This window comes from Myotis yumanensis, unplaced genomic scaffold (assembly GCF_028538775.1).
Source record: "Myotis yumanensis isolate MYYU_CA2020_CCGP unplaced genomic scaffold, mMyoYum1.0.hap1 SCAF_2, whole genome shotgun sequence".
Lineage (NCBI taxonomy): Eukaryota > Metazoa > Chordata > Mammalia > Chiroptera > Vespertilionidae > Myotis > Myotis yumanensis.
Window position 1 is genome coordinate 55,410,332 of NW_027223753.1, and position 144,179 is coordinate 55,554,510.

A 144,179-nucleotide genomic window follows, 5' to 3' on the forward strand; every position below is an offset into this window, starting at 1 on the left:
CTTTCTGAAAGCTTGGAGGTCATTGGGTGGAACAGCTTATTCAAATGGTATTTTTGAAGAATCGATGTCTGTGGCCACTGCATATGGGTGGGCTATGCTGTGAATATCTGATTTATTATAGTTAATTGAATGAATTCAATAATGTTTTAAAGGAATATCTAATGGTATCCAGAGTATTTTACTTTTTTTTTCCAATCCTATAATTTCTATGAAACTCTGGTACTATTTCCATATTCATGAAAACTGAACAGATACAGAACTTAATTTCCCAAAGGTTATTTGTTGAGAAGCTATAGTTTGAAATTTTGTATTTTGCTCCTAACTAAATTACCTGTGTGAAAGCACAGTAGTAGAAATTGAGATTGGGAGCTGTTAAATCTCTCCCAAGAGAGATCCATTGTTTGCCTGGTTCCTATTTCTTAATGGTTGAAGGATAACAGTCTTGTGGATGCTTATGCAGTAAGGTTAATGGCTCTTTCCTGTATTTGCCACAAGACCAATGTTAGATGTGTTGTACTGTCAAACGCGAGCATAAAAGGAAGCTAGTGTGGCCCTGGCTGGTGTGGCTCAGTTGGGCACTGACCCATGCACCAACAGGTCACAGGTTTGATTCCTGGTCAGGACACATGCCTGGGTTTGGGGCTCCATGCCCAGTAGGGGACGTGCAGGAGTCAGCCAATTGATTGTTCTCTCATCATTGTTTCCCTTTCCCTTACCTTTCTCTCTAAAATCAATAAAATCATATTTCTAAGAAGCGAGTGTGTTTGGGAGTATGTGGGAAATATTAAATTAGGCCTTGGGATGAGGGAAATGGGGTGGGAAGTGAAGAATGAGGCAAACTAATGGTCATTGGTGAGCCATAAATTCCGTTCAAGTGATAACCTGCAGGTTGAGGAGGGCTGTACTTCAGATTAAAGCTCATAGCCAAATCTGTGGGAGGTGATGGGATTGGAAAACACTGGGAGTACTTTTCTTAGGAGCGGATGGGGGAAAGACATGCCCGCGTGGAAAGCTGCAGTCCTGGGCGCCTGCGCCCTGCCGCTCTGCGCCTGCGCCCTGCCGCTCTGCGCCTGCGCCCTGCCGCTCTGCGCCTGCGCCCTGCCCTCCCGCCTTTTCCTGCGTCGCTTCTGTCCCTGGGCCACCTTGCTCTGTCCGTGGGCGTCGGGCCTTTCCGAAATCTCCGGTGCCTGTGGAGTGTGAGGATGCTGAGGCCGGAGATCTCATCCACCTCGCCTTCGGTCCCTGCGGCTTCCCAGTCGTCCGCGGAGCCTTGGTCCCAAGGGCCCCGCTACAATTTCGGACTCCAGGAGACCCCTCAGAGCCTCCCTTCAGCCAAGGCCTCTGCCTCCACCCCCTGGGGCACGTCCGGGGCCGCGGGCGACCGGAGCAGCAGCAGCAGCCTCCCGGGGCCTGTGCCCAGCCCCCTGCCGGCTCCCCGCGCTCCAGGCAAGGAGAGGTGGGGGGAATTACCGCGGGTGGCGGCCTGCAGCCCCCGGGGGCTCCGGGAGGTGGTTGGTGGTTAGTTAGCGGAGAAATCTCAGTAGTGGTTTGGTTGGAGGAGGAGAACTGGGTGCCCTGGAAATGTGATGGTCAGAGTGATTAACGGCTGACTGTCCAAACTGGTTTTATTACAAGGCCGTGATGGCGGATGGCTAAGTCCCGAGGAAGACTGAACTGTCCGGTATAATGACCCTCCTTCCCGCGACCGCCCCCCCCCCCCCCCCCCGCCCCCCACCAAAGTCCAGTTGGCCATTGAAGGAACAGTGTAAGTGTGTGGGGTGTTAGGGCCACGACCGCACCCAATAGAAAATCCCTGTGTAACTTCTGACTCCCCCAAAACTTATACTAATAACCTTCTGTTGACCGGAAAGCCTTACCACCAATAATACAAACAATAAATGAATGTGTATTTTGTATGTTTATATGTATTAATACTGTATTCTTACAATAAAGTAAGCTAGAGGAAAAAAATGTTATTAAGAACATCAGCCCTAGCCGGTTTGGCTCAGCGGATAGAGCGTCGGCCTGCGGACTGAGGGGTCCCAGGTTCGATTCCGATCAAGGGCATGTACCTTGGTTGCGGGCACATCCCCAGTGGGAGGCAGCTGATCGATGTTTCTCTCTCATCGATGTTTCCAACACTCTATCCCTCTCCCTTCCTCTCTGTAAAAAATCAATAAAATATATTTTTTTAAAAAGAAAAAGAAAATCAGCCCTAGCCGGTTTGGCTCAGTGGGTAGAGCATTGGCCTGTGGACGGAAGGGTCCTGGGTTCGATTCCTGTCAAGAACGTGGGTTGCAGGCTCCTTCCCGCTGGGGCCCTGGTCATAGGGAGCCTGCAGGAGGCAACCAATGGATGTGTTTCTCTCACATTGATATTTCTCTCTGCCTTTCCCTTTCTCTTCCACACTTAAAAAATCGATGGAAAAATATCCTCGGGGAGGATTAAAAACAATCATAAGGAAGAGAAAATACATTGCCAGTATTTATTTAAAAACACCCAACACAAACCACATATAAGGAGGACCTGCATAATTCAAACCCTTGTTCAAGGGTCAGCTATGTATGACAAAATGACGGAATTTATGTAGTTTGGTGATAGGAATGGTGAGCATCTTGGCTCCTGAACTTAAGTCTCCAAGCCTTCTAGGATGTGATGAAAATATATTAAACTTAACATTTTATCTAATTCAGGTTAATGGTATGTTTAATATTACAAAATGTATGTCCTTCAAGGTGAGTTCAACTCATTTGTTTTATATTTGGTCACTCCATGGCAAAACCATCACTTTTTTTCACATGCTATTGCAACTTAATGGTAAGTTCACAAATGTCAAATCCAATGGTCACTTTTCAGTTTCATCTCCTGTGACTTTTCCACTGTATTTAATACTAGAGGCCCAGTTCCAGAAATTCGTGCACAGGTAGGGTCCCTAGCGGCTGCTGGCCACCAGCTGGGGCCTTCCTTCATTCCACGCCACCCCCTGGTGGTCAGTGCATGTCATAGCGAGCGATCGAACTCCTGGTAGGTTGAACTCCCGAGGGGACACTTTGCATATTAGGCTTTTATATATTTAGATTTTCATGAGTCTTTTCATGAATTCTCTTTTTTTCTTCAATCTGTAATTTCTTTATTGATTAGGGTATTATATATGTGTCCTCATCCCCCCATTAACCCTCAAACCCCCCCCCCCCCCCCACTCATGCTCTCATCCCCCTGTTGGCTGTGTCCATTGGTTGGGCTTATATGCATGCATACAAGTTCTTTGGTTGATCTCTCACCCTTACCCCCACCCTCTCCTACTTTCCCTCTGAGGTTTGATAGTCTGATCGCTGCTTCTCTGTCTCTGGATTTGTTTTGTTCATCAGTTTATGTTGTTCATTATATTCCATAAATGAGTGAGATCTTGTATTTATCTTTTTCTGACTGGCTTATTTCACTTAGCATAATGTTCTCCAGTTCCATCCATGCTGTTGCAAATGGTAAGAGTTCTTTCTTTTTTATTTATTTATTTATTTATTTATTTAAAATATATTTTATTTATTTTCTACAGAGAGGAAGGGAGAGAGATAGAGTTAGAAACATCGATCAGCTGCCTCCTGCACATCTCCCACTGGGGATGTGCCCGCAACCCAGGTACATGCCCTTGACCGGAATCGAACCTGGGACCCCTCAGTCCGCAGGCCGACACCCTATCCACTGAGCCAAACCGGTATCGGCGAGTTCTTTCTTTTTTAAAGCAGTGTAGTATTCCATTGTGTAGATGTACCACAGTTTTCTAATCCACTCATCTGCTGATGGGCACTTAGGCTGTTTCCAAATCTTAGCTATGGTGAATTGTGCTGCTTTGAACATAGGGGTGCATATATCCTTTCTGATTGGTGTTTCATGAATTCTCTTAATTTGACTTTCTTGGCTCTACTCCCAGTTTTCTCTTGTCTTCCAGAGAACTGTGCTCACCTTTGTGAATTTTCTAATTGTTGGTTTGTCCTTAGTTCTTCCTAGACCACTTCAACTTGGATGTGATTACCACAACTCTGATTTCATCTATGTTCCAAATTCCTTTCAGACTGTCCTCTGGAGGAGTTTCTAGTGAGGGACCAGTGGACACCTCAGACTCACTATATGAATAAATGAATTCATCTCCTTATCTCAATCATTGGGTTGTCTAGATCTTTTAAACTTAGAAGACTTCAACAAATCAAGTATTCCCTCACAACATCCAAATATAGTCCTGTTTATCTTTCAAATAAGTCTGTCCCTTTCTGTTTCTGTGCCATTACAGAATCTCATTATTTTACATCTGAATTATTGCATCAAACTCCTAAGCATTCCTTTTTCCAAGCTTAGTGTCACCAGAGTCAGGGAAATGAAAATCTTATATCCCTTGCCACTTAAATTAGTGGTTCTGTATTTGCAGGTGTGAGATCAAACTCTAACAGGACAACCAAGGCCCTTTGGGGTCTGTTTTCCAGTCTTTATAGCCTATCACAGATCATTTCTTTATATTGACCCTATTTTCTAACCTAACTGGGCTACATGAAGTTTGTCCAAAGCAGCATGCATGTTCACATTGTCAGTATAATTCCCCTCTTCATGAATTGCTTTTCACACACTTATTTTCAACAGTAATACAGTCACTAATTAATGAGCACCTACTGTGTTCTAGCTCTTTATTAGGCATGTGGTATTTTTGATCCTCACAAAGAGTTATGTTAGGATCTGAGCATAATAATATTCTGTGTCCCCTAGGAACTTATAGTTCAGTAGGGAAGACAGACTTGAATATCAATAAATAAATTTCTAAAATAACTAGCTATTCATGGATTTTTTTAGGTCTTTATAAGAAAGGTAGGGAACAAAAAAAATTTATAGAGGACGTGCAACTTGAACTGGTATTGAAGCATTACTAGGACAAAGAACGTCAGCTAAAGAGAAGAGAAACTGAATAGTCTTAAGAGAAAACCTTGTGCAAAGGCACAGAAGTCTGATATAGGATATCATGCTTATAGGACTGCACCTAATTTTGACTAGAGCAGAAGGGTGATCTGATATAAACCTGGAGTACTTGTAGCAGTGTTGTCTGGGAAAGAAATAGGTTTTGTCTGCCATGCCAGCAACAGGCTTTGGTGACTGGATAAACAGTAGTATTGTTTCCTGAAAAAAAAAATAAGAATTTTGTTGGAGAACCAACTTTTAGAGGGAAAATGATAATTCTATATGGACATGTTGAGTGTGAAGAATCTCTGGGATATATGTGTATATTCATATTAAGGCAATTGAATATATGGATCTAGGGCTAAGAAGAGAAATGGGAGAGATACAGATTTGTAAATTACCACTGTATTTGAGGCCAGAGGGGAGAAGATAAGGTGCAGCAAAAGAGAGGTCAAGGAAATTGGTGAAATGAACTTAGGGTCTAAAAGTAACCTGAGAATAAGACATACTCCTCTCTGTCTCCAGATTCTGGTAACCTCTCCCTTCCTTAGCTCCTTTAAGCCTATAGATGATAATGGAGCAGACTTTGTTCTGGATCTACACACTTCTTTATGATGATATCCTTACACCCTCTCCATACCTTTGTAAATAATTCCCTTTATCAAACTCTCCTAAAATAATTGTAGTTTGAATATGTCATCCAATTCTTGCTGGGACCCATACAAAGGAATTATATTTTACTAGAGGCCTGGTGCACAAAAATTTGTGCACTTGCGGGGAGGAGGTCTCTCAGCCGGACTGTGCCCTCTCGCAGTCTGGGACCCCTCGGGGGATGTCCACCTGCTGGCTTAGGCCCGCTCCCTGGGGGATTGGGCCTAAGCTGGCAGTCAGACATCCCTCTGGCAGCCTGGGAGCCCTCGGGGGATGTCCACTTGTCAGTGGCGAGCAGGCCTAAGCTGCAGTTGGACATCCTTAGTGCTGCTGAGGAGGCAGGAGAGGCTCCCACCACCACCGCTGTACTTGCAGCCGTCAGCCTGGCTTGTGGCTGAGCAGAGCTCCCCGTGTGGGAGCGCACTGACCACCAGGGGGCAGCTCCTGCATTGACCAGTGTCAATGTGACCAGTCATTCCCAGTCATTCTGCTGTTAGGGTCAATTTGCATATTACCCTTTTATTATATAGGATCATTTGGTGAGTAATGGGAGACACTGAGGAATTGTAAGAAAGGGAGACATGGTGGATTTTTTTTTTCAGAGATATGAAGACTATTAGAAAGGCATTATACCAGAGGCAGGGAGACAATTATGAGACTTTTTAAAAAATCCTGAAGATATGGGCTTAAAATGGGCCAATAGGAGTTGAGGTAGAGAGAAATTTTAGTGACATTTAAAAGAAAAAATTACAAGGCTTGCTCATGGTTTGGTTTTTAGGATTGATGAAAGAAGAATTAAGAATGACTTCTGTCCTAGCCAGTTTGGCTTAGTGGATGGAGCATCAGCACGTGGACTGGGATCCCAGGTCTGATTCCTATCAGGGGCACATACCTGGGTTATGGGCTCAATCACAGGTCCTAGTCAGGGCACATGCGGGAGGCAACCAGTGGATCTCATCAATGTTTCTCTGTTTCTGTCTTTCCCAGCCTGTCTGTCTTTCTCTCTCTCTCTCTCTCTCTCTCTCAAAGAATGACTCCTAAGTTTATGATTTGGGTGACAGAGTACAAGGTGGTACAATTGACCACAACTGGTTATAAAGAATAAATTTTGAGGGAAAGATTCTGAATTAACTTATGGACATTTAAAATTTTGAGGAAGATATCTAAATACATCCAAGAGGTAGTTAGACAAAGGAACCTAGAGCCACACTAGCTGATAGAAATTTCTGTGATGATGGAACTATTCCATATCTGTACTAGTCAAATATGGCTTGAGATCATTTGAAATGTGGCTAAGGAATTGAATTTTTACTTTTATTTATTTCTGATTTAATTAAATAGCCACATGTGGTAAATGGCTACTATATTGAATAATGCAGCTATAGACCTAAGAATATTTTTTTTGCATTTTTAAAGGGCTGAAAAGTTAAAAATAATATTTTGTGACATTGGAAAATTACATGAAATTCAGATTTCACTATTTACAAATACAATTTTATTGAAATACAGCCATGCTCATTCAATTCCATATTGTCAATGGCTACTCTCCTGCTATAATGTCAGAGTTGAGTAATTGTGACAGATCCTATGGCCCACAAAGCCTATACCATCTGATCCTTTATTAAAAAGTTTGACAACCTGTGGTTTACAGTGTAAGAGAGGAGTTAGGGCTGTATATGAAGACTTGAGACTTGTCAGGAAATAGATATTAATAGAAACTAAGAGAATAGATGAGAGGCCCAGAGAAAATGTATAATGTTAATTGTGAGAAGTGGTGAAAATGTATGGAATCCTTAGAAGCCAATAGTTAAGAAGCAGGCAGAAAAATAAGGATCTGTCAAAGGAAACTAAAAGCAAGTGGCTTGAGAATCAAGATAGTTGTCATGGAAATCAATATATATATATATTCTCCCTCACTCAAGAATATGCTCATTGATTTTAGAGAGAGGGGAAAGGAGAGAGAAAGAAAAAGATCCATGTGACAGAGAACATTAATTGGTTGCCTTCCTTGCATGATATAGCCACAATCTAGGTATGTGCCCTGAGCTGGAATCGAACCCCATGCTCCAACCAACTTACAACACCGGCCAGAGCCAAGCCCCATTATTTTTCTTTTTTTTAAAAAAAACAAAACACTATGCTAGGCTGTTTGTGTACATTCTTTTAAGTTTTATGAAAGTCCTGCGAAATAGGTAATATACCAGGTTAAGTACATAAATAAGGAACTGAATTTAAGTGAATCCAGAGCTTTCTTTATACATTTACATGGGAGGAGAGAATTTCAAGTCCACAGAGGAAAAGTCGTCTCATAATTACAAAGTAAATATATCTGGTGTATTTGAAAATTAGGAGGTAACTTAAAATTTCAGCAAGAGTAATCTTAGTGAACTTGTAGAAGCAAAAGCCTTATTAGTAAGCACTTTTCCTTATGTTTTAGTATAAGATTATTTATCAATAACGTCATTTGTCATAATTCATTATATTTTTAAAAATCACTAACATGAAATTTTATAGAAGGTAAACATGGTAAAATTGTAGGGATTGTAGGCATCATTGCATAATTCTGAATCTTTAAAAACTGATATTTAATTTTTTGAATTTAGGTTCATATTTTGAAAACAAAAGGTCCTATGCAGAAAATACATTTGCATCAAATTTTAATTTTGGAACAAGCTCATCTTCTTCACGAGACAATATTTATCCTCAAACACTAAAGACTCCATTGTCTGCTGGAAATCCACAGAGATCAGGATATAAAAGTTGGACACCGCAAATGGGATATTCAGGTAAAGTGAGTGGAATATTGAGCTAGATGACTTTTTGAAACTTTAAAGTTTTTTTAAATTATAAATTAGGGTGGTTATGTTCATTTGAAGTGTTTTGTACCTGATATGACTGATTGAAAGATAAATGTACCAATTTATCCATATCCATAATTTGAGATGAGGTTAGTTTCTGATAATTCATTAGTTAGTGCAGGTCTACATTATTTTAACCACTCTGGCCTCAAAGAAAAATTGTCTACTTTTGCTGGGCTTTCCTCTCTGGATTGTTATATTTTTTGGATCTAGACCCCAAAAGTCCTCAGTATCTTTCTGCTCTTTAATACTTATTTTTTTTTTAAGGTAAATTGAAAGTATCAGTATGACCTCATGTGTATTTTTAAACAGCTTTAGTAAGATATAATTAGCATACAATAAACTGCACATTTAAAGTGTGTAATTCAATATGTCTTGACACACAAACACAGGTATTCCTGAAGCTCTTTAATACTTTTAAGTTTTTTTGTATATTTGTATGTATTTTGGTTATGCTTGTGTTTTGTATGATTTTTGCATATATATTTGTATATTTATATTTTGTGTAGGACTTTGTTGCTTTTACCAAGATAATTGATTTAAAATAACTTTACCTACCATTACCAGAAGCAGAAATCAGAATTCTTCATTTTAGTAGGGTCAAATTTATCAATATTTTCTTTTATGATTGCTGCATTGTGTATATTTGATTAGAAACTTTATCCCTGTCCCAGGTCAGAAAAATATTCTCCTATATTTTCTTCTAAGTGTTCTGAAGCTTTGCATTTTACATTTAAGTTTTTAATATACCTAGAATTGATTTTTGTTTATAATATGAGGTAAGAAGTCAATTTAATTTTCCCACAGAGATAATTCCTATTTCTTGAATATCCTTCCTCCACCTTTGTCATATATTATAGACCCATATGGTTCTGTTTCTACCTCTCTTAATTTCCAATCTCTGCCAATATCACACTGTCTTTAGTTTTATATTACATCTTGATCTATAAGGGAAACCCTCTACCCTTATCCTCCACTGACCATTTTGATCAGATGCATTACTGTGCTGAATGCCACAATGGTGGATACATCATTCTGTGAATTCATAGATGGTGATGCTGGTGGAAGCACTGTGTGCAAAGGAGGCAAATCTGTATCTAGAATATGTGTTTATTCCAGTGAAGACAGATATCTTCCCTCTCCATGATGTAATGAATCTCAGGCTGTCTCCTTGAGGAGTGGTGTTTTTTGGGACATTTAATGTTGATCTCTGCTTTTGGCAGGTTAGGCACTCAGCAGTGTGAGTAACCAGGTCAACTTTGATAAGAGGAAGTTCCTGTTATTGAGCCCATGCATAGGCATGATACTGCCACCATGGCCACTTTGTTAATGGGTCTATTGAGGAAGTACTGGAGTGGCTGGGAAAGAGGCTACTTGACATCCACAAAGCTATCATTTTGTTCACCTGATTATTAAGAGTCTCCTCTAGAGTGAATGCCCTTTCATACTTTCTTTTTAAAAAAATATGTTTTTAGCCCTAACTGGTTTGGCCCAGTGGATAGAGCGTCGGCCTGTGGACTGAAGGGTCCCAGTTCGATTCCGGTCAAGGGCATGTACCGTGGTTGCGGGCATATCCCCAGTAGGGGGTGTGCAGGAGGCAGCTGATCGATGTTTCTCTCTCATCGATGTTTCTAACTCTCTATCCCTCTCCCTTCCTCTCTGTAAAAAAATCAATAAAATATATTAAAAAATATGTTTTTATTGATTTCAGAGAGGAAGGGCGAGGGAGAGATAGAAACGTCAATGATGAGAGAGAATCATTGATTGGCTGCCTCCTGCAGCCCCTACTGGGAATTGAGCCGGTAACCTGGGCATGTGCCCTTGACCAGAATCGAACCCGGGACCCTCCAGTCTACAGGCTGACATTCTATCCATTGAGCCAAATTTCCTTTCTAAGAGATCCATCCACATACGTCTTTTCCAACTTCCCTTGTCACCATTTTCCAATCCTGTTCCTTCCAAGTCCCTGACCATCCAGCTAGACATTAAAAACTGCTTATGAATGAGTCTAAATCTGTACTTCCTATCATCTCTTATTCCAAACGTGGACAAATTTACTGCTCAAAGTTCTGCCGAGATGAAAGATCAAAATGAATAAAACAAGTCAAAAAAGTTAGAGAAAATAGTAATGCATATCAAATATCTTAATGAAGGAGGAATTTCTTAGCAGAAAAGCAATGGAAGAAATTATAAAGAAAAATATTGTCCGACTGATGGCTTAGACCCACTCCCTGAGGGCTCCCAGACTGTGAGAGGGCACAGGCCAGGCTGAGGACCCTCACTACCCCCCTCCAGTGCATGATTTTCATGCACTGGGCTTCTATTATAGGCTAATATATATAATCCTATTTGATTGTTTCAGTCAGCTCAAGGTAGGCAGAGAGTTATTTCATTATATTTTGTGATTGATGATTATTTATTACTAGAGGCCCAATGCACGAAATTTGCGAAAGTGGCTTGGCTCCTGCCGCGGCGGTGGTTGCCTCTGCCTAGTCCCCTGCTGCCGCGGCTTTGTCTGGAAGGACATTTGGTCTAATTAGCATATTACGCTTTTATTATTATAGATAAAATAATTTGCTCACATTTATATAGCTTTTAAATGACAGTGTAAAATAAAAAAAATCTGGGTTTTTTTTTTCAATCCCAAGTTTAGTGTTTCTTTTGTGACTGCATTTCAATGAAATGAAAACTAAGACTATATATATTATTTCTAAATGTTAATGAAGTTAAGTTTTGGCAAAATACTTTGAGAATTAACATTTTTATTTGGTGTGAATATGAAAGTTATTTTTTGATGAGTAAAAAAAGATTATTTCTTGGGATATTAATAGCTATGTCCTAGATTTGATGTCTTGACATCATATGAGAAAAAACTGGATTTTTTTTTTATTAATGTTTATACATTTAAAAAATTCTTTTTAGCAGCTACATCTTCATCTGCAGTTTCTGTACACTCCCCATCAGTTATTGTAGCTGTTGTAGAAGGGAGAGGACTTGCCAGAGGAGAAATAGGAATGGCAAGTATTGATTTAAAAAGCCCACAAATTATATTATCTCAGTTTGCAGACAACACAACATATGCAAAGGTAAGTATTTATAATCCTAGAAAATGATTGATCTATTGGGCACTAGCCTGGTTTTCAAGTCATTACTTTCCTAATTAGTTTACTTTTTGGTAGCATGCAGGTTTGGTAGTCTGAATTAAAATAAAATTGCTTTTCATCTGATATATTTTTAGTATATACTAGAGGCCTGGTGCATTAAATTTATGCACTCAGGGGTGGGGTCCCTCAGCCTGGATTGCGAGAGGGGGCAGGCCAGGCCAAGGGACCCCACTGGTGCACGATCTGGGCCAGGGAGGGACGCGGGAGGTAGGCCAGCCGGGGAGGGACCATAGGAGGGCTCCAGGGCATGTCCAGCCTGTCTCGCTCAGTCCCTATCGGCCGGAGCCCAGAAGCAAGCTAACCTACTAGTCAGAGCATCTGCTCCCTGGTGGTCAGTGCACCTCATAGCGACTGGTTGACTGGTCAACTGTCTGCCCCCTGGTGGCAGTGCATGTCATAGCATGTCATAGTGAGCGGTTAAGCGACCTTGGCATATTATTAGCATATTACGCTTTGATTGGTTGAATGGATGACCGGACACTTAGCATATTAGGCTTTTATTATATAGGATAGTTCTAAAAATAATGTTTTGCTGTTACTTAAACATTTCAAATTATTAATACTAGTTTCTAAAATTATACCTTTAATAATTCCTGGATTTGTTCCAAAGGTAATATCTATCTATCTATCTATCTATCTATCTATCTATCTATCTATCTCCTATATAATAAAAGGGTAATGTGCATATTGACCCTAACAGCAGTACAACTGGGAATGACTGGTCACTGTGACACACACTGACCACCAGGGGGCAGACGCTCAATGCAGGAGCTGCCTCCTGGTGGTCAGTGCGCTCCCACAGCCAACCTCCTGCCGTTGGCCAACCTCCTGTGGTCCCTCCCCCCGGTTGGCCAGCCCCGATCAGACCCGATCGGGACTGGGTGAGATGGCCCTGTTGGGCCCAGGCCAAGGGGACCCCACCTGTGCACAAATTTGTGCACCTGGCCTCTAGTCCTATATCATAAAAGGCTAATATGCAAATTGTCCTTTCTGGAGTTCGACCGACCGGGAGTTTGGCGACTCGCTATGATGTGCGCTGACCACCAGGGAGTGGCGTGGAACGAAGGAAGGCCCCGGCTGGCAGCTGGGGAAGGAAGGCCCCAGCCAGCAGCCGGAAGGCCCCAATCGGCCCTGATCACCGGCCAGACCTAGGGACTCTACCTATGCACGAATTTCATGCACTAGGACCCTAGTCTATAATAATGCTATCTCCAAAGTGTTATTTCCACTGAACTGTATTTGAATTTTATTTTTGAGTGTTAAGGGAAATTGGTCTCTTTGATCAATCATAATTTAATATGTCTTCTTGCCTTACTCCCTATTACTCATTAATTTGGGCCAGTGGCCTATTATGGGAATTTGTGTGACTTAGCAGGTAGAGGTAGTTTATTCCTCTTTAAGTCCTTTATGATGCCCCAGGATATAGGCTTTCTTTTCTTACCTAATAATAAATTTTTAAATATATCTAACAACTTAACTGATATTAGTACTGCCTACTACCTTCATCTCTGGATATTTCACTTTTTTTTTTAATCCTCACCCTAGGATATTTTTCCATTGATTTTTAGGGAGAGTGGGAGAGAGAGACAGAGACAGAGAGAAATACTGATGTGTGAGAAATACATTGATTGGTTGCCTCCTGAGCTGGGGAGGAGCCTGCAATCAAGGTACATACCCTTGACTGGAATTGAACCTGGGACCCTTCAGTCCACAGGCTGATGCTCTATCCACAGAGCCAAACCGGCTAGGGTGGTATTTCACATTTTTATGCAATTTAAAAAGAATAGGAAATAATTTTTTATAAAATAGGAATGTTAAACTGACAAAAGACTTGGTATGTCTAAAGTATTTCTAAAAAATGCCCTTTACTAGTATATTGGGAAAAGCGTAAGTCATGAAGCAGATGTTGTCATCTTCGATTTTTTTTACTTTTCAACTTTTCAGATGTACTGGTGAGGTCATATTGATTGTATCACCATAGTTACACTATTTTTTTAAATATATTTTATTGATTTTTTACAGAGAGGAAGGGAGAGAGATAGAGAATTAGAAACATTGATGAGAGAGAAACATCGATCAGCTGCCTCCTGCACATCTCCTACTGGGGATGTGCCCGCAACCCAGGTACATGCCCTTGACCGGAATCGAACCTGGGACCTTTCAGTCCGCAGGCCGACGCTCTATCCACTGAGCCAAACCGGTTTCGGCCATAGTTACACTATTGAATGTTTTTCATTGAAATGGATAAAATGCTGATTGGAAGAATTTATTTTAAAAAACCTTATTTTAAGAATATGTATTGGATAAATTCAAGTTAATTTTTGGGCTTTGAATTGTTACAAACTGTTATGAATAAATACCATATGTTTATGTAAATATTTTATATTTGTAATTATATAGGTATATGATAATGCATAATCATTAGAAATACATTTTAATTGAATATATAATTTGGAAAGTTGTAATTTTATATCTCTATGAAATGATTTTAAGTACTTCTCTCTAAAACAATATGACAAATTTTTGTTTAAGAGAATTCTAAGCTTACATTTAAGAAATTGATTTTTCAAATGATTTTAGGTGATCACTAAACTCAAAATTTTATCACCTTTGGAAATAATAATGTCAAATACTGCTTGTGTTGTGGGGAATTCAACTAAGTTGTTTACTCTGATCACAGAAAATTTCAAGGTATGTGATTTTATTCTCAATGGTAACATTGGAGATCTTACTTTCTTTAAAATCCATTTTCTAATATTATTCTAAAGAACAATACTTTGAATGACTTTATATGCGGGACCAAAAGTAGGTTTAACGGAGTTTATTCTTGTATTATTGTATTATTTTCCGTATTAACTACTGTAAACCAACTTTTGTCCCACCCTGTATTTAGTTCCCTGAAGAATGTACTAAATACAAGTTCTAATCTAATGAACGGTTAATACATATAATAAAAATGAGCCTTGATCTATTTTAAATAAAAGGGAAAATATTTTAGGTAATAAGGAGGTTTCTTCAGAGTATACAAGAGGCAAACCCATTGAGAAAGCATGGATTTCCTTAGGTCTAGCTTCCGAAATTGAAGTTCTTGTTCTTTAGGGAGTAGCAGCTATCAACAAGTACTTTCCTTTAGAGAATTTGATCTATATTACAGAATTGTTTCAGCTTGCTTTGATAGTATGTATTGCCTTACAATTAGCCTCCTACTTTAACCTCCATCTGTGGGACTATGACAGGTAAGTGCTCTGGAACCAACCAGTGCACTTCCCCTCAGTAAGGCCCTTTCCACCATGTAATTTATCTCATCCCTCTGGAAAATCTTCCTTTTTTTGTGGAAGGGGGGGCTGTTGCTCTGAACCAAGTAGGCAGCATTGCAGTTGGAATAATTCCTGATGAGTGCAAAGTATTTTCACAATACACTGTATTTTGTTATGTTTGTAGACTTATTTTTGACACTTTGGGAACCAAAGCTGAGATTTAGGGTCCAATGAGTTCTTTATTTTTCTTACTATACAGAGTCTGTATTGTTTTTAATATACAGAATCTGTAGTCATAAAAGATTTTTCTAGATCCTATGTAGCTCAGCTGTCTTTGATTCTCTGCCAGAAATGCTCCCTCTTGTAAATCTATTGTCTCTATTAGACAAGTCTCTTTATCTGTTGCTTCTTTCATTCATTTATTACTTCTTTCCATCACTCTTATTAAAGTAAACCTCTCCAACTTCCATTACTTTGTTTTGATTAAGTATTCTGTTTTTGGTTATAAATAACAGAAATTCAACTTAAACTAGCTTGAGTGAAAAAGAAATTTATTGACTTATGGAAATGGGAAGCCAACTAGTTGGATAGATGCTGTCCTCACCACGCTTTTTTTTTTAAACTGCTGATAGGTAACCTCTATGAGGTTTAAGAGGAAGGTTGCTGATGGCTAATTCATCTCAACCCAACTCTGATTAAAAAAACAACAACAAGAACTTCTTTCTTCTAGTGTCCATATAGGAATTCCAGGGAAGGACCCTGACTGGTTCTGCTTTGTTTACATTCTCACACGTTAGGCTAATCACTGTTTCTGGGGATGGAGACACTATTAATTCATTAACTTCTGGTCATGTGCTTTATTTATGCTGTGGGGCACTGACTACTATAATTGCTGTGAGGCAGAGTACTGTAATTGACAGTCAGACCACAAAGGCAAAAACAACATATATTCACTACACTTGAGGTGTACGGCAGTATAACATAGTGCTTAAGCATAGAGGAGTTGGACTGTTTTGGCTGTAGATGCTGATTTTAAGTGACTATGCAAGTTAATTTACTTAAACTCTTTGATTTTTTTAGTCAGTGAAATAGGGACAATAACAATTTCTATCTCCTTAGAGAACTGATTTTTATGTAGGGCAATCATAAATGACTTTAGCAAGATGGTTATATTTGGTCCTGAATGGAGTGAGGTAGCAAGCCATGGAAGTATTTGGCCTAAAAGTATTACAAGTAGAGGGAAAAAATCAGTATTATCATTATTACCACACTTACTATAAAAAGACCTTCATTAAATCAGAAGCAATATGAAGTGGAAGGAACATAGACTTTGTAAGTTAAAGATTCTAAATTCAAGTTTTATCTCTGGCACATATCAACTGTATGATATGAGAAAAGTGACTTGACTTTTCAGAATTTTACTTACATGGAAATTGTAGTTAATAAGACTTATGTCATAGGGTTATTGTGCAGATTAAATGACAACTGTTGAAACATTCTTGGCACATAACAAATTATCTGTTTATGACTTTTTTCAGTTTTACAGCTTTTAAACAATCCAGTGTTAAATTACCTTTCTTACCTATTTTTATTCAAAGTAGTATTTACCTTTTGCTCCATAACTTCCTGCTGTTTTTCTCTTTTTAAAAATTCCATTATTAACTTTTCTTTATTTTAAATAAATTAAATTCACCTTACAAGGATATCACTTCATAGATTTGATAGATGCAATAGATGCTTTCATTTTTCCTCAAGTAGCACATTATAAAGATCTTCTCTTAATTATGATGGAGTATGCCAGGCTGGTGTGATGATGTTGCTGTAGAATAAAATTACTAGAAGGAGGATACTCTTATGTTTATTTTTTATTATGTTTCCTAACATATTCAGTTAAATTTCATGTGAGCATGCTCTAATAAGAACTACAGGCTATATTATAATTCACTTAAGACAAATAATCATTCTTTTTTTATAAATAAGAAAACTTTAATTCTAGAAAACATAAAAATAAACTTTATATAATACTTAAGCTATATACACACATGTGTTTAAGAAACCAGTTTTGGGTAAGTGCATGAAACTTAAACTTTATTTTGAAATTAAAATTTATTTTTAGAATGTAAATTTCACTACAGTCCAAAGGAAATACTTCAATGAAACAAAAGGATTAGAGTACATTGAACAGTTATGCATCGCAGAATTCAGCACTGTCCTGATGGAGGTTCAGTCCAAGTAAGTTATGACTTAAGGACAGTCAGTCATAAAAGTTTAGTGTAAGTTCCACAAGGACAAGGTCTTTTGTCTGTTTTATTCTCTACTATATTCCTATTACCTGGAAAAGTGCCTGGCTTATTTTTAAAAATATTTAAAAAATTATTGATTGATTGATTGATTTTTAGAGAGAGAGGAAGGGAGAGGGGGAGAGAGAAAAACACATCAATATGGGAGTACAACACCTATTGGTTGCCTCCTGCATGCCCCCTACCAGCGATTGAGCCTGTAACCTAGGCATGTGCCCTGACCAGGAATTGAACTGGCAGCTTTTTGGTGCATGGGACAGTGCATGCACCAACTTAACCACACTGGCCAGGGCAAAAAGTGCCTGGCTTATAATATAACTGAGTAGTTATTAAAATAGTAAAATAGTTAACTAAAATTTATATATAAGGCATATCTTGCTAACTTAATTTATATATAATTTCTCCAAATTAGTCATAATCTATTGCCCTAATGGTTGCTGCTTACTTTATTTTGGAGTGAAAAGCTCAATAGCTATTTAGTAAACTAGAAATGTGATTAAAGCTATGTTCCTGTTACTTCATAACTTTACTCCTAAAAGATTCAGCATGAGACAGGGAATGATATTTTTGGAAAGGATATTTCTTAGAGCATGCTAAATAGATACTGTGACCACTTGTTTACTCAGTTAATCACAATGAGTACTCCCACTGAGATCATAATGTACTTTCCTATATGTTGGGACCTCCTGACTTTACCTTCAAAGCTCAGACTCTTTCAATATTATTTGAATACTTATAATGGCACATAAAAAAATTGACACAAATTATCATTGAATGTTGACTTCTAATGTGATTTATTGGCATTTAATATCCCTTGAGTGTCAGACTTCAGAAAATTGTTCATTTTTATCATGGTTTATGTTTTAGAGGTAATTTACATTGTTTTTTTTTTAAAAATCAAGAACACTTAGTGTACTTTTTTTTACTTTGAATTTGAGCAGTGCTATGCAATATTTATAATTTTTCTAGAATTAAGTTGAAATACATGTTTCACTTAGAGCAATTTTTTAAAATTCTAAAGCAGTGGTTCTCAACCTTCCTAATGCCGCGACCCTTTTTTTAAAAAAAAATATATATTTTATTGATTTTTTACAGAGAGGAAGGGATAGAGAGTTAGAAACATCGATGAGAGAGAAACATCGATCAGCTGCCTCCTGCACACCCCCTACTGGGGATGTGCCCGCAACCAAGGTACATGCCCTTGACTGGAATAGAACCTGGGACCCTTGAGTCCGCAGGCTGATGCTCTATCCACTGAGCCAAACCGGTCAGGGCATGCCACAATCCTTTAATACAGTTCCTCATGTTGTGGTGACCCCCAACCATAAAATTATTTTTGTTGCTACTTCATAACTGTAATTTTGCTACTGTTATGAATTGTAATGTAAATATCTGATATGCAGGATGTATTTTCATTGTTACAAATTGAACATAATTAAAGCATAGTGATTAATCACAAAAACAATATGTAATTATATATGTGTTTTCCGATGGTCTTAGGCGACCCCTGTGAAAGGGTCGTTCGACCCCCAAAGGGGTTGCAGCCCACAGGTTGAGAACCGCTGTTCTAAAGATTTATAATGATGTATCATGGGTCACCTTACAGGTATTACTGCCTTGCAGCTGTGGCAGCTTTATTAAAATATGTCGAATTTATTCAAAATTCAGTATATGCACCAAAATCGCTGAAGATTTGTTTCCAAGGCAGTGAACAGACAGCCATGATAGATTCATCATCAGCCCAAAATCTTGAATTACTAGTTAATATTCAAGACTCTAGGTAAGATCACCCATTTTTTTTATATAAAATGTATCAGCATATTTTACTATGTCATATTTTTTATGTATAGTTTACATTTTAAAAAATTGGTTAATGGAGAATAATTGCATTGTTGCTCAACTGTTCAGATGTTTCACCAAAATCAGATTTTTAAAAGATACTTGTGGAAATGGCATAAGCCACTGCCTGTGTGCTGCCCAGGGCTCCTGGGGCCATCTGACATAAGCTACAAAGTGATCTGCAGATGCCTGTTACTTGTGCTGGGCTTGGAGCTGCCCAGGAGAGGCCAAGCTACAAACCAAGGCTGGCTGGCTACTGCTAGTGCCAGGGCCTGGGGCCACTTAACGAGAGGTATGGGGCACACTGAGGCCAAATGCTGCTATTTTAAGAGGTTTTAGGAAAGTCTGAAGCACGAGCCAAGACAAGTCATTCGTATGGAAAAGTCACTGGAAACAGCCTGGGTGAGCCCCCAATTTGGGTGGGGCAGGATCTCAGGGAATCCCAGCATAGGGAGAATAGTGCAAGCCAGGTTGATGGAAACTCAGATACAGTGCCTGCCTGCCGATTTTGTGGAGGGGACATTGTATCTCAGAAAAGGAACAGTGGTCTCTGCCAGCACTTCTCTGCCCTTTGATCTCTCGCTCTGATGCCAGACAATTCCTTTTCTGTCCACACGTCCCTGGTGCCTTTTCAGCTGTTGCTCTGGCACTGGAGCCCAGAGGGAGCGAGTCTGAGTAAGTCCATGCATGGGCCGTTTAGGAGGAACTGTCTGGAACTCCAGCATCTTTTCATCTCACTCAGCTACAATCCCCTCTAGTTTTTGCTTTTTTTTTTAAAAAAAAAATACATTTTAATTGATTTTAGAGAGGAAGGAAAAGCGAGAGAGATAGAAACATCAATGGATGAGAGAGAATCATTGATTAGCTGCCTCCTGCATGTCCCACACTGGGGATCTGACCTCCTAATTCATAGGATGACGCTCAGCCACTGAGCCACGCAGGTCCGGGCCCTGCTAGTTTTTACAGTAATGGAAACTTCTCTTCCTGGCACTGGAATCCTGGTCTCTGGGATCTGGTGTGGGGCTGGGACCCCTCACTCCTCAGGGGGTATCTTTGCGGCTGAGATCCCTTCCAGTTATTCACCAAACGTGGGTTTGGGACTAGCCTGGTCTGCGTCTCCACCCCTCCTACTAGTCTCAAGTGGCTTATTCTTTATATCCTTAGTTGTAGGACTTCCATTCTGCTAGATTTCAGGATGTTCTGAATTATGGTTACTTGTAATTTTGATGTGGTGGTGGGAGGATGCAAATACCATATTTACCTACGCCTGCCAATCTTGACCGGAAGTCTGTGTTTTTTTGTTTGTTTTTAACAGTTTCTGTACCTGAAATTTTTTTCTCTCTTTCATTTGTATTCCTCTAACTTCTTAAGTTAGAATGAAGTGATTATATTAAATACTCATTTTATTAATGTAAAATATTTTCCCCACCTAAGGATGAATTAATATTATTTGTTTCTCATCTCAGAAAAAATTATATCCTTACTATATCAACTAGAGAGGCCTGGTGCATGGATTCACACATGGGTGGGGTCCAGCCTGCCTGCCCCGATTGGGGCCGATCAAGTGGGGCCAGCCAGAGGGGAGGGGACGCGGGTGGTTGGCGGGCTGGCCCACCCCCTGGTTGGACTCCCGATGGAACTCCTGGTGGAGGAGACAATTTGTATATTAGCCTTTTATTATATAGGGTTATTATTGATATCTTGCTATTACTAATGGAATGTCATGGATTAGAACAGTGGTTCTCAACCTTCTGGCCCTTTAAATACAGTTCCTCATGTTGTGACCCAACCATAAAATTATTTTCGTTGCTACTTCATAACTGTAATGTTGCTACAGTTATGAATCGTAATGTAAATATCTGATATGCAGGATGGTCTTAGGTGACCCCTGTGAAAGGGTCGTTCGACCGCCAAAGGGGTCGTGACCCACAGGTTGAGAACCGCTGGATTAGAACATTTTATTTTATTTTTTAAAATATATTTTTATTGATTTCAGAGAGGAAGGGAGAAGGAGAAAGAGATAGAAACATCAGTGATGAGAGAGAATCATTGATCAGCTGATTCCTGCACATCCCCTATTGGGGATTGAGCAACCCAGACAACCTGGGCATGTGCCGTTGACTAGAATAGAACCTGGGACCCTTCAGTCTGCAGGCTGATGTTCTATCCACCTTGCAAAACCGGCTAGGGCTGGATTAGAACATTTTATATTAGTTTGAATATGGTAAATGATTTATGAAAAAATTGTTAAATGTAAGAAGATACTGTAGATTCTTATTAATCAACGTATGGTTCATTGACTGACAGCATACTTGGGAGCATATTCAAAATGTAGATTCTTAGGTCTCATGCCTGTCCTGAATTAGAATACACATGTGATTTGTATGCATGTTAACATTTGAGATTCACTACTATAGATTATAGGATTATTTAGTTACAAATTTAAATTGCAATTTTCTTATATTTGTCTTTTGTATACTTAATGAAAATTTTCAAACTTGTGTTTTCAAAGGAATAATCACACTCTCTTTGGTGTTCTAAATTACACTAAGACTCCTGGAGGGAGTAGAAGACTTCGATCTAATATCTTAGAACCTCTAGTTGATATTGAAACCATTAACATGAGGTTAGATTGTGTTCAAGAACTACTTCAAGATGAGGAACTCTTCTTTGGACTTCAGTCAGGTAAATGGATATCCTCTAAGTTTATAAATAGAAATTATTAGAAAGATACATTGTCTTCTTATAAGGACACCAGTCAGTTTAAGGCCCACTCTAATGACTTTATCTTAACTTAATTACATCTGCAAAGATTTAATTTCCAAATAAGATTACATTCACAGATATGGGGATTTAGGACTTTAAAAAGGGACACAATCTAACCCATAACATGAGGTAAGAGAATTGCCCATGGCACCTGGCTGTTTGTTCACTGGCATGGCAGTGCAATGTTCTTTTTAAAAAATTGGTGGAAGGACATTTTGTATGCTTTGTTCCTAGTTCAGTTCCTGGTTTCTAGGAACTTGGTCTGTCTTTCATACCCCATTTTCCAACCACCCTCCTGGTGTACTGGTATTGTAAACAAGTGGCACATGAAAATCTGGAAGGCATTTACAGCCTGAACAATTTTTCCTCATTCCAATTCCAAATACATTTTAATTTTACAGTTCCTTAAAAATTCTGGCATTATATTGTCTGTGACTGTGCACTTCCAATGTTGTTGAATATATTCACTTTTTCTATATATTCCAGTGTATTTAGTAAAACTTTGGGAAAGGTACAAAGAAGCCGTTTTTAACTGATAACCCTTTTCTTGTTCACAGCAACATCTTGTTGGCCTATCTATACCTGGCATTCCGTGTAATACATAAGTGCCAGGAATATTCAAGTCATTTAATCATGTAATGTTAGTCAAGCTCCAACCATTTCTATGTTTCCTGTATTGTGACAGTTTATAATTTATTGTAACATGTAAAAAGTAGGGGAATATGAACACAGAGCAGGGTGGGAGAGTAATTTTTATAGTTTATTAAAATATAAGAATCTGAAACTTACTTTAAAAGACCCAGTATTACTTTATTGTAGGTATTTTATAGGTATTAGGGATAAAAAGATAAGGAAGAGTAAGTTATAAGATTCTGTTTACAAGGATCTTAAATTCATGTTAGGGAAACAGACCTCCAAATATGTGATGCAGTGTGGTAAACGCAACCATAATTGAGTATTTTATGGAAACACAGAGGAAGAAACTGGGATAATGACAGAATCCATATGGGATTCACAAAGACAATATTTTAGCTTGTCTTAAGGAAATGAGTGAGACTGACAACAGGAGAATCCTAGAAATGATATTCAATACAAAGGGAGCATGCCTATGCGAGGTTTGTTAATGCACATGGGGTAACAGAAAATGTTTAGATGTGGTAGTAGGGATAAAGATCTGGTATGAGTCCTATTGGCTGTGATCTTAAATACTCATTACTTTTTAAGGTACACTTGTTTTTTTTTGGGAAGTTGGGGAAGGTAGAGTTATACTTACATTGATATAAAAGAGCTTGCTGTATTTAAGATATGGCCAGTACTTATTTATGACTTGAAGCATTGGGGAATAGCAGGAAGTGAGTGCTGGGGCTAGCTTATGAAGGACCTTTATATAATACTAAGACATTGGGATTTTATCATGCAGGACATAGGGAGCTGACAGTTCTAAACTGAGAGAATAATACGAGCAAACCTTTATTTTAGAAACATTATTCTGGTTGTTGTGATAGATTTGGGGAAAGGAAGAAGGAAGAGACTGAAAAAGAGAAACACCAATCTAAGGACTTTAAGAGTCTAGTGGAATCACATGTAAAATGTCATAATTGAACAGTATAAGAGTAGTATAAGTAGTATACTGAGCCTATTTACTCTAATTTTTAAAAACAGTTCAAACATAATTAATTTACAGTAGAAGTGGTAAATTAGAAAAGGGCACAGTGCTAGAAATAGGCACACTGAAAATTATCAGAAGACTTAGTGATTTGAACAGGAAGCGAGTGACATAAAAAGGTTTTTTTAAAGATATGTTTTTATTGATTTTTTTTAGAGAAAGAGGAAGGGAGAGTGAGAGAGACATAGAAACAACAACCTGGGGATATTAAAAAGAGATAGATTATAATTATCTATACATTTATTTTTATAGAATACTTTAAACTGGAAAATGAGTTGAGAAGAATAAAATAACAGTTTTGAGCTCTGATATGTTCAGGATACTTTATACACATTATCTCACTTAATCCTCACAGCACCCCTAAGGAGGTAGATGTCATTATCCACATTTAAAAGATGGAAGTTAGGCCCTAATTGGTTTGGCCCAGTGGATAGAGCGTCAGCCTGCGGACTCAAGGGTCCCAGGTTCGATTCCAGTCAAGGGCATGTACCTTGTTTGTGGGCACATCCCCAGTAGGGCGTGTGCAGGAGGCAGCTGATAGATGTTTCTAACTCTCTATCCCTCTCCCTTCCTCTCTGTAAAAAAATCAATAAAATATATTTAAAAAAATAAAAATAAAAGATGGAAGTTAGGTAACTTCTGGAAGATTACATGATTAGTGGTCTAACTATGCTTTTAAACTAATCTTTTTAAGTATCAGAAAGAAAAGTTAGAGATCAGAAAGGTGGGAAGAAAATTATGAGAAGCAACATCTAAAAGTTAGAGAAGTAGAGTTTCAAGAATGAAGGGGTGATCAACAGTGTCAAATTTGGAAGACAGATTGTGAGTAATCAAAATTAAGAATTGACTATTATTTTACTCCTGGCACATGTAAGATAGATAAAGACAACTAAAACAAGTAATATTTGTAGGTAGAATGGTTCTAGTTTATTATTTGAGGATACATAGTCTATATTTTAAAAATATAGACTATGCTCATTATTTTTTTGTTTTTGTTTGTTTTAGTTATAGCAAGATTTCTTGATACGGAGCAGCTTCTTTCTGTTTTAGTCCAAATTCCAAAGCAAGACACGGTACGTTTATATATACATTATAGGTTATATTATTATTATACATTGTGATAAAACTTGTCTTAATGTAATGTAACAATTGGACATTATTAAAATATTTTGGAAAAGTGCTTCATTATTAACATCAAAGTTTTTTAAGGCCTTTAAAAGCAAAAACTTCTGACTAAACTAAATGTCCTCTGAAAATCTCCAGTGTGGAATTGCTTGCCTAAGATGAGTTATTGTATTTCCCCTTAAGGATATTGATTTCAGAAAATGCCGTGTTTTTGATCATAAGTATTTAGTGAGAAGAATAATGCTTAAATTTTTTTATTTGAATTAACCCAAATGTCCTTTCTTTCTTTCTTTTTTTAAATATATTTTTATTGATTTCAGAGAGGGAGAGGGAGAGAGAAAAAGCATCAAAGATGAGAAAGAATCATTGATTGGCTGCCTCCTGCACGCCCCGCACTGGGGATTGAGCCCACAACTCCCGGCATGTGCCCTTGACTGGAATAGAACCTGGGATCCTTCAGTCTGCAGGCTGACACTCTACTGAGCCAAACCGGCTAGGGTCCAAATGTCTTTTCTTTCTATAAAATGTTTCTGACCATACTATTTTAAAATAATATATATATTTCTTTATTGATTTTAGAGAGAAAGGGAGAGGGAGAGTGAGATAGAAACATCAATGATGAGAGAGAATCATTGATCGGCTGCCTCCTGCACGCCCCCTACTGGGGATCGAGCCCACAACCCGGGCATGTGTCCTTGGCCGGAATCGTACCTGGGACCCTTCAATCTACAGGCTGGCGCTCTATCCACTGAGCTGAACCAGCTAGGGCTGACCATACTATTTAATGTATTAGGAAGTTTTGTGTTTTTCATTACACACATCTAAAATTCTTTCTTTAATATTTGAAAATGTCAATATTAAACCACAAATTTCAAGTTTTATCTAAGTTTCTTTGCTTCATTTTGAATAATTAATTTTTCTCAATTGATTTCAGACTGCCATATATGAATATTTGTAGTGTATGGTTCCTTTTTACATTAATTCAACAAGTGATTTTATTTTACCAAACATTGTGATAAGTGCTAGGGATACTATAAGAAGTAAGTTTCTACACCAAAGGAATTAATGATCCAGTGTGAGATTTAAGTTAAAAAAAAGGCAATTACAGCATAGTATATAAAGAACTATTAGACATCTGATATTTTACCCTACTTGCAAACTAACAAGTTAGCCTAACACAATTTCATAGATGCTGACAGAAGATATGAGAGTCCTGGATCAGGAAGAAAGGACTTGCTTGAGTACTTACGACTATAGCAGTAGCTAGAGTATCAGCATTTTCTTGCACTGTATACATAGAAAACTGCATAAAAACAAAATTGAATGCTTACTGATTTATCACAAAGTGAATATCCATGTAATGACTACTCAGGTAAAGAGATAGATGCTGCCATTACTTCAAAAACGCCCCTTCTTGCTCCTTCCCATCTTATTTTCTACCTCTTTCAAAAATCCCCCAAATTTTCTTTATAATTTAATTTTGCCTATTTTGAATCTTTATATACTAGTATAGTCACCCAATTTTTATTTTTTATATCTGGATTCTTTTAGTCAATACTATGTTTGTGAGATTTAATCATGTTGCATGTAGATATAGCTCATTTATTTCTATTGTGAAATAATATTTCATTGTATGAATATGCCATTACTCCTTTCACTGTTGTTCGACTTGTTGACAGTTTTTGGCAATTAGAAATAATGCTGGTAAAAAATATGTACCTGTTTCTTAATACAGTTGTTTACACACTTTTACTGGGTTCATAGTTAGGAGTGGAATTTTGGGGTCATGGAGGATGTATATCTTCAACTTCAGGAAATAATGACAAAATATTTGCCAAAATGTTTTTCACAATCATTGCACAATTTATATTCTCAGCAGTGTATGAGAATTCTCATTGTTCTTTATCAAAATGTGATATTGTCAGTTTAAAAATCTTAGGCATTGTGATTGGTAAATAATGGTACTTTATTGTGGTTTTAATTTACATTTTCCTATTACTGAAGATGAACACCCTTTCATATGTATATAGACCACTTGAATACTTACTTTTGTGAAAGTCTTGTTCAAGTCTCTTGCTCATTTTCTTCTTCTTCATTATCTTCTTTTGTGACTTGTAGAATTTCTTTTTATATTTTAGATACGAGCCCTTTATTGGTTCTTTGTTGCAGATATCTTTTCCCACTTTTTAGTTTGCTTTTCCCACTCAATATTGTGGTATAGATGCTGTTGGTGTACTACCCACATCCCCTTGGCATTCACTTTTGTACAAGGAAGGCTTCTTATTGCAAGTAGCTGAAACTTACTGCCTGAGGACTTTCTCTGACTGCAGGAGAGAATAGAGTTGTTGCTCTGGCAATAGGTCATAACCAATACTGAACAGGAGTAGATGAATAAATATTCCATTTTTCTTACCTGTGGAGATAGCTTCCGAAGCTTACCTTATACCATCTCCGACAGGTCTGAGCCATAGTACCTTGCAGCAGTAACCGGATCATCAAGGCATCCTCTTGTGCTGTCCTTCCCTTCCCTTCTTTCTTCTGCTTACTGAAGTTACTTTTCAAATACATTATTTGCCCTCAAATTCTAGTTTCTCAAACTTGGCTTTGGAGAACCGGTCCTGTGTCAGTAGTATCTTTTGATGAATAGAAGTTCTTAATTTAAATGTAGTCTAGTTTGTGTTTTTTCCTTTGTAGTTAGTGTTTATTGTATCCTGCTTAAGAAGTTTTTATCTAACCCACTGTTTTGATTGCACCCATTGGATTTTAATTTATGGAGGTGACTGAGTGATGAAATGGTGAGGCTGTCATTAAAAGAAGATTTTTATTACCTGGTATTCCTGAGAAGAGGGAGCATACCACACAAGATCATATGGGAAAGTATTAGGGTTGGTCAGGAGTCAAAAGGAGTGAGGGGAAAACATTGCAAAAATCTTTATTATAATGGGAAGTTGTTAGGTGGAAACATTCCCTACTGGGTAGGATGCAAAACACAGATGTTGGAGTTTGTGGTTGGAGGGCTTGTAATATGATTTTTGTGCATCCCTAAGAGCCAAGACCATAGGGGAGATGTGAACAACTTTGGCCATTGTTAGGCCTTGTGATGAATGGATGCCACGTCATTAATTATGAAATTTATAAAAACTGATTCAAACAAAGAGGTAATGAAGATATTCTTCTTTGTTATATTCCTGATGTTTATTGCTTTTTTAATATTTAGATTTACAATCTGCCTGGAATTGATTTTTGTATGTGGTATGAGGAAGGGACCACATTTCATTTTTCCTCCTATAAATTCATAATTATATTGACATCATTTATGGAAAAGACTGTCCTTTCTCCCACCTTTGTCATAAATCAAGTACTCAAAATTTATTGGGTCTATTTCTAGTCTCTATTTGTATATTCATCCTCCTCTGTCTGTCCTTAGGCCAATACCACAGTTTCTTAGTTACTCTAACTATTAGAAATTGATTTTTTTTAGATTTAATTCTTTTACCTTGTTCTTATACAAGGGTGTTTTGGCTATTTTTGGAAGATGTTTTCCTTTGGTAATAGTAATAATAGTTGTCTTCTGTTTGATGAATTTTAATCTTCCAGTTAGTTTCAGAGATCCATTATAAGAGAGCATGTGATAACTTGTTTTAGGGTTACAAACCTACATTTTGGTATTTCTTTTAAATTGACCCATCTGATGACAGAACAGTTCAGGTATTGCGTGTACAATGGGGATAAAAGTCAGAAGGTTTCAAAAAGAAACTGTCATATTAATTACTACTATATCTCAATAGTAATATCCCTAAAGTTCTTGTCAGAATTGGTATAGTATTCCATCCATGAGAACTTTTATATTTCCCCAGGTATAGTACCACTTTAGAGATTGTACTATTATTTAACTTATAAAATGTTTATTTATAAAATTTAGGATGCTGGTGTTGTTTTATTTTGAAAAACTGTAAGTCCTTTGGGCCACTGGAATTATGAAAATTATTTTATTTGAACAAACAGGAACCAATAAGGGAAATTTGTGTTGTTTTTTAATTATCTGGGTTGTTTGGATTCAGTTTTTCAAATATCTTCTATTCAGAAATACTCTTTTTGCCTTTTTCAATTAATCCTTTTGCTCAGAATTGAACTGTATTTCCTATCACTACTATGAGTTAAGGTGGATCACGGAGCTTTAATAGAAATGAAAATTGGGTACAATGATGTGAACTCTTTTTCATTTTCAGACTTTCAGGAGACTACTGTGCTAGTCTTACTATAATGGATCAGTGATTTCTAAACAGTATTTAGGCTGGCAGGTATCTTGGCTTGATTGATATATAAAAAGTATATGAAATAACATAAGCATAGAATGTTTAGAGGAAAACACATTTTTTTGAAAAGCACATTTTGTATTAAATGTTTATGATATCCACATTTGGATTTTTATTTTAATAGGTTAATGCAGCTGAATCAAAGATAACAAATTTAATATACCTAAAACATACCTTGGAACTTGTGGATCCTTTAAAGGTAATTTATGTGTGTGTGTATTGTACAAAACATGTCTAGTAATCCATATTTTTAAATTTTTTGTTTTGTAGAAATTCAAACTCAGAGAAAATCATAAAATAGTATAACTAATTCCCATATTCTCTATCTCTACATGCACAATGCATATGCATATTATTACTATTATTATTATTATTATTTTTTTTTAAATTTCAGATGTTTCTTTTTATATTTTTATTTTTATTTTTTTATTTTTATTGATTTCAGAGAGGAAGGGAGAGGGAGAGGGAGATAGAAACAACAATGATAAGAGAGAATCATTAATCGGCTGCTTCTTGCATGCCCCCTACTTGGAATGGAGCCTTTAACCCGGGCATGTGCCCTTGATTGGAATTGAACCTGGGACCCTTCAGTCCGCAGGCTGACGCTCTATCCACTGAGCCAAAACAGCTAGGGCAGCGGTTTTCAACCTGTGGGTCGCGACCCCTTTGGGGGTTGAACGACCCTTTCACAGGGGTCACCTAAGACCATCAAAAAACACATATAATTACATATTGTTTTTGTGATTAATCACTATGCTTTAATTATGTTCAATTTGTAACAATGAAATTGGGGGTCACCACAACATGAGAAACTGTATTAAAGGGTCGTGGCATTAGGAAGGTTGAGAACCACTGGGCTAGGGCCTTACTATTATTATTTTTACTGAACTATTTGAGAATAAGTTATAGTACCTAAATACTAAAGTGTATATCTCCTAAGGGCAAATATGTTCCTTTACCCAAACACATATGATTATAAAATTCAGGATATGTAGCATTAATAGACTACTGTTATATAATCTATAGCCCATATTCAAAATTTTCCAGTTGTCCTAATAATGTTCTTTATGGATTCCATCCCCCCGCCCCCTCCAGTTACAGGGTCTAGTTCAGGACCATGCATTATATTTGATGTCAGGATTTTATATACTCCTTTAAATTGAAAAGTTTCTCAACATTTCTTTGTTATGATATTGACATTTTGAAGTGTAAGGGTCAGTTGTTTTATAGGATATTCTTCAATTTGTCTGATTATTTATTCATGGTTAAATTCAGCTTATGCATATTTGGCAGTAATATTCTGTAAAAGTGTATATTTCTCATGTTGATGTCATTTCCCTATTTTTCTTTTTAAAGTTATAAGTAATGTATGAAGAAATACTTTGACACTGTGTAAATATCCTTTTTCTCATCAGACTTTCACTCATTGATTTTAGTATTTATTGCAACTCTTCTTTTTTTGAATCCTCACCTGAGGTAATTTTTCTGTTGATTTTTAGAAAGAGTGGAAGGGAGGGAGAGAGACAGAGAGAGAAACAACAATGTGAGAGAGATACATCAATTGGTTGCCTCCTGCATGCGCCTCACCCAGGGATCCAGCCTGCAAAGGAGGTACATACCCTTGACTGGAATCAAACTGGGGACCCTTTAGTCTGCAGGCCGGTGCTCTATCCACTGAGCCAAACCGGCTAGGATGCAACTCTTACCTGAAGTAATTGCTACTCTGTTGGTCACAAAATGGTGATTTTCTTTTTTTTTTTTTTTTTAAATATATTTTATTGATATTTTACAGAGAGGAAGGGAGAGAGATAGAGAGCTAGAAACATCGATAAGAGAGAAACATCGATCAGCTGCCTCCTGCACATCTACTGGGGATGTGCCCGCAACCCAGGTACACGCCCCTGACCGGAATCGAACCTGGGACCCTTCAGTCCGCAGGCTGACGCTCTATCCACTGAGCCAAACCGGTTTCGGCAATGGTGATTTTCTTATCAATTTTTAAATACTATCCTGTACAAAATATTTTTAAAATGAAAGTGGCAAAAAGAGCTTTTTTAAAAGAAAAAATAATGAAAAATATGGAACAATTTTTATAGAGTTTATTCTGGTAAAATGTAATAAAAGCAATTTGGCAAAAGATTTCAAAATCATTGTCATCTTTCTTAGGATAAAAGTGGTATAGTAATAAATCTTCTCCCCAAATTGATAGATTTGATTCAACAAATTTCAAATTTTGATATTTCAAAGGCAAAGTAAAAGCCAAAGAACCTCAGGAAAAATTTATAGCAAAGGAAAGACAAAATACTAATTTCTGTCATCATAAAAGTTATGTAATTTTTTTTGACATTCTGCTACTTTCTTTTTTTTTAATGTTTCTTTTTTTTATTAATTAAATCTTTATTGTTCAGATTACATTTGTTCCTCTTTTTTTCCCCCCCATAACTCCCTTCCTCCCAGTTCCCGCCCCACCCTCTGCCCTCACTCCCCACCCACTGTCCTCATCCATAGGTGCACGATTTTTGTCCAGTCTCTTCCCGAATCTCCCATTCCCCTTCCCCCACCAAGAATAGTCAGTCCATTCCCTTTCTATGTCCCTGATTCATTGTAATCACCAGTTCATTCTGTACATCAGATTATTTATTCACTTGATTCTTAGATTCAGTTGTTGATAGATGCATGTTTGTTGTTCACAATTTGTATCTTTACCTTTTTCTTCTTCCTCTTCTTAAAGGATACCTTTCAGTATTTCGTATGATACTGGTTTAGTGGTGATGAACTCCTTTAGCTTTTCCTTATCTGTGAAGCTCTTTATCTGACCTTCAATTCTGAATGATAGCTTTGCTGGATAAAGTAATCTTGGTTGTAGGTTCTTGGTATTCATCACTTTGAATATTTCTTGCCATTCCCTTCTGGCCTGCAAAGTTTCTGTTGAGAAATCAGCTGACAGTCGTATGGGTATTCCCTTGTAGGTAATTGAGTCTCTTTCTCTTGCTGCTTTTAAGATTCTCTCTTTGTCTTTTGCTCTTGGCATTTTAATTATGATGTGTCTTGGTGTGGTGCTCTTTGGATTCCTTTAGTTTGGGGTTCTCTGCGCTTCTTGGACCTGTAAGTCCATTTCTTTCACCAGGTGGGGGAAGTTCTCTGCCATTATTTCTTCAAATAGGTTTTCAATATCTTGCTGTCTCTCATCTTCTGGCACTCCTATAATTCTGATATTAGTCCGCTTGAAGCTGTCCCAGAGGCTCCTTACACTATCTTCACACTTTCGGATTCTTTTTTCATTTTGCTTTTCTGGTTGGGTGTTTTTTGCTTCTTCGCATTCCAAATCTTTGGTTTGATTCTTGTGCTCCTCTGGTCTGCTATTGGGTATAGTATTCTTTATTTCAGTCCGTGTATGCTTACTTTCTAATTTCTTTATCGTAGCATCGAGGGTCTCATTAGTTTTCGTGAGGCTCTCATCAAGTTTATTGCAAGCCCTCAAAATTGCGATTTTTAGCTCCATATCCTCCATTTCTGTCATGTTTTTTTGTCTCCGCATCTTTTATGCTTTCTTGGTGCACCCCCTTGTGGTCTTTGTGCACAGTCTTGTTCTAGTTAAGCCTTAATTGTTGTAGTTAATACTAGAGGGATTTGACCACCAGGCCGACTGGCTGTGAGAATCAGCTGTGGGAAAACTTCTGTCCTCTGGGGAGGTGCTAATCTAGCCTTTGCCTGAGGCTATCTGGCAAATGGCTCTGTGCAGGGCTTGGGCGGGGCGGGATCAACAGGGCGGGCAGAGGGAGCAGTTATGGCTGCTCTCAGTCCTGTTCCCAGAGGCTCTGCTTCTCAGAACTCCAGCAAGGGCTGCAAACCTCGGAGAGAAAGCTGCCCTCACATTCCAACTGATGCTAGACAATCCCGCTTCTCCCATTTGAGTCTGAGTCCCTAGAGACTCGCCCGGATCTGGAGCTCAGAGTCTGAGACTCCCTCCTGATTGAAAACGACAACCGCGCCCTCAGCCACCAGCCCGCTTTTCGCGCGCACCTCCGCACCTTTAAATTTTCCACACTGCGCCTCCCCTGAGCCTCGGTATGCTGTTGTCTTTCCTTCTAGTTGAAGAGTCTCTCCTCAGCCAGCCTTCCTGTGGTTCTGGGTGATGTCCGTTCCGTCTTTTAGTTGTATTTTTGAAGTGGTTGTTTGCGGCAGCAGTCTCCGGTGTTTACCTATGCCGCCATCTTGGTGGTCTCACGTTATGTAATTTTTAAAGAAAATACTGGAATGACAGTAGAAATAAGGAAAATGACTCCAAAATGGAAATCAAAGTGCAACTTACTGCTCCTGAGAGAACAGTGAGACAGGCAACTCCATAGCTGGCAGGAATAAAAATTGAACATATTTTACAGGAAATTTTTGAAACGTATGTTTTTTGATCCTGTAATACCACATCTAGAAATCTGTCTGAAATAACTTAAAAAATGTTGACCAAGATTTATGCCTAGTGATGGTAATTACAGCATTATTTATACTAGAAATTATAAGTAGCCTAGAACTCCAATAATTAGGGGAAGAGACAACTTGCTTCCTTCAGGATGGAATACATATTAGGAATTATTTAAAATTGTTGCTATAAAAGTTTTTTAATGCTTATGCTATAGTATTAAGTGGAGGAGAAAAGGAACATGCAATGAATTTTTTTAAAAGAAGTGATAGGAAATGTACCATAATATTTAGATTATTTATCTTTGGAAGGGTGGTAGAATTATGAGTGATTTAAATGTATTTCTTTATGTTTTTCTGAGTTTTTTAGTTTTATCAGTGTATAAGTATTATATTTTATTCATAAACAAAAAATATTGCCATTGCCTCATAGCACTTTAACTGTTTTGTTTATTCAAGTAATGAAACTTATAGTAAACATTGAGCAAAATAAAATCCATACTTTTACCATATAAGAATGGAGAAATTGCTCTATTTTTTAATATTCAGAGCACTTTTTTAGTTTAATGTAAATATAATGCAAATTTTGGAATTTTATGTAGAGTACTCCAAATGTATAATGATAGCTGCTGAAGTACTTATCTCTGAATTATCCCAATTAGTTGGGAGACAAGAAAAATAAGTCATAATAATGAAGCAATGGAGGCCACTTATTGGCCCTGTGCTCTTAATATGGAAAATGGAAAAGATACTATTCATCCTCACCTACATATCTAAAATATGTTTTATGAGTATGTAAGTGAGAAGATGAAGCAAGAAAGCACTTGGTAAGCTGTAAAGTATTGAACAACTGTAAAATGCTATGTGTGAATAATGTCATACTTCATTATCCTTAACTATCTTTATTTTATTCTTTAATAGATTGCTCTGAAGAACTGTAATACACCTTTATTAAGAGCTTACTATGGTTCCTTGGAAGATAAGAGGTCTTTGTCACTCAACTGTTAATCAAATATCAGATTATTCCTTTCTTCCTGACCATCACTGATTTTTAAGAACTCTAATTATATTTTGTAGAATAATTACTTGAGCTTTAGTTAATAGATCCTTTAAACTATTCTTCAAAATTGTAACTATACATTTTATCTTATAAATACCAATAAGTAGGGCAACATCATATTGAGTATTTGTGTTAATGGACAATTAGAATAGCATTAAAAATCATACATAATTTTAATATATCTTTTTAGCCATTCTCTTATGGAAAGTCTTACAAATATAAACATATATTTTCTCTTTTATTAAATTGTGAAGGGCCTAATATAACCAAAAATAATAGACATGAATACTGAATAAGATCTAAATACAATTTAATTTTAATATTGTTTATAGCAGTAGCACCTTGGCTCCTGACCAAAAAGACTTGATACTTAAGAACTGTTATTTCATTGATTTAAGATTCAGATCTTATGTAAACCTACAAATTGGGGTTCATAATGAAACTGAATTACAAATAAAATACAGAACAGAGTAAACAAAATGTTAGACTTCTGGTTTGCATAATCACTGTATTTAATCACTTGTATACTGTCTCACAATATATGTTCAGTCTCCCTTTCCCCTATTAAGTGTGAGGACCATATGTTAATCCTTCTTTGAATCTCTGCATCTAACAGAGTGCTTAATACATGGTATAAATAAATGTTTATTGAATCAATGAACATGAAACCAGAAATTTTTTAACAATTGTTCCAGGGTACATTTTATATTCATGGGCACAGTCAGTATGTATAATTTGGGAGATCTGTTTACTAGCAGTTGTAGAATCGCTCTTGGTGGCCTCATATTATTTTCAGAATCTAGTCCAACAAAGTAGTTTAAAATTGACATAGTCAAAGTTCTAACTTATGTAAATTTAAATATATATTGCTTAGTCATTATTTTCAACAGTGATTTAAAATAATACGATATTTGTTATCATTAACTATGACTCAAATTATGAATTATAACTATTTTACTTATTGCCTATAATATTCTTTTCTTAGGTTTGGAATCATACTTGAAAAGATTAAAACAGTAATTAATGATGATGCAAGGTATATGAAAGGATGCCTGAACATGAGGACTCAAAAGTGCTATGCAGTGAGGTCTAATATAAATGAATTTCTGGACATAGCTAGAAGAACATATACAGAGATTGTAGATGACATAGCAGGTAATTTAATTGAGCATATTTCTTTTGTTTTTTAGAAAACAAACTTTTAGACATGCTGTGCTTTTTTGTTGGTGATAACCTGCTATGAATACTTTTAATTTATTTTTTTGTTATCAAACAGGTAAGATTAACACATATTACCACTTAAGGAATATTAAAAAAAATAAAGATTACAAAGTGTTATAATATGTCTTTTTTTCTCCAATGTTAAATATAGAAGTACCTTTATAGAACATAGAAACTGCATAAAAAATGCAGGCTATCGGTATTAAAGGGTTTCAGTGGAGGAAGAGATATCATTTTTATCTAGAAGAGAATGCATTTGAGCCAGTATAGTAATTTAACAAATACAGGGGTGAGCAAAAGTCGATTTACAGTTGTGAATACATAAAACAGAAACATTCTTGTACAGAAACATGTGCATGAGAGGGGCACATCAATTGTCTAACACTGGCCAGGGCTGGAATATTTTGTTTTGTAAAATACGTTTTACAGAGGGTATTTCTTATTGTGAAGTAATTATTGCAATAATTTATGTGTTCTCTTTTATGTGTTCATTCTAAAAATAGAATGAATCAAAAACTAATATTCCTAAAGGACTTGTATGCATGCATATAAGCATAATCAATGGACACAGACACCAAGGGTGTGAGGGCATGAACGGGAGTAGGGTGGGGGGACAATGGGGGGATAAGAACATATATAATAGCTTAATCAATAAAAAAGAGCTTGGAAGGTGGCTGCTGATGGGAAGGCAGGCTGCAAGAAAGTGTGTGAGTGAAAGAATGGAAAGAGAGAGTGTGGACGTGTCGGGAGTGTCTATTAGGGACAGCTATATTCCAAGGGACTGTTGGGGACTGCCTGATGGGGCTCCCCTGACCGGGCAGCCCCTACTGCTGCTGAAATCTCTCCCGGAGCAGCCGCCTCTGCCGCAGAGACTGCACCATCTTGAAGGCGAGAGTGGCTGTGATCGGAAGCCTAGCCTTATCTTCAACCGGGAAGAACTCGGATACCTCCCAAGACCCTACAACCACGATACCCAGGGACCAGCTACGAACCCACGAACACCAGGTCTCAAGCAGCGTGAATACGAGGATGCAGACGAGCCCTGCACCTTCTCACTGAAAGGTCAAATATCACCTAGAGAAAGGTGAGGTCTGCAATCCAGGCTGGAGGGAGAAAAGCACGAAGCGGTATCTAGGGTTAAAAGGAAGTCTGCGCCCCACAAAATCTGCGGCCGTTGGGGTCAGCATAGCCCATGAATGTGGAAGGGGGTCCACAGGACTCCTGGCAGAAGGGAACTCTAGAAATCAACCCATAACTGGGCTGGGCACAGAAAGACAGCCTGTAATTCTACCAGTATACTTACTGGCTGTGCAGTACCAAGGAAAAAGGATGTGCTCAGAGACAAGCGTAATGCTGGGGGAAACCGTCCCGAGTCCACTGTCTCTGGCTTTTTTTTCCTCTTTAAATCCTTGCTTTTGATTCCTAAGCCCAGTACAGAGGATCTCCCAATTAAAAACACTCTCAGAGACTGCAGGGGAAAGTTGTTTTTGTGGAACCTGGGGATCAGAGAGGGGAGAAATGATCAGAAAACCAGTTCTGGGGCAGTCCATTCCCCCAACCCAGTATTAAGTGCAGCAGGGAAAACAAAAACTAAATACTGGATAGAGAGGACTTCTGGCCCTGGATGTCAATACAGAAACACTGCCACCCAGGGGTTGAATCTCAGATTGACTCTTGTGTAAATACAACTAAAGGCAGGCTGAGAAACAAAGAAATACCGCCTGCTTGAAAACAGGATTGTGGCTTACGACACAGATGAGCAGTGGAATGCAGGGAACTCAATAATGTCCTGACTACCTTACAGGAAACATGCATGCCAAACAGAACAGTAGAGGAAGTGAATGACCTTACTACACATTTTTATTTTTTATATTTTACTTAAATTAATTTTTTCTTTTTTTCTCACTTGATTTTACCTTTTTAATGATTATATTTTTATTTTTAAATAGTATTATTACTACTATTATCTTACCTTTTATTAAGTTTCATTTTATTTTTTCTTCATTTTCTTTACTTTATTTTGGGATTAGTGTCCTACATTCTATTTTCATTTAGCATCATTTTACTCTATCTCAACTTTACCTTTATGCCAACACTCTTACTCACTTTTCTCCTGTTGTTGTCTGTTTCTCTTACCTTATTCCTGCTTTAGATTTTCCCTATTCTTTCTTTTTACCCCCTGTCAAAAATTCATTCTAATTATATATCTAATTTCCACTCCCCTGCTCCAAGTTCATATACACTTCTCTCTTCTCTTTCTTCACTATCCAATTCATTTTCTCTCTTCCCTTATTTTTTCTTGTTTTCTGTTTTTTTTTTGTTTTATTTTGCTGTTTTGCCCTTCTTTCTCTCTGTCCTATTGTTGTTGTTTGTATTGATAGTTGATTAGTTTACTTTTTTTGTTTGTTTGTGTGATTGTTTCTCTTTTTTTTTGCTTCTGTTTTCCTCTTCTCGCTTGTTATTAGTTATTGTTTGTAGTATGCATTCATCTCTGGGTATTTGTTGTTCGCATTATTTTTGTTAGTTGTTTTATTGGAGTTGTCTCCCCATATAGTATTTTTCCCCCTTCTTTTTTTATTCTCTTTCTTTTCTCTCTTGCTTTTTTCCATTTTTTAATATCATTTTTGCACTCTTTTTTTATCCCCTAATTCTCTTTTCTCTGGTGGTCACCTTTATTTGGGGTTATTAGTATCGTGAATACATTTGTCTTCAGTGCCTTGTGTGTTGTGCATGGCTGTGTTGTATTTTGTGCCTTTAAGTCAATGCAGAAGAGAGAGAGCTACATAACCAGACACCCAGAGAGGAGAGATCATGGGGAGACAAAAAAAAAAAACACTCCACATAAGAAAGAAAAGGAGGCATCACCAGAAAAGGAAGTAAAGGAAATGGAGGCAAGCAATATGTCAGAGAAAGAATTCAGAGAAATGGTCAAAAGGTCACTGAAAAGGTTGGAAGACAAATTCAACAATATATGTAAGAACCAAGAGGAAATGAAGAATAACTAAGAAGAAATGAAAAATGACATTGCTACAATAAAGAACTCAATAGAAAGCATCAGCAGTAGACTAGAAGAAGCAGAGGACCACATCAATGAGCTAGAAGGCAAGATAGGAAAAAATACCCAAGCAGAGCAGCATCTAGAAAAAAAACTTAAAAAGCAGGAGGAGAGCCTAAGGGAACTTTGGGACAACATGAAATGAAACAACATTTGCATAATAGGGATGCCAGGAGGAGAGGAAACTGAGCAAAGAATAGAAAACCTGTTTGAAGAAATAATGACAGAAAACTTCCCTGGTATCGAGAAGAAAAAACTGACACCAGTCCAAGAAGCTCACAGAGTCCCAAACAAAATGAACCCAAAAAAACCAATGCCAAGGCACATTATAATTAAATTGGCAAACACCAACGATAAAGTAAGAATCTAAAAAGCGGCCAGAGAGAGACAGAAAGTTACCTACAAAGGATCCCCCATCAGACTAGTGACTGATTTCTCAACAGAAACACATCAAGCCAGAAGGCAATGGAATGAAATATACAAAGTCATGCAAAGGAATGGTTTGAATTCAAGAATATTGTACCCAGCAAGGCTATCAATCAAAATTGAGGGTGAAATCAGGAGCTTCACAGACTAAAAAGGACTAAGGGAGTTTATTACCACCAAACCATCAATGCAAGAAATGCTAAAGGGTCTGCTATAAAAAGAACAAATAGGAAGGGAAGAAGGAACACAGGCATAAAGAATAAAAATGGCGACAAACAAGTACCTATCAATAATAACTTTAAATGTAAATGGATTAAATGCCCCCCAAAAAAGACATAGGGTAGCTGAGTAGATAAGAAATCATGTCTTATATATCTGCTGTCTACAGGAAACCCACCTCAGAAAAAAGGACTTACACAGACTGATAGTGAAGGGATGGAAAAGGTTTTTCAGGTGAATGGAAATGAAAAAATAGCTGGGGTAGCAATATTTATATCTGACAAATTAGACCTCAAAGTGAAGACCATAACAAGAGATAAGGCAGGCCACTTCATAATACTAAAGGGAGCAATTCAACAAGAAGACATAACTCTGGTAAACATATATGCACCCAATATAGGAGCACCCAAATACATAAACTTCTGGAGGATATAAAGGGAGAGATTGACAGCAATACAGTCATAGTAGGGGAAGTTAATACCCCACTAACACCACTGGACAAATCCTCTAAACAAAAAATCAGCAGAGAAACATCAATTCTAAATGACTCACTAGACCAGATGGAATTAATTGACATCTTCAGAGCATTCCACCCCAAAGCCACAGAATATGCATTCTTCTCAAGTGCACATGGGTCATTTTCAAAGATAGACTATATATTGGGACACAGGCAAATTCAAGAAGATATAAATCATATCAAGCATCTTCCCAGATCACAATGGCATAAAACTAGAAATCAACTATAATAAAAACAATAAAAAATCAAACACCTGGAGGTTAAATAGCATGCTATTAAACAATGTTTAGTTTACCAAAGAAATGAAAGAAGAAATAAAAAGCATCATGGCAACAAATGACAATGAAAATGAAACAATCCAAAATCTATGGGACACAGTGAAAGCAGTCTTGAGAGGGAAGTTCATAGCTGTACAGGCTACCTCAAAAAACAAGAAACAATGGCAATACATTATCTAACCGTATAACTCAAAGAGTTAGAAAGAGAGCAACAAGAAAAGCCCAGCGTAAGCAGAAAGAAGGAAATAATAAATATCAGATAAACGACATAGAGACCAAAAAAAACAATATAACAGATCAACAAAACCGAGAGCTGGTTCTTTGAAATGATAAACAAGATTGATGAACCTCTAGCCAGGCTCACCAAGAAGCAAAGAGAGAGGACCCAAATAAACAAAATCAGAAATGAAAGAGGTGAACTAACAACTGATCCCATAGAAATTCAAATGATTATGAAAAAATACTATGAACAACTCTATTCCAACAAAATGGACAACCTAGATGAAGTGGACATATTCTTAGAAAAATACAAGCTCCCAAAACTCAACCAAGAAGAATAAAAAAACCTGAATAGGCCCATAACTACCGAAAAATGGAAACATTGATCAAAAACCTTCCAGCAAACAAAAGCCCTGGACTGGACGGCTTTACAGGGGAGTTCTACCAAGCATTCAAAGAAGAATTAAAACCTGTCCTCCTCAGACTATTCCAAAAAATTCAAGAGGAAGGCAGACTTCTAATCTTTTTATATGTAGCCAGCATTACCCTAATCCCAAAACCAGATAAAGGCACCACAAAAAAAGAGAACTACAGGCCAATATCCTTGATGAACATAGATGCTAAAATCCTCAACAAAATTCTAGCAAATCAGATTCAGCAATACATTAGAAAGATCATACACTATGACCAAGTGGGATTTATTCCAGGGATGAAAGGATGGTACAATATCCACAAATCAATAAATGTGATGCATCACATAAACAAACAGAGATACAAAAATCACATAATCATATCAATGGATGCAGAAAAAACATTTGACAAAATCCAACACCCTTTCTTGATAAAAACTCTCAGCAAAGTGGGAATAGAGGGATCATACCTCAACATAATAAAAGCCTTATATGACAAGCCTACAGCCAACATCATACTCAATGGGCAAAAACTAGAACCATTTCCCCTAAGAACAGGAATAAGACAGGGATGCCCACTCTCACCATTCCTGTTTGACATTGTTCTGGAAATGCTAGCCATAGCGATCAGACAAGAAGAAGAACTAAAAGGCATCCAAATTGGAAAAGAAGTAAAACTGTCCTTATTCACAGGTGACATTATCCTATACATAGAAAACCCCAAAGACTCCATGGAAAAACTACTGGACCTAATAAATGAATTTGGCAATGTAGCAGGATATAAAATAACACCCAACATCTATGGCCTTTTTATATGCCAATAATGAACTCACAAAAAGAGAAATGAAAAAAATAATCCCATTTACCATTGCACCAAAAAATTAAGATACCTAGGAATAAATTTAACTAAGGATGTAAAAGACCTGTACTTGGAAAAATACAGGACATTGAAAAAAGAGATAGAGGAAAACATAAACAAATGGAAGAACGTACCATGTTCATGATTGTTAGAATCAACATCATTAAAATGTCCATACTACCTAAAGCAATCTATAGATTCAATGAAATACCTATTAAAAAACAATGGCATCTTTCAAAGATCTAGAACAAACTCTCCCAAAATTCATCTGGAATAAAAAAGACCTTCAATAGCCACAGCCATCCTGAGAAAGAAGAACAAAGTTGGAGGGATCATAATATCACAAATCAAGCTATATTACCAAGCCAAAACTGCCCGGTACTTGCACAAGAACAGACATATAGACCAATGGAACAGAATAGAGAACCCAGAAATTGACCCAAGCCATTACACTCAATTAATATTCAACAAAGGAGGCAAGAGCATACAATGGAGTCAAAACAGCCTCTTTAATAAATGGAGCTGGGAAATTTTGGCAGATACATGCAAAAAAAATGAAACTAGATCACCAACTTACACCATACACAAAAACAAACTCAAAATGGCTAAAGGACTTGAATGTAAGATGGGAAACCATAAAAATCCTACAGGACTCCATAGGCAGCAAAATTGCAGACATATGTTGTAGCAATATCTGTACAGACAAAGATCCTAGTGCAAGAGAGACTAAGGAGAAAATAAACAAATGGGACCACATCAAAATAAAAAGCTTCTGCACAGCAAAAGAAACTGAAAGGGCTGGCGGGGCACGTGGCCCCGCAGGCATCCGGCAGGGAGGATCACGGGCAGCCATGGCCAAGGCAGCGCCTGACCAGATAGGCGCAGGCCCGCGGACGCCCAGAAGGACCTGGGCCGCCCTCCTCGGCCTCCGAGTCACTTTCGGGCCGAGCAGCGGGCGACCCAAGGGCCAGGCGGGGTGGTGGGCGGCCTGCCTCCTGGTGACGCCCATGGCGGCAGGCCTTGCATGGGAGCCGAGTGGCCGGCTTCCCATCCATTAAGGGACCTCCATTTTGTATGGAACCATGTGCTCAGCGAAGGCTCCTTCCCCCTCGGAAGGAGCCTCTGCTAGCCACACCCACCATTTCTCTGGACTAACCAATGGTAATCAAGGGAAGTGCACGCCATCGATATGACCACATCCTGTGTAATGGGTCACCAGCTCGCACCTGGCCAATCGGCGGGGGGCACAGCCCCCTCTCCCGCCCCTACTCCAACCCTCTATGAAACCCCTGGTTCGAGCAGACGGCTCTTTTTTTGCCACCTGCTGCTGCGTCAGTAAGGAAGGTAGAGGAGCTAAGCCCGGGCTTAAAATAAAAGACTCTTTGCTTTTGCATCGGATTGGATGGCTCACTGGTGGCTTCTTGGGAATCTTGAAATCTGGGCATAACATTTGGGGGCTCGTCCGGGATTCCCAGGACCATGCAGGGATCCTCAATCCGTAGAGTCTGCTTGGCCGCGGTAAGTGTCTGTATGTTGTGTATTCTGTCCTGTATGAGCTCACTTCTGGAATCTGCCTGAGGGGTCTAGGGCGGACGCGCCCGTGAACGACCACAGGCGGGGGAGAGTTAGAAGACGTTCTGCTCCCCACGAGGAATGTGTATTCTCCTCACGGTTATGAGAGATGTGTATTGCTTTCATGAGAGATGTGTATTCCTTTCATGAGAGATGTGTATTTCTCTCGCGGATTTGAGACGAGGTCGGGGGATCTGTAGGCGGGTAGCTTCCGCCATCTGTATCTGTAGCTTTGCTCCCGAAGTCGGGAGGTCTGTAGAAACCCCAATCTGAGACGGTTTAGCGTAATGCCGCCGTCTGTTTCTTCCATGGAATTGGAAGGCTGTTTCGGGCCCTCTTTGTCTGTCTGTGTTTTTGTTTTACGGATGTTATCAGTTCAAGGAGATTGGGGGAGGCTTCAGAGCTCCCTCGGGAATTGGGAAGTTGTTAGGAATTGAATGGATTGTTTAAACTCTGAATGAATGTCTGATGAAAGTATGTGAGTGTAAAGGCAGGGGAGGAGTCCCCGCCCGCGGGCCTCCCAGGCAGGGAGGGTGAGCTGGAAATCACTGCCTGGGGCCGCAGGAGCCGCTTGCTCTGCAATAGGGGGCTCGGCCTCCGGCCTGGTCGGCGGCGGGCGCTGGGCCGGAGCCGGAGCCGGAGCCGGAGCCGGAGCCCGAGGGGCGCAGCCTGGAAGAGGCCGGAGGCCGGGAGAGGCGGCGGCAGCCCGGGCAGCCCGAGCCCCGCAGCTCGGCTCCATGAGCGGCGGCGGCGGCGGCGGCGGCGGCGGCGGCGGCGGCGGCGGCAGCGGCGGCGGCGGCGGCGGCGGCAGCGGCGGCGGCGTTGGCCGGCGTTGGCCCCGGGCTTGTGGAACTCGGGGGGCGGGGCCGGCGCGTCGCTCACGGAAGGTGGGAGCAGCGAAGGCCCCCGTCGGCGTTGGGTCCGGGGGAAGGTCCCCCGCGGAGCCTGCAGCCGGACACCCAGGAGGCCGGGGGCGGCTGCGGCTCTGGATGCAAGCCGGCCTCTTCCCATGGAGATCGCCCCAGCTAGGAATGTAAAAGTTTTAAAACCACCAGGAAGTTGATAGTCAAATTTACATGTGGATAGCTATGGGGTTTGCCCCAGCAGGAAAATTGTGACCATTTTAAAATTTAGCAGCTATACCAGGCTTATTGGCTGGAAACTTCAGGAAGTGTGCTTGAATCCAATTTCTAAAGTAAAAGTACAATTATTTCAGGTAGAAACTGGTTTCTGTAAATATGTATCCTTGTTGTTAAATTTGAATGTATTATTAATCTGAGGAATGTTAATTATTTACATGTCACCTAAAAATTAAGGCTAAAAGTTTTAACTGGAAAGCATGGCTTTGGTGTAATGGGAGGAAAGAAATGTTAAATAGATGATAGACCAGTAAGCTAGGACTGGTCACTAGTGGATTGTGAAAAGAACTAAACATGGCCTAACTTCTCCCTTGGTACCCCTGAAACGTCAGAGGGTACTTCTAGCCTTGGTTTTCTCGGGTTTTGGTTTTAAATTTGTTTATTTATTTATTTGTAATAAATGCCATTTCTATCTGGATAAAACTTAGATCAAGAACTTGTTCACTAAAAGAGTATAAGTATAAATATTTATTTAATATTTGTATATCTGCTTGAATATGGTTGTTTATTCATATGCATGTAGAAATCTAAAAAAAAAAGAACAGAAAGGCACACACTTGACTTCTTAAGGCTGAGTGCTCTGACGGATAGCAAAGCACCCTGAGCGGCCGCTGGGATCTTTCCCCAAGGGCGCTTGCTCTCTGCCAGAGGTGGAATCAACCTGCCTAACTAGTAAACATTTCTATCTGTTTGTCTGCTGGAAACTTTGATTTACTATGTAATATTCAGTGCTAGATTGAAATTTTCGAATTCTAGGCTGATTGGGACATTTAAGAATGAAGAACACAGTTCCCCAAGGCAAAGACTTAATGAGCCTTTCCCCCTGCCTGTAAAGGAAAACAATGGGCCTTGAAATCTATAAAAATAAGCGGGAATGAAGCTGGTCTAATGTACTGAAAGGGTTTGGTCCTAGCGCATTCCCTTGAAAGAGGCCTGGTTGCTGAACCTGGTGAGGGCCATGAAGTGGAACCCTCGCGAGGTCTGAGAGTCACTGGAGCAGCCGGCCACCATGGGGCCCTGGGGAGAACCAGAGCTCCTGGTGTGTCGCCCAGAGGCAGTAGCCTCGGCTCCCCCACTGCCTGTGGGCCTGGAGGTGAAGTTGGGGGCCCTGGTGCTCCTGCTGGTGCTCACACTCATCTGCAGTCTGGTGCCCATCTGTGTGCTACGCCGACCGGGAGCCAGCCTGGAAGCCTCAGCCTTCTGCCAGAAAGTCCTGAGCCTGGTAAGCTGCTTTGCCGGGGGTATGTTTCTGGCCACCTGTCTCCTGGACCTGCTGCCTGACTAACTGTCTGCCATAGACGAGGCCCTGGCAGCCCTGCACGTGCGACCTGGGTCCATCAAACCCACGTCCGGTCAGCGGACCCATCCATGATCCGGAAAGACTTCATTACCAAATGGAGCGTCGATCGAGATCAACGCAACCTGCTATGGCGTGCTCGACCTGCCCGATGCTGGTAACATTGAATAGACTTAGATAATACCTGCATCTTCATGGACATGGCTCCAAAAGACAAGGACAATTTATAGAAAGGCCAAGAATAGACTTTAGTAGAATTTGGCTGCCTAAAACGGCCATGATGCTAATATGCTTCATTGTATTGATGTGTTATATTGACCTTTAATTCTCTTGCAGGTTTGAATTTATGTTGGCTGTCCTGGAAGGGGACTGTGTGGGATGAACCCCAAGAGTAGAGGGTGTCTGGCTGCCAAGAGGGCAGGTGCCCAACTGGGCAGGAACAGTGCCCATCAGGTTTTGGTCTCTGTTGAGAGACAGCTAACAGTTGGCAGCCTGTAATACTGTCTTGCAGGCCTTTGTGACGATGCCCATGTCAGGGGTAGTAAGCTGGAAAAGTCCTGACTAGAATAGAAGGTCTAAGGTATGATTATGCATAGAAAGAAAGTTTAATGCCAACAATTGAAAGGAATTGACAAGGAAAGTCAGAAAATCTTAGAGTAGATCAGTATGTCTTTCTTCTTATGTAATTCCTCCGAAATTTGGCAATGCTAACATGGCAATACATTTCTTTGCGTAGATTCAATAAGACCGGTTCCTAATAGTGGTTTTATTAACGGAAAACTTTGACTGGAGTATCATGTTTTAAAGAGCCCTGTCTGAGCTCTAAAGACTTGAAGCCAGTAAGAATGCCACGAAGAAAGCCTGGTATCCTGCTTGGAAGCCCTGAAGATGGCTGGCGCTGGAGTGTCAGGCCGATGCCCTACCCTCACTGGCGGTTGGTAAGAGTAAAAGGGGAGCAGTAGGGATGCCTCTGCATTCCTGCGGGACCCCCACACGCTCTGGGCCGCAACAAGTAGGAGGGCTACTGAGATGGGCCTTAAAGCCTGAAGCGTGGGCTCAGGTGGAGCAGATACTGCAGGCGGGCCTGATGGCAGCTGGGTGGCGTGGCTTCCTGGCCCTACGGGGCACATTAAGATTCAACCATGAGATTCCAGCAAAGGTAGTCAATTACCATTCTTGTTGTGTCTATGCAAACATCAGGACAGTAGATAAATTAATCTTGATTTGGCTTTTTGATAGCCATGGGGGAATTTTAAGAAGAAAAGTCCTATTTCAATAGAAGTTGTTAAAGCTAAAATGGTTTCTTTCCCTTCCACCAGACCATTTGTTAAGAGATGTCCAGGATAAACCTCTAGCCACGGTGGAATGGAAAAGCAGGCCGTCTCATGATTGAGCCGGAAGTTCCAAGACAAAGGGGGGAATGAAAGGGCTGGCGGGGCACGTGGCCCCGCAGGCATCCGGCAGGGAGGATCACGGGCAGCCATGGCCAAGGCAGCGCCTGACCAGATAGGCGCAGGCCCGCGGACGCCCAGAAGGACCTGGGCCGCCCTCCTCGGCCTCCGAGTCACTTTCGGGCCGAGCAGCGGGCGACCCAAGGGCCAGGCGGGGTGGTGGGCGGCCTGCCTCCTGGTGACGCCCATGGCGGCAGGCCTTGCATGGGAGCCGAGTGGCCGGCTTCCCATCCATTAAGGGACCTCCATTTTGTATGGAACCATGTGCTCAGCGAAGGCTCCTTCCCCCTCGGAAGGAGCCTCTGCTAGCCACACCCACCATTTCTCTGGACTAACCAATGGTAATCAAGGGAAGTGCACGCCATCGATATGACCACATCCTGTGTAATGGGTCACCAGCTCGCACCTGGCCAATCGGCGGGGGGCACAGCCCCCTCTCCCGCCCCTACTCCAACCCTCTATGAAACCCCTGGTTCGAGCAGACGGCTCTTTTTTTGCCACCTGCTGCTGCGTCAGTAAGGAAGGTAGAGGAGCTAAGCCCGGGCTTAAAATAAAAGACTCTTTGCTTTTGCATCGGATTGGATGGCTCACTGGTGGCTTCTTGGGAATCTTGAAATCTGGGCATAACAAAACCATCAGCAAAACAACAAGAAAGCCCACTGCATGTGAGAACATATTTGCCAATGTTATCTCCGATAAGGGTTTAATCTTCAACATTTACAGAGAACTCATACAGCTTAACAAAGAGAAGATAAACAATCCAATCAAAAAATGGGCAAAGGACCTAAATAGACACTGTTCGAAAGAGGACATTCAGAAAGCCAAGAGACATATGAAAACATGCTCAAAGTCACTAATAATCCGATAGATGCAAATTAAAACAATGAGGTACCATCTCACACCTGTCAGAATGGCTATCATCAACAAATCAACAAATGACAACTGCTGGAGAGGATGTGGAAAAAAAGGAATGGTTCTTCACTGCTGGTGGGAATGCAGACTGGTGCAGCCATTGTGGAGAACAGTATGGAGCTTCCTCAAAAAACTAAAAATGGAACTCCCATTTGACCCAGTGATCCCACTTCTAGGAATATATCCCAAGAAGCCAGAAACACCAATCAGAAAGGATATATGCACTCCTATGTTCATAGCAGCACAATTTAAATAGCTAAGATTTAGAAACAGCCTAAATGCCCATCAGCAGATGAGTGGATTAGAAAACTGTGGTACATCTACACAATGGAATGCTACACTGCTATGAAAAAGAAGGAATTCTTACCATTTGTAGCAGCATGGATGGAACTGGAGAGCATTATGCTAAGTAAAATAAGCCAGTCAGTGAAAGAAAATTATCACATGATCTCATTCATTTATGGATAATAAAGAACATTATAACCTGATGAACAAAAATATAGTTACAAAGTCAGAGAAGCATCGAACAGGCTGTCAAATTACAGTGGGAAGGCTGGGAGGGTTGGGGGGGAGGTAAGAGATCAACTGAAGGACTTGCATGCATGCATATAAGCATAACCAATGGATGAAAGACACTGGTAGGGTAGGGTGAGGGCAAGTGCCGGGGGGTAGGGGAGGCTGGGAGAAGGTCAATGGGGGAAAAAAAGGAGACATATGTACTACTATCTGTAATACTTTAAATAATAAAATAAATAAATCAACCCCTAATATTCCTAATACAGAGAACATAAAATAGTCTTAATTTTATTTTATTTAATTTTTACAATTTTTTTACTTTCAAAATATCAATCAAAATGACTAGCTTTGCTCTACAATTTAAAAAAAAGAATACTTTAACCAGATATTTTAGACATTAAAAGTCTTTAGAGTTTAAAAGTATAACAAGACCTTCCTATTTATATGTAAAATAAAAAGTGGATGTGATATTTTTAAACAGAAAAAATAATTTCTCATTAAAATTTGTTTTGTTTTTATTTTTTTCTCGTCACTAGGAATGATATCGCAGCTAGCAGAAAAATATAGTCTTCCTTTAAGGACAAGTTTTAGCTCTGCTAGAGGATTTTTTATTCAGATGACTATAGATTGTGCAGCCCTACCCAATGATCAACTTCCTTCAGAGTTTATTAAGGTACACTCTAGAGCTTGGTTAGGAGATTATTGTTTCTGATTTTTCAGGATGACGTTTACATATTTTCAGGCACTCCTTGAGTTTTACATGCCAAATTTACTAATGTTCTGTATATTGCCTCTCCTATTCCTACCTACCCATCTAACAGCTATAGTAATGCAAGAGTGATTTACGAGCATTTTTTAAAAGAGAAATACCAAGCAGTGCTTCCCACAGTTCTGGGAGCTTGGTAAAAAAGGAAAATGAAGAAAGATAGTCCAAAAGATATTTTTGATCAAAGAAATTTAGAAAATACTGTACCATCTCATTTTAGGTAGTTCTGTAGTGCACATTTGCCTATTAAAGTTTTAAAATGAAGTAGAGAAATATACTTAATTTGTTTTAATCTAATATTGCCAAACTTTCGGATCAGGGAAACATTTTTTCCTATATACATATTAACTCCTCCATAATATACCAATTTGGGAACATCTAACCTACTCTAGTCTTATTTTTTATGCTCCAAGGGAGTCCCTTTTGACAAAAACAAACCATTTAAATCTCAGGGCTTTAAAATATATACTGTATTACCAAGTAATGTGGATGGATGAAGTGAAGAGTAGATTGAGACTTGGTAATGGGATTAGAGATTGAGTGACGTTCAGTTATGGGGCAAGGCCTAAAACAGGCATCAGAATCAGAGTGAGGACTACTAATATGTGTCCTGCATATTACTTGATAATAAGACTTTTAAATAAACATTTCTATATAGTTGTTTTAAGGCTTATAAAAAAAAGTCATGTCAATGGACTAAGTTAAAAAATTCTGTTTTAACCTTAGATGTGATCTTTCCTCATTCAAAAACATTATTTGGTACTTTCTCTGAGAAACTGTAACTGAAAAATTAAAATGACTAACCTAAATATCTGTATTTTTATTGTTTAAGATCTGTATGCTTTATTTCATAGGAGTGTACATCTATCTTGACTTTTGTTCTTTAATTTCCTGACAGATCTCTAAAGTGAAAAATTCTTATAGCTTTACATCAGCAGATTTAATTAAAATGAATGAAAGATGCCAAGAGTCTTTGAGAGAAATCTATCATATGACTTATATGTAAGAGCATTTGAAATTTTTGAGTATTGAATTAAATTGCTTTCATTTGAGTCACTATAGTAAATTTCATTAATTTATTTTTTATCTGATTGCAAAATAAATGGTAAAGAAAGAACATTTTCTGGACAAACAAATTTTGTTACTGTGATTGGGATTAGTGAGTCTCACAGAAGCCTTAGGCCAAATCTGATTGCCAAATAACCTTATTACTACTGATACTTCCACCATTATATAGAATTTGGCACATCCTGGTCTTATTTGGGGTTTTATTCAGTTTACTCTTTTCCTATGTTATATAACTTCCACTTTGCATGCTTTACTACTTATACAGCAACATCACAGAAGTGTCAGTCTCTTGCTTTTCATGAAACAGTAGCAGTATAGCTAGAAATAAGAAATAGGATGTTTAGAATTGGTGAGCTGAGATGATAAAGAGAAATATTGGGCTTTCCAAACAATTTCAGGGCAGAGACCACAGAGATTACATGATGCAGTACATTCTGGGAATATATTTTTCCTTGTAAGGAAAAAACTTTTATATTATGTCACAATTATGTTAACTCTACCACATAAAAGCTTAAATAATTATGCTATTAAGGTGTATGTGTGTGTGTGAGAGAGAATATATGGGTGAGAGAAAATACATGACAGGTTTTGTGGAGAATTTAACATATACAAAAATCAAAATTATTAGCAGATAGGATATGTTGAAATATAGTGAACACTTAACCTATATAAAATATTTTTTTTAATAAAAGTTTATTTCATTAAGATTTAATAAAAAGCAGTCATTTCAAAAACATGGTGCTCACACATCAGAAGATGGTTTCTTTGCTACTAACTAGCTATGACTTTGAGCATGAGCTTCAATTTCCTCATGTCTATAATGAGAAAGTAGACTTATCTTTAGTGTATAACTCAAATGTGAATGTTATTTTACCTGAGGCAATGAATTTAATATTGTTTTACAATTTCATAGTATGCCCCTCTTTAAAAAGAATGACTTATCTTACCAAATGTGTACTTTCAGGATAGTGTGCAAACTGCTTAGTGAAATTTATGAACATATTCATTGTTTATATAAATTGTCTGACACTGTGTCAATGCTGGATATGCTACTGTCATTTGCTCATGCCTGCACTCTTTCTGACTATGGTAAGTTATTTGCTTTGGAATAAGTATGTTGCATACTGAAATTTCTGTTCCATTCAAGCAATTTTATATAACAACTAGAGGCCCAATGCGCGAAATTTGTGCAAGAGTAGGCCTTCCTTCCCCCGGCTGCCGGTTGCCGGCACCAGCTTCTCTCTGGCATCTGGGACGCAGGTTTCCCTTGCAACCCTGGCTTCGTCCAGAAGGTCCTCTGGTCTAATTAGCATATTATGCTTTTATTATAGATTATGAACATTTTGCATTTTTACATGAAATATAGTCTCTTGCTGATGGTCCTAGACTTGCTCAAAACAGAGCAAATGAAATTGCCCTTAAAATTTCTTTTAAAAGTAAGAAATTTTTACTGAGAAATTGAAAAATCAGAAAGAAAAAAGTGCAAGAAATTTTAAAGGTTCCCTAAATAAGAAAGACTTCAGAGTTGTTTCCTTGGTGAAAATGATAATGACCCAAATTTATAAAGTTCCAATTTGAAGACTCATTAAAAGCAGAATGACTAATACTAATAGACATGAAAGAAATGACTCTCCAAAGTGAGCAATTTCTAAACTAGCTCCTTAGATGTGAGCTTCCCAGGATCAGGAATTATGTCATTTATTTTTGTATAGGCCTTGAATATAAATGTTAAGTAATTTTCTAATGTTAAATGAATACTTGAAATTTATTATTTAATTCACTAGCAATAACCATACTCCAGTATACAAGTTTTCAGAACTAGTATATATGATAATTAAGGTTGAATAATTATGAACTTAACAACATTAATAACAATTTTTTTCCTATATTTAGCAGTAACATTTCCAAAATGTTATGCTTATTTCTTTCTATGATGAGAAATAAATATCTTATAAATATTTTTTCATATTTCCATGTTTTTTATGGAAATATTAACTTTTTTAATAGTTATTTTATAGGCCCAAATTTTTTAATCTTTTGTACTTACTTTTGGGTCAAGATTCGCTGTATTTCCTTAGGGATCAGCTAATCTTTATAGTAGTTTTCTTAACTGTTAAGATACTTGATGTTGCTTCATTTTAATTTGAGAGGGACCATCTTGAATAATGAATTTTTGGTGTAAAAAATATTTTGAAATAATTAAAAATATTTTTTCTAACCAACTTCACTCTCATAATGAATACTATCAAGTTTATCCCTGTGTTTCATCTAGAGCAGCGGTTCTCAATCTGTGGGTTGCAACCCCTTTGGGGGTCGAATGACCCTTTCACAGGGGTTGCCTAAGACCATCGGAAAACACATATATAATTACATATTGTTTTTGTGATTAATCACTAGGCTTTAATTATGTTCAATTTGTAACAATGAAAATACACCCTGCATATCAGATATTTACATTTCGATTCATAACAGTAGCAAAATTACAGTTATGAAGTAGCAACGAAAATAATTTTATGGTTGGGGGTCACCACAACATGAGGAACTGTATTAAAGGGTTGCGGCATTAGGAAGGTTGAAAACCACTGATCTAGAGGAATGTAACATTTTATATCTCTCTGACCTTCTTCCTTCTCCCTTTACCACAAAAAGTTTCTATAAATTAACATATTTTGTGTATGTTTTCTTTAGCCTTTAAGATTTCATTTCAGATACAATTTTTATAAGGGTTTGGACATAAAATTATTTTTATGTTTGATTTTACTCTATATTTATACCTCATTTGAAAAGCTAAGTATGCCAGATTTGAAATAATGCTTAAGGTGGGGATTAAGTAATGTATAATTTTGTAGTACCAGTAATTAATTGTTATTTTAAAACTACTATCTGACTAGTTGATTCTTCTTAATATATACAAATCTGAAAATGTCATGAACTCTTTTGGAGCCTAGGATAACAGGAAACTAAATCCTAGAGCTCCCTGGAAGTGAGTAAAAGTGATGGTGTTTAGAGTGTGTCAGTTATAATTTAGATGGATATATAAATTATTTGGGATAAAATAATACCTTACTGTTACTGTTCAGAATTGACCCTAGTAAAATCTGTAAGGTGTCATAGTATGTGCTTATCACATAATTTGAAAATATAAATATAGACTATTCTTTCAAAAACTATTCTATTTTTTTTCTTTAGTTCGACCAGAGTTTACTGATACTTTAGCAATCAAACAAGGATGGCATCCCATTCTTGAAAGAATATCTGTGGAAAAACCTGTTGCCAACAATACCTATATTACAGAAGGGAGTAATTTTTTGATAATTACTGGACCAAATATGAGTGGGAAATCCACATATTTAAAACAGATTGCACTTTGTCAGATTATGGCCCAGATTGGTAAGTTATGTCTTACTTTATAGTTACCATTTCTGCTTCCCATTTTCAATATTTTGTGCCTCATATTTTAGATCCAGGTGCCTAATTAACCCAAGAACAGTTTGGAGTAGACTTTCTTACCTAAAAGATTATATAGTAGTGTCCATTATGTAGACCATAACTTTTAGGATTTGGTATTTATTAAGTTTCATCCAGTTTTGGATTGGATACTAAAAATTTTGTGGAATATAACAGAAGTAAAGACTTCCTTATAATAACTATTCATGTTGAATCAGTTATTAATAAAATGAACAATCTAATTATTAAAAACAAACTTTGTTGTGAGAAAATGTAAAATAAGTAGGATGAGCTACTGCCCATATAACCCATATAAGATTTTTCCAAAGTTATAACATTGGTCAGATAAGCATTTCCTTTATTTAATTTAAGGGGTACCAATTGTCCACAACAATTGATATATTACACACACGTGTTCACACATGCATATAAATGGCTGTCACTGGCCCAACATTGTCACATATTTCTTGGTATAGAGACACAGCTTTCCTCTAGTCTCTGAAAACTGGGTTTCCTTGAGATTATATGAATCAGAGATAGATGATTTGTTCTCAACCAGGGGAGATTTGGTTTCCCTTCCTCCTGTTATTTGGCAATATCTGGAGACATTTTTGGTTTCACAACTGAGGCGACTATAGAGTCCAGGGATGCTGCTAAACATCCTACAAATGCATAGGTCAGCTTCCCTCCTCACATCCCCTCCACAAACACAAGAAAGATTTATCCAGCCCAACATGTTAGTAAGTGCTGTGGTTGAGAAAACCTGGTCTAAAGTAATAATTAAAAGGGCAATACAGCAATAGTAATATTGATGATGCAGTGCAAATTTACCCTTACTGAGAAAGAAAATTGGAGATGAATGAATGAAGTAATGGTAAATATTTATTGAGTTTATGGTTTTAGTGGAATTAAAAGAACATCTTAACCAACTTCCCTTTCCTTATAAGAATACAGATTCTGCCGAAACCGGTTTGGCTCAGTGGATAAAGCGTCGGCCTGCGGACTGGAAGGTCCCAGGTTCGATTCCGGTCAGGGGCATGTACCTGGGTTGCGGGCACATCCCCAGTGGGGGGTGTCCAGGAGGCAGCTGATCGATGTTTCTCTCTCATCGATGTTTCTAACTCTCTATCTCTCTCCCTTCCTCTCTGTAAAAAATCAATAAAATATATTTAAAAAAAAATACAGATTCATATGTAACGTCACCCTACTTGTGTTTGAATAGTTATGAGAAGCTCCGTCCTTTAAAAAACAGACTATCCAATTATTGGACAACATTAATTGTTAGAGCATTAATTATATTAAATTAAAATTTGACTTACTATAGCTTCTACTCATTGGTCCTAATTCTTATCTTCTATGCATCACAGAGTAGTCTTTCCTAATAATAACTAATCAAATATTTGAAGAAAATTATTGTACTTCTCTTGTCACTGTCTATCTTAAACCTCTGAAATACTTAAAATGTATGTATGTGAGTGTATGTGTGTGTATGTATATATGTATGTATATATGTATGTATATATGTATGTATAACCAAATGGAAGCTGACACTTTGTCTTACATAATATGAAAATGTGCTAGATGAGTTGAACCTGCAGGCAGTAAAGCATTTTTTTAAGCTATTGTTTTGGTTTACTGCTGAAGCATTTGAAAAGAATTACGTGTTCAATGTAGCTCTTTGCCCATCAGCATTCACTTTGTAGATCTCTTGTAGGGCACATCCCCCCAAAGTAAGAGGCCCTGGTGGAAAGTACCTCAAGCAGCTGAGTTTTCTCCTAGGTCTGCAAAAATAAATAGTGGCGAGTGCAATGCTACTTTCTAGGGGTAATTTCACTATAGAGCCGAGGCCAAGGCGCCCAGGGCAGTCAGCAGCACTAGCCTGCCAGGGGCAGGGATCTCCATTTGGTCAAAACTGGGTTCCCACCTGCTCACTCCTTCTACTCATACTAAGAGGGGGAAAGGACAGAAGACACCAGCGTAAATAATGGGAACAAAGGAGCACAGGGTCACTAAAGTGCTGGTGCAAAAACCAAAGCCATGCTCCCCCCGCTGCCCATGTCTGCCAGCCCGGACTTGCCACCAAACCCTAGAGGGCATCTCTTAGTTCAGTACTTTTATCTTCATTTATCTTGATTTAGATAATATATATAATATGATCATATATATAATATGATCCAATAATAAAGAAACAGTAGGACTTGGAATGCATGGAAGTGAAGAACATAGGCTTTGGAACTATACTCAGCTTATCAAGTTACTAGTTATGTGATCTTAGACAAATTACTTAACCTCCTTAATTTTCCTGTCTGTAAATGAAAATTATAATACTACTTCTGAGAATAGTTGTAAAGATTGATAATGGGTATACAGTGATATGGATTCAAGGAAAGAGAAAGAAGGAGACTTTTCAGGCAGAGGTAAAGAACATGTTATTAAGCATAGAAGCAAAAAATAAAAATAAAAATTAGCATGGTATTCCCAGGGAACTGTAAGGAGTCCAAAGCCTTTGTAGTTCCTTTGCTTTGTAGCAGGGAATAAAACTGGGAAGATATACAGGAAGGAGTCAGATCATGAGGGTCTTAGGAACTTAACTGAGGAGATTGAACTTTATCTAGAAATCTGTAGGGAGCTGTTGAAATTTAAGCAAGAGAATGGCATGATTGGATTTAACTTTTAGATGGATGACTCTGGTTGATGTATGATTAGATGAAAGCCAGACCAGAAGCAAAATATCAGATAGGAGGTTTCTGTAATAATTTAGATGAAAAATATTGGGAGCCTTTTTGGTGGTGATAAGAGAGAGGAGAAAATATAAACATACATCAAATATGCTGTATTCTGTATTTGGTACTTTCACATTTATTTTCCCATTTAATCCTTTTGATAATCCTATGAATTATGATTAAGAAATCTGCTTTCTGAGGTGCAATCATTATAATTACTATTGTTATTATTAACTAAAGGCCCTGTGCATGAAATTCGTGCATGGGGAGGGGGTGTCTCTCAGCCCGACCTGTACTCTCTCCTATCGGGGACCTCTGGCTCCTAACTGCTCACCTGCCTGCCTGCCTGCCCTAACCACTCTGCCTGCCTGCCTGATCCCCCTAACTGCCCTCCCCTGCCTGCCTGATCACCCCTATTAACTTTTTTAAAAAAATCTTATCCCCTTCACACACAATTGTATTTGACTTCCTTATTGGCTTCTCCCTCTCACACAATTTTTCTCTCTCCTTTATGTAACACTTTTTCCTACTGACTCATCATTTATAAACTTTTCTTTCTTCCTTATTTCCTACTTCTGTTCCATCATCCTTCTTTCCATCTTTCTTCTACCCTCCCTCCCTCCCCACATTCCTTCTTTCCTTTATATTTACCCCTCCCCTACTCCCCTTTTCCTTCCTTCCCACCTTAATGTTTTTCTTCACTTCCTCCCTCAGACCTGCTTTGCTCCGTCTCCCATTTCTTCCTTCTTCCCATTCTCCTTTTAAGCTCTACTGACTCCCCTTTAAAATTTTTCTTCCCTCCCTCTTTCTCTCTCATCCTACTTTTCCCATATGTTCTTCTCTACTTACTTCCACTGTTTTAATATGTATGTATGTATGTATGTATCTATTTACCTACCTACCTACCTACCTACCTACCTAATTATTCACTATCATTTATCTTCTTTCTTTTCTGACTCCTACTTTTAAAATATGTCCCCAGTATACAACTATACTTGATTTTCATTATACCTGCTATAGTTCACTCATACATTCTCTTTCCTTCCTTAACTCTGCTCTCTCCTGACTCCTTTATAAAGTTCTTCCCTCCCTCCTTCCTTTCTTAAAGTTTCCATTCGGGGGGGTGTTAGCCCCCAGCCCAGGGCTCAGCCCCAGCCAGGTGTTTGCTGTCCCCCCTTCCCGGCCTCCCCACCGCCGTCTTGCTCCCATTCCCTGCCTGGGTTGCCCGGCCCAGTGAGGGTGGCCAAGGCCCGCATGGCCCAGGCGCTGCTGCTGCCAGGAAGCAGGAGCGCCTCTACCCAGAAGGACTCAGACATCCACCACTCCATCCTGGACCTGTAGGTGCCTCTGCACTGGGGGCCACTGTCCCCCTCCCATGTCTGGGCAGGGCTCCTGCTCCCTGCCCCCCCCGTGGTCACTACCTCCTCCTGCGTGCAGCCCCATGTTTCCTTTCCTTTTCCATTCCTGCATCTTTTTTTTGTTCCCTTTCTGTATTTCTGTTTCTCCTCTTGCCTGTCTGCATGCAGGCCTGCCTTCCTCTCCCTCTCCTTTCTTATCCCCTCCTGCTGTATCCTATCCTACCCTGGGCCTTGCAGCTGCCTGAGCAGAGGGCGGGGACGCAGCCTGCGGATCCAAACATGATGTGATGCTGTAATAGATAATTTGCATATTTCTCTATTATTAGTATAGACTAGAGGCCCGGTGCACAAAAATTTGTGCACTCGGGGGGGAGGGGGGTCCCCCAGCCCGGTCTGTGCCCTCTTGCAGTCTGGGACCCTTCGGGAGATAATGACCTGCTGGCTTAGGCCTGCTCCCGGGTGGCAGAGGGCACGCCCAATACCTAGGTGCAGCCCCTGGTCAGGCTCAGAGCAGGGCCGATTGGGGAGTTGGGGCGCCGCCCCATCATGCACAGAGCAGGGCCGATCGGGAGGTTGCGATGCCACCCTCAGGCACGCTCAGGGTAGGGCCGATTGGGGGGGTTGGGGCACTGCCCCCTGACACTCAAGGCAGGGTTGATGGGGAGGTTGCGGCACCACCCCCTGTCACGCACAGAGCAGGGCTGATCAGGGGGTTGGGGCGCTGCCCCCTGTCACTCACAAAGCAGGGCTGATCAGGGGGTTGGGGCGCTGCCCCCTGTTACTCACAGAGCAGGGCCAATCAGGGGGTTGGGGTGCTGCCCCCGTCACTCACAGAGCAGGGCCTATCAGGGGGGTTGGGGCTCCCCCCTGTCACACACAGAGCAGGGCCCATCAGGGGGTTGAGGAGCGCCCCCCTGTCATGCACAGAGCAGGGCTGATCAGGGGGTTGAGGAGCTCCCCCCGTCACTCACAGAGTAGGGCCGATAGGGGAGTTGGGGCACCGCCCCCTGTCACACACACAGCAGGGCCAATGGGGAGGTTATGGCTCTACCCTGTCACACACAGAGCAAGGCCCGTGGAGGGTGGTTGGGGCGCCACCCTCTATCACCCACAGAGCAGGGCCGATCAGGGTGTTGGGGCGCTGCCACTGTCACACTCAGGGCAGGGCTGATCAGGGGGTTGGTGCACCGCACCCTGTCAAACACAGAGCCGCAGGGCGATCAGGGGGTTGGGTAGCTCCCCCGTCACACACAGAGCTGCAGGGCGATCAGGGGATTGGGGAGCTCCCCCCTATCAGGCACAGAGCAGGGCTGATCAGGAGGTTGGGGCGCCTTCCCCTGTCACAAACAGAGCAGGGCAGATAGGGAGGTTGTGGCCCCGCCCCCTGTCACTCACAGAGCCGCAGGGCGATCAGGGGTTTTGGGCGCTGCCCCCTGTCACGCTGATCCCGGTGCCGGGAGCCTTGCTGCTCCGCTGATCCTGGTGCCAGGAGGCATATTACCCTTTTACTATATAGAATAGAGGCCTGGTGCGCGGGTGGGGGCTGGCTGGTTTGCCCTGAAGGGTGTCCTGGATCAGGGTGGGGGTCCCCACTGGGGTGCCTGGCCAGTCTGGGTGAGGGGCTGAGGGCCGTTTTCAGGCTGGCGGGTGACTGAAGCTCCCAACTGCTCTTTTTTTTTTTTTTTTTTTTTTCCTATTCTGGGCCAGCTTTAGCTCTGAGGCCTCGCTGCTGAAAGCAGGTTTCTGGCCTTTACCTTCTGTATTTGATACAATGTTCAGCTGGCTGAAGCCCGGCTGACTAAAGCAGGTTTCTGGGGTTTTGTTTAGCTTCTATATTTGCAACATAGTTGCTTAGAGTTGCAGCTGAGAGGCCGGCTAGTCATGCGGGGAACGTTGGAGTTCGCCATCACTGGAGCAAGCAAGCCTCCCTGCTTGCTTCAGTGCATGGCTGCCGGCCGCCATCTTGGCTGACAGTTAATTTGCATAAGGATATGCTGATTAGCCAATGGGAAGGGTAGCGGTCATACGCTAATTACCATGTTTCTCTTTTATTAGTGTAGACTAGAGGCCCCGTGCACAAAAATTTGTGCACTTGGGGGTAGGGGGTACCTCAGCCCGGCCTGTGCCCTCTTGCAGTCTGGGACCCCTTGGGGGATGACCACCTGCTGGCTTTGGCCCACTCCCCAGGGGATTGGGCCTAAGCTGGCAATCAGACATCCCTCTGGCAGCCCAGGAGCCCTCAGGGGATGTCCATTTGCCAATGGGGAGCAGACCTAAGCTGCAGTCAGACATCCTTAGCGCTGCTGAGGAGGCAGGAGAGGCTCCCACCACCACTGCTGTACTGGCAGACATCAGCCTGGCTTGTGGCTGAGCAGAGCTCCCCCCTGTGAGAGCGCGCTGATCACCAGAGGGCAGCTCCTGCATTGAGCATCTGCCCCCTGGTGGTCAGTGTGTGTCATAGTGACCAGTCATTCCCAGTCTTTGTGCTGTTAGGGTCAGTTTGCATATTACCCTTTTACTATATAGAATAGAGGTCTGGTGCACAGTTGGGGGCCAGCTGGTTTGCCTTGAAGGGTGATCCTGATCAGGGTAGGGGTCCCGCTTGGGTGCTTGGCCAGCCTGGGTGAGGGGCTGATGGCTGTTTGCAGCTGCTCACACCCCCTTCAGGGTGGAGGTCCCCACTGGGATGCCTGGCCAGTCTGGGTGAGGGGCTGAGGGCTGTTTTCAGGCTGGCGGGCAACTGAAGCTCCCAGCCTCTTTTTTTTTTCTTTTTTTTTTGTTATTCTGGGATTTATTTACCTTCTATAGCTGTCACTGGAGCAGAGAGCCAGCTCCAGCTCTGAGGCCCGGCTCCAGCTCTGAGGCCGCGGCTGGCTGAATGTAGGTATCTGGGTTTGTTTAGCTTCTATAATTGAAACATTGTTGCTTCCGGAGCTCAGAGCTGGGCTGCGGCAGGCTGGGAACTTTGGCTTCCTCCATCACTGGAGCAAGCAAGCCTCCTGCTCGCTTCAGCTGCGTGGCTGCTGGCCGCCATCTTTGTTGGCAGTTAATTTGCATATCCTCCTGATTAGCCAATGGGAAGCATTGCGGAGGTATGGTCAATTATCATGTTTGTCTATTATTAGATAGGATGGTAATAGTAGAAGTAGTATCCTGACTTTTGCTTTCTTTTCCTACTACTCCTTATTTCTCGGAGGTGGATCCTATTCTCCATCCTTATCTTTGTTTTAAATCCTTAACTAATACCAGTATAACTGTGTTTTTATTTACTCCCATTATTTCACCATTTTGTCTATGTAGAATTCTGTATACTTGATACTTTCCCCATTCAACTCTTTGTATATTTTTATCTTCTTATGATTTCAGAATGCCTTTTATATGCCATTTCATAGAGAAGTAGTTGTATTAATCAGAATTGTTTTCAAATGATGAACATTTTAGATTAGTTACCCTGATCACGTCTCAGGCAGAAATCATTTCGTAAATGAAGTATTTTGCTTTCATTCTGATTGTGTGTATTTCTGTACACTTTTATTAATAGATATTTAAAAATGTATTTTTCTATAATGATTTTTATTAACTTTAGCTTTATAAGCATTTCCCTCAAATTTTCATACTTTGAATGTTCTTTATCATCTATTATTTACAAATTTTATCACTTTTATAACAAACCTTTCTAATGTACTTGAGTATACACTATTTTATTTAAACTTCCAAATAACTTTGGACAATAGGTAGGGCAAATATTCTATTTTATATATGAAAAAGACTGGGAGAATTTAAGTGCTGTCCAAGGTTATACAATAAATAACATAGCTGGGGCCATGTTTTCTAACTCCATATCCAGGGTTTTTTTCACCACATAATTCTTAGGTAGCCTAGTAAATAACCTGAGGTGGTGGAAAGTACAAAATGTTAGTACTTATATTTTACAAAAATATTTCAGTTTATTTTTATCTTATATTTTACAGGATCATATGTTCCAGCAGAATATTCTTCCTTTAGAATTGCTGAACAGATTTTTACAAGAATCAGTACTGATGATGATATAGAAACAAATTCATCAACTTTTATGAAGGAAATGAAAGAGGTACCCAAACTAAACTTTTCTTATGTTAAAAAAATTGAATTCTGCTGCTAATAGTCAATGATCATGTAAGAAAGTATTCTTAAACTAAAACATGCAGATGTGCTTATACTACCCTGCAAGAGCCAGAGGGCAGTCAAAGACAGCTTCCTAATTTCTGTCTTATGTGGAAATGGAAATTAATGTTTAATGGTAAAATACAGTTTTAAAGAAAAAGCTAGTGTTATTGAATGATAAAAGCGTGCATTCATTTTTTGGTATGGGAGTTATGAATTACTTGTTCAGGAACAATTTGCCTAGTATCTATTATTCCTCTTAGGTTTAGTTTTAAAGTAAAAGATCACTGTGTTTAAAAATCATCCTATATTCTGTGCTCTTATAGAATTTTCACTTCCTGTAAAAAAGTATGTATCATCACCTATTTCTTATCTGAGAAAGTCTCAAGTAGGCTTGAAGGGCTAAAGCAGTGGTTCTCAACCTTGGCTGCACTTTAGAATCACCTGTGAATCTTTTTAAAATCCTGATTTCTGGGCTTCACCCTCCGGAAATTCTGTTTCTTTTTTACTAATGTTGTGGCCCCACCCCATAACAAAGAAACAGAATTTCCGGAAGATGAGGCCCAGAAATCAGGATTGTAAAAATATTCCCAGGTGATTCTAATGTGCAGCCAAGGTTGAGAACCACTGGGCTAACGGAATTCAGTATAGCTCTTGGCCTATTTTTAATAGTTAGGAATTATTTAATCACTATACAGTTGGCTAATTTTCTGTAGACAGATATAATTATTGAATAACTATGGGGTAATATAGCAATGTATTAGGTGCTCCAAGTTACATTTTTATTATTTATTTTTTTAATGGAATACATCACTTTTTTATTTTTAAATATATTCTTATTGATTTTAGAGAGGAAGAGAGAGATAGAAATATCAATGATGAGAGTGAATCATTGATCAGCTCCTTCCTGCACACCCCACACTGGGGGTGGAGCCCACATCCTGGGCACGTGCCCTGACTGGGATTCAAACTGTGACCTCCTGATTCATAAGTCAATGCTCAACTACTGAGCCTCACCAGCTGGGCTCAAGTTATATTTTTAAATAGTTCTAGCTCTCAAGAAGCTTAGTACTATAGCAAGGTAAAAACGGCCATGAAGGTTACTATTGTACTATTACATAACAAAGGTGGTATTCTGTTTTTTGAGAAGGAGGTTAATAAGGAGAAGGAGCATATTTGTTAGTTAAAGTCTTGGTCTTTGTTGGGCATGGATTTAAATTTATTCGTTTAACCAGGAACCAATGGACTTGGATTGGATGCTTTCCCCCCAAATTTTCTTTCCATCTTTACAAGCTATAAAGAAGTTACAATTAGTTGGCAATATAGTTTTGAGTATTTTCTGACAATTGATTAGTCATTTGTGGAGAAGGAAATGACCATCTTTATGCTTTATTTAAACATTTAATTAATTGCTTTGCTTGTTCCACTGTATCTAAAACGTCAATATTTTTTAGATGCTGGTTATTTATTCTTTTGTCTATTTATTCTTTTTGACACATATGCTTGTGTCTGTGTACACATAAGCTATGCTATTGGAGTTATTGGTCATGAGATTTTTAGAACACAGTATGTTAGTTTCTGCTCAGTTGAATTTCTCTATAAAAATATATTTCAGATGAACTAATAGACTGTATTTTTTCTATGACAGTTATAACTGGTTATAATGAATAATATTAAAATTATATTTTTCAGATAGCATATATTCTCCATAATGTTAATGACAAATCACTAATATTAATTGATGAACTTGGCAGAGGTACTAATACAGAAGAAGGTATTGGCATTTGTTATGCTGTTTGTGAATATCTGCTGAGCTTAAAGGTATTTGTCTCTATTTTAAGTATATTAGTTTTCAGCCCTTTTTTGATGTGTCCTTTACTTATCATGATTGGATTTTACAGGCACCTATAAATAGCTCTTTAAACAATTTTAGATAATGAAAAGTACTATAGCATTTACATTTTTGTTCTTTTCTGATGGAAGTAGGAATGGTTGGTACAATCAATAGTCATGATGTAGACAAGGAAAGGAGCAAGTAAAAAAACACAAATAATGTTAAAACTAGTCACTTGCGAAACATGAATGCATTTCAGTAATTGTCTCCATGTGTAATAGCATTGACTGTGATGTCACAGCATGAAATAGAACTAGGCATTAGAGGTCACTTTATGGAAAATCTATTTACCATTCCTTTAAAGAAAATGTTTTTTCCACAAATCAATTATATAAAACAAGCTATTATTTTTGCTCTATTATTATTATTTTTTTAAATATATTTTATTGGTTTTTTACAGAGAGGAAGGGAGATAGACAGAGTCAGAAACATCGATGAGAGAGAAACATCGATCAGCTGCCTCCTGCACATCTCCCACTGGGGATGTGCCTGCAACCCAGGTACATGCCCTTGACCGGAATCGAACCTGGGACCTTCCAGTCCGCAGGCCGACGCTCTATCCACTGAGCCAAACCGGTTTCGGCAATTTTTGCTCTATTATTAAGTTAATTTGCGAAGTACCTTTTAGATCATCATTCAAATTATATTCATATATGAAAAAACTTGAATAAAAATACTTTTCCATTTTTAAAGTACCTCAAAAAACATCCCTAAGATGGGAGTCCATAATGATTTATTATACCTTAATATACCTTAAATGAGATTTCATAATGATTTATTATATAGAATGAGAAAAATATTATTGTATACTTAAAGTCATGTGATGGGTCAAAAGTAACATTGGATAACATATTGGTTCTAGGGTTTCTGGAATGGACTGTCTAATATGATTAATTAAGATACTCATGACTCTATTTCCAGCAGTAAAGAAAGCACTGTTAATCCTGGCAATAGAAATATGCAAAGTATCACCACTGGATACTCTTAATCACTTATGAGAAGCAAGGAACTGGGTGACTGTATATATGATACCTACAAATATTTTTTGCAAACTAAGGAGTCTAATGAGATTGGCTGGTTGCTCCTAATGTTTTTGGAGTAAATGGGGAAAGAAAAGGAGGCAATCAGGAATTGAAATGCCTGCATAAATCTCTATATACATGACCTGATCTATATGTGCCCTTAAGGAGACTCTTACCTCCTCTCTTACACCTCAGGACTGAGATTCTGAAAATACAACCGAGATCTCATCCCGTAACTGGCTGAATTACAATGCAAGTTGAACTCTTAGCCATATGGTAGCAATTCTATTATTAAAGTGAGAACATTGGTTAGGAAGAAATGGGATCTGAAAGTTGGAAGGGGGACATGTGGGAAGACTCTGATGAAGCTGGGAGCATTGAGCCTCTAAATTCTTTTTTAAAATATATTTTTATTGATTTCAGAAAGAGGAAGAGAGAGAGTAGAAACATCAATGATGAGAGAGAATCACAGGTTGGCTGTTTCCTGCACGCCCCTACTGGGGATGGAACCCACATCCTGGCATGTGCCTGACTGGGAATTCATGAGTCGATGCTCAACCACTGTCCACCACCAGCTGGGCTGAACCTCTAGATTCTGATGAGTCTTTTTTGCCAGTGGAAGATGCCTCTCTAGTAGCTTTGCCACTCCATCTGTGTGGATTAGCTCTGCTTTGCCTGGAGAAACCGTAATGGCCTCCCCTGATGCAGTTGTTGTGTAAGACAATGCTGATTTTCCTTAGGATCCATTTGTAGCAACCTTCATAACAGGATACAGGTCCCAGCAAGTCCCTAAGGTTAAAGTACAACTTATGGCTGATGAGGAGGGACACTATACTTCCAAAGAAATACTTGAGTTTTCTAATTTATACAGATAGAAATCTGGAGAACATGTGTGGAACTGGATATTAAGGATATGGTATAATGATAGAAAGAATATAAAGTTGGATCCGACTGCATTTATTAATAGGTGCCCCGACCTGCAGGGCACGCTTCGTGGGTATACCGCACCAAATCCTGCAAAGGAATGAGAGGATAGGAGACGCGAAGAAATGGAGGCAAGACAAAGTTCTGATCAAGCCTCAGTTTTATTTTTTACAGCGGGTGGTATTTATACTGTTTCTAGAGGAGGGGGCGGGCAAAGGAAGTCGTTAAGGATGTAACAGGCTTTGGAATGTCGCAGCTTATCAGCGGAGATGTAGCTTGCTTTGTGCTTAGGGTGAGGGTATGTTATCTTTTAACTCCAGGCTAAATCGCAAGGTTAACTTTTAACTCCAGGCCAAATCGGGAGTTGGCTTGGAGGAGCCAGAAACCTCTTGTAAGCTGGAGATGTATATGTGATTTATAATGGCTCCCAACAAATAGGGACTTGCTAGGCAGAGATTTTGCATTTAATGTTGCAACTTGGGATGTTTGGTTGGTTGATTGAAACATGAACCAAAAGATCGCCCATGGTGAGTGGGAAGTGTTGGATCTGCCTTGTTTTAATGTAGAGCTCTTGATGTAAGAAATGTCTAAACCTGTAGAGAATTTTTAGCCAAACTGACATGTGCTGGGGAGAAAGATCTCAAATGCTCTGGGGAATAGCAGTTTTAAAGTTTCCTTTATGCATTTTAAATTAAGAGGGAACATAAAGAAGATTACATGAAGGTGGGGAAAAAAGCAAGGTGGGGTTGGATTACAGAATAGTTAAAATTATATGATTTCTTGAGAGTTAATACTTCTGATATTTCAGGGGTATTACTTCTTATATTTCAAAGGTGTGTTAACCTAGATGCACAGGAACAATTGACTGCTGGCTTAAAACCTTTTTACTAAAGGCAATATAGGCCAGAGGTCTGACTACCCACCAGGACCTGCCCAGTTAGGTATTTATGATCAGATGCCCTGTGTGGTTACTTTCTATCCATAGAATAAGTGTTTCAGAGGCTTAGGGAGATAAGAATGTTATTGTAGATTTATTATTAGACCCACTCACCCACCCTAGACAGGGCCAAAAGACATATCTTTCACCATGACCGGGAGAAATAAATTTGTGAGGAGAGCTCCAACATCCTTGAAGAGCTCAGATTGCTTTTCTCTATAGGCCAGTCCTCGCAGTGGAAAGTGTAGTTATTGAATTGGGAATCCTAAATACAAGGAAGTAATTGGATCTCACGGTTGCAGGAGCCAATTGGTAGCACTCAACCACCAAAGGTAAGGTTGGTGTGGCTACCAAAACAGACAGTAGAGTCAAAGCAGCAATCAGAATAAGTCTTGACTTGGGAAGACCTGTGACATTGGCTGGTTGATCATGGTGTCTCTAGAGGTGAAAGAGATAGGAAATGTATTAAATTCTTACTTGATCTGGATAAGCATAAAAGTTTTAGGTCAAGTAAACAAAGGTCTATCGAATTATAAAAACAGAGTCAGGTGATAAATGGAGTTTTAGCTCAGGTCTATCTCATACTGGGCCCAGTGGGTTCCCAGCCCATCCTGTGGTTAGAGGAGGTGCAGAGGTGAAAGATGCAAAGGTGGTGATTTCCACCACATCTCCATTCCCCTCACATATTTGGTCTGAGCAGAAGACAGATGGATCTTGGAGAATGACAGTGAATTATCATAACCTTAACCATGTGGTGACTGTAATTGCAGCTGCTGTATCAGATGAGGTCTCACTGCTTGAGTAAATTAATGTATCCCCTAATACCTGGTATGCAGCTAATTGGTCTAGCCCAGTGGTTGGCAAACTGCGGCTCGCGAGCCACATGTGGCTCTTTGGCCCCTTGAGTGTGGCTCTTCCACAAAATACCGACTTCTGCGCATGGGCCACGAAGTTTCAATCGCACTGTACGTGTGCGCCCGCACGTGGTATTTTGTGGTATTTTGTGGAAGAGCCACACTCAAGGAGCCAAAGAGCCGCACGTGGCTCGCGAGTCACAGTTTGCTGACCATGGGTCTAGCCAATGTTTTTTCTTCTATATCTGTCAATCAAGACCACCAGAAACAGATTGCTTTCAGCTGGCAATGTCAGCAATATACCTCCAACTTGAGGGGTCTATCAGCTCTCTAACTCTATGTCATAATTTAGTTTGCAAGGACTTTGATCACTTTAACCTGCCACAAGATATTACACTGGTCCATTACATTGATAACATTATGATAATTGGATCTAGTAAGCAAGAAGTAGCAACTACTCTAGATTTATTGGTAAGACATCTGTGTGTCAGATGGGGGAAATAAATCTGACAAAAGTACAGGGGCCTTCTATTTCAGTGAAATTTCTGATCACTGATTCTAGGGATCCAGTGTGTAGGACATATGTTATGATATTCCCATGTTGAGGTGAAGTATAAGTTATTACATCTGGCCCCTCCAACTCTTGTTTCATCTTGCCACCCCCTTCTATAGTTGATATCCATTTGCCAGTCAAATATTTTATTTTAATGTCTTAATATTGTAATTTTCCACTAATAACCCATTTAGTTGCTCACTGGTAATGTCTTAAACATAATCAACTATTCAAATTTCTATCTGCTTTAGTAACTCTGGGTAAGAAACCATGTGCTGGTCATAAGTCACTTGAATTACCTCCATCAAAATCAACTTAGGACTTAGGGAAAATACAGTTTCCTGGGGCCCCACATTATAGCTTCTGATTGAGAATTTCAGGGGGATAAGCACCAAGAATGTGCATCTTCAACAAGCTCCCCAGATGATTACTAAAGTTTGAGAATCATTGTCCTAAACAATTTTCTCAAAAACTTAAAAGCTTTGCCTGGCCAATGTAGCTCAGTTGTTGAGTATTTGTCTATGAACCAGGAGGTCACAGTTGGATTCCCGATCAGGGCATATGCCCAGGTTGCATATGCCCGGGTTCAATTTCCAACGTGTGTGTGTGTGTGTGTGTGTGTGTGTGTGTGGCGGGGGGAGGGGGGCGGGCATGAAGGACGCAGCCAATCAGTGATTCTCTCTCATCATTGATGTTTCTATCTCTCCCTCTCCCTTCCTCTCTGAAATCAATAAAAATATATTTTTAAAAAACCACATAAGCCCTAAACCGTTTAGCTGAGTGGATAGAGTGTCGGCCTGCGGACTGAAGGGTCCCAGGTTCGATTCCGGTCAGGGGCATGTACCTTAGTTGCAGGCACATCCCCAGTAGGAGGTGTGCAGGAGGCAGCTGATCGATGTTTCTTTCTCATCAATGTGTCTAATTCTCTATCCCTCTCCCTTCCTCTCTGTAAAAAATCAATAAAATATATTTTAAAAAGAAACAAAACAAAAAACACTTAAAAGCTTTGCAATTTCAAATACCTAAGACTATCCATTGATTCCATTGTTCACAAACTATTTATATGGAGGGAAGATACTTTTAAAGTAGTTTATTTTTAAAGTTGAGGGAAATATTATGATTTTGTTTATGGATTACTTCTCTAATAAATGATTACCGAAGTTAATAGCTTTATTTCTGATAAACTTTACCTTTTCAATATCTTTAGACTTTTCTTTTAGGATTTCACTTTTGGATTTGTTTTCTTTCCCATAATGCAACATAATTGTGTCTGTATAAATATAATAAACATGTTCTTCCTTGAGTATAAATTTTTGAAACATTTAAAAATGAGTTGACCATGTTAGACTTAAAGTTATTAGTTTCATTCTTACATTTCTGCTAAGCTACTTGAAAAACAGAGCTAAATTTTATGTTAAAGTTGTTAAAATAGAATTTTCTTATTCATTATAAAGGATTAAAATTCATTATTGTATATTCTAGGCATTCACATTGTTTGCCACACATTTCTTGGAATTATGCCATATAGATGCCATGTATCCTAATGTAGAAAACATGCATTTTGAAGTTCAACATGTAAAGAATACCTCAAGAAATAAAGAAGCAATCTTGTATACGTACAAACTCTCTAAGGGATTCACAGAAGAAAAAAATTATGGTAATACATAAAGAAAGTTTATCTATATACTGAAACTCTATATGTTCTTCTCCCCTTTACTTGGCTGTCAATCTAAGTAACTTTCCCTCTCAATCTTTTGAGTGCTTATATGCTCTAAAACTGTTTTATATGTCAAACTTCTATTTTGTATGTTCATTTGAAAACTTATATTAACCAATAACTGTAGAATTATAACACATGAAGGCCCCAGAAGTATTAGTGTCTATACTTAGGAAAATGTACTTTAGTTTATATTTGCAAGTTATATAATGAATTGAAAATTATGTGTTTCTTACACTCTTTCAGTAACAGGGTTCTTTTTCTGTGTTCTTCAGAGTCTGGGAACTTGATAATTAAATCTAAAGTCTTAAAATGGGGTATATTACCAAAGCATATGATATTCATAAACTTGATTACATATTTTCCCTCTACATTATTTTTGACATGTGTGAAATCTCATGGATTCAGAGAATTTTCAATTGACCTATACAACATTCCAAAAATTATTTTAGCTGTAAATGTGACCCTTGTAAGAGGGGAAAAAAGCATCTTTTTTTTTTTACCATTTGAAATAGGAAATCAAATGGATAGCTTAATTTGTATCAGATGTTTAATCTTTATAAGCCTCAACTTTATCTATTAAATGGGATAATTTTCCACATATTTGGGCTTGTGAAGATTAAGTGAATTATCAAATATGAACTAGTATAGTGCCTAGCAATTACTAACTTCTAAGTAAATATTATATGCTTCTATTGCCTCTAAAAAATAAATACGGAGGAACAGTGTATCAGAGGGAAATTCAACATTCTCCTGAATTCCGGGCATGCCAATAAGAAGAGTAGAAGATCTGAAGCACCTGCATTACTGCACATTTTTATTTTTATTTTTTTAAATTACTTTTTCACCTTTTAACTAAGAAAACATTTTTTTTCTTTTTTCTTTTTTCTTTTTCTCTATCACCTGATTTTGCCCTTTCAGCAACTACATTTTTATTTTTAACTAGTATTATTACCGCTACCATTTTACCATTTTTTAAAGTGTCATTTTATTTTGTCTTTATTTTATTTTGGGACTAATGTTCTCCATTCTATTTTCATCGTTCCTTTAGCAACATTTTTCTCTACCTCAATTTGCCTCTGTGCTAAACAATCTTCCCCACTTTTTCCCTTTTGCTGTCCTGTTTCTCTTACCCTACTCCAGCTTTAGATTTTCCCTATTCTTTTTACCCCCTGTCAAAATTTCACCCTACTTATATATCCTACGTCCAATCCCCTGCTCTAAATCCTTATACACCTTTCCCTTATCTTCCTTCACTATCCAATTTTTTATTTTTTATTTATTTTTTATTTTTATTTATTTATTTTTTCTTCTTCTTCTTCTTTTCTCTTGCTATTGTTTTATTGTTGTTTGCTTGATTGACGAGTATATTGGGGTTTTTTTTTTTTTTGATTGTTTGTGAGGTTAGACTGCTTATTCTTTTTATTTTCCTGCCCCTCCCCCTCCCTCCCTCCCCCCGGTTATTTCTGTGCTTCTGTTTTCCCTTGAGTCGCTTGATATTATTGGTTGTTTGTAGTTTGTATTCATCTCCAGGAATCTGTTGCTGTAATTTGTTGGTATTAGTGGCGGATTTATAGGAGTTTTCTCCTCATATAAATAGTCTCTTCCCCTTTTATACTTCATTCTCTTTTCTCTCTTACTTTTTTTTTCTTTTTTCTTTTTTTTTCCTCCTCTTTTTTCCCCTCCCTTTTTCCAATTTCATTTTTGCACTCCTTTTTTTCTTTCTTTCTTTTTTCTCTTCTACCTTTTTCTCTTCTTTCCCCCTTATCTCCTAACTCTCTTAGCTCGGGTGGCCACCTTTATTTGGGGTTAGTAATATCGTAAATACAATAGTGTTCAGTGCCTGGTACGTTGTGCCTTGTTGTGTTGTATTTTGCGTCTTTAAATCAACGCAGCAGATTCAAGCAACAGCGGCCTCCTGATCACCACACGCTCTGCCTGGGGAACAGTTGCTGTGTGTGAAGCCTCCCTCCACCAGCCAGAAGAGCCACCACAGCTGTGAACAGCACCCACCAGAGGCTCTGCTATCAACAGAGGAGCTGCTGCTACCACAACCACCCAAGGAGCAACCACAGCCCGAGGAGCCACTGCCACCCAGGGAGCAGCCACTGCCACCCAGGGTCCAGCCACTGAACGACTCAACAACTAGTCATGTCAGTGAGATCAAACATGGGTAGACAAAGAAACCCCCAAAGGAAAGAAAAGGAGGACTCGCCAGAAAAGCAGCTAAGTGAGACAGAGATATGCAACATGACGGAAAAAGAATTCAGAATAAGGTTCCTAGAGTACATGCACCGGATGTTCAAGAAGCAAGAAGAAACAGATGAAAAACTCAACTACTTATGCAAGAAGCTAGAAGAAACAGATGAAAAAATCAACAACTTAAGTAAGTCCCAAGAAGAAATGAAGAGCGACATAGCTGCAATAAAAAACACCATTGAAAGTATCAACAGTAGACTGGGAGAAGCGGAGGACCGAATTAGTGAATTAGAAGACAAGGAGGCAAAACACACTCAAACTGTACTGCAAATGGAGAAAAAAATTAAAAGACAGGAGGAGAGCCTAAGGGAGCTTTGGGACAACATGAAACGAAACAACATACGAATAATAGGGGTGCCAGAACAACAGAAAGATGAACATGGATTAGAAAACCTATTCGAAAAAATAATATCAGAAAACTTCCCTGAGGTGGGCAAGAAAAAAGTCACACAAGCCCAGAGAGTCCCAAACAAGGTGAACCCGAAAAGACCCACACCAAGACACATCATAATTACCATGGCAAATGTTCAGGATAAAGAGAGAATCTTACAGGCTGCAAGAGAGAGACGGAAAGTAACATACAAGGGATCTCCCATTAGATTATCAAATGATTTCTCAACAGAAACACATCAGGCCAGAAAAGAATGGACGGAAATCTACAAAGTGATGCAAAGCAAAGGACTGAATCCAAGAATACTCTACCCAGCAAGGCTATCATTCAAAATTGAAGGGGAAATAAGAAGCTTCACAGACAAAAAAGGGCTAAGGGAGTTTTTCACCACCAAGCCAGCCATGCAAGAAATGCTAAAGGGACTGGTGTAAAAAGAAGAAATATCAAGCTCAGAAAGAAAACAGCCACACACACAAAAAAGAAATGGCTACAAACAAGTACCTTTCAATAATAACTTTAAATGTAAATGGACTAAATGCTCCAACCAAAAGACATCAAGTGGCTGAATGGATAAAAAAACATGACCCATATATCTGCTGTCTACAAGAGACCCACCTCATTAGAAGGGACTCACACAGCCTGAAAGTGAAGGGATGGAAAAATATCTTTCACGCAAATGGAAAGGAAAAGAAAGCTGGGGTAGCAATACTTATATCTGACAAAATACATCTCAAAGTGAAGGCCATAACCAGAGATAAGGAAGGCCACTTCATAATACTAAAGGGATCAATACAACAAGAAGATATAACCCTGGTAAACATATATGCACCCAATGCAGGAGCACCCACATACATAAGAAAACTTCTGGAAGATATCAGGGGAGAGATCGACAACAATACAATCATAGTAGGGGACTTTAATACACCACTGACATCACTGGATAAATCCGCTAGACAAAAACTCAGCAAAGAAACAGCAATCCTAAATGACTCACTAGATCAGATGGACTTAATTGACATCTTCAGAACACTTCACCCCAAAGCTGCGGAATATACATTCCTCTCAGGTGCTCATGGGACATATTCAAAAATAGACCACATATTGGGTCACAAGCAAAGTCTCCACAAATTCAAGAAGATTGAGATCATAAAAAGCAACTTCTCAGACCACGATGGCATAATGTTAGAAATAAACTACAATAAAAACAACCCAAAATACTCAAACACTTGGAAGCTGAATAGCATGTTATTAAATATTGATTGGGTTACCAATGACATCAAAGAAGAAATTAAAAACATCCTGGACACTAATGACAATGAAAACACAACAATTCAAAACCTCTGGGACACAATGAAAGCAGTCCTGAGAGGGAAGTTTATAGCTCTACAGGCCTATCTCAAAAAACAAGAAAAAATGGTAGTTAATCATCTAACTCTACAACTCAAAGAATTAGAAAGAGAGCAACAAGAAAACCCCAGAGTGAGCAGAAGGAAGGAGATAATAAAGATTAGAGCAGAAATCAATGAAATAGAGATCAAAAAAACAATACAGAAAATCAATGAAACCAAGAGCTGGTTCTTTGAAAGGATAAACAAGATTGACAAACCCCTAGCCAGGTTCACCAAGAAGCAAAGAGAGAGGTCCCAAATAAACCAAATCAGAAATGATAGAGGCGAAATAACAACAGACCCCACAGAAATACAAATGATTGTTAAACAATATTATGGGCAACTCTACTCCAACAAACTAGACAACCTGGAGGAAATGGACAAATTCCTAGAAAAATACAACATTCCAAAACTCAATCAGGAAGAATCTAAAAATCTCAATAGGCCAATAACTATGGAAGAAATTGAAGCAGTTATCAAAAAGCTTCCAGCAAACAAAAGCCCAGGACCAGACGGCTTCTCAGGGGAGTTTTACCAAACTTTCAAGGAAGAACTAAAACCTATCCTCCTCAGATTACTACAAAAAGTTCAAGAGGAAGGAACACTTCCAAACACATTCTATGAAGCTAGCATCACCCTAATTCCAAAACCAGGTAAAGACAACACAATGAAAGAGAATTACAGGCCAATATCCCTCATGAACATAGATGCCAAAATCCTCAACAAAATCTTAGCAAATCGGATCCAGCAGTACATCAGAAGGATCATACACCATGACCAAGTAGGATTTATCCCAGGGATGCAAGGATGGTACAACATCCGTAAATCAATAAACGTGATACATCACATAAACAAATTGAAAGAAAAAAACCACATGGTCATATCAATTGATGCAGAAAAAGGATTCGACAAAATCCAACACCCATTTTTGATAAAAACTCTCAGAAAGGTGGGAATAGAAGGATCATACCTCAACATAATAAAAGCCATATATGACAGGCCCACAGCCAACATCATACTCAATGGGCAAAAACTAGAACCATTTCCCCTAAGAACAGGAACAAGACAGGGATGCCCACTCTCACCACTCCTGTTCAACATAGTACTGGAAGTATTAGCCATTGCAATTAGGCAAGAAGAAGAAATAAAAGGCATCCAAATTGGAAAAGAGGAAGTAAAACTGTCCTTATTTGCAGATGACATGATATTATACATACAAAACCCTAGAGACTCCATCAGAAAGCTACTAGACTTAATACATGAATTTGGCAATGTAGCAGGATACAAAATTAACCCCAAGAAATCTGAGGCATTTCTATACACCAATAGTGAACTTTCAGAAAGAGGGATTAGAAAAACAATCCCATTTACCATTGCACCAAAAAAATTAAGATACCTAGGAATAAACTTAACTAAAGAGGTTAAAGACCTCTACTCAGAAAACTACAGGACATTGAAAAAAGAGATAGAGGAAGACATAAACAGATGGAAGAACATACCATGTTCTTGGATTGGTAGAATCAACATCATTAAAATGTCCATACTACCCAAAGCAATCTATAAATTCAACGCACTTCCCATTAAAATACCAATGGCCTTCTTCAAAGATCTAGAACGAACTCTCCAAAAATTCATCTGGAATAAAAAAAGACCCCGAATAGCTGCAGCGATCCTGAGAAAGAACAAAGTAGGTGGGACCTCAATGCCAGATATCAAGCTGTATTACAAAGCCACTGTTCTCAAAACTGCCTGGTACTGGCACAAGAACAGACATATAGATCAGTGGAATAGAATAGAGAGTCCAGAAATTAGCCAGAACCAATATGCTCAATTAATTTTTGACAAAGGAGGCATGAACATACAATGGAGCCAAGATAGTCTCTTCAATAAATGGTGTTGGGAAAATTGGACAGATATATGCAAGAAAATGAAACTAGACCACCAACTTACACCATACACAAGAATAAACTAAAAATGGATAAAGGACTTAAATGTACGACAGGAAACCATAAAAATTCTAGAAGAATACAAAGGCAACAAAATCTCAGACATATGCCAAAACAATTTCTTCACTGATACAGCTCCTAGGGCAGTTGAAACTAAAGAGAAACTGAACAAATGGGACTGCATCAAAATAAAAAGCTTCTGCACAGCAAAAGAAACCATCAACAAAACAACAAGAAAACCCACCTCGTGGGAAAACATATTTGCCAACGTCATATCTGATAAGGGCTTAATCTCCAAAATTTATAGGGAACTCATACAACTTAACAAAAAGAAGATAAACAATCTAATCAAAAAATGGGCAAAGGATCTAAATAGACACCTTTCAAAAGGGGACATTCAGAAAGCCAAGAGACATATGAAAACATGCTCAAAGTCACTAATCATCCGAGAGATGCAAATCAAAACAACAATGAGGTACCATCTCACACCTGTCAGAATGGCCATCATCAACAAATCAACAAACGACAAGTGCTGGAGAGGTTGTGGAGAAAAAGGAACACTTGTGCACTGCTGGTGGGAATGCAGACTGGTGCAGCCACTATGGAAGGCAGTATGGAGGTTCCTCAAAAAATCGGAAATGGAACTCCCATTTGACCCTGTGATCCCACTTCTAGGAATATATCCCAAGAAACCAGAAACACCAATCAGAAAGGATATATGCACCCCGATGTTCATAGCAGCACAATTCACCATAGCTAAGATCTGGAAACAGCCTAAGTGCCCATCAGTAGATGAATGGATTAGAAAGCTGTGGTACATCTACACGATGGAATACTATGCTGCTGTTAAAAAGAAGGAACTCCTACCATTTGCAACAGCATGGATGGAACTGGAGAGCATTATGCTAAGTGAAACAAGCCAGTCAATGAAGGAAAAATACCACATGATCTCACTCTTTCGTGGATAATAAAGACCATTACAAACTTTTGAACAATAATTGATACAGAGGCAGAGCTGCCTCAAACTGATTGTCGGACTGCAGTGGGAAGACCAGGGAGGGTTGGGGGACTGTAGGGAGGGGAGTAAGAGATCAACCGAAGGACTTGTATGCATCCATATAACCATAACTAATGGACATAAGACACTGGGGGGTAAGGGAGGGCAGGGGCTTGTTAAGGGCGGGGGGGAAAAAAGGACACTTATGTAATACCCTTTGTAATACTTTTAGTGAAAAATAAAAATTAAAAAAAAAATACAATAGATTTTTAGCACACAGTAGAAAGCATATATGGCATCCTATATAATAAAGAGCTAATATGCTAATTAGACTGGGCAGCAGAACAACTTTCCAGGATTACCTTTGACCAGTGGGTGCGGGGCGGGGCCATGAGGCAGCTGGACTGATGTGGTAGCCAGGGCTGCTGTGAGGGCCAAGGTGGCAGCCGGGGCTGCGAGGGCTGAGACCCTTGCATGAATTTCTGTACATCAGGCCTCTAGTTTATACAGTTAAATTAAGGTCTGAGAGTATGAGCCTACTAGTTGCTATTTGGAAGGCAGCTATGCTCACCACTATACCACCAACACATAGTTGCTACTTTGAATTTGCATGAAGAGTAATCACCTACCATTTTATATTCTGAGAAATTCCTCTCTCATTGATCTGCTAGCTAGAGGAACATTCAGCTGTATGGTGATCTCTGTGACTAAACATTCTCTTCCCTTGTAAAACTTACATGTACTTGGACCTTCTGTTACCAACTGCATTTGTAGCTGGTCAATGTTATTACTATTTTTCAATTTTCTAATTGCCTCTTTTCCTTTGCTAACATGTTTTCCTATATCACAGAAATATCTTCAGGGATTTTATCTAATATGTCTTGCATATGTAATTAAATATAATAATATGGAAAGTTGAACTTTGGAAAACTTAATTTTGAGAATTGTCTAGTAGTTCAGAAATGTATATGAATGGAATTTTAAATATCTGAGAAAAGATTAATACTGGTTAAAAGAAACCTAATGACACTAGCAAGAATAATATTGAAGCCCCATTGCTTATAATTTTAGGATTAAAAGCTGCAGAGGTGTCATCACTCCCACCATCAATTGTCTTGGATGCCAAAGAAATCACAACTCAAATTACCAGACAAATTTTGGTAAGAAACTTTTTAGCAATAAGAATTGTTTTTCTAGTGTATATGTTTATAATGGCCTTGGATTTAAGTATATAATAATTAAAATATTTAAAAGAATCCTCTTTACTTCTCAAAACATTTTGGGTTTTGTTCATTATAGCCTTTTCCTTTTTAAATTAAATCTTTATTGTTCAGATTAGTACAGTTGTTCCTCTTTTTTCCCTCCATAGCTCCCCTCCACCCGGTTCCCACCCCACCGTCTGCCCTTATCCCCCCTCACTGTCCTCATCCATAGGTGTATGATTTTTTGTCCAGTCTCTTCCCGCACCCCCCACACCCCTTTCCCCCACGAGAATAGTCAGTCCACTCCCTTTCTATGTCCCTGATTCTATTATATTCACCAGTTTATTCTGTTCATCAGATTATTTATTCACTTGATTTTTAGATTCACTTGTTGATAGATGTGTATTTGTTGTTCATAATTTGTATCTTTACCTTTTTCTTCTTCTTCCTCTTCTTAAAGAATACCTTTCAGCATTTCATATAATACTGGTTTAGTGGTGATGAACTCCTTTAGCTTTTTCTTATCTGTGAAGCTCTTTATCTGACCTTCAATTCTGAATGATAGCTTTGCTGGGTAAAGTAATCTTGGTTATAGGTTCTTGCTATTCATCACTTTGAATATTTCTTGCCACTCCCTTCTGGCCTGCAAAGTTTCTGTTGAGAAATCAGCTGACAATCGTATGGGTACTCCCTTGTAGGTAACTGAGTTTCTTTCTCTTGCTGCTTTTAAGATTCTCTCTTTGTCTTTTGCTCTTGGCATTTTAATTATGATGTGTCTTGGTGTGGTCCTCTTTGGATTCCTCTTGTTTGGGGTTCTCTGCACTTCCTGGACTTATAAGTCTATTTCTTTCACCAGGTGGGGGAAGTTTTCTGTCATTATTTCTTCAAATAGGTTTTCAGTATCTTGCTCTCTCTCCTCTTCTGGCACCCCCATAATTCAGATGTTGGCATGCTTGAAGTTGTCCCAGAGGCTCCTTACACTATCCAGGCTAGAGGGAGAAACACGCGCAGTAGGAACTAGAGCCTCAGAGAAAGACTGCCCCCCAAAATTCGTGGCTGTTGGGATCAGTGTAGCCCTCGAATGTGGAAGGGGGTCCACAGGGCTGCTGGCAGAAGGGGATTCTAGATATTAACCCACAGCAGGATTGGACCCAGAAAGGCAGCCTGAAGTACTGTACCGGCTGCGCAGGTTGGTGCACAGAGTCATGCGCAGAGCCAGAGTGTAGAGAGGCCTTTTAGCCCAGGATATTAAGACAGAAACACTGCCACCCAGGGGCTGTAGCAGAAATTATAAACACAACTAAAAGAAGACTGAGAACCAAAGAGAGCAGAGAGATCCGCCTGCTTGAAAATAGGGTGTGGCTTATGACACTAGGGAACTTCAATACTGTGCTGACTAACTGCAAGGAAAAAGACGTGCCAAGCAGAACAGTGGAGTAGTGAACCACATTCACTATTTCACATTTTTATTTTTTATCTTTTACTTAAGAAACACATTTTTTTCTCTCACTCGATTTTATCTTACTTTTATTATATTTTTATTTTTAACTGTTAGCATTAATATTATTATTTTACCCTTTTCAAAAAGTTTTATTTTATGTTATTTTTTCTTTATTTTATTTTATTTTATTTTAGGATTAGTGTTATGCATTCTATTTTGATTTTCCCTTTAGCATTATTTTACTCTATCTCAATTTTTCCTTTATGCCAACACTCTCTTTATCACTTTCCCCCTTTTTTGTCTTGTTTCTCTTACCTTGTTCCTGCTTTAGTTTTTCTCTACCCTTTCTTTTTACTCCCTGTTAAAAGTTGATCTTACTCACACATCTAATTTCCTCTCCCCTACTCCAAAACCATACACACTTCTCTCTTCACTTTCTTCACTATCTAAATTCTTTTTCTTTTTCTGCCTTTTTCTTTCTTTCTGTCTTGTTGTTGTTTGTTTGATTATTGGTTAGTTTTTTGTGTGTGTTTTTTTGCTTCTGGTTTTCCTCTCCTCACTTGTTCTCTTCTTCTACTAATAGCTTAACTATTTCCAATCACCAACTCAGGCCTATCTACTCTCTATCCTCCTTTTCCAATAGTAAACAAATACATAGATAGATAGATTAAAGAAGGAGGAAAATTTTATATATATAAAAATATATATATAAATTTTCTTTTATATATATTTCAATATATATATATATTTTTTTCTTGTATTTAGTTTTTAACTTTTCTTCTTATACAGCCATTCTCTTTCTAACTCCTCTATACTGAATTGTGAGTATTTTCCCATTCAATCAATTTCTTGACCTTACCTCCTGGAAATAAGCTCTTCCTCCTCAGATTCATCTGGGTGTTTGTTGTTTGCATTTTTTGGATTAGTTGTTTTATTGGAATTTTCCCTCATATACATATTTATTTCCCTTTTTTTTTTCCCTCTTTTCTCTTACATTTTTTTCTTTTCTCAATATCATTTTTGCACTCATCTTTATTTCCTAATTCTCTTTTCTCTGGTGGTCACCTTTATTCAGGGGTATTAGTATTGTAAATACATTTGTGTTTGGTGCCCTGTGCATTGTGTCTCATTGTGTTGTATTTTGTGCCTTTAAGTCAATGCAGGAGAGAGAGAGCTACATAACCAGAAACCCTGAGAGGAGCGATCATAGGGAGACAAAAAAACAGCCCACATAAGAAAAAAAAGGAGGAATCACCAGAAAAGGAAGTAAGTGAAATGGAGGCAAGCAATGTGAAAGAGAAGGAATTCAGAGCAATAGTTGTAAGGTTGCTGAAAAGGATGGAAGACAAATTAAACAATATGTGTAAAAACCAAGAGCAAATGAAGAAGAACCAAGCAGAAATGAAAAATGACATTACTGCAATAAAGAACTCAATAGAAAGCATCAACAGTAGACTAGAAGAAGCAGAGGACCACATCAGTGAGCTAGAAGGCAAGGTAGGAAAAAATACCCAAGCAGAGCAGCATCTAGAAAAAAAACTTAAAAAACAGGCGGAGAGCCTAAGGGAACTTTGAGCCAACATGCACCGAAACAACATTTGCATAATAGGGGTGCCAGAAGGAGAGGAAATTGAACAAGGTATAGAAAACCTGTTTGAAGAAATAATGACAGAAAACTTCCCTGATATCTGGAAACAAAAACTCACACAAATCCAAGAAGCTCACAGAGTCCCAAACAAGATGAACCCCAAAAGATCAACTTCAAGAAACATGAATTATAAATTTAATTTATAATTAAATTGGCAAACAACAATGACAAAGTAAGAATCTTAAAGGCTGCCAGAGAGAGACAGAAAGTTACCTACAAAGGATCTCCCATAAGTCTATCGACTGACTTCTCAACACAAACACATCAGGCCAGAGGGAATGGAATAAAATATACAAAGTCATGCAAAGGAATGATCTGAATCCAAGAATGCTGTACCAAGCAAGGCTATCAATCAAAATTGAGGGTGAAATCAGGAGCTTCACAGACTAAAAAGGACTAAGGGAGTTTATTACCACCAAACTATCAATGCAAGAAATGCTAAAGGGCCCTATCTGGTTTGGCTCAGCGGACAGAGCGTCAGCCTGCGGACTCAAGGGTCCCAGGTTTGATTCCGGTCAAGGGCATGTACCTTGGTTGTGGTCACATCCCCAGTGGGGAGTGTGCAGGAGGCAGCTGAATCGATGTTTCTCTTTCATCGATGTTTCTAACTCTTTATCCCTCTCCCTTTCTCTTTGTAAAAAAATCAATAAAATATATATTTTTAAAGAAATGCTAAAGGGTCAGCTGTAAAAAGAACAAATAGGAAGGGGAGAAGGAACACAAGCATAAAGAATAAAAATGGCGACAAACAAGTACCTATCAATAATAACTTTAAATGTAAATGGATTAAATGCCCCAATAAAAAGACATAGGGTAGCTGAGTGGATAAGAAACCATGATCCATATATCTGCTGTCTACAGGAAACCCACCTCAGAACAAAGGACTCACACAGACTGATAGTGAAGGGATGGAAAAAGGTTTTTCAAGTGAATGGAAATGAAAAAAAGCTGGGGTAGTAATTCTTATATCCGACAAATTAAACCTCAAAGTGTAGGCCATAACAAGAGATAAGGCAGGCCACTTCATAATACTAAAGGGAGCAATTCAATAAGAAGATATAACTTTGATAAACATATATGCTTCCAATATAGGAGCACCCAAATACATAAAAAAAACTTCTGGAGGATATCAAGGGAGAGATTGACAGCAATACAGTCATAGTAAGGGACTTTAATACCCCACTAACACCACTGGAAAAATCCTCTAAACAAAAAATCAGCAAAGAAACATTAATCCTAAATGACTCACTAGATCAGATGGAATTAATTGACATCTTCAGAGCATTCCACCCCAAAGCCACAGAATATGCATTCTTCTCAAGTGCACATAGGTCATTTTCAAAGATAGACCACATATTGGGGAACAGGCAAAGTCTCTTCAAATTCAAGAAGATAGAAATCATATCAAGCATCTTCTCAGATCACAATGGCATAAAACTAAAAATCAACTGTAATAAAAACAATAAAAAAATCAAACACCTGGAGGCTGAATAGCATGCTTTTAAACAATGATTGGGTTACCAAAGAGATCAAAGAAGAAATAAAAAGCATCATGGCAACAAATGACAATGAAAATGCAACAATCCAAAATCTATGGGACACAGTGAAAGCAGTCTTTAGAGAGAAGTTCATAGCTGTACAGGCCTACCTCAAAAAACAAGAAACAATGGCAATACATTATCTAACCCTTCAACTCAAAGAGTTAGAAAGAGAGCAACAAGAAAAGCCCAGTGTAAGCAGAAGGAAGGAAATAATAAAGATCAGTGCTTAACTACCCCAGCCTTACACAACATTACTTAACTATATAACCTACATTTCTGCCATACTTAATTGTCATTTTGTTGTTTTGACCTGATTGTATAACTTCCTCGCTCCCTCCCTCCCTCCCTCCCTCCCTTTCTCCCTCCCTCCCTCCCTCCCTTCCTTCCTCCCTCCCTCCCTCCCTCCCTCCCTTCCTTCCTTCCTTCCTTCCTTCCTTCCTTCCTTCCTTCCTTCCTTTCTCTCTCTCTCTCTCTCTCTCTCTCTCTCTCTCTCTCTCTCTCTCTTTCTCTCTTTCTCTCTCATTTATTTATAAATATTTTAAAGTTAAATTTATTGATTTATTGGGTTGACATTGGGTAATAAGATTATATAACTGTACCATGCTTTTAATGTGTCTTCTCTAGGTGTTTCCTTTGTCCAGAATATCCTTCCTTCTAAGCTTTTCTTGTCTATCAAGATTGATTCCAAATACCCTATCATATTCACACTTTTCTTTATCTGAGCTCTTCTTCGTTTGAGCATTTTGTATTCTCTAATGGGACTCATCATAATTACATCATTAGTTGCTTATAAATATGTCTTTTACATTATAAGACTGATCTTGAGTTCATTATCATATCAGGTAGACATTTTTGTATTTCCTATAGGTATACTAGTAAATACAAGGTATGGGGCTCAGAATATAGATAACAATGGATATTCAATAACTTTTTTATTTAAATAATAAACTGATAGTTGATCAATGTATTAAATAGGTACATGGGTAAATATATGATAATCTTATTCTACTCACAAAATCATTTTTATTTTTCCTATAGTGAAAGTAGAATAATATCTGGAATTGCTTGCTATTAGGAAAGAGTTGAGGGATTTTATTTCCCTTAGTAAAAAGAGACTCACTAAGACTTTGCACACACAGGTAACATTAAAAATGCTGGTTCCCCTATCTAGGTCAGGCAAGAAGTGAATGAAGAATTTTCTAGCTGTACCTCCAACCCTGAAGTATTATTCAAGGACTGAATATATAAAGATCTTACAAAGAATTTGAAAATTGCCATTATAAACATTATTTCTTGGGTATCCTTAAATAGTTTGTTGAAAATCAAGGCATAATTTTAAGTAGCTAATTATGTTGCTTATTTTTAAATTGTAATTTGCCTTTCAGGCAGTATTTTCTCTTAGGCTCTAGCAGTTTCTATGTATGAACTCTCTTGAGGGACAAGCAGTTTATTGATGACCCATTCTTTCCACCAGCTTATCTGTTGGGGGATTAATATAGGAGATAGCAGAGTGGTACTCTTGGGTGACAATTAAAATTATGAATACTGAATAACAATAAGCAGTGCTCTTTTTCCATACCTTTTTAATGAGAAAGTGTTTGTAGAACATAACTCTGGTGGATTTTCTATTGCTTTCTGGTATTGTGTTGAGATAGTTGACCTACTTAGCAGATTTTTCTTTTAATTGAAAAGTGATTTTCAAGGTTATAAGGATCTGTCATAAAGTTATAAATACTCTTGAGAACTTTTATTCTCCAAAATAATATATCTTTATTTCTTCTCATATATTCTTGCCAGTTGGATGGAATTGATTTAGCTGAAGGGATTTGCTAACCCATGAATTCTATATTTCTATTAAAAGATATAGAAAATTACTAAAATTTTAATATTAGAATCATGGTAGTCATATTTTAAATTATATATATGTATTTTTTCAATGATAGCAATATCAAAGAAGTACTCCTGAGATGGAGAGACAGAGAGCGGTGTACCATCTAGCTACTAGGCTAGTTCAGACTGCTCGAAACTCTCGGTTGGATCCAGACAGTTTACGAACATATTTAAGTAATCTCAAAAAGAAGTACGAAGCAGAGTTTCCCAAGGCTGAGCAAGTTTCAGGAAGGACTGAAGAAGAATAACAATTCACATCTTATAGGATTCATTTTTCCCAAGAGCAAAGGAAGATATTTTTTATAATTTTATATTTTAGTTGACAATTACTTTATATTAACCTTAGAATTATCATTCTCTATGTATTCTGTTTAAGAAAATATTTGTTATTTTTACCTAACAATGAGAACAATTTAAAGGATTGATTTTTAGGGGGGAAAAGTATGAGATGATACTTTTTTTTTCATTTATGAAAACTTACATTATTATTTTAAGTTTATTGGTAAAGTTATGGTTTAAGATGTTATTATAAATATCTTAGTTTAAAAAAACAAGTTTCTTTTTATGTCTGGAAACTTATGTGAGTTTTTTACACTCTACTCTAAAACAATAATACCTTATGTCTCAATAAGTTTTTACTTAGTATCCAAAATTCTAACACTGGATGCTTCTGAAATTAGTTAGAATGATATTGGGAATTTTAAAGTATTCTTTTTGATATTCAGTATAGTTTATATTTGTGAAAATAAACACATAGGTCTGTGTAATGCAGGGAGTGTTTTCCAATAGCCAGGTGTGCCATTTTGTACTCACCAACCTCTCTTCTTTTTCATATTGTCATTTTTGGCCATTTTAGGTGAGTTAACCAAGGCTGCAGAAAAGTAATATCAATTTCTTTTTTTTAAAAAAATATTTTATTGATTTTTTACAGAGAGGAAGGGAGAGGGATCAAGAGTTAGAAACATCGATGAGACAGAAACATCGATCAGCTGCCTCCTGCACACCTCCTACTAGGGATGTGCCCGCAACCCAGGTACATGCCCTTGACCGGAATCGAACCTGGGACCTTTTGGTCCGCAGGCCAACACTCCATCCACTGAGCCAAACCAGTTAGGACATAATATCAATTTCTTTACCTCATTTCTTGCTTCACAGAGAACATTTTATGGAACTATTTTTCCATAGGCGTGTGACTTACACCACCATTTTAGAATTTACCCACAGGTCATTGTTGTTTCATAAATGGACAAAATAAAATGGAAGACTGTCAGTTGTTCAGTAACTGTAAAGAGCTGCTGTCTTCTCAAACACCTTATTTTTACAGTTCCATCACAGTAAATGACTTATTTATATAATCTCAGCCCATAATCTCAGCCCAGAGGCCTAAGATAGAAAAGTTATTTTTTTCTTGGACAATTAAGTTTCTGGAACTCAGGGTATACATTCAGTAGTCTTCAGAATTAATAGTAATTTGGCCAAAAAAATTATTCAGACTGGTTAGGGCCCTATTTTTGTTGGCATACACATATTTTGCCTTATAAATTTATTATTAATATGTTTGACTTTATTAAACTTTTTCAGCATTCTAAGTACATATTAGTAACAAGATATATTGAAAAAGTTATAATTCAAATTACACACATACTGTTGGAAGAGTAAATGTTAAGTTAGTGTTAGTATTTACATTTGATATCCTACATAATAAAAGCTTAATATGCAAATTGACTGAATGGTGGAATGACCAGTGGAACGACTGGTGACTATGATGCTCACTGACCACCAGGGGGCATTCGCTCAATGCAGAAGCTGCCCCCAGCCCACAGGCCCTGGCCAGCCAAGGCAGGTGCCAGCGGGGACCCCCTGATCACCCCCCTGGTTGCCCCACAGATCGCCCCTGATTGCTGGCCCGGCCTAGGGACCCTACCCGTGCAGGAATTTCATGCACCAGGCCTCTAGTTTAATATTCCTGCACTTGGCGGGTGGGGGTCTCTCAGCCCAGCCTGCACCCTCTCGTAGTCCAGGAGCTCTCTGGAGATGTCCGACTGACAGCTTAGGCCTGCTCTTCGGCTCAGGGCTTCTGGCTGAAAAGCGCTTCCCCTATGGGAGTGCACTGACCACCAGGGGGCAACTCCTGCATCGAGCGTCTGCCTCCTGGTGGTCAGTGCACGTCATAATGACCAGTTATTCCACTGTTCAGTCGATTTGCATATTAGCCTTTTTTAAAAAATATATATTTTATTGATTTTTTACAGAGAAGAAGGGAGAGGGACAGAGAGTTAGAAACATCGATGAGAGAGAAACATCGATCAGCTGCCTCCTGCACACCCCCCACTGGGGATGTGCCCGAAACCAAGGCACATGCCCCTGATGGGAATCGAACCTGGGACCCTTGAGTCCACAGGCCGACGCTCTATCAACTGAGCCAAACCGGTCAGGGCTTAGCCTTCTATTATATAGGATATTCTCTTATACTACTTATATTCCCCATTGTCCTGTTTTAGGAAGAGAGTACCACAGTATTTGAATTTGACTACTAGCTATATTTTAATTCATGGCCTTTGAAATTAAGAATATTTTATGCAATAATTCCTAAAACCAGTTAGATAATTTAAGCTTGTGGCAAATTTCTAGGAGGCACTGGGGTGGAAGAGGGCATGCATATTGTTTGGGAGGATAGGGAAGAAAAGGGAGGAAGCAATAAAAGGCAGAGGGGAGCAGGCATGGAAGAGAAACAGGCATGCAGAGACAGGTGCAAAGTATTAAATATACTGAATATCATTTCCTCAATTGTATTAGTTTTCCTTTAGATTTAATCTCAATATTAGATTCAACCAGACTTTTAAGAAATTTTTCATCATTTAGAGCTTTTGATGTGCAGCTGGTTAACTTCTTTCATTTTAGATTTGGAATTCTGAAAAAATTTGTATCTTCTTAAAATTAAATTACTTTTTAAATCTTTTTATGTGTAACAGAAACATAAAAAAGCAAAGTACACAAAGATATAATTATTATGTCATGGTACTATAGAAAGAGGTGAATACTAGGAAGACAAGCCATTTTAAAAAAAATTTTAAGGTCTATTTGCTCTCCTCTTTAGGCCTCTTCGCCTTTGCCTTTCTCTAAAATTATAAATCATTATCTCATAATCCAACTTTTTAAGATAAGTGTCCATAATGTTGTAGCAAATTCCTTTAATTTCCATCTCAAAGGCATTCTTTTAGTCTGTTCCACTTTTCTCCTCACATAAAGTCATCTTTTTTAAGGCTAGGGGTAAGATACGTGGGAGGGGAGGGAAAGGGCAGCTTATGCTCATGCTTAGGAAGCAATGCATTTGTTTATTTTAAAATTTATATACTGTAAAATTAATTTATGATATACAGTTTTGGTTAAATGGTACACATTTATGGATTCTTGGAACCACTACCACAATCAGGACAGAGAACAGTTCCATCACCCCTAAATGACTCCCTTAGTATTATCCCTTTATAGTCAACTCCTTCCCTGACCCCTATTACAGGGAATGATTAAGTAATCCTTCCCTATATATTTTTTTCCTGGAATGTCCAGCAAATGGAATCATATAGCATGTAACCTTTGAGACTGGCTTATTTTACTCAGCATAATGTGTTTTAGAATGTATCCTTTTTGTTGTGCCTTTTTATTGCTGATTGGTATTTCATTGTTTGTATCACCACAGTTTATCAATTCACTCTTTGAAGGACATTTGGGGTTTCCAGTTTTTTGTAATTATGAATAAAACTGTTACAGACATTCATGTACAGATGTTTGTGTGAGTGTTGTTTTAATTTATCTCAGTTAAATAGGAGTAAAATAGGTCCAGCATGTCATAAGTATATATTTAATTTCATAAAAAGCAGCTAAATTATTTTCCAGAGTGGCTTTACTATTTTGTATTATGATAAGCCATGTAGAGAGAGTTCCAGTTATCCCACATGTTCTCTGTACTAGGTATAGTCAGTTTTTTAAAGTTTTAATTTAGTATGGAACAGATGACATACTAGGCGCTAGGAGTACAAAAGATGTCAGACCTTGAGGTAGGTATTTCAGGAGTAGTAAAGAGCAAATATATATATTAGAGTTGAAACACCATGTAATAAGTACAATTATAGAGGAACATATTAAAATGGGTAGTGGCACAAAAAAGTATACAGTTGTTTGTGGGTCAAGGGAGTTTAAAAGATAGTAAAGCATACCAGATATTTAGGAAGAGAAAAGCATTTTAGAAGGATCAGCATATGTAAAAGCAAAGAAATATGAAACAGTAAGCAGCTTGGTTTAGCTGGGGTTAGAATGTGTATGAGAGAGCAGCAAAATAGAGCAGCAAAAATATGAATCTAGGTGCTTAATATAAATTTCTCCTATACACCCCTGAAGAGTTTTAAGGAGTGTTTGTTCTCACAGGGTGGGAGAGGGCGATGGTGGTGGCAGTGGAGGGATAGCATGATTAGATTTCCATTTTAGAAAGATCATCTGAGTGATAGCATGAATGATTTGGGGAAGGGTGATTGAAACCATAGTAAAGGAGACCAGATTGTTTAAGAGACTATTTTGGTAGTCCAGTAGAGAGTTGACCATTAAAGGTAGAAGCAGTGAGAGTAGAACAGAATTGTGGGGATGAGGGGAGGAGAAGAGAAAAATGGAGAGTAGAGTGACTCCTGGAAGAGAGAAGATACTGATTTGCAAGCTACTAAGGAGATTTAGTGACAGATTAACAAGATTAGTGACTCACCACTTTTTTACTGAAGGGAAGTATTATGGATTGAATTGCTGCCCCCTCCCCCCACACACACAGCCCAAAAAAGATACCTGAAGTCCTAACCCTCTGTACCTCAGAATGTGACCTTATTTGGAAATAGGATAATTTCAAATGTAAATAGTTAAGATAAGGTTATACTAGTAGGGTGGGCCCCTAATTGAATATGACTAGTGTCCTTATAAGAAGATTGCCATGTGATTACAGAAGATTGGAGTGACACTACGGTTCTTAGAAAACTACTAGAAGCTAGAAAGAGGCAAGGAAGGATTCCCCTACAGGTTTCATAGGGAGCATAGCTCTGCTGGAAACTTGATTCTAGTCTCCAAAACTCTGAGACAATTCATTTCTGTTATTTTAAGCCATCCTGTTTGTGTTACTTGTTATGGCAGCCCTGCCAAACTAAGGGAAGGGTTAAATGTGATTATGGATGTTGAGCCATTAGCCATGCTGAGAAATAGGGAAGTAATAAGAATTCCAATGAGAAGCTCTAGAAATTTAGGCGCTGCTTATTGCCCATCCTCTAACATAGACATGAGGCATGTTCAGTAAAAGTGATGACTAGACCAAATTCATTAAGTTTCCTTTACTATTGAAGATGTAAGAAAAGGAGGAATGGAAAAAAAAATGGAAATCAGAGAATAAATGTAAAATGATTTGCTGAAATATTTTCCCAAATGCCTTTACCTGAATCAGCAGTCTAGTGTTTCTTTATAAGCTAGACTAAGTGAATTTTTAATATTTCTTTCATATTAACACATTTTTAACTATCTGAATTAGATGAAAAAGTTCTTGAGTTAGTACTGTGCTTAGAGGTGTGTTTCATGGCTGTTGGGCTAAACATATAATAAAATGTCAGAGGTCCAGGTTTAGTACATTTCTCAGTTGCATAATTCCTTGCTATACCATCTATCACCATGATGTTTGGTAAATCTATAATAATTAAAGCATAATATGCTAATTAGACTGGACAGCCGAACGACCTTCCAGACATCATTCTGGACGAACTTGCTGTGGCAGGGGCCGAGGCAGAGGTTAGGGTGACCAGGCAGGCAGGTGAGCAGTTAGGGGCAATCAGGCAGGCAGGCAGAGTGGTTAGGAACAATCAGGCAGGCAGGAAAAGTGGTTAGGAGTGATGAAGCAGGCAGGTAAGCAGTTAGGGGTGATGAGTCAGGCAGGCAGAGGTGGTTAGGGGCAATCAGGCAGGCAGGCAAGCAGAGTGGTTAGGGGCAATCAGGCAGGCAGACAGAGGGTTTGGGGCGATCAGGCAGGGGAGCGTTTAGGAGCTAGTGGTCCCGGATTGCGAGAAGGATGTCTGACTGCCGGGTTAGGCCCAATCCTATACCGGCAGTCGGACATCCCCTGAGGGGTTGTGGATTGCGAGAGGGTGCAGGCCAAGCTGAGGGACACCCCCTCATGCACGAATTTCATACACCGGGCCTCTAGTAATATATAATTATGTTTATGCTACTATTAAAAATATTCAAATGTTAATATACGGTGTGTACTATGGACTTCTATATACTTATTTATGAGCTTAAAATATGCAACATTATAATTAAGTATAGTTTAATTAAGTATACAAATTCAATCCAATAATGCATTTGTACCTCACAGGAATGAAAATGGAAAGGAAGGAAAAGCAAGTAACCTAGTTATTTTGCCACTTTGCTGTTTCCATGCTGTTCTTTAGAAACTTGAATCATATAGTTTTGTTTTTTGTAATCCTCACCTGAGTATGTGTTTTTTATTGATTTTTAGACAGGGAGGAAGGGAGAGGGAAAGCGAAAGAATCATTGATGTGAGAGAGAAACATCGATCAGTTGCCTCCCATACACTTTCTGACTAGGTATCGAACCCGCAACCTGGGTATGTGCCCTGACTGGGAATTGAACCCAAGACCCTTTAGTGCATGGAATGATGCTCCAACTGATCCATACTGGCCAGGGCTAAATCATATAGTTTTTTTAAATCTTACTATAAAATCAAAATAAATACTCTTTACCTATGAATTGTCAAAGTTTTTGATAGTTCTCAGATTGCAAGTAAACAGTAAGAATGGATACTATCTGATATAATCTATCAAAATGTATCCTCAAATACATAGTGATGAGGTGGGGAACAGAATCTCATTGTCAAGAACTGTGATAGGCCCTGCTCGTGTGCTCAGTGGTTGAGCATCGACCCATGAACCAGGAGGTCATGGTTCGATTCCCAGTAGGGGCATGCAGGAGGCAGCCAATCAATGATTCTCTTTCATCATTGATGTTTCCATCTTTCTTTCCTCTCCCTTCCTCTTTGAAATAAATAAAAATGTATTTTTTTAAAAAAAGGCTGGGGGAAGAACCATGACTGCATTGCTATGTATGGTGACAGATGTTAACTAGACTTATTGTAGTCATCATTTTGCAATATATACATATATTGAATCATGTTGTTTTGTATATAAAATGAATATATAGTAGCCTCCTCTTACCTGTAGGATATGTGCTCCAAGGTCCCTAGTAGATGTATGAAACTGTGGATAGTCCTAAACCCTATGTATACTATGCTTTTTCCGTTTCCCTTGCAGGAGGCATTGACAGGCTCTCCTTGGCATATGTGAATTGCCAGCATCACTATTCTTGCACTTTGGGGCCATTATTAAGTAAAATAAGGGTCTTTGAACATAGTCACTGGGATACCACAGTTGGTTATCAGATCAGACAGTGACCATGTGACTAACAAGCAGGAAGCTCCTACAGTCTGGATATGCTGGACAAAGGGATGATTCACATCCCAGGCAAGATGGAGCAGGACAGCACAAGCTTTCTCATGCTACTCAGAATGGCATGCAGTTTTTAAGCTTACAAATTATTTATTTCTGCAATTTTCCGTTTAATATTTCAGTCTGCAGTTGACTGTGGGTAACTGAAACCATGGAAAGTGAAACTTTAGATGAGGGGGGACTACTGTAATATCATATGTCATTATATCTCAATGTAAAAGAAAAAAACTATAAAGGGTCCGAGGTTTTTCCCTTACTTTCAGACTAGCAGTTTAGCTTACCATAGTTTGATGTTTGCTGTCAGAAGACAAAAAAGTCCTGGGTCAAAAACAAAAGACTTGGTTGATTACGAGTGGCTGAGCATGCAGCATGCAGCATGCGTGGCATGTTTGTGTTGGTTCCATGCATCCCCATCCTCTGAAACATGGAATGGTCCATGTAGATGTGCTCACAATGGATTTGTGTTACAGCTAAGGAACCCCAAGCTAGTGAAACTCCAGTATTTTATAATGAGCTTTAAGCAAATATTCTCAACCTTTCCCCCCGGGAAGACATTACCTTCTCCTTAGGGAGACACTGAGCAACCTGCCCTCTGCTCATAGGGAGACACTGTCTCTACCTTTCAATGCTGCTCACTATACAAACATCCTTAAAAAGGTAGTCAGTGAGCACTCGCAGCCGCAGGTACAGCATCAAGCGGCTGCTGGAGGCGAGTGGTGCAGAGGAGCCCCCTGAGGCTGCGGCCTGCAAGGGATTCCGCAGCCGCACACAGGCCACACGCACACGGTGGAGAACCAGTACTCCTACTAGCCAAGCGCCAAGGCCCTGATGCCACCAGACCCGCCTTGCAACCGCCATCGTCCAGGGGGACCCTGCTTCCCTGCAGGTGCTGGCCCCAGTCCCGTGCTGGGTGGGAAAAGCGAAGTTCTTCAATAAAGACATAAATGTTATTAAAGAGCCTGTTTTAAGGACTGGGAAAAAACAAAACAAAAAGGAATGAGGTGGCCAGTGTCTTTGCTCATAGGACAGGCAGAAAAATGAGAGAAACATGGAGAATTCTCTACCAATTCTTGTATTTGTGTTGTCATGGTTTGACCTCAGAGTTTAATAGAGAAAAGTCTAGTATTCTAAATATTAGAAAGGGGCTAAAAGGTTGTAGTTGAATAAATTCTAGTTTTTTAAAAGATAGGATTCTTTGTAAGCAAAGAACATATATATTTAACTGATAATGTTTTCATTTTAATGTAATGTTGGATCAAAATTATCTTTTTGCATCAAAATGTATATAATTTAGAGGTGGGTGAAATGTGTGAAAGTGGTCAAAAGGCACAAACTTCCACTTATAAAATAAAGAAGTTAATAATACTCTATTGTATACTTGAAACTTGCTAAGAGAATAGATCTTTTATTTTACTACTAGAGGCCCGGTGCACAAGAATTTGTGCACTCGGGGGGTGGGTCCCCCAGCCCGGCCTGTGCCCTCTCGCAGTCTGGGACCCCTCAGGAGATAACGACCTGCTGGCTTAGGCCTGCTTCCGGGTGGCAGAGGGCACGCCCAATCCCTAGGTGCAGCCCCTGGTCAGGCTCAGAGCAGGGCCGATTGGGGAGTTGGGGCACCGCCCCGTCATGCACAGAGCAGGGCGGATTGGGAGGTTGCGATGACACCCTCAGTCACGCTCAGGGTAGGGCCGATTGGGGGGTTGGGGCACCACCCCCTGTCACACACAGAGCAGGGTGGATCAGGGGGTTGGGGTGCTGCACCCTGTCACACTCAGGGCAGGGCCAATGGGGAGGTTATGGCTCTACCCTGTCACACACAGAGCAAGGCCCGTGGAGGGGGGTTGGGGCGCCACCCTCTATCACTCACAGAGCAGGGCTGATCAGGGGTTTAGGGCACCGCCACTGTCACACGGGGCAGGGCTGATGGAGAGGTTATGGCTCTACCCTGTCACACACAGAGCAGGGTCGAACAGGGGGTTGGTGCGCTGCACCCTGTCAAACACAGAGCTGCAGGGCAATCAGGGGATTGGGGAGCTCCCCTCTATCAGGCACAGAGCAGGGCAGATAGGGAGGTTGTGGCCCCGCCCCCTGTCACACACAGAGCCACAGGTCGATCAGGGGATTGGGGAGCTCCCCCCTGTCACACACAGAGCCACAGGGCGATCAGGGGGTTTGGGCGCTGCCCCCTGTCACGCTGATCCCGGTGCTGGGAGCCTCGCTGCTCCGCTGATCCCGGTGCCGGGAGGCATATTACCCTTTTACTATATAGGATAGAGGCCTGGTGCATGGGTAGGGGCGGGCTGGTTTGCCCTGAAGGGTGTCCTGGATCAGGGTGGGGGTCCCCACTGGGGTGCCTGGCCAGTCTGGGTGAGGGGCTGAGGGCTGTTTTCTGGCTGACGAGTGACTAAAGCTTCCAACCGCTCCTTGTTTTCTTTTTTTTTTATTTTTTATTCTGGGCCAGCTTTAGCTCTGAGGCCTCACCTCTGAAAACATCGATACAATGTTGCTAAAGCCCGGCTGAATGAAAGCTGGTTTCTGGAGTTTTGTTTAGCTTCTTATTTGCAACATAGTACATAGTTGCTTAGAGTTGCAACTGAGAGGCCGGCAGCGGCAGGCTTGGAACGTTGGAGTCCGCAGTCACTGAAGCAAGCAAGCCTCCCTGCTCGCTTCAGTGCATGGCTGCCGGCTACCATCTTGGCTGACAGTTAATTTGCATAAGGATATGCTGATTAGCCAATGAAAAGGGTAGCGGTCGTACGCTAATTACCATGTTTCACTTTTATTAGTGTAGATTACTAGTGGCTCGGTGCACGAAGTTTGTGCAAAGGAGTGGGGTTGTCCCTCAGCCCGGCCTACACCCTCTCCAATCTGGGACCCCTCAAGGGATGTCCAGCTGCTTGTTTAGGCCCGATTCCTGTGGGATTGGGCCTAAACCAGAAGTTGGACATCCCTCTTGCAATCCAGGACCGCTGGCTCCTAACTGCTCACCTGCCTGCCTGCCTGATTGCCCCTAACCACTCTGCCTGCCAGCCTGCTTGCCCCCAACTGCCCCCCCGCCAGCCTTTTTGCACCCAACTGCCCCCCCTTGCTGGCCTGCTCACCCCTAACTGCCCCCCTGCTGGTCTGCTCACCCCCAACTGGCCCCCCTGCCCACCTGCTCACCCCCAAATGCCCCCCCTGCCAGCCTGCTCACCCCCAACTGGCCACCCCTGTCAGCCTACTCACCCCCAACTCCCCCCCCCTCCCGCTGGTCTGATCACCCCCAACTGCCCTCCTCTCCTGGCCTGATCATCCCTAACTGCCTCTGCCTCGGCCCCGCCACCATGGCTTTGTCCAGCAGGATGTCCAGAAGGTCTCCTGGTCTAATTAGCATATTACTCTTTTATTAGTATAGATATTTTTAATCCTCACCTGAGGATTTGTTTATTGATTTTAGAGAAGGAAGGGGTGGGGAGAGAGAGAGAAACATTGACTGGTTTCCTCCCATAAACACCCTGGTCAGGGATCAAATCTTCATGTGCCCTGAATTGAACCTGCAACCTTTTGGTGTATGGGATGATGCTCCAACCTGGCCAGAGCAAGAGAATAGATCTTAAATGTTATCATCACATGAAAAATATTGTAACTATGTGTGGTGATCATTTTGGAATATATGCATATATTGAATCATTATGTACACTGGAAACTTATGATATTTGACAATTATATCTCAACTAGAGGCCTGGTGCACAAAATTCATGCACAGGGGTTTGGGGGTCCCTCAGCCCGGCCTGCACCCTCTCCAATCTGGGATCATGAACCACTGGCTCCTAACTGCTCACCTGCCTGCCTGCCTGATTCCCCTAACTGCCTATCTGCGCTCCCTCCTGGCCTCATCCCCCTAAGTGCCTATCTTCTCTCCCTTCCTCTCTGCGCCCTTCGAGTCCCGGAGAGCTCTCTGCCATGGCCCTGTCCCCATCCTGGTTGGTCATTACATGATGGTGTCCTGGCCAATTTGCGTATTCCTCTATTATTAGTATAGATTAAAAATACTGCCCTGGCCAGTGTTTTTAATCTTCTTGAGTGAGTTTCAGAGCATCAGACTATGAACTGAAGGGTCTCGGGTTCGATTCTAATCAAGAATACATGTCCAGGTTGCAGGCTCGATCCCCAGTAGGGGGTGTGCAGGAGTCAGCCAATCTCATCAATGATGTTTCTATCTCTTTCTCCTTCTCCCTTCCTCTCTGAAATCAATAAATATATATTAAAAAAAATACTACTGAGCTAGTATTTAGATATATTATATACCAAACCACCAAAGCCCCATATTGTAATTTAAGGCAAGTTATTTAAAAATGTAATTCATTTCTGTCATTTTACTTCCAACTCCTACCCTTTAGTTGACTAATTCTTTATATTTGCAACTATGGCTGCCACAGAATTAGAATTTCTTCTCAAAGAAGGCATTATATCTTAATTTCCTTGATTATTCCCTACTGCCAACTATAATATTTTAGTTGCAAAATAACTTAGTAAATAAATATGTGTTAATATGATTGCTTAATATAAAAGTACTATTTATCTTGCTTACTACATGCTAATAAGAAGAGCTTGAGAATTCAGAACATTAACATGACCAAAATTTCCACAAGTAGCAGGAATGCTCTAAGGTAAGACAACCGTTAAGAGTGGACTAAAAGGGTAAATATAAAATATGTAAGTAAAATGCCTATATTTCTTCCACAGTATAGAAAGGTAATGGGAAGAGCTATATGTTGGTTTAAAATTGTCTCATTTAGGGTGTCGTGTGAATATTTAATGCAATCAAAATTTGCATGAAGTTAATAGTTTATTAACTTCTAAGCCATACAGTGGTGAGTATCCTTGAAGAACTCAGAAAAAAACACGTGTTAACTTTCTAAATTCAGGTAATTCTGGAGACGAACAGGAATTGGAAGTGAGAATATCCCATTTGGGAGCATGTTGTTGGTCAGTAGTTGAGACCTGATGGTTATTCTGCAAAGATGTAATAGTTCACATGGATCCCTGTATCTCGTTGAAGGTATGTAGTTGAACCAATCTGAAATAATTGGACGTCTTCCTAGATTTAGCTGTGTCTGAAGAAAAGGGAAACATTTTAATTTTGTAATGTTAATCATTGGATGAGTTCAAGTAGGATTTTTATTTAAATTAATAAACTATATCTTAAATTTATATTTAAGACCCTTATATTTTTTCTAAAGCATTTTCATCTGAGGAAAATATTTTTGTTCCCATTTCATTATTACAACTATATATACACTTTAATATGTGTAGGGCACACATTATTTCTTACAACAGTGAACCTGTCTATGTTTTTAATTTTAGACAGATCATACATTTGTTTTTTTAACTTTATTTTCATTGTTGACACTATGATGCCCACCTCCACCCAGCCTCTGCTCCCCTTCTCTCTGACCATCACCACACTGTTATCTGTCTATAGGTTATGTAGGTTATGCATATATGTTCTTTGGCTAATCTCTTCACCTCCTTTCATCTAGTCACCCTTTTCCTCCTCCCCTCTGAGAACTGATAGTGTGTTCCATGTATTCATGCCTCTTTTACTATTTTGTTCACTAGATTCCACATGTAAGTGAGATCATACGGTATTTGTCTTTCTTTAACTGGTGAAGTACATATGTGTTATTAGAGTAGTGTTGTCAACTTGGTTATACACTAGAATTATCTAGGAAACTTTAAGATATACCAGTGCTAAGGTTCTACTTCAGAAATTCTGATTTGATCTGGGTTTGGGCACAGACAACATAAATCCTAAAAGTTTCCTCAGATGGTTCTAATCATTATAGAGTACAACTTCATACTGCTAAGCCACGAGAAGACCTAACAGGAGGTCCATCCAGATGAAAAGACCAAGTCTTTTTTTTTTATCAGACAAAATAGACTTTATTTTTTTTGATTAGTTAAATCCTTATTGTTCAGATTATTACATTTGTTCCTCTTTTTTCCCCCATAACTCCCCTCCACCCAGTTCCCACCCCACCCTCCTCCCTCACTCCCCACCCACTGTCCTCATCCATAGGTGAATGATTTTTGTCCAGTCTCTTCCCGCATCCTCCTCACCCCTTTCCCCCCCAAGAATAGTCAGTCCACTCCCTTTCTATGCCCCTGATTCTATTATAATTACCAGTTCATTCTGTTCATCAGATTATTCACTTGATTTTTCAGATTCACTTGTTGATAGATGTGTATTTGTTGTTCATAATTTGTATTTTTACCTTTTTCTTCTTCTTCCTCTTCTTAAAGGATACCTTTCAGCATTTCACATAATACTGGTTTGGTGGTGATGAACTCCTTTAGCTTTTTCTTATCTGTGAAGCTCTTTATCTGACCTTCACTGCTGAATGATAGCTTTGCTGGATAAAGTAATCTTGGTTGTAGGTTCTTGGTATTCATCACTTTGAATATTTCTTGCCACTCCCTTCTGGCCTGTAAAGTTTCTGTTGAGAAATCAGCTGACAGTCATATGGGTACTCCCTTGTAGGTAACTGACTTTCTTTCTCTTGCTGCTTTTAGGATACTCTCTTTGTCTTTTGCTCTTGGAATTTTAATTATGATGTGTCTTGGTGTGGTCCTCTTTGGATTCCTTTTGTTTGGGGTTCTATGCGCTTCCTGGACTTGGAAGTCTATTTCTTTCACCAGGTAGGGAAAGTTTTCTGTCATTATTTCTTCAAATAGGTTTTCAATATCTTGCTCTCTCTCTTCTTCTGGCACCCCTATAATTCAGATGTTGGTACGCTTGAAGCTGTCCCAGAGGCTCCTTACACTATCTTCGTATTTTTGGATTCTTTTTTCATTATGCTTTTCCGGTTGGATGTTTTTTGCTTCTTCGTATTTCAAATCTTTGGCTTGATTCTTGCAATCCTCTAGTCTGCTGTTGGGAGTCTGTATAATATTCTTTATTTCAGTCAGTGTATGCTTAATTTCTAGTTGGTCCTTTATCACAACCTCGAGGGTCTCATTAGATTTCTTGTAGGTCTCATTAAGTTTATCGGCAGTTTCTAGAAAATTCTTGAAAAACCTAAAAAGTGTGGTTTTGAACTCAATATCCAGTAGTTTGCTTTCCTCCGTTTTTGTCATTTGTGTCCTTTTTCTTTGTCTCTGCATTTTTTATGCTTCCCTGTGTTGATAAAGTGGTTTTCTGTGCTAAGTGTCCTCTAGGGCCCAGTGGTTCAGCCTCCCCAATTACCTGAGGAGGACACTCTTGTGGTCTTTGTGCACAGTCTTGTTGTAGTTAAGCCTTGATTGTTGTAGGTATCACTGGGAGGAATTGACCTCCAGGCCAACTGGCTGTGAGAATCAGCTGTGTCTGCAGTGGGAGAAATTCTGTACTGGAGACACCCCTCTGGGGCAAGACTTGCTTCAATGGGGCTTTGGTGCTCACTGAGTCTGCCCCCTGAGTGCGTCCTTTATGGTTCCACGGAGCTGCAAACTGGATGGTCCCACTCTGACCTCTGGGTACATTGGCTCCTGGATCTCTAGGGAGGTGATAATCTAGCCTCTGCCTTAGGCTATCCAGCAAAAGCCTCCCTGCAGGGCTTGGGCAGGGCGAGTCCCACAGGATCAACAGGGCGGGGCTAGCAGTTATGGCTGCTCTCAGAGGCCCTGCTTCTCAGTGTCCCAGCAATTGCTGCAAGCCCCTCCTAGAGAAAGCTGCCCTCGAGTTCCGACCGATGCCAGACAGTCCCACTTCTCCCATATGTGTCTGGGTCCCCAGAGACTTGCCCGGAACTGGAGCTCAGAGCTTGAGACTCCCTCCCGATTGAAAACGACAATGGCTCCCTCAGCCGCCAGTCCGCTTCATGTGCGCCTCTGTACCTTAGTATTTTACTTCCGAACTGCGCCTCCTCTGAGTCTCGGTATGCTTTTCTCTTTCCTTCTAGTTGTAGAATTTCCACTCAGCCAGCCTTCCTGTGGTTCTGGATGATGTCTGTTCCGTCTTTTAGTTGTATTTTTGAAGTGGTTGTGCTAGGCAGCAATCTCCGGTGTTTACCTATGCCACCATTTTGGTTTCTCCTCGAAAAGACTAAGTCTTAAAGTTTCAGTTAAGGTGCCCTTTTAGAGATTTACTTCTAGAAGCCAAACAGCAGTAGGTTGACTTAGAATTAAGAATATTACTGTGTTGCAGACATTTCTCCAGTAGAACCTATACTCTACAGACTACATGACACTCTCACTTAAATGATAGATAATTTTTCATTATTTATTCAATACTTGGTTATTAAAAAAGTAGTATATGCTACAACTGAGCTCGGTGCTTTGGTACACAAAATAGACATAGTCTGTGATGATAGGACTGTGGTCCAGAGGTAAAACCATTTAAATATATGTTTACCATAAAATATATAGGCCTCGATAGGGGAACTGCAGTACAAGGAAGCATGGAAATGCAAAGTAGGGGCATTTAAAGTGTTCTTTAAGTAAGTATTTATGCTCTTTCACCATCTTCCTCAGTGCTACTTTAGCTTATTAAAATGTAATTGATTAGAACCCAACTATAATCTTTTTGCCCCTCAGGCAAATGATTTTGATCAACTCATTCTATTCTAGTACTTTTCTAGTTTGATTGTTCCTAAGAAATAGCATTCAAGGAATTTGTTGAGAATTTCTTTTTCTATAATAATTGTGCAGGATTAACACTGAATGAGGACAAGCAAGTTACTGAAGATGCAGAAATTTTTAATTGCTTTTGTTTTAAAAATTGGTTGCCAAAATAATTTGACCAATTTGCTTTCTTTATGGTGGTCTAATGCATGGTTGATTGATATGCACTGTTAAGACTTAAGAAAAAACAAAATACCAGCAGAGTTATATTTGTAAGGAATTTGTTTCTGAAGGCACACATTTAAAGATAAGGGGAACTGCTAAAGTCCTTGGTAATTTTATTGGTTTAAATTTATAGGAGTAGCTTTTTTGTCCTTAAGCAGACTTATTTCTTGCTATGCTAGTAGACATGATACAATGATGTAAAAATTTGCAGTTCATTTTGTTAGGGTAAACATGACCTCCATATGGTTGATTTTGCCCCCTCTAAATTTGGTTTATTTCAAAAAATCTTATCAAGGAGAAGAATCCCTCCACATTTCTGAGGGATAGGTATTTTCTACTGAGGAAATATTTAAGCATATATATACTAGAGGCCCGGGGCACGACATTCATGCACTGGGGGGCCCTCAGCCCGGCCTGCGCCCTCTCCCAGTCTGGGACCCCTCAGGGATGTCTGACTACTGACTTAGACCCCTCCGGGATGTCTGACTGCTGGCTTAGGCCCACTCCCTTAGTGCTGCCTCAGAGGTGGGAGAGGCTCCTGCCACCACTGCTGCATTCGCCAGCAATGAGCCCGGCTTCTAGCACACTGACCATCAGGGGGCAGCTCCTGCATTGAGTGTCTGCCTCTGGTGGTCAATGTGAGTCATAGCAACTGGTCATTCCATTGTTTGGTCGATTTGCATATTAGGGTTTTATTACATAGGATGTATATACATACTAGAGGCCCGGTGCATGAAATTCGTGCATGTGGGGGGAGTCCCTCAGCCCGGCCAGCAGGACCCCTTGGGGGATGTCTGACTGTTGGTTTAGGCCTGATCCCACAGGAAACCGGCAGTCAGACATCCCTCTCGCAATCCAGGACCACTGGCTCCTAACCACTTACCTACCTACCTGCCTAATGCCCCTAACTGCTCCCCTGCCTGCCTGATTGCCCCTCATTGCCTCTGCCTGCCTGCCTGGTTGCCCCTAACGGCCTTCCCCTGCTGGCCTAGTCGTCCCCAATGTGCACACGGCTGAGGTCCCTCAGCCCAGCCTGTGCCCTCTTGCAGTCCGGGAGCCCTCAGGGGATGTCCTCGGGGGAGCAGGCCTAAGCCAGCAGTCAGATATCCTTAGCTCTGCTATGGAGGCAGTAGAGGCTCCCGCCACCGCTACTGTGCTTGCTAGCAGTGAGCCCAGCTCAGGGCTTCTGGCTGAGTGGCACAACCCCTGTGGGAGCGCACTGACCACCAGGGGGCAGCTCCTGCATTGAGTGTCTGCCCCCTGGGGATCAGTGTGCATCATAACGACTGGTTTTTCCACCGTTTGGTTGATTTGCATATTAGCCTTTTATTATATAGGAGATATATATATATATATATATATATATATATATATATATACACACACACACATATATATATGTATACACATACTGTATATACGTATACATATAACATATATACTTTAATTCTTTATTGTTGAAAGTATTACATATGTCTCCTTTTCCACCTATTGACCTCTCTCAGCCTGCTCCTACCCCTCAGCACAGGTCCTCATCCCCCTACTGTTTGTGTTCACTGGTTATTATGTGCATGCATATAAGGTCTTTGGTTAATCTCTTACCCCCACCCCCCACTCCTGCCCACCCTCCCTGCTGTCCCTCTGAGGTTTGATGATTTATTCAATGCTTCTATGTCTCTGGATCTATTTTTTGTTCAAGTTTATATTGTTCACTGTATTCCACAAATGAGTGAGACCATGTGATATTTATCTTTCTCCAACTGGCTTATTTCACTTAGCATATGCTCTCCAGGTCCATCCATGCTGTTGCAAATGGTAAGAGTTCTTTCTTTTTTAAAGCAGTGTAGTATTCCATTGTGTAGATATACCATTTTTTAATCCACTCATCTGATGGGCACTTAGACTGTTTCCAAATCTTAGCTATTGTAAATTGTGCTGCTATAAACATAGGGGTGCATATATTATTTTTGATTGGTGTTTCTGATTTCGTGAGATATATTCCTAGAAGTGGGATTACTGTGTCAAATAGGATTTCCATTTTTAAATTTTTGAGGAAACTCCATCCTGTCTTTCACAGTGACTGCATCAGTCTGCATTCTCACCAGAAATGCACGAGGGTTCCTTTTTCTCTGCATCCACGCCAGTACTTGTCACTTGTTGATTTGTTGATGATAGCCATTCAGACAGGTGTGAGATGGTACCTCATTATTGTTTTGACTTGCATCTCTCAGATGATTAATGACTTTGAGCATTTTTATATGCCTTTTTGCCTTCTGTATGTCCACTTTTGAAAAGTGTCTATTTAAAGCCAGTTGGAGAAAGATAAATATCACATGATCTCACTCATTTGTGGAATATAATGAACAACATAAATTGATAGACAAAAATAGATCCAGAGACACAGAAGCATTGAAAAGACTGCTCAGAGGGAAGGCAAGGGAGAGTGAGAGAGGTGGGTAGAAATCAACCAAAGGACTTGTATGCATGCATAACCAATGGACACGGACACCAGGGGGTTGAGGGCATGTGCTGGGGGTGGGAGTGGCTGGGGAGAGGTCAATGAGGGAAAAAAGAGACATATGTAATACTTTCAACAATAAAGAATTTAAATTAAAAAAAAGAAAAAAGAAAAGTGCCTATTTAGGTCCTTTGTCCATTTTTTGATTGGATTGTTTATCTTCCTTTTGTTAAGTTGTATGTGTTCCCTATAAATTTTGGAGATTAAGAACTTATCGGATATAACATTGGAAAATATGTTCTCGTATGCAATGGGTTCCCTTTTCATTTTGTTGATAGTTTCTTTTGCTGAGCAGAAGCTTCTTATTTTGATGTAGTCCCATTTGTTTATTTTCTCCTTAGTTTCCTTTGCATTGGGAGATGTATCAGTTAAATATATTGCTATGAGATATGTTTGATATTTTGCTGCCTATGGATTCTTTTAAACTTTTAATCGTTTCCCATCTTACATTTAATTCTTTTATCCATTTTGAGTTTATTTTTGTGTATGGTGTAAGTTGGTGGTCTAGTTTCGTTTTTTTGCATGTATCAGTCCAATTTTCCTAACACCATTTCTTGAAGAGACTGTCTTGACTCCTTTGTATGCTCTTGCCTCCTTTGTCAAATATTAATTGAGCATAATGGCTTGGGTCAATTTCTGGGTTCTCTGTTCAGTTCCATTGGTCTATATGTCTGTTCTTGTGCCAGTTCAAGGTGGTTTTGAGAATAGTGGCTTTGTAATATAGCTTGATATCTGTTATTGTGCTCCTTCCAACTTTGTTCTTCTGAGGATTGCTGTGGCTATTCAGGGTCTTTTTTTATTCCAAATGAATTTTTGGAGAGTTTGTTCTAGGTCTATGAAATACACCATTGGTATTTTAATTGGGATTGCATTGAATCTATAAATTGCTCTGGGTAGTATGGACATTTTAATCATGTTGATTCTACCATTCCATGAACATGGTATATTCTTCCACTTGTTTATATCTTCCTCTATCTCCTTTTTCAATGTCCTATAGTTTTCAGTTAAGTTTATTCATAGGTATCTTAATTTTTTGTTGTTATAATGGTAAATGGGATTTTTTTTTTTTAGTTTCTCTTTCTGTGAGTTCATTATTGGTGTATAAAAATTCCATAGATTTCTGGGTGTTAATTTTGTATCCTGCTACGATGCCAAATTCATTTACTAAATCTAGTAGTTTTTTGATGGATTCTTTAGGGTTTTCTATGTACAATATCATGTCATCTGCGAATAATGCCAGTTTTACTTCTTCTTTTCCAATTTGGATACCTTTTATTTCTTCTTCTTGTCTGATTGCTATGACTAGCACTTCCAAAACTATGTTGGACAGGAGTGGTGAAAGTGGGCATCCCTATCTTGTTCCTGTTCTTAGGGGAAATGGTTTTAGTATTTGCCCATTAAATATGATGTTGGCTATAGGTTTGTTATATAAGGCTTTTATTATGTTGAGGTATGATCCCTCTATTCCCACTTTGCTGATAGTTTTTATCAAAAAAAGGGTGTTGGATTTTGTCAAATGCTTTTTCTGCATCAATTGATATGATCTAAACCTTTATATTTTTATGCTTAAATTATTTTGAGATTTTGAAAAGAAAAATTTGTATCCTGATTGTAAAAAATCTGATTGTCGTTTGAGAGAAATGTAAATATTATTGAAAATATGCCCTAACCGGTTTGGCTCAGTGGATAGAGCGTCGGCCTGAGGACTGAAGGGTCCCAGGTTCGATTCCAGTTAAGGGCATGTACCTTGGTTGCGGGCACATCCCCAGTAGGAGGTATACAGGAGGCAGCTGATCGATGTTTCTCTCTCATCGATGTTTCTAACTCTCTATCCCTCTCCCTTCCTCTCTGTAAAAAATCAATAAAATATATTAAAAAAAGAAAATATTCTATTGACAGAAAAAGTTTGTTAAAATTTTAATTTATTGTGTTTTTAAGAAACATAGCAATCCTAATAAAATAGATCTTTATGTAATTAGAATGTAATATTAACATACATTTACTTAGTAAACACTAAAATAAACTATAAACTATATTTATATTTAGAAGACAAAATTATGAAATAAAGGACTGATATTGGATAAAATTTGAATTTTGTCTAATTATAACTTATAAGCATATACTCAATGATTGATTTTTCAATGAATACAATCTATAGATGAAAAATTAACTTCATTTTTGCCTCACAATTTTTTTTCTTAAAATTGATCAATAGTTGAGCCCAAACCCAAAGAACAATTTTTTGCTTACCTGTATTTCTCTGATTGAAATGACAGAAAGCACTCTGGAACATAGCACTAAACACGTTTTCGCATCTTCCTGGATGTCTACCAATTCATGATCAACCATTATTCTCACTCTTGAAGGGTAGAGCAGTATTGTTAACACAATGTTGATAGGGTTTTTTTCTCTTTCTAAGATTCCATATTGCAGGAGTATTTTTAAGATGCTAGATTGTCTTGTCTGAGCTACATAAAGTAGAGGTGTGATGCCACTTAGTGGGCTTGGACAGTATACTGGTGTGAAAGTTCTGTGAATCAAACAAACGAACCTCACTGAATATAGAACTAAGAGATATGGTAAACACTTTGTCTTAACAATAATAGGAAAATAATAGTACTTGCTTATATATTAAATGTCTTAAATGTTCATGTAACTTTATATAGAATATGTCTTAGTTTTCTGCTCTATTAATCTAGAACATACTCAAGGTTAAAGAAATAAGAAAACTTCTACTACATACTTAAACCCCTTTTACACTTGTAAGAACAAACAAACAAAAGATTTGCAACGTGTAGGAAGTTTTACTTTTAGTAACAGTAATTCTGTTTCTCATTTGAGAAATCCATTGTGATTATAACAAGTATTATAAAACTGATGCAGCTCTGAAAAATCTAAAATGGAAAAGGGAGAAAGACTTTTTATTTCACCTTATTAATATCACAGAATTATATGACCATTTTGATAACTTCTTGTTTGTTTTTATTGTTCTCGATTATATGTCAGTGGTGTGCTTGAATTGAGTTTAAATATTGGATGAAGAGGAGTAAGTGCAACTACTTTAACTTTTTTTTAAATTCAATTTTTCACTTTAATAACATTAGAATTGGTACTTGTAAGTTAAAGAAATGTAAATGCCATATCAGATCCTTCAAGGGCAGAATTTTATTTTCTTTCTTTAGTAAAGTTATGAAAATCCTCTGCAATCTTGTTTTCCTGATGGGCTTCAGGATGACTAGACTTGAAAATTTCTCTTCCCTATGACTGAAATGAAAATTACTGTTTCTACATTTAGAGTTTTGGAATTGTTTCATTTAAAGATATTTATGTTTGCTGTTGAATTTGTCTCCATATATAGGTAGGATATGGTAGAACCAACCACAGGGTATTTTATGTTATCAGGCCTTAATTTGGCCAAGTAAACATGACTTTTAGGGTTAAAGAAAGGGAAATTTTATTCATGCTTCTTGTCTCTGGTTTCTCTTGATTGGTCTAATAAAATGCTAATATATTCTGCAGAACAGTATACAAGCTATAAATTCTGGTTTTGGACAATTATGCAGAACAAGGAAAGCATTATTTAAAGGGGGAATTTTAAGATTGCATATACTTAATCAAGATGGGAGGTAACATGGTATAATGCCATAAAAATGGAGATTAAGGGTTCTAGGTTCTAGGTTTTGGTTCTCCTAACTAGCTAGTATGATGTTAAGTCAACCTCTTTGGGTCTCAGTTTCCTTTTGCATTTATGTATTAGCTTGTTCATTCATTCATTTATTCATTCATTTAATACTTGCTTATCTAGAGCATATTGAGTAATAGGTATGCAGAGATGAAAGATATAGTCTTGGTATTAAGATGTTTATTATAGTCTAGTAAGGGAAACAGACAAGTAATTCAATAAATATAAGGCAGGGTTATAATTACTATGATAGAAGCATGGTTGGGGCCCTCTAAAAGCACTGAGGAAGGACACTTACTCTACTGGAACAGTCATTGCTCTAGTTTATTCTGGAGCTAATACTGGAAGTATTAGTAGGCATTTGCCAACAAAAAGATTGAAAGAATGTTTCATAAACCAACATTGGAGAATTGTTGTACCTGAATTACCTATATAAAAATTAATATTTTGTATTAGATAAGTTCTCTGGTTGAAGTGTATTTGGGGGTCCTAGAGATCTCCTCTGTGGTGATTCCATCAGTACCTCCAAAAAGTAAAGTTTGAAAATCACTAAACCAACTACTTTATCTCCAAAACTTCATTGAGCCCTAAAATGACAAGATTTTGTGATTTAAACAAAACAATAATAGGATGGTGCAGTGCAGAGCAGCAGTTTAGAAATTAAGAAGCGGGTAGCCCGCTAGCGTGGCTCAGTGGTTGAACATTGATCTATGAACCAGGAGATCATGATTCAATTTCTGGTCAGGGCACATTCTGGGGTTGCGGGCTCGATCTCCAGTTGGGGGGGGGTGCACAGGAGGCAGCTGATCAATGATTCTCTCTCATCATTGATGTTTCTCTCTCTCTATTCCTTGCCCTTCCTCTCTGAAATCAATAAAAATATTTTTTTAAAAAAGAAGTGGGTTTTTGTCATAACTCTCTTCATGGTATATCTATATCCTTTTAAGTTCTGTATATACAAATATATGCACTCTTTCCTGGAATTGTCTCCAGGTCAATAATGTACTAGACATTTCATCTTTTTACAAGTACTCCCAACACACATCCAAAATTGAACTCCTAAACTACTTCTCCTTTTGCATTCTTATCCTGCTTATTGGTATTCACTTTCCCCAAACACCACTGCATCCAACTGTCTCACATTTCTTTGATTTATATGTTATTTTCCTCCCTTTTAAATTCTATCTTGCTCATTGTATAAGGCCCTGTCTAATAAACACTTTTGTGAAGTCTTCTTTGATTACCTGATCTTCCTCTTATCCACATGGAACTTTGTGCATACTTCCATTAAGCCCTTATCATTTTGGACATTTTTAATCTTTAATTTTCTCTTCAAAAATAAATGAGTGAGCAAGATGAACTATACAAATTTAAGCTACACAACAGCAATAATTTTTGTCTGTTTTAGTCCACTGTTATATCCCTTAATGCCTAGAACAATCCTTGCCCATAGTAGACACATAAATTTTTTAATTGATTTTTTTCACTATTATCATATATATATATATATATATATATATATATATATATATATATATGTGTGTTCCTTAAATCTATTCTGTAGCTTTCAGACCTAATAAGATTTTTAGTTAAGTGCAATCATTTAAAATTTTCAAAAGCAATCTAATTTATTCATCTTGCTAACCCTTAAGAAGATATTTGAACTAAGAGTCCTATAAATAAGATATTTTGCACCAAAAATGTTGAAAACCTAACTAAAACTCAAGTAAGTTTAAAATGAGATTTAAAAGTCTAATCTGTACCCAAATGACATATGATTAATCCCCATGTTTAAAGAGCATGTTACTATTAACCAAAATCTGCTTAACCTGTACTGACAGTTAATTATAATAGTACTTATATGGATGGAATGAAGCAAGCAAAGCAGGAATCCTTTTTTAAATGTGAGGTTAATGAACTGAACTCTCTGTATCTGAAAACCTGTCACACACGCTTATGAAATGGGGCATAATATTTCCATGTAGACATGCAGAGAATGATTTTGTTTTGAAGCTATATTAATTATTTCTAATATATTTTCTTTTACTATTTCTCCTTTGGTTTTGAGCTGGTAGATTTAATAGTTGTTTCTTTGTAATAAGTTTTATCTTTGATATTTAAGACAGTTGACTATTCTCAATCCTCTTTCACTGGTTTCTATTTTTCTCCCCTCAACATTTAAGTAGATATGGCCTTTCCACTAATTTTCATTTGACTAATTATTCTCAGGCAATTTCATCTATGGCTATAACTTCAACTATTGTCTACTAATTCATTCAACAAATACTTATTGAATACATACTATATGCCAGCAGTGTTTTGGGTGCGTAGAATACACGAATCAACAAAACAAAGATACCTCCTTTCTTGATTATATTGTAGTGAGGGGTAACAGACAATGCCAAATGAACATTGCAAATAAGCAAATTTTATAATGTTGGAAGGTTTGATGACTGGGAAAAGAAAAAGTAGAGCAGGATAAGAAATATGGATGTGCAGGAGGGTGCAGTGAGGGCATTTTCCAATTTTAAGTGGGATGATAAGAGAGGGCATAGCAGAATGATGACATTTGGATAAAGAAGAAGGAGCTGAAGTTAGCCATTTGGATATTTGAGGACCCTAAGGCAGGAGAGTGTACCTGGAGTGGTGAAAGAAGAGTGAGGGAGCCAGTGTGGCTGAAAGAGTGAATAGGGTGGGAATAGTAGGAAATGAGCACACAGGTCATGGGATGCGACATCAGATGGAGCCTTGTAGATCGCTGAAAGAACTTAATTTTTTATTCTAAATGGAATGGAGGAGCCATTGGAGATTTTGAGTAAAAAAAGCAACATGACCTATGTTTGTTGAAAATTTGTTATGGGATAGAAGGAGGGAAATCACTTAGCTTGGTACAAGGTGATAACAGTGGAGGTAGTCATATTCTGTATCTTGTTTGAAAGTAGAACCAACAGATATCCTGACAGATAAGATGTGGAATGTAAAGAAAAAGAGAGACATCAGCTAGTGCACTCCATATTAGAGGCTGCTGATCTCTGCTATAGTTAAAAATATAATAGTCCTTAAAACAACCGAAAGTGCTATTTCAGGGTTTTATTACTGATGTTGCATACCAGAGCTATCAGTTCCTGTATTTGGGTGGTCATTAAAGAAAGAAATCCAGTTCTCCAATACCACAGTGATACACAATTAAGAAAATAGTTCAGCTTCAGGTAGAATCTAAATTGGTTTAGTCTTTAACTGATCTTATCTGTGTTGTTTTTCATTGCATATATGCTTTCTATCATCATGCCTAGTACAGTGCATCACACATAGTAATATTATAAATGATTTTGAATGAATGAACAAATGCACATCTAATCAAACCAATACCTAAAATTAAAGCTCAAACTGGAGTTAGTGCAAGTTAAGTAACTTGAGACTCTATGTTATGGACTCTGCAAAGAGGTCACATTGGAGATTTATTTTTACAAGATCCTCAGTAGCCGAAACCGGTTTGGCTCAGTGGATAGAGCGTCGGCCTGTGGACTGAGGGGTCCCAGGTTCGATTCCGGTCAAGGGCATGTACCTGGGTTGCGGACACATCCCCAGTGGGAAGTGTGCAGGAGGCGGCTGATCAATGTTTCTCTCTCATCAATGTTTCTAACTCTCTCTCTCTCTCTCTCTCTCCCTTCCTCTCTGTAAAAAATCAATAAAATATATATTTTTTTAAAAAAAGATCCTCAGTAGTATTTATTAGCTAGGTTGACAGATTCAGACTATGTGAAAGTTTGTTCTATAACAGACTAAAGCAGGTACTTGGCTTTCATTGTGCTCAATTCTGGTGAATTTGGAGTCAAATTTATCAATGCTTAACATACAAAGAGGGAATAAGTGTGTTTAATAAGTATTACTAAGTGAATTTGTGTGTATATTTTATTTTTTGAAAGTCAATTTATTTTAAAAAGTCCATTTATATACATACTATAGATATACATTCTCAGTATACAGTACCTTTGTCTACTTAGAGAAATTTAAATTGTCTAACATTGCATTACCTTGAGCATTAACATGTAAGCTTTATAGAGCAGAACCACTAGTAATTTACTGAATATATATATATATATATATATATATATATACACACACACACACACATATATGTATATATATATATATATATATATATATATATATATATATATATATATAAAAATTTATTGAATAAGAAAAGGAAGGAATGAAAGAGTGAACAAATGAATGAGCATTCAAGTCAAGATTTCTTATCCATATGTATATATAGCCACTATACATATACATTTTAGAAAAAAGTAGTAATATAATTTCTTAAATAGCAATTTTCTTCTTTTATGGTGAAAACATATGAGATTATTACCTCCATATCAGTGCCAGGTTACAACTTCTGTCTTGAACATAGTCTTTTGTCTTCTTGAGAAGCAATTCCACAAAGTCAGGATTACCTTTTCTGGCAAAAATCCAGTACAGAATTGTATTCACACATATTTCAGTAAATTCAAGATTAAAATTCAGTTCAAAACGGTATCCTGATTTTTCCACAAATGCGATGTAATCTGTGAGTAGTATGTCAAACCCATCCAAGTCGACGTACCTCAGAATTTTTGCCAGTGTTCTGTAAATTCTAGGTTCATAACAGTGATATCCCCATTGACCCAAAAACTGCAAGGATGGTCTTTTAACAATTTTATCAACAAGACTGCAGAATATATTGCTTCTTGGACAAGAAGTCTTACGACATAATTTAGAAGATTTACTCATTGCTACTTAGGCAACGATATAGTAAAGAAATCACAGGAAGGCATACTGTAATCCTTCAGTTACATATTTTGAGAATGGGGTAGGCTTTACTCCACAAACAGGAAGTGCCCTTTAAACTGTGGCCAGAAAAATTGTCATATGAATTATTACCATGAAGTTCTGAATGACATCACAATAGATGGAGATCTGTCATCAGCATAGGTCAGAAGTTTGGGATATTATATGTGACTGGTGACATTTGAGAGAGATATTGGACAGAAATGCCATGTGTGAGAACTAAGATATGATATTCTTAGTGTTCTAAGAACTCAGTTCAAACTAGTATATATGTTTATCAAGTACAGTCTATATATTAGACAAAATATTATGAATCAGGTTGATCAGGTGGCTTGGCTAGCCAGCCAGCCAGCCGCCTGAGGCCCCTCCTCCTGACTGGCCCTGCCCCCGATTGGCCCCAATTGGGGCAGGCTGGTCGGACCCCATCCATGCATGAATTCATGCACCGGGCCTCTAGTGTATAACAAACTCTTACACACTACTTACTGCATACTAGGCACTAGTTAAGTATTTTATGTAGTGACTAGAGGCCCGGTGCATGGATTTGTGCACCATTGGGGTCCGTCGGCCTGGCCTGCAACCTCTCACAATCTGGGACCCCTCAGGGGACGTCGGAGAGCTGGTTTTGGCCCAATCCTTGCAAGTCCAATCCAGACAGGAGGGAGCTCGATCCTGTGTATTGAGCGTCTGCCCCCTGGTGGTCAGTGTTGCTTTGATGTGCACTTGCATAGCAAAGGAAGTCAGTGCGCATCATAGCAACCAGTCAACTGGTTGATGGGTCCAACGGTTGCTTAGGCTTTTATATATAGACTCCTTTAATTCTTTTGTCACAGATATGGAAGCTGATGATATGTCTGGTAAGTGGTAAGGCTAGGATTTGAACCCAGACAGGATGATGCCAGAGGCTTCACCTCTACTCTTTCTGTTACTCCAAAACAGAGAGCTGCCTTGTCCCTGTTATGGCTGGTTTATAGAATAGAGATCATGAAACAAGAGCTCTACAATTAAACTATTTCAAAAACAGAAATAAACAGATGGTAGATTGATCCTGCTTTTCAAAAGAAGTATTATTATTAAAGCAATAACAATATATATCATTGCATATATAAATTTGAGTGATTTTTTCTTTATAATTTTATTGGGTGTAGCTGTAACATCTGCTCCAGAGTGTAGTTTATGCCTCTTATGTTCATGGAAGCCCTTAGTAAAATTATTAGAAGTCTAATGACACTAAAAACATGTTTAACATCCTATATAATAAAAGTGTAATATGCAAATCAACCAAATGGCAGAATGACCAATCGGTGGGGGGTGAGGATGGCGAGCAGATGGCACCAGGCCAGCCAAGGCACTTGCCAGTGGGCAGAAGGAGAGAACAGCAATGGAGGGGGCACTGCTGTCTCATGATCAGCCTACCTGGCCGCCTCCCGCAGAGGGAGGCCAGACTGCAGCTTAGTCCCACTCCCCTCAGGGAGTGGGCCTAAGTGGGCCTAAGCTATCAGTAGGATATCCTCTGAGGACTCTTGGACTGTGAGAGGGTGCAGGCTGGGCTGAGGGACCCCCCCACCCCAGTGCACAAATTTTTGTGCACTGGGCCTCTAGTCTATAATAATAAAAGCATAATCTGCTAATTAGACCAGACATCCTTCTGGATGACCTTCTTGATGAAGCCAGGGCTGCGAGGGAAGCCTGGGTCCCGGGTGCCAGAGGGATGCCCGTGCCAGCAGCCGGGGGGAAGGAAGGCCTGCTTTTGCATGAATTTCGTGCATTGGGCCTCTAGTTCTTTAATAATAAGTTAACCTTAGCTTAGCTTACTGTAGCTTTTTTACTTTATAAACCTTTTAGACTTTCTGATTCTTTTATTTTTATTTTTTAAATATATTTTTATAGATTTCAGAGAGAAAGGGAGAGGGGGAGAGAGAGAGAAACATCCATGATGAGAGCAATCATCAATCGACTGCCTCCAGCAAGCCCTCTACTGGAGATTGAGCCCACAACCCATGCATATGCCCTGACCTGGAATTAAACTGGTGACCTCCTGGTTCCTGGGTTGATGCTCAACCCCTGAGCCACAACAGGCTGTCCTGATTGTTTTTTACTAACACATAGCTTAAAATATGAACACATTATACACCTATACAAAAATATTTTCTTTTTTTATAGCCTTATTCCATAAGCTTTTTTGTACTTTAAAAATTTTTTTTTTTCTTTTTTTTTTTTTTTTTTTTTTTATTAAATCTTTATTGTTCAGATTATTACATTTGTTCCTCTTTTTTCCCCCCATAACTCCCCTCCTTCCAGCTCCCACCCCACCCTCCACCCTCACTCCCCACCCACTGTGTTCATCCATAGGTGCATGATTTTTGTCCAGTCACTTCCCGCATCTCCCACACCCCTTTTTCCCCCAAGAATAGTCAGTCTATTCCCTTTCTATGTCCCTGATTCTATTATAATCACCAGTTCATTCTGTACATCAGGTTATTTATTCACTTGATTCTTAAATTCATTTGTTGATAGATGCATGTTTGTTGTTCATAATTTGTATCTTTACCTTTTTCTTCTTCCTCTTCTTAAAGGATACCTTTCAGCATTTCATATAATACTGGTTTGGCGGTGATGAACTCCTTTAGCTTTTCCTTATCTGTGAAGCTCTTTATCTGACCTTCAATTCTGAATGATAGCTTTGCTGGATAAAGTAATCTTGGTTGTAGGTTCTTGGTATTCAGCACTTTGAATATTTCTTGCCATTCCCTTCTGGCCTGCAAAGTTTCTGTTGAGAAATCAGCTGACAGTCATATGGGTATTCCCTTGTAGGTAATTGAGCCTCTTTCTCTTGCTGATTTTAAGATTTTCTCTTTGTCTTTTGCTCTTGGCATTTTAATGATGATGTGTCTTGGTGTGGTCCTCTTTGGATTTCTTTTGTTTGGGGTTCTCTGCGCTTCTTGGACCTGTAAGTCCATTTCTTTCACCAGGTGGGGGAAGTTTTCTGCCATTATTTCTTGAAATAGGTTTTCAATATCTTGCTGTCTCTCATCTTCTGGCACTCCAATGACTCTGATATTAGACCGCTTAAAGCTGTCCCAGAGGCTCCTTACACTATCTTCACACTTTCGGATTCTTTTTTCATTTTGCTTTTCCAATTGGGTGTTTTTTGTCGAATCTCTGGTTTGATTATTGTACTCCTCTGGTCTGCTATTGGGTATAATATTCTTTATTTCAGTCCGTGTATGCTTACTTTCTAATTTCTTTATCGTAGCATCGAGGGTCTCATTAGTTTTCGTGAGGCTCTGCACAAATTTATGGCAAGCCCTCAAAATTGCGATTCTTAGCTCCATATCCTCCATTTCTGTCATGTTTTTTTGTCTCCGCATCTTTTATGCTTTCTTGGTGCACCCCCTTGTGGTCTCTGTGCGCAGTCTTGTTCTAGCCAAGCCTTAATTGTTGTAGTTAACACTAGATGGGTTTGACCACCAGGCCGGCTGGCTGTGGAAATCAGCTGTGTGGAAAACGTCTGCCTTCTGGGGAGGTGCTAATCCAGCCTTTGCCTGAGGCAATCGGCAAATGGCTGTGCGCTGGTTTTGGGCGGGGCGGGATCAACAGGGCGGGCGGAGGGAGCAGTTATGGCCGCTCTCAGTCCCGTTCCCAGAGGCTCTGCTTCTCAGAACCCCGGCAGCCGCTGCAAACCTCGGAGAGAAAGCTGCCCTCAGGTCCCAACTGATGCTGGATAATCCCGCTTCTCCCGTTTGAGTCTGGGTCCCTAGAGACTCGCCCGGATCCGGAGCCCAGAGTCTGAGACTCACTCCCGACAGAAAACGACAACCGCGCCCTCAGCCACCAGCCCGCTTTGCTCGCGCACCTCGGTACCTTTGTATTTTCCACACTGCGCCGCCTCTGAGCCTCGATTTGCTGTTCTCTTTCCTTCTAGTTGTAGAGTCTCTCTTCAGCCAGCCTTCCTGTGGTTCTGGGTGATGTCCGTTCTGTCTTTTAGTTGTATTTTTGAAATGGTTGTTTGCGGCAGCGGTCTCCGGTGTTTACCTACGCCGCCATCTTGGTCTCTCCTCCAAAAATTTTTTTAACCTTTTAAATGTTTTTGTTAAAAACAAAGGGCTTTTCATGAACATTGGCCCAAGCCTACACAGGGTCAGTATAATCAATATCCCTGTCTTCCACCTCCACATCCTGTCCCCCCGGAGGGTCTTCAGGGATAATAACACTCATGGAGCTGTCCTCTCCTATGGTAACAATGCCTTTCTGGAATACCTCCTGAAGGACCTGCCTGAAGCTCTTCTTGAGGAAGTGTCACTTTTTTTTCAGAAATATTTCTGTGGTGGTCCGCTTGATTTGTTTCTATTTTCATTGTACGTTTGCTTGTACGCAGATAAGGCACCATGAATATTCCTCTCTATTAATGAAAACCTTTTGGTGTTGGAGTCACTGGTTTTAAAACTTTTCAGGAGCTTGTTGAAGTCTGCAAAAGCTTCTGCTAAAACCTTCACTGTGGATTTTCTTGGGGGTTCTTCTCCCTGCAGTTTTCTTTTCTCTTGCCTCTTCTATGTATTCCTGTTCCAGCTCCAACAGGTCCTCCTTAGTCAGTTTCTCAGGAATCACCTCTAGGAGCTTCTCAATGTCATCTTCATCCACATCTAGGTCAAAGTGCTTGCCACTTAATCACAGCCTTGTTGATTTTTGAAACCTTTGCACTACAACATTGGGGCAGCTATGACATCACTAGGCAATAGGAATTTTTCACCTTTATTACAATATTATGGAACCATTGTTGTATATGTTGTCTGTCCTGGACCAAAACATCATTGTGCAGTGTATAACTGTATTACACTTAAATTTTTTAAATAAACACACAGATGGTTTACATTAAGCATATTACAAATAAAGAAGAATAATGTGCACATATATGAAAATTTTAGCCCTTTGAAATCAAAAGTCTGATTGGGCTTACCACATATGGCCTTTATTATGCTGAGGTAATTTCTTTCTCTTCCTAGTTTGCTGAGTTTTTTTTTTTTATCATAAAAGTATGTTAAATTTTGCCAAATAGTTTTTCTTTCTCTATTGATATGAATATGTGATTTTCTCCTTGTTCTGTTAATGTAGTGAATAACATAAATTGATTTTTGTATGTTGAACTATCCTTGCACCCCAGGGATAAATCCTACTTGTTTATGGTGTATGATCCTTTTAATGTGCTATTGGATCCAGTTTGCTATTATTTAGTTGAGATTTTTTGCATCTATATCCATCAAGGATATTGGCCTACAGTTTTACTTTTTTGTCTTTGGCCTCATAAATGAAATTGGAAGTGTGCCCTCTGAGACACACCAGACAGAAACCAGTCCCTCATCAGCACCTTGAAAAATCAGAATATTGGACACATGCTCCAACTTTTCCTTCCCCCCGGAGAAGCTGGGAGTTGGGAGTTTCCTCCTGATCATGCTGTGTCAAGGGAAGGGGCTATGGAGAAGGGGTGCCATGAATTTTTACTATTGGCTTCGATGCAGCTGATTTCTTACTTACCTGTGGTGCAGAAGCCTCTGAACTGTTTTCTGGATTTCCCACAAATGGAATTGGTGTGGCCCTAGCAGGTTTGGCTCAGTGGATAGAGCATCAGCCTATGGACTGAAGGGTCCCAGAGCACATGCCCAGGTTGGGGGCTCCCCAATGGGGGGCATGCAGGAGGCAGCAAATCAATGATTCTCTCTCATCATTGATGTTTCCATCTCTCTCTCCTTCACCCTCTCCCTTCCTCTCTGAAATCAATAAAAATATAATAAACAAAAAGAGGAGGAATTGGTGTGGTATTGTTAACTCAGTGTCTCATTGCAGGAAGGAGAGTCTGGTGCTTTCTATTTTACATCTTGCTGATGTCAGTCCTACATCTCTGTGTTCTATCAAGCATTTATCATAATAAATCAGCATTTTAAAAAATTCAAACATGAAATTATTGCGATCTAGCACTTAAGCAATGATCAAGTGACAACTGACATTTCAAAGAGAGAAAACACTAAGGGACAAATTAATGATTTATTTCTCTAGGTTTTCCTAACATTATTTTTGCATTCTTAGATTTTTAGGGATTAGTTTCCAGATTTTTTGTTAAGCAACTATCATGTAGTTCCCTTTCAGAATGGACACTAAATAGTATTATGAACAATTTTTTATTGAGGTATAACATATTTCTTAACAGTCACTCTTTTAAAGTGCAATGGACAATGTCTTTGGAATTTATAAAAAGCACCACACTTTTAAATATTTCTTCCATTATTCTATTCCCTTCCATCCGCTAAAAGGAAAGGGTATGATACTTATTAATAATTTAATAAAGGCATTTCTGTAACAAACTTAGATAACATTATTTAAGTTGCTCTTTTTTTTTTTTTTGCAAGGAAACCAAATGATGAAAATATTGGCAGTTGCCAAGAATTAATTTGGGACTCAGAACATTTTTTATAGCATTTATGCTCCTGTGTCAGGAACACAATTGATTTTAAGTGTTAAAATGTCTTTAAAAGTATTACCCCTTTATTTGAATTATTGTGTTGCCACTCTGTTCTATTTATGAATCTTCAGTTTGAGCATTACATCATTTTGAGAGAGATTTAGAATCCATCATTTTCCTTTTGGTTTTAAGTTCATGATTATGCTTATATAGATACACAGTTCTCCCTTGCACAACTTAGGAATTGGGGAGCTGACACCAACCCTCCCCCATGCAATCAAAAATCCATGTGTAACTTTTAGCTTCCCAAAGACTGACCTAGTAATAAGCTGCTGTTTACTGGAAGCCTTACTGATAAGATAAACAGTAGGTAACAGTCAATTAACACATAGTTTTTATGTTATATGTATTATATACTGTGTTCTTACAATAAAGGAAGCTAGAGAAAAGAAAATATTAAGAAAAACATAAGGAGGAGAAAATATATTTACAATATTTATTGGAAAAAAATCCACATATAAGTGAACCCGTGCAGTTTAAACCCCTGTTGTTTAGGAGTTAACTGTTTTTCTTATTTAACTGATGATAGTCTGATCTATCCAAATCACAAACATGAGGTGAAAAAAAGGTATTTGAGTATTAAAGGAAGAAAAAGAGAAGTTTACAAAGCTGATGTACTTTAAAGTAATTGAAGGAGAGAACTTTTTACACATACTGTTAAGACTAGTAACTTAAACTTGATTATTTGCTGTTCTCAGGTAACTTTCATGATTAATTCCCAACTTGGGGAAATATGTCACTCATGAAAGGGGTGGTAGTAGAGCCAGGCAAGTGCCACTGGAAGGTTCTGTTTATGCAGGTAGAGTTCTAAATAAGCCTCTGATTATTAGAGAGGCTGGGATTGTTTACCATGGAGGAAAACACAATTATCTTATACCTTGAGGCTGTTTTACACTGTATAATAATTGGCACTGATATTTAGAAATATAATTATACTAGGGACCCAGTGCACAAATTCATGCACCTTGAAAGGATCTATGGGCCACAAGGCTGCAGTAGGCACAGGGGCAGGTCTCGGTCCATCCTCCGTGTCCCCGCCTGGCCCCTAATCAGAGATATGTGTCTTTTAAAAAAAAAAATGGTACTATATTGTATGTACATAGTATAAGTGCCCGACAAACTTTTTTTAAAAAAATAATGTTTTTATTTATTTTAGAGAGAGACAAAAAAGAATAGAGAGAGAGAAATATCAATCAGCTGATTTCTGCACGTTCCTTACTTGGGATCATGCCCACAACCTGGGCATGTGCCTTGACTGGGAATTAAATCAGTGATCTCTTGGTGAATGGGACACACTCAACCAACTGAGCCACACTGGCCAGGGTGACAATAAACTTTTTTTTTTATTGTAATGCAAGTGCCTGACATTAAGCTTTTGATTGCTGAGGTGCCCATTTCAAAGACAATCATCTGGAGTAAACTTATTGCCAGTTTTATGACACAGCTACTAGCAAAACATGTACAAGTTTCCCACTTTGAAAGCCCTGGTTGACCTAGATAACTGAGCACTTGAGTAATTCCAGTCAACTTTTTTTCCCTTACACCTTAATTCCTGCTCTTATGTTTTAAATTCACCAATGAAGAGTAAAACCTCAAAATCCCAGGGATTCCACCCTCAACCCAATAAAGGCAGAACCCCTGGTCAATCAGCACTTTTCTTGCTCTTTACCTACAACCTCATGCCATGTACCCTCCAACACCTGTGAGAAGTAAGCCTTGTCTTTCCAACGTTCCCTGATGGTTGTTGCTGAAGTGCGTCTTGTAAGCAGAAGAACTACAAGGGCTGGTCCAGCCACAACATTAGCTCCCACGGGGGGGATGTTTATGGTGTTTCCCACAGTTAGGTCCAGGTGAGTGTCCCCAGGTATTCTTAGCCAATAGCATCACTATTAATAGACCGAGATCAACACAAAACAATAGTTTTGCAAATTATCTTAAAAAGAACATTGTGACAATTTTTCCACTTATCTAGAAACTAGAGGCCTGATGCATGAAATTCATGCACTTGGGGAGGTCTCTCAGCATGGCCTGTGCCCTCTTGCAGTCCGGGAAACCTTGGGGGATGTCCAACTGATGGCTTAGGCCCGCTCCCCGCCATGAGTCCAGCTTCTGCCTGAGCAGCGCTCCCCCTGTGGGAGTACACTGACCACCAGGGGGCAGCTCATGCATTGAGTGTCTGCCCTCTGGTGGTCAGTGCATGTCATGGTGACCGGTTGTTCCGTTGTTTGGTCTATTTGCATATTAGCCTTTTATTATATAGGATTTTTCTATCATCTGAGTTGTGACTGTTGTGCTTAACATTTTTGTTGAGGATATACAATAATTAATTTAATTTAATTTATTTAGTTTAATACTTAGGTGGCTTGCAGTTGTTGATTACTATAAACAATGTAGCAGTGAACTTAGTTAGCTGTTTATATCCTCTCTGATAATGTCTTTAGGATCAATTCCTAGAAGTAGATTTTTTGTCCTAGAACAGATATAATTTTTAAATAATCCCATTGCTCTTGTATGAATTTCCTATTGCTGCTATATAAATTACAACAAACTTGGTTCAAAACAACAAGAATGTATTATATAGTTCTAGAGGTCAGAAGCCCTAAATTCAAGGGGTCATCAAGGCAGCATTTCTATGGAGGTTTAGGGGTGAATTTGTTTCTTTGCCTTTTCTAGCTTCTACAAGCCACCTGTGTTCTTTGATTTGTGGCCCCTTCTCCATCTCCAAAGCGAGCATCTTCAAAGCTCTTTCTCTCTGACTTCTGCTTCCTCTGGCATTCTATCTCTTTTCTCCAACTCTAACTTTCCTGTCTCCAACTTTGCCTTATAAGGACCCTTGTGATTACATTGAGCCCACCTGGATAATCCAGGGTAATCTCCCCATTTTAAAACACTTAATTTAATCACATCTTCAAAATCCTTTTTGACGCATAAGGTAACAAAGTCACAGGTTCTGGGGATTAAGACATGGATTTTTTGGAGGGCCATTATTCTGTCTACTGCAGTCTTCAGAAAGGGTTTACCAATGAGCATTCCTATTAGTAGTGTGTGAAGATTCCTGTCACACTAAGATTGAAACATACACACACAAAAAAACTTTAGCCCAGCCAGGGTGGCTCAGTGGTTGAGCATCGACCTATGAACCAAGAGGTCAGGGTTCGAATCCCGGTCAGGACACATTCCTGGGTTGTGGGCTCAATCCCCAGTGTGGGGCATGCAGGAGGCAGCAGATCAATGATTCTCTTTCATTGACGTTTCCCCCTTCCTCTCCCTGGCTCTCTGAAATCAATAAAAAATATATATTAAAAAAAGAAGAAGTCAAGTTGCACATTACTGCTCCCAGGTGCTTGGCGCTGGGCTGGCAGCAAACCCCAGACCTCATGGCCAAAATGGCCATGGTCTTGTTTAAAAACAAAACAAAAACAAAACAAAAAAACCCTTTGTTTCAGCAATTAAATATTCCATATCAAATTTATTTTGAGGGGATTAATTTGAGTCACAGTATGACTCATTTTTCATATGCTTGTTGACAACTTCAATGTATTTTTTTGTGAATTGCCTATTCATACCCTTTTTTTTTATTGGGGCATTTTTCTTTTTATATTTTTCATTTCTAAAAATGTCTATTTTTGTTATATATGTAAACTGTTATTCAAATTTATTTAATTAAGTAAATCTTTTGACATATAAAATTGGAAAAGTGTTCTGAAGTTTAATCTGTCAGTGCTCTATTTAGCATTTGATTTTTTTAAGTTTAGAGAGTTTATCTTAATGTCTATCAAGATGATATGGCTATTAATCTGTATTGCCTCCTATATTTGATATTTTTTTCATTTTGCATATTTATTTTCATTGCTGTTGGAATAAATTTTCAGTGTTGCATGAAGTAGAGATCTGAATTTATATCCAACAAATTGAACTTTGTCATTTCTGTTGATTATTCAGGAAGTTTTTCTGTATTTTAGTTGTAATTTCAGTTTGTTCCTGGGAGCATGTGCGTGCAGCATCCACTTACTCTGCTGCCATTTTTAATCTCTCTGACTTTGATATTTCTTATCACCAAGTTACTACCTTTATTACATCTCACATATATGGACCTCATGAAAGAATATTTCTGCATTTTCTATTTTATGAGAATAATCTATTGTGTCTTTTTGGGTCAATACCTCACAATTTCCTAGTTCTTTTGGTATTTTTAATAATTGGTAGTTTAAGTTTTTCCTATTTTTATGGTTAATATTTCAAAATTATTTTTATATCACGGTTAAGTTCTCCCATATTTGACAGGCAATGTAATTGGCACATGAATTAATGGGGAGGGGAATAAACATCTTTTCAATATCTATCATATTTAGGTTACTCAATAAAATTTCATTATATTCTTCATTTAAGACTTTAATACATTTCATAATACATTTATTCCTATGCATTTTATATATTTTTTGTATTCTAAATGGCATCTTTGCATTATATTTTTTAATTGGTTATTGCATGTATATAGAAAAACTCTTGAATTTTGCATACTTATTTTGCTAATCACATATCTTACTAACCTCACTTATTAGTTTTAATCTTTTCCTTGTCACTTGCTTTTCTTTCATTTTTTAGGTGGACAATAGTATTATCTGAAAATAAAAATAATCGACTCTTTGTGTACAATAGTATACATCACATTTTGAATTTCTGCCTTATTATTGTACTGGCTAAAAATTCAAGCCAGTGTTAAATAATTGTTGCTAATGGGATTTTATTTATTTATTTATTTATTTATTTATTTATTTATTTATTTTCCTTGCTACTGACTTTAAAGGAAGTGTCTGCAGTACACCAACTATTTTGTGCCCCAGCCATACTGGTCTCAGTTTCCTTTTTCTGTCTCAGGGTATTTTCATGGGCTATTTCCTTAAGTTGTAATGACATCTGCCTCTTCTTTTCACCTAAATGGCACTAATTTTTAGAGATCTCAGTTTACACGCATTTCTTCAGGGGGTTCCCTTGACACCCATATGGATTGATCATGGCAGTGTTTCCTGCTGGAAGAAACTTAAAGAATTCTTCATTAGTACTTTAGGTAGCCACTACCAGTTGGTTGAAAATGACATCCTCTCCTCTTGCTCTGTTTTACTATTAAGTATGATCTTAGCTATTCCTAATTAATGAAGTGTTTTATTAGGAACATAGGCTAGAGTTATCAAATGTTCTTTTTCTGTGCATCTTTTGATACCATCATATGTTTTTTCTTCTTTGGCTTATTGATATTATATTACTATATTTCTAAAATCTTCTACTGTCTTTTAATTCTTGAGATAAACCCTATTAGGTCAAGGTACATTATTCTTTTAATATTTTCCTATAGTTGAGTTGATAGAATTCCATTTTTACTGCTATGCTGATAGTTGAGATTGATTTGTTAAGATTGGGGGGGGGTGGCGTAACAGTATTAGTTGTATTTAGTTTATAAAGCTAGATTATGTTAGTTTTACAAAATTATATTTGTGCCTTGAAAGTTTAAAGGAACTTTTATCCTATATAATAAAAGGCTAATATGCAAATAGACGAAACAGCGTAACAATCAGAACAGCAGAACAACTGGTTGTTATGATGTGCACTGACCACCAGGGGGTGTGTGTGGAACATGGCAGGCATTGGCCGCAGCAGGAGGTGGAGCAGATGAGCAGGGGTGCCAGACCAAGGTGGGGCGCTGGTCGCTGTCTTCGGGGCAAGCTTCTGGTGGTTACTGAAAATTCTTTGCTCCCACACACTGTGGTCCCACCTGGTGCTTGGACCTGCTGCTGGTGCCGGCCCTGCTCACACCCACTGTCTGTACCCAGCACTGGCCCTGATCGCTCGGTGCTGTCAGCGAATGTGAGTGGCAGCAGCCAGCCCCAATCGCCCCTCAGGGCTTCTCCACCTCCCCTTGCTCCTGAGGGGAGATCGGGGCTGGCAGCCACCTCTTGCACCTGCTTCTGGTGACCACCCTGCTCACACCCACTGCCAATGCCTGGCGCCAGTCCCGATCGCTCAGTGCTATCAGTGGGTGCGAGTGGTGGCTGCCAGCCCTGATCGCCCCTGAGGGCTTCTCCACCTCCCCCTGCTCCTGAGGGGTGATTGGGGCAGCAGCTGCCACTTGCACCTGCTGACAGCACCACCCCCTCTTGCACCGGCTGCTGGCACCTGCCCCAATCACTTCACACCTTAAGCGGGTGCAAGCAGGACTGGCACCATCAGTGCATGGGAGCGGCTGCAGCGGGAGCGGGGCTGCCAGTAGACAGGGGACTGGGGGCTGTGGCAGGAGAGTACATACAGGTAGGGGCACAGAGGATGTGCCAAGACCTTCCCCTGTGCCTATCGCAGCTTCGTGTCCCACAGTTCCTTTTAAGGCGCACAAATTCATGCACTGGACCCCTAGTACAGATTATAATAGAAAAACTTCAAAAACTTTCTCTGTCTGTTGGATTACTTTTTCCTTGTGACATATATCTAGGAAATTATTGATTTATGTGAGATTTTAAAATATGTTTACACGAGAGGCCCAGTGCACAGATTCATGCACCAGTGGGGTCCCTTGGCCTAACCTGTGGGGATTAGGCTGAAGCTGGCTCTCCGACATCCCCCGAGAAGTCCTGGATAGTGAGAGGGCAGTTCTCAGGTGACATACCCTGGAATCGGGCCCCTTCCTCTCTGGTTCTGGGTGCATCACCCGAGAAGCACAGCTGCCAAGTCACCTGCATTGAGCGTCTGCCCCCTGGTGGTCAGTGCATGTCATAGCTACCAGTTGGACGATCATTTAGGCCAGTGGTCGGCAAACTCAGTCAACAGAGCCAAATATCAACAGTACAACGATTGAAATTTCTTTTGAGAGCCAAATTTTTAAAACTTAAACTATATAGGTAGGTACATTGTTATTAACTTAATTAGGGTGCTCCTAAGCTGGCCTTTGCTAAAAATGTCCTCAATCTGATTGAGGTACGTTCACTGAGGTCGACTCCTTCCAACTCTCCCATCCACACTCGTCTTGTATACTTGTTTCGTCTATCTCCTTTCCGAAAACCATTCCAGGTTGAAGAAATGATAGGGGAAGAAATAGAATATTGGGGACCAGCTGTAATTGTAAGAAATACTAATCATGCTCTGTTAACCGTGATTGTTTTGTTCTGATTAAAGAAAGCACATACTAACCTGGCTGGGAGTTGCACATGGGTCCTGGGAGCTCAGCTGGAAATGCAGCCCATCCTCCCCATCCTGGAGCTGCCTATTATCATGGAAAGATGAACAACCTTATTGCAGAAACCAGAGCCGCCAGCCCTTTGAAGACCCCCAGCCCTTTGCATACCCACAGGCTTTTGCAAATCTGCAGCCTGTAAACTATCCATTTAGCATACCCTTTTGCCTACTTCCCATGTAATCTTTGTCATCCTTCTACCCAATATAAGCAGCTGGCTTGTGGTGAGGTGGAGAGCAGATTTTTGTGGATGACCTGCTGCTCTCCCATACTGCTGGCAGTATTGAAATAAATGCTCAAATATGATTCAATCCTGTCTATGCTTAATGGGCTCAAGTAGTGACAGGCAGCACAGACCCATTTATTGTCTGGTTACAGAAACAGCCTATGAAAATGCCCTGTTGCAGAAAAGCAAAGCAAAAGAGACCAAAATGGCGGGAGCATAAAAAATTCTACTGTTCTTTCTCACTAATAATTTGATTTCTGCTTTTACTGACATTACTTCTGTTAGGTATATTCTTGCACTCCATTATGCTCTGCTTGGGGCTCTTGCCCCTCCCAGCGATTTTCTTATTGTTCTCATTATAGGTTTCATGATTTTTTTTTTCCTCTGTCTACAAATTTTTTTTTTATTGCTAAAAGTATTACAAAGGGTATTACATATGTGTCCTTCCCCCCCACCCCCCGCCCTTGACAATCCCCTGCCCTCCCTTACCCCCCAGTGTCTTATGTCCATTGGTTATGCTTATATGCATGCATACAAGTCCTTCGGTTGATCTCTTACCCCCCTCCCTCCTGCCCCCCAACCCTCCCTGGCCTTCCCACTGCAGTTTGACAATCAGTATGAGTATAGGTTTCATGATTAATGGCCTTCAGTTTTCAGTGAACTGCCTACACCCAGCCCCCACTTGCACCTGGTCCTACTGGTTACTCTGACTGACCTTTACAGGAGACATAAATATCCCACTCCCCCTACTCTGCACTGCTGATGCCATTTTGGCCCCAGCCCTTCTGCTAGCAGATGTAGTAATAAATGTATACATCTTTACCCCTTTTGGCCTCATGCGTTCTTCCTTCGGTGACCCTAACAATTCCTTTTTTCTATTTTCCTTATTTAAATATCTTCCAGACTGCTAATTTTTCTTTCCTTTGTTATTACCTCTTTAGTTGAATTTACTAAAAATATTTAATAGTATACATTTTCTTTGTCACAGGCTGCAGTCATAATTTTTAATTTGGTGCATTCTTGATACTTTCTAAATTGTCTCCATTTGTAATCTTGGTTTCCTTTTTTTGGATTAAGAAATATTTAGCACATAACTTAAGTTTCTATATGTGCTACAAAGAATTTATGGTGAACCCTAGCTGGTTTGGCTCAGTGGATAGAGCATCAGCCTGTGGATTGAAAGGTCCCAGTTTTGATTACAGTCAAGGACACATGCCTGGACTGTGGGCTTGATCCCCAGGAGGGGACATGCAGGAGGCATCCAATCAGTGATTCTCTCTCATCATTGATGTTTCTATCTCTCTTTCCCTCTCCCTTCCTCTCTGCAATCAATAAAGATATATATATTTTAAAATATATTTTATTGATATATTTTATTTTTACAGAGAGGAAGGGAGAGGGAGAGAGAGTTAGAAATATCGATGAGAGAGAAACATTGATCAGCTGCCTCCTGTACACGCCCCACTGGGGATGTGCCCGCAACCAAGGTACATGCCCTTGACCAGAGTCGAACCTGGGACCCTTCAGTCCACAGGCCACCGCTCTATCCACTGAGCCAAACCGGTCATGGCTAAAGATGTATTTTTTAAAAAAATAATTTATGGTGAGAAGATATTACTGGTATCACTGGGAATAATTTATGCTGGATCAACCTAAATAGGAGCGATCTTCTTTTTAAACATATTTTGTTGAAGATAACGTTGCTTATTTTCACAGACTTATACTTCTAGAATTCAGAAAGCTTTTGTATTGCCCCCCTTTGGTAATCACTAACTACATATTGTCATTGTTATTACTGAATTAATTTTTATCTCTGTGTTTCCATTACATTAATATATACTGACATTATAACAAGAATTTTAATTATTGAATAACTATAAATTTTAGATTTTTAAAATAATTTTTATTTTATTTATTTATTTTTAATGTATTTTTTTAGAGAAAAGTGTCATTATATAAAGGTAGATATTATGTACATTAACCGTTTTCCCTATATTAGGTAATATTAAATTCAATTTCTAAATCAGATGAAAAGAGATGACTTTAGTGACTTAATTATAGCTCACAATGAAGCTAGCTTTAATCCACGATTAAACACAACTCAAAGGGATGTGCCTGCCTGAGGCAACTGCCATTGCAAATTATGATTCTTTTTGTCCCCAAAGCAAGAAGGTCTGCTCTTTCCTGATGTTGGAGCTATTTAAATGAAGTTAATTTAAGAGGTCAGAATCCAATTTGTGACTTCTGAGATTCTTTCAATTGCCTTACAAATCATTTGAAGGTCGTAAGCAATTGACTGAAAATATTGAAGAAAGATTAGAGTAAAACATTATTAATTTGAACTCTCTTATTTTTGAATATATGATCATTGGGTGGAGGGAATGAAAACATTGGACAAAATAATTCACAATGGTAATAAGATTTTACGGGGCAGAGAATAAATTATTCACTAGAACAGACTTTTCAATCACAGTCAGTCCCTGAGAACTTAGTGTCAGTTACATGATACCCAAACCATATTATGAATGACAATTCTTTCCTGTTTTCCAGATCAGGGAATAAAAGAAGTAAAGCTATTGAGTTTTGGTCATTTTGTTGGTCAGGGTCACTGGTTAAATAGAGACTTGAAACCAAATATTGTATATTACCCAAACTCAACCAAATATAAACTTTCTTTTGCTAAACTTAGTTTCAAACCAAAATATTATATTTTGTTTAAAAAATCTCCATGTTTACATGACCTTCTTTCCTCTATGTCTGTGTCTAAATTTTCATTGACTTATAAGGACTTCAGTCATTGGATTAGAGCTCCCTTCACTCCTCAATCCAGTAGGACCTCATTTTAATTTGATTACATCTGAAAATAACTTATTTGCAAATAAGGTACCAGTATTTAGAACTTGAACATATATTTTTAGGGATGCAATTTGACCCATAATAGCCTTACTTTTTTTTTTTTACCTCCCCAAAACCTTCCTGTTTAAGGATATTCCTCTCAACTTTGACCTCTTCTTTCTTCTTAGTGACTTTGTCCCAAGTATCATTTTCCTCTCATGTGTCTTCAAACTTATCTCTTTTCTGGCTATTTCTCAGTATATAAAAATATTCAAGTCTGTTTCATTTTAAAAGCAACAAATTCTACCTATCTCAACTACCAAGAGACATACTGATTAGTTGCCTCCCGTTTGCACCCCAACCTGGGCAGGGATTGAGCCTGCAACTGAGGTATGTGCCCTTGACCAGGAATCAAACCCTAGACACTTCAGTCAGAGGGTGGACACTCTCACCACTGAGCAAACCAGCCAGAGCTCTGGCTCATTTTTAATTCCAACTTTTTATTTGTAGCTATGAAAAATACAGTGATGATTCACTTTATCAGTGAATAAATAGTATTAGAGACAGATAAGAAATTATTAAAGAATGTGAACATGCTGGCTTTATTAGCAGAAGAAGTTCACAAATTGTCAAATATTTACCATCTATATATATAAAAGCCTAAGCGACCATCTGACCATTAGACTGTTTGAATGGTAGCTATGATGAGCACTGACCACCAGAGGGCAGATGCTAAACACACAGGCATGGAAACTTGGAACAGACTGATGAATTTCAGAGGGAAGGGGGTAGGGGAAGGGTGGGGTGAGATTAACCAAAGATCTTATATGCGTACTAGAGGCCCAGTGAACAGATTCATTCATGTACTGGTGGGGTCCCTCAGCCTGGCCTGCAGGGATTGGGCCAAAACCAGCTCTCTGACATCCCCCAAGGGCTCCTGGATTGTGAGAGGGTGTAGGCCAGGCTCAGGGACCCCACTGGTGCACACAGGACCTCTAATATTATCTACAGTAATAAAAGACAAAGATGCTAATTGAACGTACCTTCGCTACGCCCACCAGCCAATCAGAGCGACTATATGCAAATTAACCCAGCCAAGATGATGGTTAATTTGCATATACCGTCTGGGAGCGAAGACTGAAGACAATGTAGAAGGAAGCCAAGCACTGCAGAAGGGAGCAAAGTAGAGGTGGCGGAGACAGGAATGGAGCCAAGGCGGCGGGGGTGGGAGGTGGGAGTGGAGCCAGGGTGCAGCGGGCGGCAGGGGCGCAGGAGGCGGCTGGAGGCGGGAGGAAGCGGGAGGTGGGAGGAGGCAGGTGGCGGTGGGAGGCGGGAGGCAGCGGGAGGCGGGAGGAGGTGGGAGGAGGGGGAGGTGGCGGGAGGCGGCGGGAGGCAGGAGGAAGTGGGAGGTGGGAGGAGGCAGGTGGCAGAGGGAGGCGGGAGGCGGTGGGAGGTGGCAGGAGGCGGGAGGCGGCGGGAGGCAGCGGGAGATGGGAGAGAGCCGAGGCGGCAGACGTGGGAGCAAAGCCCTATTCTTGCAGGAACTTCCTGCAACGGGCCTCTAGTGTTAATATAAAATGATTTAAATACAAAACCAGTGAATTTCAATGATAGTTGAATTCTTCATCAAATTCATGGAATCAGAGTAAAGTTTTGGGGAATTTATTATGCCAAAGCAGAAACAGCTAATATTTTAAGTGTTATAAGTATAATATTAAACTTTCTCACTTAAAATAAAATTGTTGGGTTTAACAATGATGGTACAAAACAGGTTTATTAAGAAACACAGCCTTGTGGTACAAACAATATTCTTAGTAAATTAAGAAACCTATGGAATACTATGCTGCTGTAAAAAAGAAGGAACTCTTACCATTTGCAACGGCATGGATGGAACTGGAGAGCATTATGCTAAGTGAAATAAGCCAGTCAATGAAGGAAAAATACCACATGATCTCACTCATTCATGGATAATAAAGACCATTATAAACTTTTGAACAATAATAGATACAGAGGCAGAGCTGCCTCAAACTGATTGTCAAACTGCAGCAGGAAGGCCGGGGAGGGTTGGGGGGCAGGAGGGAGGGTGGTAAGAGATCAACCAAAGGACTTGTATGCATGCATATAAGCATAACCAATGGACATAAGACACTGGGGGGTAGGGGGGCTAGGGGATTGTCAAGGGCGGGGAAGAAAAAAAAGGACACATATGTAATACCCTTTGTAATACTTTAAGCAATAAAAAAAAAATAAAGAAAATAAAAAAATAAAAAACAATAAAAGAGAAAAAAAAGAAAAGAAAAAAAAGAAACACAGCCTTGTGGTACAAACAATATTCTTTTTTTAAAAAAAATATATATTTTATTGAATTTTTACAGAGAGGAATAGAGAGAGATAGAGAGTTAGAAACATCGATGAGAAAGAAACATCGATCAGCTGCCTCCTGCACATCTCCCACTGGGGGTGTGCCCGCAACCCAGGCACATGCATGCCCCTGACCGGAATCGAACCTGGGACCCTTCAGTCTGAAGGCCGGCGCTCTATCCACTGAGCCAAACCGGTTTTGGCTACAAACAATATTCTTAGTAAATTAAGAAACCTATGGAATCTACACTAATAAAAGAGAAGCATGCAAATTGGTGTCACTCCGCTACACCCACCAGCCAATCAGAATGACTATGCAAATTAACCCAACAAAGATGGCGGTTAATTTGCATATGCAGGTACAGAGTGAAGACTGAAGACTGAAGAGGCTTGACTTCTCCTCTGTGGCTGGACCAAAGGCCTGGGTCCCAGGTGCCAGAAGAAAACCGGTGTCAGCAGCCAGGGGAAGGAAGGCCTATTGTGCGAATCTTTGTGAAACTGGCTTCTGGTAGAAATATAATAGGAATTGGATGTGGAACCCATGTGATGTGTGATTACATCCACATAAAGCTCTGATGTTCTACCAATCTAAATAGAAGCTTTGGTTGTCAAAATGTAGACATAGGCACATAGACACAGGGCAATCTATAGTAATAAAAGCATAATATGCTAATTAGACTGGATGTCCTTCCAGATGTCCTTCCGTCCTTCCAGACAAAGCGGGGCTGTGAAGGAAGCTTGGGTCCCAGGTGCCTGCCAGCAGCTGAGGGAAGCCCGGGTCCCAGTTGCCAGAGAGAAGCCAGTGCCGGCAGCTGGGGGAAGGAAGGCCTACTCTTTTTTTTTTTTTTTTAAGAATTTTTTTTTTTTTAAATATATTTTATTGATTTTTTACAGAGAGGAAGGGAGAGAGATAGAGAGTTAGAAATATCGATGAGGGAGAAACATTGATCAGCTGCCTCCTGTACACGCCCCACTGGGGATGTGCCCGCAACCCAGGTACATGCCCTTGACCGGAATCGAACCCGGGACCCCTCAGTCCGCAGGCCGACGCTCTATCCACCGAGCCAAACCGGTTTCGGCAGGAAGGCCTACTCTTGCATGAATTTCATGGATTGGGCTTCTAGTTAATTTATAAAACTGTTGTGATGATTCCTCTATGTTGAATTACAAAACATATTCACACTTTCTCTCTTTATCCATCACCATTCAGACTTTGGAAATGCTGAAGCCTTTGTGGAACTATTATGTAAATCAACCTATGCTACCATCATAGTATGGGACTATTTTTGAAAGCAAGTCCTCCAAATTTTTGTTGCACCTATTCAAAATAGATTAGAGATCTTTAATGAATGTATTCAGTGAATGGAGCACCCAAACCTCCAGTTAATGAAGCTTTTAGGAAATTGCAATTATTAAATTAAAAATTTCACCCTGGAAGATGTTGAACTTTATTCTCCTAAGCAAGAGAAGTACTGAATAAATTAAACAACGGCAGGTTATTTTATGAGCTTTGATTTCCAAATTTTCTAATTCTACTTTTAAGATTTAAGGAGCTTTTAACTGAATAAATGTATATGATGTCTATAGAGAATAAAATTTAGAAGGCAGTTTTGCAGCATCTAAATTTATTGAAAATTGAAAGAATCGCCAAAACCGGTTTGGCTCAGTGGATAGAGCGTCGGCCTGCGGACTGAAAGGTCCCGGGTTCGATTCCAGTCAAGGGCATGTACCTGGGTTGCGGGCACATCTCCAGTGGGAGATGTGCAGGAGGCAGCTGATCGATGTCTCTCTCTCATTGATGTTTTTAGCTCTCTATCTCTCTCCCTTCCTCTCTGTGGAAAATCAATAAAATATATTTAAAAAAAAAAAAAGAAAATTGAAAGAATCATAGGTGACTTATTTGACAATTATAGTAGAAGGTTACTCAGGATGGAGGCAAAAAGATAGTGTTTGTGGAAATGTCAGGGCTGAAATATTTATGCAAGTGTGCTGGCCATGAGCGGTGCCTGGCAGGGCTCCAACCTCAGCTGAGGTTTCTGTCACCCAGTCTTCCTTCCTCTCTCCTTCACTGGTGATAGACTTCCCTTGCACTCTGACAATTGTCCTGGCCTTCTGTAGATCTTTTCCCATTTTCTCTCACTGTTGCCTTAATAAAATCCTTCCACATATTTGCATCCATTTTTCAGAGAACTGGGACTAACGCAACATTTCATTTTGAAAAATAGAATCAACAGTATTCTTCATTTAGTATAATTTGTTTTTTGCTCTGAGCTTATCAGGACTTTTGCATCTTTAAAAGAGTATTTTTTCAATTAATAATATTTTGACTCATATAAAAAAATCAACTGATAGTGTCAACACTCAAATATCTAACCATAAAATTCAAATGTATTATCCAGACCAGGGAACATTTGAGAGTGAAAGAAAGTGCTAAAATATTATATAAATGTTGAGCTATTTCTTGATAAACAGAGTTCTATCTAAAACCTTTTATTCAAAAATTAAATTATTTATAAAAATATAGAAATAGCACATATTTGTGTACATAAAAACAAAATTGTATTGTAATCCTTTATGGAATCTTTAGCTTTGTTGAGGTATAAATAACATGCAAAAATTCCCACATTTAATGTATACATTCTGATGAGTTTTTACATATACATACACTTGTGATACCACCATCATAACCAACATACTAAATATACCTATCACCTCCCAAAATATCCTGGTGTTCTAGTGTTTGTTTGTTTGTATGTTTATTTTTTTGGTAAAAACACTTTACATGAAATCTGTCCTCTTCATATATTTTAAAGTTCACAATACCGTATTGTGAACTATCTAGGTACTATGTTGTATAGCAGATTTTTAGAACTTTCTCATCTTGTATAACAGAAACTTTATATTCCTTGAAAAACAATTTCCCATTTTCTACTCTTCCAACCCCCAGCAATCACCTTTCTATTCTCTGCTTCTATGAGCTTGACTACCTTAGATCCCTATATTAGCGGAATCACATGGTATTTGTCCTTCTGTGACAGGCTTACTTAGCATAATGTCCTCTTAGTTCATCTGTGTTGTAACAAATGTCAGGACTTCTTTTTTTAAGGTTTAATAATATTCTGTTGTATGTCTAGACCTCATTTTCTTTATTCATTCATTGTTGATGGACATTTGGGTTGCTTCTTATTTTGGATACTGTGGGTAATATTGCAATGATCATGGGGATGCACAGATCTCTTTGAGATCTTGATTTCAAGTCTTTTGGATTATGTACTTAGAAATGGTATTGTCTGATTAAAACCACAATGACATATTATCTCATACCTATTAGGATGGCTATTATAATATTTTTTAAGTGTTGGTGAAGATGTGGTTAAACTGGAACCCTTATACACTGTTGGTGGGAATACAGATTGGTGCAACACTATGGAAAACAGTATGGAGGTTTCTAAAAAATATAACTACTCTATGGTGGTTTTTGAACATCAAAAAATAAGAGAGGAAAAATTATACTTGATACATATTGACATTCTGTAATAGCTTCTGAGACATATTTGTTTCTGATATTTTATCACTGCTAAGTATTTTATGATAAATTTTTATTCAATACCTGCTTCCTAGAAATCTGAGGGACTGTAGTTGTGGCTCAAGAATCATTGCAGGGAGAGGTAGATGCCAACCAGGGAGTGTCTGGGACCTGCCTCCTCAGTTTTGAACTGAATCAGCCCACCTACTTCATATGCTGTACATGTCAGTTCTGTACAAACATTTTCTTTTGCAAAATATTTGAAAACTACTAGCCTAGTAATTGCTTATACTTTAAAACAAAAAAGAAAAAAGTATCTAAAAGTATTCTACCATTTATATTTCAACTAGAGTTCTGGTGCATGAAATTCGTGCACTGGGGGGGGGGGGGGGGCGGTTCCTTAGCCCAGCTTGCGCCCTCTCGCAGTCCGGGACCACTTGGGGGATGTCTGACTGCTGTTGGGCCTAAGCCGACAGTTGGCCATCCCTCTCGCAGTCCAGGACACCTCAGGGGATGTAGCAGTGCACCAAGCGGCAGGCGGCCAGGGAAGATCCCGAATCAGGGCCGGACACTGTGCCACTCATGCTCATCCCAGCCCACTGCGCTTGCTGCTGCCACTTGGTAGTGCTACTGCGGAGTTGGAAGAGGCACCCGCCTTGGCAGCTGCACTCGCCAGCCGTGAGCCCGGCTTCTGGCTGAGTGGCACGCCCCCTGTGGGAGTGCAATGACCACCAGGGGGCAGCTCCTGAATTGAGCGTCTGCCCACTGGTGGTCAGTACATGTCATAGTGACCAGTCATTCTGGTCGTTCCACCATAAAGGTCGCTGGGCTTTTATTATATAGATTATTGTAAATTAGGCTATTTTTTGGATTTCTCCCTTCTCTTTTTTCTGAATTAATTTTATTGTATGTGTGTTTTTTTGTACATACCCTAAATGAGGTGATGGGGAGAGGGCTTTGAAATTACTTTATTAGGATAGAGACTTTAAAAAAATAGTAATGTGTATTTTAAAATAGGAATGTGGTGTTAATGAAAAGAAAATATGTTCCCATGAAAATTAGTATACAGAGACTTATGGTGATATTATATTCTATTTGAAGAAAATTGTAACACTGGGAAGAAAGAACACAGACATTTTATGTTTAAAATTCTGTCAAATTCTGACTGCCAAATAGTGTTTAAAATAAGAGATGACCTCTACATGTAGAAATATTTAATTAAGAAAGAAATATAATTACAATTACAATCTTAAAGGGTGACAGGACCTAATGTGAGGTTATAATCATTTTGGTCATAACATTTGTCAAAGATCTCTGCTACATAAATTATGTCACAGATACTTAAATTTCTATATTAAAGGTACTTGTAATATATTATTAAGTATGATATTGTCTTATAAAATTTTTAATCTTGATTATTTATTGAGTAGCCTTTGAATTTTAAAAAACCATACTACATGATTTTAAACAACCAATATATACAGCCCAATCTACATTTTAAAAATCATGTGTATGCATATATATGAATAGAACTAACTGGTAAGATATATAAGTCAAAATGTTAAGTTTCTAATATGGTTAGTGGTGATTTTGATTTTTTAATCCTTTTCTTTGTTTTCTAAATATTTGCCCAATGCACATGAATTTATTTTGTAATCGATCAAGAAAAGCCAAATAAATTTTATTTTTGAAATCAGTATTGTAACTTTTTGTTCATATTGTGGTATATGAACAGGGTTGTGGTTCACATGATCAACAGTGGTGTCTAGCCCAAATTAGAAAGGAAGAAAAGTCAGGAAAAGATTGGACTGGGAGAAGATGGACTAAAGACCAAAGGCCTAGATGAAAGGAGTGAGAGTATGAGAGATCTGGCTGGATAGGAAGTTGTGATTCAAGAGTATAATAGTATTGAAGTTTAAGAATGATGTGGAAAAGTTCTGTTAAAGACAAGATCCATACTAGAGCCTGATAGTAGAGTTAAAGTGACTGTAATTTAAGAGTCCAACAATTTTATGATAAGGTCATCTTCTGAGTCGTCCATGTTGATGTTGCTATGAGGATTGTAAAGTTAGGGCAGATAATGAATGTGAGTAAAATTCCAAAATCTTCATTAATAAGAAAGAGTGACATGTCATTATATGTATTTGTCAGTAAATCTCATTTTGCTTGTTTTATTTACATATCAATTCATAAAATACCAAGTTTCAATGTAGATTGTATTTGGTGCAAAGCCTTAAGAAAAGTAAGGTTTTTTTGAAAGTTAAAATAATCAAACCAACACATTATGAGTACTACACAATATCTCTTATGTCCTTGGAGAAAAAATACTTTACTTGATTGTTGCTTAATCAGTGATAATAATGCATATTACATATTTTTCTTGTTCTCCGAAAGCGAAATATTTCTGTTGTGCACACCAAACAAGTCAGTCCAAGACTAATGATGTGGCAATTGGCTGCTAAAATATTCGCTGCTAGTATTAGTGGAGAGAAATGGTGGGCCTGTGTGTAAGGTGTGTAAGGGAAATGAATGCAACATGATTATAGTAATCAGTCATTAGCGAACATTATAGTTTTTTATTAATAATTATGTATAACAAGATATTGTAAAAATTAAGTTATGAAATGTTTATTAAAACATTTCTTACACCATTATATTGGCTGGGCCACAAAAATATTCGTTGTGGGCCGCATTCACCCCACAGGCCGCGAGTTTGACATGCTTGGTGTAGAGTGTTGTTAAATCTGAATACATGAACATCAATGTCTGTAGAGCAAGCATGTCAAACTCAAAGGCAAACATGGGTCAAATAAATGAGGCCCGCGGCCCGCTGGCCGTGAGTTTGACATGCTTGCTGTAGAGCAGTGGTTCTCAACCTTCCTAATGCCTCAACCCTTTAATACAGTTCCTCATGTTGTGGTGACCCCCAACCATAAAATTATTTTCATTGATACTTCGTAACTGTAATTTTGCTACTGTTATGAATCGTAATGTAAATATCTGATATGCAGGATGTATTTTCATTGTTACAAATTGAACATAATTAAAGCATAGTGATTAATCACAAAAACAATAAGTATTTATATGTGTTTTCCGATGGTCTTAGGCGACCCCTGTGAAAGGGTCGTTCGACCCCCAAAGGGGTCGTGACCCACAGGTTGAGAACTGCTGCTGTAGAGTCTTCTCTGCTATGGGGCAGGAACTTTTGATCAGATTTTATCAGACAGTATTCACTGCATAAATTCCTTCATTGCTCTAATTTCGTGCTAAGCAATCAATCTTTGAACTATTAACTCTCCTTTCAAGTAGTCAATTCTGATACAATGCCTGATTTGGAACTGTGAACTTGTTTCAACATAATTGATACATTAAAGGACAAATTGAACTTAATGTGAATTATGAATTTTACATTTATTTGTGTGTGGTTTTATTCATGTGAAACACTAGGTTCACCCTCTGCATACTTTCTAGTCAGAATTTACATCCCTCCCATGTGCAACATTTGCTCACCTCTTTTTAGGATTCCCCCAGCTATTATCTCTGGATCTCGCCACCTAGTCAGGTTTAGATGTCGGTGAGTCTCCTTGGGTGTGGTTCCTTAAATACTGTTTCCTCTGAAGACCTGTCAATTAATAAGATTATTTATCTGCTGCGCACACTCAACACGCGATAGTGGGAGAGACATAGGAGAACCCCTTCCAGATAAAGAAGGAAAACAGAAGGCACACACAGTCACTGGTCCATCGTAATTCTGACACCCACCAAGCGCATGCTGCCAGTTCCTCGAATAGGTGCCAGTCCCACTTCCTGAAAGCTGTTTTTCATGACGTGGTTCTGCCACTGGAGTCATGGCTCCACTCCCTCTGCCATTTGAGCCATCCTTCCTTTTCCATAGGAAGTTGTCTGTGTTTGCAACTAGGTCACTTAGCCTGAACCTTCTGGTCTTATATAAGGTTTTCCTGAAGCATGGAGTTTGGGGGTGGGGGGACTCTCACAGGTGTAGATGGACACCTGTGACATCATCTGTAGAAGTAGTTCATAGGAGTCCAAACACCTCTTTTTATTTCTCACTGCCTCTTTCCCTTTCAAGCAAAGCTAGCAAATCACGTGGGATTTTTATGTATCAATTTATGATCCACTTTTTAGATCATGCCACAAATACAAATCATTTTGAGATAAGCCCTTCTCTACTTTGGGCTCCTGTGAGATTGTTGTGGGTAAAGCCCTTAAGATTCTTGGAAACTCTTAAGATTCTTGGAAGCCTTTTCTCTGAAAGATTCTGTGAGATATGGCCTTGGATTTTTCTGAGGTATTAAGAAAGATCATACAGCCCTACTCTGGATTTTCCCTTAGCCTAGAAACTACTAGGGATAAGAGAAAGTTTTATTTTCAAAACTGGTGAGTTCTATATTATTAATTGCTTATTATTGCTCTCCTTTCATATTTTATCATAGAAAATGAGAAGAAGCCCAGTAGAACTTTTAATATGCTACCTGGAAATTTCCTTAGTTATATTTTTAAATTCTTTACATACATTTCCTTTTCTATACTACCTAACTTTCTAATACTACATAAACAGATTGCCCTTTCTTTTAGATTCCAGTAACATTTTCTGTACTATCCTTAGAGCCAGTGGTTCTCAACCTTCTGGCTCTTTAAATATAGTTCCTCATGTTGTGACCCAACCATAAAATTATTTTCGTTGCTACTTCATAACTGTAATGTTGCTACTGTTATGAATCATAATGTAAATATCTGATATGCAGGATGGTCTTAGGCGGCCTCTGTGAAAGGGTCGGTCAACCGCCAAAGGGGTCGCGACCCACAGGTTGAGAACCGCTGCTAGAGTAGTTATGAAAACCCTCCTCTAAGCCCTTTAGACTTGCACTAACACTCTCCAGCTTTTACCTCATCCCAGAGGCAGTGCCACATGTTTTTAGGTTTTTGATATGGAAATCTCTACTTCCAGGTTTCAAGTTTTTTTCTAGTTACCTATTACTGCATAACAAACCACCCCAGAGGCTCCAAGCATGTCAAACTCAAAGGCTAACACGGGCCAAATAAACAAAGTTTAAGTTTATGTGGGCCAAAAAAAACCCCAAAAGCTTAAATTTTCATAGAAACGTAGGTTTATTTCGATAGAGACATACAGAATACAAAGGGCTGAAATAAATGAGTAATTGTTAAAATAAAATAATAGAACATTTTAATAAAAATTAATATTTTTTTTCCTTGAACATTAACTTACCAGACACTGAATAACTGCACAAATTACTAAGTGTAATGCAAATAAACCCATTTTTCTTGTTCTCCAAAAGCAAAATATTTCCTGTTGCGCACACCGAACAAGTCAGTCCAAGACTAATGACGTGGCAATTGGCTGCTAAAATATTCTCGCTGCTAGTATTAGTGGAGAGAAATGGTGCGCCTGCGAGTAAGGCGTGTAAGGGAAATGAATGCAACACGATTATAGTAATCAATCATTAGCAAATGTTGTAGTTCATTATTAATAATTATGTATAACAGGATATTGTAAAAATTAAGCTATGAAATTTTTATTAAAATGTTTCTTACATATCGTTATATTGGCTGGGCCCCAAAAATATTTGTTGTGGGCTGCATGTGGCCTGGGGGCCGCGAGTTTGACATGCTTGCCTTACTAGTACACTATCTTCATATTTTTGGATTCTTTTTTCTTTTTGCTCTTCTGTTTGGGTTTTTTTTTTTTTTTTTTTTTTTTGCTTCCTCATATTTCAAATCAATTTGATTCTTGGGATCCTCTAGTTTACTGTTGAATCCCTGTAAACTACTCTTTATTTCAGTCAGTGTATGCTTAATTTCTGACTGGTCCTTTTCCATTTTTTTGGCATTCTCTCTAAAATCATTGAAAGTCTCACTAAGTCCTTTGGAGGTTTCTAGAAGATTCTTGAGGAACCTTATAATTGTGGTTTTGAACTCTATATCTAGTAGTTTGCTTTCTTCCATTCCTTTCATTTGTGACATGTTTCTTTGTCTCTGCATTTTGGCTGCTTCCCTGTGTTTGGTTCTATGTATTGGGCAGAGTTGCTAAGTCTCCTTGAGTTGATAGAATGGCCTTGTGTAGTAGGTGTCCTATAGGGCTCAGTGGCTCAGCCTCCCTAATCACTTGCAGTGGACACTTTAGGTGCACCCCTTTGTGGGCTGTGTGCACAGTCTTGTTGTAGTTGAGCCTTGATTGCTATTGGTGTCACTGGGAGGAGTTGACCTCCAGGCCAATTGGCTGTGGGGACCAGCTATGACTACAGTGGGAGAGCTGCTGTGCAGGAGACAACCTTATGGAGCAGGAATTGCTTCAGCGGGGTTTTGGTGCTCACTGAGTCTGCCCTTTGAGTGTGTTGCTTATGGATGTGTAGAGTTGTAATCTGGTATGGTTTGACACTGACCACTGGGTACACTGGCTCTTGGGTCTCCAGGGAGGTGTAAAGTCAGCCACTGCCTGGGGCCACCCAGCAGGAGCTACAGAGAGATCTTCAGATTCCTCCCCTTTGTATTGGGTTTGGCAGTGCCCAGATGAGGCCCAGCTGTGAAGCAATACAGGCTGGTGCTGATGCAGGGTTTTGGGCCTTTTATTGATAGGTTTGGAACTCCCTGACCCAGCTGCAGCTTGTTTGACAGGTTAGGCCATTTATATGCAAAAGCTGCTGTACACAGCTTGGGTGGGGTTGTAAATTGGGTGGGGCGGGGTCTCAGGGAATCATCAAGGTGAAGCAAACAGAAATGGCTGCCAGTCAGCCCTGCACCAGGGAGGTCCCAGCATGGGAACAATGACTGCTGTGAGCACCTCCATCTGGGAGAAAGTTGCCCCTAAGTTCCTGCCCTGACGCCAGACAGTCCAGTTTCTCCTCGTATGTGTCTGGGTCCCCCAGAGCCTCGCCCAGCACTGGAGCTCAGAGGAAGTGAGATCTTGTAAGTTCAGTTTGTGGTGCCGGCCTTTTAAGAGGAGCAGCTGGGTCTCCAGAAGCCTGTGTCACTCAGCCCCAATCCCCACTGGTTTTTACAGCCTGTAGTTTTTACTGCCTGTAGGGACTTCTTTTCCCAGCTCTGGGACCCTGGGCTGGGTGTCTGGTTTGCGGCTGGGACCCCTCGCTCCTCTGGGCGACCTCTGCAGAGGCAATCTCCCTCCTGATTAAAGAAGCAGCAGGCACACGTGGGTGCTGGACCAGCCTGTTTGGTGCCTCTGCACCTCCTACCAGTCTCAGTGTGCTTTCTTCTTTACTTCTCTAGTTGTAGGACTTCCATTCAGCCAGCTTTCTGGCAGCTCTGGATGATGGTTGTTCTGTATTTTAGTTGTAATTTCATGTGGTTGGGGGAGGCAGCGAGTACAGGTGTTTGCCTATGCCACCATCTTGGTTCTTCTCCATTGATTTTTAGAGAGAGTGGAAGGGCAGGGGAGAGACAGAGAGAGAAACATCAATGTGAGAGAGACACATGGATTGGTTGCCTCCTGCAAGCACCCCGACTAGGGCCTGGGCGGGGGAGGAGTCTGCAGCCAGGTATGTGCCCTTGATCGGAATGGAACCCGGGATCCTTTGTCTGCAGGCTGATGCTCTATCCACTGAGCCAGACAGGCTAGAGCTAGATAGATCACTGATATTTAAAGAGCAGATATGGTCTTTCTCTGCTCCTCAAGGTCTAGGGTCTCACCTGGAAAAACTTAGCTCCTGAGGGTGTTGATGGCTGGGGAATGGAGTCATCTGGAAGTATCTTCACTCACATGCCCAGAATTTGAAGCTGGCTGTTGCCTTGCAACCTACACATGGTCTCTCCTTATCGCCTGGGCTTCCTCACAGAATGGTGGCCTCAGTCCTGTTACATAGTAGCTTAGGGCTCCAAAGTTCGGCATTCTAATAGGACAGGTTAGAAGTGCATGTCATTTTTATGATTTAGTTTGTGAAGTCAAGTCATATTACTTTTTTTGTACTTAGCTTATCAAGTTCAAGGGGAGGAGACAGACGCCTTTGGGGAAAATCTCAAGGTCACATTGTATGAGGAACCCATGGGATCTGACATTTTATTATGGCAATCTTTAGGAAAACAAAACCTGCCACACTAAGTCAGCCTTAATGAGGGGAAATACATATTTTTGAGCTCCATGTCTTTCACCAGAGTCACTTGCTCATGGGCCCTTTGAGGTAGTAGGGGAAAAGACTTTCATACACAGAGTATCTCATTTTGTCACCCTGACTATTGAGAGCCTTCTCTATAATATATGCATTCACACAGGACACAAACACCTTTGCATAATTCCTATTACTAAAGGTTTATTCATTTGCTTCTTTCTCAAAGTTCCTATGACTAATCTTCCAATCCTGTTCTTTCCAAGTCCCTGACAATAAAACCAAACAATTAGCGATTGCCTCTGAATCACTGTAGATCTGTATCGATAGCAATTCCTTCATTTGGATCAAGTAGACAATAAACATACTACTTAAAATTTTTCATCATTGGAAAATTTCCCATCATCACTATTATTCCTGTATTTTGCTTTATGAAAATTCTTCATGAGTTCCAGCATCACAGAGCATCACTATCTTTTCATTATTGTTTCATGGGCAAATTAATTACCTCTAGCTACCTTTAAAATTTATACCTACATTTTCTTTTTCTTCAAAATAATGAGACTTTCATGTATTTTAGTTCTATCACCTAGTGTTTCTGTGTGGCTATTTGATAATTGATATTTTTCATCTCTGTAAAAAAGTTGAGAACTACTGGGATTTGGTTTGGCATATCAATTAGCTTATACCTGTGACTCAATCACTACATGAGAGGCTAGATGAGAGGACAGATTTCTGAGATAATTGGAAAGGTTAAATATTTGCAGATCTATGACTAACCCTTCTGAGAGTTGATTATAAAGCCTGCATAGTATTTAGGCTTCTTGTTTTCTTTTTTCTCCTCTCCAAATCACTTTTAGAAATACCAATATTTTGGACTATCTGGGCAGTATCTAGCAGACAACATAGACTAAAATCAATATGTTTGGATACCTTTTTAAAGCTAATTTTGTTTTAAAGTAAAATATTTGGTCAAAAAGTATATTGAAGTGAAAAGCTTCTTTTGTTGTGGAATAGCACTGCTGCATTTTGTCAATTCTTGTCCTTTCAGTGTGTAAATGAGAATTGATCAGATGTATGTATTTCTAACAGTTATCTTTTAAACAAATGGAAGAACAAAAGCTTTCTCTCTCTTTCAAAATAAGCAATCAAGCAAGCAAAAATACAAACCAGTAACTAACAAACAAGCATATTTCATCTCTAGTCAGCTCTCTAATAAAATGAAAAAAAGAGTAAGAATTTTACTAATTATGTTAGGCTTTTTTGGGGGGGAGGGGGTGTCTACCTATGTGTGGTTAACTCTATCATAGTGTGGGTATGTATTCATGTACAAATGACCATTCTTTCAATAGTGAAAAGAATTAAGTATCAGCTGTGGAGGGAGATAGAAAGACAATAATGGACCCAACCACAAAAATTTTAGGCTGTGGTTGTTGTACTTCTTTGTTCTTCCTTCTGCATTTCTTT

The 144,179-nt window shown here is 39.0% G+C and overlaps 2 protein-coding genes across 2 annotated transcripts; one reads left to right on the forward strand and one right to left on the reverse strand.

Moving 5' to 3' along the window:
- Window positions 1-1,202: 1,202 nt before the first annotated feature.
- Window positions 1,203-84,804, forward strand: MSH4 (mutS homolog 4). Its single transcript, XM_070403715.1, has 20 exons — window positions 1,203-1,437; window positions 8,193-8,375; window positions 11,373-11,533; window positions 14,192-14,302; window positions 16,985-17,100; window positions 18,775-18,948; window positions 21,520-21,692; window positions 24,445-24,512; window positions 29,005-29,079; window positions 34,218-34,282; window positions 35,342-35,511; window positions 48,984-49,120; window positions 50,112-50,215; window positions 51,246-51,370; window positions 53,471-53,671; window positions 61,781-61,899; window positions 63,645-63,773; window positions 69,619-69,793; window positions 77,906-77,994; window positions 84,610-84,804. The coding sequence occupies exons 1-20, from the start codon at window positions 1,203-1,205 to the stop codon at window positions 84,802-84,804; spliced, it is 2,805 nt and encodes a 934-aa protein (XP_070259816.1).
- A 12,182-nt stretch (window positions 84,805-96,986) lies between these two features.
- On the reverse strand, window positions 96,987-111,878 carry ASB17 (ankyrin repeat and SOCS box containing 17). The gene is made up of 3 exons (XM_070403384.1): window positions 111,478-111,878; window positions 105,674-105,953; window positions 96,987-97,193 (listed from the first exon to the last, which is right to left on the reverse strand). The coding sequence occupies exons 1-3, from the start codon at window positions 111,876-111,878 to the stop codon at window positions 96,987-96,989; spliced, it is 888 nt and encodes a 295-aa protein (XP_070259485.1).
- Window positions 111,879-144,179: the final 32,301 nt, after the last annotated feature.

What these genes read in the sequence shown, in the direction of transcription:
- ASB17 (XM_070403384.1), bottom strand. Translation starts at nt 111,878, where the DNA reads ATGAGTAAATCTTCTAAATTATGTCGTAAGACTTCTTGTCCAAGAAGC. An exon ending in AACCTGGCACTGATATGGAG is followed by an intron (nt 105,954 to 111,477) that starts GTAATAATCTCA and finishes TTTGATTCACAG; the next exon opens with AACTTTCACACCAGTATACT. An exon ending in TTTCAATCAGAGAAATACAG is followed by an intron (nt 97,194 to 105,673) that starts GTAAGCAAAAAA and finishes CCTTTTCTTCAG; the next exon opens with ACACAGCTAAATCTAGGAAG.
- MSH4 (XM_070403715.1), top strand. Translation starts at nt 1,203, where the DNA reads ATGCTGAGGCCGGAGATCTCATCCACCTCGCCTTCGGTCCCTGCGGCT. An exon ending in TTCCTTCAGAGTTTATTAAG is followed by an intron (nt 49,121 to 50,111) that starts GTACACTCTAGA and finishes ATTTCCTGACAG; the next exon opens with ATCTCTAAAGTGAAAAATTC. An exon ending in TCAGATTATGGCCCAGATTG is followed by an intron (nt 53,672 to 61,780) that starts GTAAGTTATGTC and finishes TATATTTTACAG; the next exon opens with GATCATATGTTCCAGCAGAA.